Source organism: Ornithorhynchus anatinus, chromosome 5 (genome assembly GCF_004115215.2).
Source record: "Ornithorhynchus anatinus isolate Pmale09 chromosome 5, mOrnAna1.pri.v4, whole genome shotgun sequence".
NCBI classification, from domain to species: Eukaryota; Metazoa; Chordata; class Mammalia; order Monotremata; family Ornithorhynchidae; genus Ornithorhynchus; species Ornithorhynchus anatinus.
Window position 1 is genome coordinate 45,848,088 of NC_041732.1, and position 144,179 is coordinate 45,992,266.

A 144,179-nucleotide genomic window follows, 5' to 3' on the forward strand; every position below is an offset into this window, starting at 1 on the left:
TGGAATGTACAAATCGGCAACAGAGAGAGACAGTCCCTGCCCATTGATGGGCTCACAGTCTAGTGCTCTGCACATAGTAAGCGCTCAATCAATATTTACACTCGATTCTATTTATTGCCATTGTTCTTGTCTGTCCCTCTCCCCCGATTAGACTGTAAGCCCGTCAAAGGGCAGGGACTGTCTCTCTTACCGATTTGTCCATTCCAAGCACTTAGTCCAGTGCTCTGCACATAGTAAGCGCTCAATAAATCGTGGCTCAGTGGAAAGAGCCCGGACTTTGGAGCCAGAGGTCATGGATTGGAATCCCGGCTCTGCCACTTGTCAGCTGCGTAACTGTGGGCAAGTCACTTCACTTCTCTGGGCCTCAGTGACCTCATCTGCAAAATGGAGATGAAGACTGTGAGCCCCACGTGGGACAACCTGCTTCCCCTCTGTCTCCCCCAGCGCTTAGAGCAGTGCTCTGCACATAGTAAGCACTTAACAAATACCAACATTATTATTATTATTATTGAGCGCTTACTACGTGCAGAGCACTGCACTAAGCGCTTGGAATGGACAAATCGGTAGCAGAGAGGGACGGTCCCTGCCCATTGATGGGCTTACAGTCCAGTGCTCTGCACATAGTAAACGCTCAATCAATCCTATTGACTGAATGCATGCCCCGGCCCCAACTCCTTCCACCCCCTGGTCTAAAGCCCCTCCACCCCCGAGGTGGCTTCGACGGGCCTCGACCACACGCTGCCTTCCCTCTCCCCCCTCGTCCCTCTGCACGTGACTAAGGCCGGGCGGGAGGCCTCTCGGCATCACGTGACCACGAAGGGGCTCCGCACTGCCCCCCCCGGGGGAACGCGGTCTTCTCGCGAGAGTTGTCGCCCCCCGCCTCCCCCCTCCCAGGCCCGGCGCCGAGCTCTCGCGAGACTTGGGTGCTGCGGCGGTAGGAGGAGGACGGAGAAGGACGGAGCGGAGCTTCAGCGCCGCCACCGCCAGGACCGCCTCTTCCTCCTCCTCCATCTCTCTCCCCCAGCTGTCCGTCCCCCGCCCCCTTCCTTCTCCTCCCTCTTTCCTTTCCTCCCTCCCGTCCTTCCCCGCCCCCTCCCTTCCCCCGTCCTTCCCCGCCCGCCGTTTTTTCCTCCGGCCCGACGGACAGGATGTGGGGCTCGTCGCTCCCCTCCGGCCTGGTCCTGCCCCTGCTATTGGTGACGGGCTCCCTCCTCCCGGGGCCCGGCGCCGCTCAGAACGGTAAGGGGGGGCGGCCCGAGGTGGGGGGGGGATGGGGGGGAAGGGACGGACCCCCACCCCGGCCAGGGGACGACGACGACCCCCCCGGTCAGGGTAGAGGAGGGCAGTGGAATGAGGGTTGGGAGGCGCGGGGGGCGGAGGGGGGCCGGGGCTGCGGCCTGCGGGCGGAGGAGGAAGGCAGAAGGGTGGAAATGTCACTGAGGGCATGGAGTGACCCCGGAAAGGGGTCGGGGTTCGGGGGGGGGGCTGCTGGGCCGGGGAGCGCGGGAGCGGGCCGAGGGAGGAAGGAAGGCACTCCTCTCTCTACCCTCCCTCCCACCCACCCACCCACGCACTACTCCTCCATCCACCCACCCTTTCATTCTCCCACCCACTACCCCTCCATCCACCCACCCTTCTATCTTCCCATTCACCCCTCCACACCCACCCACCTCCTCTCCATCCCCCCACCCACCCCTCCGTCCCCCCACCCACCCCTCCATCCACCCACCCCTCCATCCACCCACCCACCCGTCCATCCTCCCTCCCTCCCACCCCTCCATCCTCCCTCCCTCCCACCCCTCCATCCTCCCTGCCACTCTATCCTCCCACTCCTCTATCCTCCCACTCCTCTATCCTCCCACTCCTCTATCCTCCCACTCCTCTATCCTCCCACTCCTCTATCCTCCCACTCCTCTATCCTCCCACTCCTCTATCCTCCCACTCCTCTATCCTCCCAGTCCTCTATCCTCCCACTCCTCTATCCTCCCACTCCTCTATCCTCCCACTCCTCTATCCTCCCACTCCTCTATCCTCCCACTCCTCTATCCTCCCACTCCTCTATCCTCCCACTCCTCTATCCTCCCACTCCTCTATCCTCCCACTCCTCTATCCACCCATCCACTTCTCCCTCCACCCACCCATCCCTCCACCCACCCCTCCACCCACTCCTCCATCCCTCCCCTTTTCCCCCACCCCTCCATCCAACCCCCCACCCACGAGTGTCAGCGTGGCAGAGGGAGTATCTCTGAGGACTGGAGGTAGGACCCCAGGGGGGTGGATAGGGGTCAGTGGGAATGGAAAGGGGCCAGAAGTGGAGGTGCCAGATTGGTGGGACATCCCTGTGGAGTGGGTATTGGCGACTCAACACCAAGATCAGTACATAGCATGGAGGACGATTCTGTGGTCTAAAAGTGTGTCTTCAAGAGAGATAAAATATGAGAGCCTGGGTGAAGCAGAAGAGCAGTGATGGGAGAAGGATGGGCGGTGCACAAAATGTATTTTAACTTCAAAGGGTAGTTCTTGGGTTGCGTGACACCTCGTCTGCCAAATGTCTTGATCTGTGAGAGGCCTGAATGACAAGGAGAGCTGTTCATTTTTTAAAAGCTCATATGGTTTTGTTTCCACAAGAAAAGCATAAAAGCATGAGTACTTTTTTTAAAAAGGGTTTATAGAGTAAGCTGCTTATATCCTTTTTCATCAGTTATTTTTCTTTACAGTTACGCTAAGACAAATAAAAAAAATTGGGGGCAGGTATAGTAACCTGTATTTCAATGTGTTAATTTTTGTGTACCTTGCCATATGCTATTTTCGTGGTAATTTTCAAAGTTCTCGTTCATAGTAATTGCTTTTTATGTGTTATAGCCCTATGTGACCTTTCAGTTTTTCTTACCTTGTTGTACCTCAAAGAACAAATAAAAGTTAAGATTCTGAAGATTTGCAATGGAAATACCCTAAACAGGAAAGTATTTATCCGTTCAATATAAAAAAAAATTTAAGTGATTCTAAAATAGAATTATTGAAGTCTTGTGTTTGGAATCAGCTGTTCACTGCAGGGGTCGGGAAGGAAATGGGTCTTTGTGCCCCCCCCCCCCCCATACATCATTAACTCTGCTAAATACATTGTGCTTTTTTTTTTTCCATCTTCCTCTGAAGTAATAGGACACTGTAGAAGCAAAATGGAGATAGAGCAGGGGCCTAATCTACCAAGAATTCTGTGTTACAGTCACTTTTGATGTAGCAAAATATCATTTAATTCTAATTTCCACGGGTTGATAAGAGATGTTCTTGATCTTTACTAGTCTTAAGTCAACCTCTGCATTGGGCTGAGCTTCCTAAAATGATTTATAATGCACTAAAATTGTAGTTTCTTAGCAACTAAAGCCCGATTCTTTGGAAGGATTGAGAAGGTTCATCAGGCAGTTCTCAGTGAGATGTGTTTTAAATACAGCTTGGAGCAATTCTTTGAAGGACTGAAAAGATTCATCAAGCAGGTTTTAGTGAACTGTGTTCTAAATACAGCAGAGTCCAACTTCTTTGAAATGTTTGCACCCAGTCACATCACCTGACAGGTAAAGAAAAGCAGAGTCAAGTGATTGACCCAACTGGAAGAGGAATAATTCAAAGAAGGGACTTTCATGCTTGAATTGGTGATTATATATTTGTTCCCGTAGGTAAAAAAAAATGTCTGATTAATGAATACTCTTAAGCTTTTTATGTAGTTTCATAGAAGGGTTTATTGAACATTCTGAATTTTGATATTAGTTTCTTTGGTACTGTCATAAAACAAACACTCCACATTACTATAATATTATAAGCATATGGGCTTTAAAATACTGGTGCTTGTTTTGAATGTGTTGGGTTTTTTTTGTTGTTGTTGGTCAGTGAATACATTCTCGGTGGTGTAATCTTTGGAGCTTGGCAGGCTATTTCTGTGACTGGTACCAGTGATGAGAGCTGACCTCCTCCTTCTGAATCTCTTGAAAAGGGCAGAGAGGATCCAAATGGAAAACTTTAGTTTCCAGGACTTCACACATCTTTGCTTCCTAGAGGTTTTATCATTGCTAAGGGTGTGGGTGTGACTTTAGGTGCCGGGAGTTAGGTAAGAGGACATAGTTGACTTCAGATCACTTACCTTCACAGGCTCTTGACACCAGCCCTTTCACTGTTTCCATGTCTGAGGAGGTAGATCGTTCTGCCTTGGTCTAGTCTATCTTACCTTTGACCTTTTGCCCACATCCTGCCTCTGTCCTGGAATGCCTTCCCTCTTCGTATCTGACAGACGATCATTCTCCCCTCCTTCGAAACCTCATTAAAATCACATCTCCAAGAGGCCTTCCTCCTTCCTCATAAGCCCTCATTTCCTCTTCTTCCACTCCGTTCTGTTATCACCTTTGCACTTGGATTTACACGCTTTATTCCTCCCCTCCCTTAACCCCACAGCACTTCCTGTCTCACAAGCCTGTAACCTTGGCGTTATCCTTGATTCCTGTCTCTCCTTCAACCCACATATTCAATCCATCACTAAATCCCATTGGTTCGACCTTCACAACAATGGTAAAATCCGCCCTTTCCTCCCCATCCAAATTGCTACCAATCCCTTATCCTATCCTGCCTTGATGGCTGTTTCAGCCTCCTTTGTTGACCTCCCTGCCTCTTGTCTCTCCCCACTCCAGTCCATACTTCACCCTGCTGCCCGGATCATTTTTCTGCAAAAATGTTCGGTCCCTGCTTCCCCACTCCTCAAGAGCCTCCAGTGATTGCCAATCCACCTCTTATCAAACAGAAACTCCTTCCCATCAACTTTATAGCACTCAGTCACCTTGCCCCTTCCTGTCACAGCCTTGCTAAAATCTGCCCTTTCCTCCCCATCCAAACTGCTGCCACTTCAATCACGTTTCCTACCCTGTCTTCATTACTGTATGTCTACTTGCTGACCTCCCTGCCTCCTGCTGCTCCCCACTCCAGTCTATACTTTACTCTGCTGCTCAGATCATTTTTCTACAAAAATGTTCGGGCCACGTTCCCCCACTCCTCAAGAACGTCCAGTGGTTACCCATCTACCTCCACATCAAGCAGAAATTCCTTACCATTGGCTTTAAAACACTCAATCACCTTACCCCCTTCTACTTCACCTCAGTACACTCCTTCTACAACCCAGCCCACACACTTCGCTCCTTTAATGCCAACCTCTTCACTGTACCTCAGTCTCCTATGTCTTGCTGCCAACCCCTCTACCACATCCTGCTACCACATCCTGCCTCTGGCCTGGAGCACCCCCCACCCCCCCTGATAGAGAGTTAATCTCCCCACCTTCAAAGCCTTGTTGAAGGCACATCTACTCCAAGAGACCTTCCCTAAGTCCTCCTTTCCTCTTCTCCCCCTTCCTCTACCTCATCCTGACTTTATTCTTTCCCCCCTCCCAGCTCCACAGTATTTATGTGCATGTCTATAATTTTATTTATATCAATTTCTGTCTCCCCCTCTAGACTGTTAGCTTGTTGTGGGCAGGAAATGTGTTTATATTGTTGTACTCTCCCAAATGTGTGGTACAGTGCTATGCATAGAGTAAGCACTCAGTAAATACAATGGTTTCTCTGACTGTTTGCACAGTAATAATAATAATAATAATGTTGGTATTTAAGTGCTTACTATGTGCCGAACACTGTTCTAAGCTCTGGGGTAGATACAGGGTAATCAGGTTGTCTCACGTGAGGCTCACAGTTAATCCCCATTTTACAGATGAGGTAACTGAGGCACAGAGAAGTTAAGTGACTTGCCCACAGTCACACAGCTGACAAGTGGCAGATCCAGGATTCGAACTCATGACCTCTGACTCCCAAGCCCGTGCTCTTTCCACTGAGCCACACTGCGTGCTCAATCAGCATGACTGACTTTGCAAAGGCTTCAGGAGCCATTTTAAATTTGATTCCCCACTGGGATTTGGAATAAGAGCCATCAGGAGAGATTAAGATTGAAAGATTAGAATCTCTCAAGGGAAAGACCAATGCCAAAAAGAAGACATGATTGAAACCAACAAATAATAATTATGGTATTTAAGTGCTTACTATAGTGACTGGCACATAGTAAGCACTTAAATACCATAATAAGTATTATTATTATCTTGACGGTGGATTCAAGCAAATTTGGGTTGGACACAGTCCCTGTCCTGCATGAGGCTCACAGTCTTAATCCCCATTTCACAGATGAGGTAACTGAGGCACAAAGAAGTTAAGTGACTTCCCCAAGGCCACACAGAAGACAGGTGGTGGAGTCAGAATTAGAACCTGTGACCCTCTGACTCCCAGGCCTAGTGCTGTATCCATTACTCCATGCTGCTTCCCATATAAATCATGAAGTGTATGGATGGGGTGAGCGCAGAAATCTTGGGGGGCTTGGTGAACACCAGTTGGATGAGGGAGCATGTGCTGAAGGTGGTTTTAAAAACAAAAGGAAATATGTCATCCAGTTGGTACTAGACATGTGAAATTTGTTACCACAGGAAGTTGAATAGACTGAGGTGACTGGTCCATAATAGCAGTTCGAAGGAAAATTAGGGCTGCCGAGGGAGGGATATTAAATGATGTTACCTTTTGCAATGTGGGTGTCAAGAAAGGAAGTCTCATGCTCTTCCTCCAAGCAGCCTGTTGACACTATCAGGCAGAATATTGGCCCGTAGGCACCATTGTTCTGACCCAGTAAAGGCATTTCTATTCATCCAGACGAATTTATCAAACATTTACTATGCACAGAGTACTAGACACAGTATTTGGAAGAATGCACCAATATTTGGTCCCTGCCCTCAAGGAATTTACAGTCTAACAGGAGAGACTGACAGGGACAAGCCATTGTTCAGAGAGGGGTCAGAGGAAGTCGTGAGCCAGTAGGGGTCACCCAGCAGATTTCATGTGCCAAGTGGTCAACCCTGCTAGTCTCAGCATTTCAAGGCTTCTACTCATAATCAGTCATGGGTATTTATTGAGCGCTTATCATATGCAGAGCACTGTTCTAAGCTCTTGGGAGCATGCAATACAAGAAAATTAAGACATATTCCCTCCTGTAATGAGCGTACATAATAGAGCTTCAAGTGCTAAGGTACTCTTAAAACAAAATCCCTTTGATCACAGTTAATTTATTGTGTTCAAGTTCCCATCTGAAGTTTACGTGTTTGTGAATGAAGACACTTTTTGAAATATTTAGGGGAATGACAATGCAACCAAAGAAATCTGAGTTTTGCATTCTCATTTGTTACATAGTTCACTGCTATATCTGAATAAGTTTGGAAGCTCTGTTAGGTGTCATGTGATTTTTTTAATATATAAAATTTTATAAAAATACATTTACAAAACTGGAAGTAGTTTTCTTGGAATAGGAACCGATATTTAGGAGATGGTATCCTGGCCCAGAGATACCCAAAGAACTTTTTATTCTACTTCCAATGGACCAAATGCTGTTACTTAAACCATTCAGCAATGCCTTCTATTCAGAAATATTTTTAGGGCCCCCTGAATAGACTGTCAAGTGAACTAAAAGGACACATAAAAGATTATAAAGTGCTGAATTTTAATCAGTCTGGCAAAATTTTGGAAAGTCATTTTCTTGGAATTAAATGAGGACCTTAAGCTTTGTAATAAAACGTGTAATGTGATTTCCATCAGCATTTAGAAGAACCTACCCTTCTCAACTATGAAGTGGTATTGTTGAGGTGTGTTTTGCTTTTTGATGTAAAATATACATATAGCATAAAGTGTTCTGCATATAGTAAGCTCTCAATAGATACTCTTGAATGAATGAGTATAGCAGAGACGCAGAATGACCTACTGTATACAGCATGGGCCTGGGAGTCATGACCTGGGTTCTAGTCCTGACGCTATCATTTGTATGCTGTGTGACCTTGGGTGAGTCACTTAACTTCTTTGGGTCTCAGTTAACTCATCTATAAAATGAGGTTTAAGAATGTGGGACAGGGTCTGTGTCCAATCTGATTAACTTGTATCTACCCTAGCCCTTAGTACAGTGACTGGTACATAGTAAAAGCTTAACAAATATATATATGCGCATACACACACGCCTATATATCGTATGTGCATTTTAATGGTATTTGTACATATATGTGTGTGTATTGTGTGTTTGTGTAGTTTCTCTTCATTCTTGAAGATACAGCCGAATTGTGTATTAGGGTGGAGTGAAATGACTGAGGCAGAATAAAATCTCACCCTCAGCCAAGTCATCTTTGAATACAAAGAACAGATCTATGTGTATTCAGAGGAAGTATCCACCCACACTTGTTAAAGTTTTATTTCTGGCAGTAAAGACATCAAAATGATATGCCATTGATGAGCTGTCAAACCTGACATTTTCAAAATCATGAAAATATGAAGAAGAAATGTTTCACATTGTAACAAAAGTATTTTTTTTTGATAGGCAACCCATTGATGACATCAAAGTAGATCAAATGAAGATGACTGTTGCTATGGTTATCTTGGCCCGGACAGACTTGAGAATGTGTTCAAGGGACTGGTATAAAACAAACCCTATTACTAGCTCATTCAATTACATTTATCGATTGTATTGTAAGTCCCTGGAAAAGAGACTGTGGCTTTTTGCTTCTACTTTCTCAAGTACTTAGAGCTCTGCTTACAGTAGGCACTCAGTAAATACAATAATTGGATCCTGTTTTGCAAAGGATAATAGAGTTCAGGATTATTGAAATATTCTTCCTCCCTTTGTCAAAATGTCCCTTTTAAGGTAAAAATTATTGTCGTTCTAAACATTTGATTTGACTTTATGAAATTAAAATAGGATGGTCCTCTCTAGGTAGTACGTGAAAAGATATGAAGGGATGTTCTTAAAGGATTTGCCATTCAAATAATGTTAGCTAGTAGATTCTTTTGTCACTAGTAAACTTTTCATCGTCTTGTATGGAATACATACATGCTTGTGAATGATAAAAATGCTGCACTACGGGGCTAATAATCTTTTAACTTTCAAAATCCACTTTTAAACAGGAAAATCAGCTTTTAGTTGACCCTCCACATGTGCTTTAGCTCTGTGTTTTTCAGAAATGTCATCTTTCAACTTAGTTTTGGTGTTCATGTTTGCTGTTTAGATTAAAAACCAGATACTCCACATTCACTAAGGCAAAATTTTTATATTTAAAATCAGATTTTTTTATTTAGTGCTGTTTAAAAGGCTTCTAAACTGGAGTTTCAACTGAATGGATTGGAAGAAAGTAACTTTTCAAATAAATAGGAAAGTGATGCTATTGTATTTCTAGTTCTCCAGTAATGTAGGGGTTGTGATCTTGTAGACTCTTGCCTTGTTGTGCCAGCATGGTGTAGTGGATAGAGTATGGGCCTGGGAGTCAGAATGTTGTGAGTTGTAATCCCACTCTACCACTTGTCTGCTGTGTGACCTTGGGCAAGTCACTTCACTTCTGGGCCTCAGTTCTCTCATCTGTAAAATGGAGATTGAATGGGTGAGCCCCACGTGGGACAGGGACTGTGTCCAACCTGATTTGCTTGTACCCATCCCAGCGCCTAGTACAGTGCCTGGCACATAGTAAGCGCTTAACAGATAGAATTATTATTATTATCATTATTATTGCAGTGCTGTTTTGTGGCCAATCCTGCACCCATATGCTCAGCCACTTTTCCTAACACCAAGTCTTGCTCTACACAGAAAGGCACATGTTGTCAAAGAAAGTTCATAAGTCTGCCATTGTGTTCTATCCACAAAACTCAATGTAAACTCACCCTCTGGTAGTGCTTAGTGTATTTAAACCTTCATACAAAGGATTGTTGGGAAAGAGTTGTCAAGTTTTATGAACTCTTTTCTGATGCAATCTATTCAATCTGCCATTTGCAGTGAACCTAACCTGCCTTGTATCAGAAGAAATTTGTGAGGGCAAGTGACAGAAAACAATGCAAGAATGAATCTACATTTAAATCAATCATATTTATGGAGTGCTTATTATGTGCAGAGCACCCTTGGGAGACCACAATGTTGCCTACTTGATAGAACCCAGGCCTGGGAGTCAGAAGGATCTGGGTTCTAATCTCAGCTTCATCACTTGTCTGCTGTGTGACCTTGGGCAAGTCACTTCACTTATCTGTGCCTCAGTTACCTCATCTGTAAAATGGGGATTACAACTGTGAGCCCCATGTGGAACGTGGACTCTGTCCAACCTGATTAGCTTGCATCTACCTCAGAGCTTAGAACAGTGCCTGGTCCATAATAAGTGCTTAACAAATACCATAAAAAAACCCAATTAGCAGACATTCCCTGCCTATAACAAGCTTACAGTCTGGAGACAGATATCAGCTGAATCAAAGGGAAAGATAGTCATTCTCTACTGGGAAGAAGAAAACAGACCAGTGATAATTTAAAGTAAATTCACACCTCAGAATGGAAAGTCACTTATTTTGAGTGGTCATGCAAAATATCTTGATTTGAATGAACAGTATAGTCACTTCTGTTGCTGTAGAATTATATGTAACACATGGGATTTTCAAGATATGTTTTAAAAAATTGTATGTTAGATATGTTTGTGAACACTATTTAGAAATATCAAATTAAGGTTGGAATTGCTAATCAAACTTTCTGGCAATCAGTGAAAGCTTGGGCTTTTGTCAGTTTCAAATTCTACTGTAAGAGATTTTGACAGACTAAAGTACAGTTTTGCAAATTCCTGAATGCATCCCAACTGAATTTCCCTACATCATCAATAGTATTAGTATCAATAGTATAAGTATAGTATTAGTATCAATAGTACTGCACTAAGTACGTACTTGGGAGAGTACAATACAATAGAATTGGTAGACCTACTCCTGGTGAGCTTACAGTCTAGAGGGGAAGACCTACATTGATATAAAATCTGTATTCATATAAATTGTCCACTGTTATGGACTTGGTTTGGGAAGGAGTTATTTCTCTTAAAGTTAGATTGCAGCATTCAGGGGATTACCTATTTGCCCCAGATATCCCCAAGAAACTTATGCAGTTAAAGTGCAGTAATGCCAGTTTAAATCCATTATTTTGGTATAAGTAAAAAGTATTAGCTAAGCAGTTGATATGTGTCCGCTTTGAGATTCTTGTCCCCATTTTGATGCGAAATGAGGGGAAGAATGCCATATCCAGGTTCATTTTACTAATTTTGGCAATGGATATTATCTTTTAAATCCTGCCTAGCACACACACATGTGCACACACAGTTCTCTCACTTGTATATTTTGAGTTTTTACTGATTGGTATATCCTTGATTATAACCTGATTTACCCTAGTTTCTTATGGAGATACAAGGACCAGTTGGTACTTGTCAAAAAAAATGCATTTGATAAAGTGTTGGGACCTTTCTTTTCTTACCTCAAGTTTCAAGTGTTATATAGAATATAACAAATGAAAGGCTACTTAAGTGTATGTTAGATTTAGCCATATAGGTGGAAGTTTGCAAATTTCTCATACTTAAAAATAAAACTTGCCCACACACTGTGTTTCAGAATGAATTAATTTTCATTAAGGACCCTTTCCTCCGAAAGAAAACAGCACAATCAAGGGAAATCCTTTCAAGGTAGAATTGTCTCATAAGCAATGAGGTGCCCTGAAAAAAACTGTTAAGAATGTGCCCGTGTGCACTTATAAAAAGAAACAAAATAGCCCTCTCTTTTTTGAAACCTCATTACCTGATTTACTGCTACTTAAAACAAGTGTAAGTGAACTGTAATGCTGGCAGAGTCAGGCCTAGTTTTATAATGTTGCTATTATAATTCTGCTGTAATCTCTAGTAGAGAAATGTCAGAAGAGAGCTGGTATTTCAAATGTTGTTTTTTTTTAATTTGATTTCGAAAGTAATAAAATTAGCCTTTAGTATGCAGCCTGAACATGAATTTAAATCCCAAGATCTGAAGCCCATTTAAAAAAATTGTTTGTAGTTTTTGTTCAAGAAAGCAAACTTATATTACATTTGAATAAAGTAAATTCACAACACATATTTTGCTTACATAAATTTTTCTAGAAAAATTGCCAATTTGACTTAAATAGCTAATAAAGCAGAAGTTCCTGCCTTGTTTAATCTGAAGCATCTGAATTTTCAGTGACCACTCCCAAAGGATGCATTTGAGGCAACTTCCTACCCAGAAGATGTACATTTTTCCTAAAGCTTAAATACTCTGTGCTTGTCATATAATATTTCCCCTTTCAAGTAAAGAATTCATTTTTTTAAGATGCCATTACCTGTCCCCCATATCCGATATTTTAGGGAGTTGGTTCTCACTGTCGTTGAGGGAGCCTGCCTTGGTTTCTAATTAATTGTTCTTTGGAAGCAGAATATTTTAAACTTTTATTCATCCCCCCTGATAAGCTGTAGGCATCCATGGTAACTGTTAGCCTGGCCCTCAGCCCAGTTGATTTTTGGATCAGAATAAATTGTGCCATAATAAATTGAAAATAAACAAATCCAAGATGCAACTATTGGATTGAATTACAATAGTAAATTCAGAACTTTTGAGTTTTAAAAACCAAAAAATATTCACTAGCAATGAGCTTTCCCCCCATATATTTAAAAGTCATTTAGTGTTCAAGCTAAGGGATTATCCTTTAATGCCAAAATATAGTCTGGAAAGGTTTTTTTTGTTTTTGTTTTTTAGTTGTTTTTTTTTAATCCTGAAATAGCTGTATTGGGACATCTGTCAGCATTTCCCAAAGCTCTTGCCTTGCCAAAATTTGGGCATGTCACTACCTCATCAAGAAACAGAATGTAGCACTGCTAAGCTTGTTTTGAAAAGTAAATAGTAATTTGTGGTGTTATCTATTTAGGGTATGGAAAAAAAAACAGAACCTGGGATAATTGAACAGAAGTGTTCTCCACAGAATTATATGGGTTAAGTCTTTAGAAGATTTGTTTTTGGGTTTGAGTCCCCCTCATTCCTCCAGTTCTTGTTTCCAAATATTTGGTTGGGGGTGGGACTGGGTGTTCTTTCATCAGCTTTCTGTGTAGTGCAAAGTCTCAGCAAATATTCATTTCTTCCATAATGCACGTTGAAGGGAATATCATTGGGGATTTGGAACTTTATTATGACAGTGCCCACCTATCTGGATAGAACACAGCATCACAGAGATGGTTGTGTGCATGGTGTCACTGGGGCCTGGTAAGGTAGAGGCTTCTCTAATGTAGGGTTAGCTGAGATTTATTTAATTCATTCAATCGTATTGAGCACTTACCTTGCGCAGAGCATTGTATGAAGCGCTTGGGAGAGTACAGTACAACAAAAGACACATACCTGCTCACAACAAGCTTACGGTCTAGAGGGAGGGAGGTAGACATCAATATAAATAAATTACAGATAAGTACAGAAGTGCTTGCAGCCCCATATTAGAGAACTGAATGTATTTGAGATTTTTCTTCTTTAAAAACCAAGAAGAAAAAGTAGGAAATGAGAAGATGCATTGGTTTCTTAGGCTTAAATATAACTTTTTTTCACCCTTTGAAGCAAGAAGAAGAAAGCAAGAGAAAGAAAATATGTGTAGAACGGTTGGCAGTCCGCAAATTGGGGATTATGTTCAATTCACCTTGGGATTTGTGATTATCCAAGCCACAGAGGCTGGCAGATGACACAGGAAGCCAGAACCAATATGAAAAAATTAGCACAAGGGCTGTCTGTAATGAAATGATATTCAACAGTGCTGAATGGCTTGAGCCATTTACCAAATGAGATGAATTAAACAGACCTAATGCAATACAGAAAACATCTGTCTGGAAAGTAGTTGTTCTTAAGGTGTATTTTATGTCAAATGAAATAAATGCTTGCAGTGGGATGACAGTGATATCACTAAGAGGAGTATAATGTAAAAAATATGGAATGAATAGAGTGTGCATATATCTCCTATGACTGCACCTGACTTTCCCATCACTTTAGACAACACCACCATCTATCCTGCTCACAAGCCTGTGACCTTGGCATTATTCTCTCCTCATCTCTGTCATTCAGCTGCATGATCAATCTGTAGCTAAATCCTGTCTAATCTACCTTCACATCATCCTCACAGTCTGCTCTTACCTCTCCATCCAAATTGCTACCACACTGATCCAGGCATTTATTTCCCATCTTAACTACTGCATCAGCTTTCTCTCTTTCCCTGACCCTTCCAGTCCATAATGCACTCTGCTGCTTGCGTGATTTTTCTGAAAAGTCATTCAGTCCATATCTTCCCACTCGTTAAAAACCTCCAGTGGTTGCCCATCCACCCCTTTATCAAACACCCCTTGCCCACGTTCTCCCTTGGGCCTTGAACTCCCTCCTAATTCTTCAGATCTGGCAGTTCACTACTCTTCCCATCATCTAGACTGTAAGCTTCTTGTGGGTAAGGAACATTGCCATCTCTGTACTTTCCCAAGCACTTAGTACAGTGCTCTTTACTCAGTAAGCACTTCACATAACACTGATTGACTCAAAACCCTTCTAAAATCACATCTCCAAGAGGCTTTCCCCAACTAAGCCCTCATTTCCTTTATTCACCCTCCCCTCTCTGCTGACTGTGCACTTGGCTGTGTACCCCTTAAACACTTTGATACTCCCACAGCTCTTAAATAAATATCTTCATACTCTATTATTTCCCCTATCTGTGATTTATTTTAATGTCTGCTCCTGTAGACTGTAAGCTCTTTGTGGGCAGGATAGCTTCTACCAACTCTAATATATCGTACTTTCCCAAGCACTGAGTGTTTTGCTCTGCACATAGTAATGCTCAATAAATACCATTGATTGATCTTAAAATTCTGTAGTCTGCTTTTGGTCCCACAGTTAGGAAAGGTGTCAGGGAATGTGAAGGGTAAAAAGAAAACTATACATTCATGGGAGGATAAAACCTATGAGAAGGCAAAAGGACCTAAAATTATGAAAAGGGAACACTAAAGGGACGTGATACTTCTATTAATATTTTCAAGGTAATAGCATAAATGAAGTAAGGGAATTAGGCAGTCTCCAAAGATGGAAGTGCTGTTGCAAGGAGCAGTGACTTGAAGTAAAGGAAAAACAACAGTTCAGTATATTCGGGAAGTTCATACCGCAGCAGTTGGACAATCTGTTAATCAGTGGTATTTATTGAGCAGTTACTTTGGGCAGAGCCCTGTACTAAACACTACTGGATATTTCCCCTTGCTTTCAAGGGCTTGTAGACCCTAACAAGACTGATTAGTATAGTAAAAGATGATAGCTTTCATTTATTCATTCATTCAGTCGCATTTACTGAGTGCTTACTGTATGCAGAGCACTGCACTATCCTAAAGGTGGATACTCCAGCCTTAGAAGGGAAGGAAGAGTCACTTTTAAAGTAGAAAATATGCCTTTTTAGTTTTTATGAAATCATTGCAATGAGTAGGCAAAAAACATACAAAATTCTGTAAAGTGAGGCCCAATTAGAGCTATGTATAGTCCTTCCAGTAAATTTTGAGAGAATGAATGCTTTGCCCATAAGATAGTATATAAAAAACACAAATTTGAATTCAAGTTGGAATCCAAATTTCTCCTCAACCTGGTTCTGAGAAATTCAGGGACCCCCCAGGTCCTTCCAGGGATTGAACTGTAGATTGGGGGTCCTTTCAACTTTCAGTAGGAGAGCACATTTAACACTGAATAGTCTCCTTTAAAGCTACTTTCCTACCAATCTGCCCACTGAGCTTGAGAGAATTGTATGTAAATCTTTAGACTGTAAGCTTGTTATAGGCAGGGAAGGTGTTTGCTAATTCTGTTGTATTGTGCTCTCCCACTTGCTTAGTAGGGTGCTCTGCACATAATAAGCGTTCAATAAATACCACTGATTGATTTGAAATGTCAAGGATTTTTGGTTTGGGGGTGGTAAGAAGCAAAGATGAAAGTAACCTAAATGAGCACTATCAATTAGATTGTTTAAAATTCATGTTACTGATATTGCAATACTCAATTCAGAACAATGGCTCTTGACCTCTGCAAATCAGAATAATGATTATTTTTGTTTATAAGTGACACTGAAGCAGGATTTAATTTTTCCTCAAATCCAAAATAGGATCAATAATTGTGCAGATAGCAGCTCTTATGCCTAGGTTTTTATAATCAATCAGTGGTATTTATTAGCTCTTACTGTGTGCAGAGCACTGTACTAAGCTCTTGGAAGAGTACAATAGAGTTGGTAGACATTTTCCCTGAGCTTACATAAAACTGAATTCAGTTTTAAATTATAGCAAAGTGCGTGGTTCAGAAGTTCCCAAAATTCCTCTGCTCATGTAAAATACTGTATATTTGGATAATTTGGGTGTGCTGTGTTAGAACATTTTGGGCATAAACCTTGATTTGTGTTGCTGTGTATTATTCTGCTTGCTTTCAGTGGATTATTTCCATCTCCTTCCTCCACTCCCTTTCTTAAATGTTTCCTCTAACTTCTGTTCATTCTTAAACCCTTCTCTTTGGAATAAACATTTCTAAACATCCTCTGAACTTGTGCATTTCATAGCATTGTCTAGTTCATTTTTCCTCATTTGTCCTCAGCACCGTCTGTATATGTTTTAGGTTTTTATAGGTTCATTCCTTGTGCTGCCTTTTCTTCTTCCCTCCCTGGCTCCCCCCTCCGTTTCTGTAATGGATTCCATCAGGGAATATCAATATGTAGTGACTTATCCCATGATGTGTAATATTTTGACTGTGCCTTTTAAGTAGAACATTATAGGGGAATCGGACCATTCTTCCGACAACATATGTTTATCTGGATAGAACATCATGTGATGTCAGAGGCAGGTTGTGTGCCCACATGTGGTGTTGATCAAGGTACACATGCTATAACAATGAGTTTTCCTTAATGGCGAGTTCTTCAAGAGTAGAACTCCATGATTTCAGAGAATTGATTTGTAGTATAAACAGTTCAGTCCAGTTGACTGTTAATTTCTGACCTGGGACATTTGATGACTGTTTCTGTATCCCTTTTCAGCTGGCTAGCAGTTTTTATGTGCTATTTGCATTTCCCTAATTTAATCTCTTCATCCCTAAAGTTCACAATAGGCATGTTTTTCAGGTTCTGTTCTGTTAGATTTGAAGGCTGGGGCAAAAGGTTTAAGTCCCTCTCAAAAATAGTCCATCAGGAGCAGAGATGTGAGGTGCAGGCATTGCTGTTCCTCAGCTTTGAGGATGGCTGTATACCTGAGGATAGTAGGGAAAAAGTACCAATTTTTATTATTTTTTTTACACTGTTTCATTTTTATGCTTCTGAAAGACTGCTATATACTGTCAACCACTTGTGGAGTAGTCTGGCCGGACAGTGAATCCTCTCCTAAGAACTGCTGCTTGGTGCTGCTTGGTGGCCAAAACATTAAAATCCAATTATAAAATCAAATCAGATTTTAGTGCAGCATCCTCAAGGGACAAATTGTGCTGTGCAGGAGAAAAAATGCCAGCAGAGTACACAAAGCAGTCCGTTTTGATTAGAGAGAAGACTTGGCTATGGAATTAATTGCTGAGAAATTACAAGTATAAAAGGATGGGCCAGTGACATTTATCTTTAGTAGGTAATAGGTATGTGTATTTCAGCAACTTCTTGAAGCCAAAATGGGAGGGTTTGTGTGGTTGTATTTTTAGTTGGGTTTGAGGGATGTACCATGTTACCCTTCTGCAAGACTATCTGCTTGTCTCAGGAAGAGTCCAAGAATTATATTGTCTGAATTTTCACCGACAGGCTCAGGTTGCACTAGATAATTGTCTGGTAAGGTGATAGGAGTGTACTTGTCTGAAATGCTCTGGACCAAACTTAAGGCAGTTTTCAAAGAATACCTTTGATTAAATTGAGAGAAAGAATTTTATGGGGGCAAGGGTGCATTTTTGGGTGGGCCTACTTATCCTCAGCTGAAATGTAGTGCTCATGTTTCACTTTCTTAGAGATTTTACTATTCTGACGCGTCTTTGGCACCATGTCCAGGTGGTTAGTGATTCCTGCTGGAATATTTATGGAACTTCTTGTCTGTAATTCAGTAACTGGAGCAACAAACACTCTCAATCCGGTCACCCAGTATACATCTGTTGTTCCTTAACACCTAAATGGACAATGCTGGTTATTAGTATTGTTGTTGTTATTGTTGTATTTAAGCACTTACTATATGTCAAGCACTGTTCTAGGTGCTCAGGTAAGTTGTCAGGTTGGACACTGTCCTTGTCCCAGATGCTGATGGTGACTTAAGTGGATTTCTGTTGATAGATGTTGACCTGTTATGATAACCTTTCTCAAACCCCTAGGAAGAACTTCTTTAGAAGAAGAGATTCACTCATGCAGTTGTATTTACTGAGCACTTACTGCATGCAGAGCACTGTACTAAGCTCTTGGGAGAGTACAGTATAACAATAAGCAGACATGTTCCTACCCACAACAAGCTTACAGTCTAGAGGTCGGTAATGGTGAAATAAGTTGTTAAAAATGAATGAAACTTAAGTACAAAGCCATTTTTTTCCCAGTGAGACCTTCCTAGAACCCCACAGAAACAATTTGATTCAATTCCACAGGAAAAGCAGGTATAGGAAAAAAAAGGAAAATTATTCCTTATTAAAGAACTTGCTTGTGCAGAGCTAATGGTCATGCTGATAGCTCCTTAAGATTTCAATGAACTTACTATTCAATTCAAGGTTACCAAAGAAGCGGAGCAGGTTTGGCTTTTCAACATAGCCTGTAAAAACAAGGTGCTCTTCAGTCTTGCTTACTGTAGATAATCAGAGTGTTGATGTAACTGAGTGCTGGTTTCACTAGGCACTAGTTACATGGACTCTGACCCTTTTAAAGTATATGATTTCCCCTTGCCTCTTTTCTGAGCCATTTCACTGATTTTTTTTCCCTCCTCCCCTCACATCCTGGGGTTATTTTACCACATTATGAGCAGCCTGAGTACTTATAGTGGGGGAAATGAGGATATAGAATGCGCTGTACTTCTCCCAAGATGTCATAAGCATTAGTAAGATGGAGCTGAGGTTAAAAACAGCTTCTAGGCGGAAAGTTGCCATCTAAATACCAAGGCTAATTATTACTTACCTGAGCCGGTGCATTGGGAAGCCTGTAACTCTTTGGCCCTTTCTGTCAAGTCTGTAGAATAGCATATAATTTGGCTAGGTTTGGTAGCTACCTGTATAATATGCCCGTAAATCTGAGATCAGGTTCTCATTCTGGGGAAGAGAATGACAGTATTTTTGGAGGAGCGGCTTTTGAGAATAGGGTTCTGAGAGCTTTGCTTACTATCTTGAATCCCTTCCCATAAGACCTAATGGGAACGGAGAACAGGTATCTTAGCCCCGTTTTTACAGATGAGGAAACTGAGGCACCATCAAGTTAACTGATCTGCTCAAGGTTACACAGCAGGCAACTGGTGGAGCAGGGAATAGAAACCAGGTCCTCTGACTCCCAGACAAAAACCATGCTCTTTTCACTAGATCACAATGCTTCTTTGATCTCTATTAACCTATAAAAGTGGTGAAATGAATGTGGTTCCCCTTCCCTCTTTGGACCCTAATCTGTGGGAGCCAGTTAGCACCATTCTTTAGAGGATTAGAGAGTGGTTAAGGCAAAATGATGGGTGAGAGAATATACAGGAAGCAAATAGGATGGGTGGCTGCCCTTCCTTCCTTACTGAAAGGAGAAGATGGCTAGAGTTGTTTTTGGAGATTGTAGTCTTTTTTTTTTTCTTTTCTTTGGCCTTCCAGAAATTGGTTGATAAAGAATGTGAATTTTGCCCAAGGTGGGGGTGGCAAATCTCAAGATGTTAGTAAGAATTACCTAGGAAATCTCTTCCATGATAATCTGAGTTTCTCACAATAAATACATGTGGGATGTTTTCTTTGTTGTTGTTCTTTTTCAGGAACCTAGTCCTAAATTGTGAGCCCCATAGATTGTGAGTCCCATATGAAGCAGGGACTATGTCTGACCTGATTATGCTATATTTACTCTAGCACTTTGTATGGTGCTTGGCACATGGTAAGTGCTTTAACAAATGCTACAGTTATTATTATCTTTTAGTTCCATCCCCCAGTTTAATAGTAATAATAATAATTATGGTTTATTTAAGCACTTACTTTGTGGTATGCACTGTACTAAGCCCTGGGATGGATACAAGCAAATACGGTTGGACACAGTCCTTAGCCCATCATGGGGCTCACAATCTCAGTCCCCATTTTACAGATGAGGTAACTGAGGCACAGAGGAAGTGAAATGACCTGCCCAAGGTCACAGCAGACATGTGGTGGAGCTGGGATTAGAACTCATGACCTTCTCACTCCCAGCCCCTTGCTCTGTCCACTACACCGGGCTGCTTCTCATCCATTGGTTACCTAAAGTTGTTGGAGTGACACAGCTCAAAGATTTGCATGTTGACCTATATTCTTATTTATAAGATAAAATTGGTGTTGGCCACTGCTGGTTCTCTCCGCCCCCGCTTCCCTGCCATATCCATTTTTAAAAGGCAAATCAATCAATTGTATTTATTGAGCACTTTCAGTGTATTCATTCATTCATTCAATAGTATTTATTGAGCGCTTACTATGTGCAGAGCACTGTACTAAGCGAGTGTACAGAGCACTGTACTAAGTGTTCGGGAGATTACAGTATGAACAGAGTTGGTAGACATATTCTCTGCCCAAGAGGAGCTAACAATCTAGAGGGGGAGATAGAAATTAAATTATTATGATGTGTGGGTGAAAGACAGCCGCAGCTGTATGCTGTGTGAATGCTGACCTCTCCTACTTATGCGCTTTTGCTTGAAACCACTTGTTGTGTAAAGAAGTTTCTTCGTAATAACATATTACATTGGTTTTATAGACAATAATGAGGAAGGTCTCATAATTCAAAGTGATGAGACTCTGGCAAGATGACACATGGGGTGAAAAATTATTCATTTCATTTCACTATGAAGATGTTTGTTAAGACTGATTTGACTTTTTTAGTCATTCCTTTCTATTTTAATAGCACCTTTCCCAAGAGGATTTTTATAGGCCTCTTAATCATAGTCCTGTCAACACCTCCATTTTGCAGGTAAGGAAAATGGTCCAAGAGAGAAAGGATCATCCAACTTTCTCATCTCATGACGGTGGTAGAGTTGAGGGTTTCCGACATTTAGGTCCTTACACTGGTATATCTAAGTCTGTACAGGGCACTGAAGGCTTGTCCTCACAGAGGAGTGGCGAGAAAGGATATCCACAGAGGTTATATAAATCCAAATGCTCACTGGAGGGGAGAGAAATGTATCAGTCAGTGGTATTTATTGAGCATTTACTGTGTGCAGAGCAATGCACTAAGCACTTGGGAGATTCAATTCCAACAGAGTTGGTAGGTAGGAATTCCGCCAAGTTTAGAAACTAAAGGGACGACAGATGTGAAAATAAATTACAGATGGATAAGTGCTTTTGGCGGTGGGGTAAAAATCACTGCTTAAGGGGTACAGATCCAAATGCATAGATGATGCAGAAGATAAGGGATCCCTAATTTTTCACAAACCAAAAGAAACTGGGAACCCTGCCTCAGAACAAGGCTTCGTCTGCCTGCTTCTTCGAAAGTTATTTGGGCTCTCTATGAAGCCTGGTGGTTTTTCATCTAATTTTCACCCTAGTGGCTTTGGATTCGACATTTGTTAGAATCTCTTTGCCAAGATCCCCAGGTGCTTTCTTTATATTGATCTACTTTTAAAGTTAAAATGAGTGTCTGATAGAACTTGTTGCTCACCAAGATAAATTTCTCCCCCGGGAAGGCTAAGTGCTAAATTAAAGAGGATGGCCTTTAGTAGTGTTCTTCCTCCGCAATAAGTCCACACCCTCGAACTCTCTATCAAACAGGAAATGCGCTCTCGCCCTGAATTGTCCATAGTGCAGAATCTAAAACTGCTGGGAGCTGCATACCCTTTATTTCTTTAGCAATCTCTAATAGATTGCTTGTGTTCTGAGGCGTGAGAATTACTGAAATCCTTTCCTGTGGGATCTTGTAAAGACTAATAAAGTGTTTACCCAGCTCCTTTAAACTGTGGTTCATATTTGGGGTGGAGCAAAAAATAGAGTGTGTGTATGTGAGAATGAAGAAATTGCCAGTGTTTGGTGTGGTGGCTAGAAGGCTAAAGCACAAGTGGCACAAGCTACTTCTCTGGAGAATCATTTGGATTAACATGGAGCATTGTCCTGGCTGAGCAGCAGACAGGCAGCTCAGTTCCTAGACCTCAGGCCCCTCTTCTTCGCTCACACATTCACTGAAATGAAATCCAAGGCCAAATCAGAGTTGCTAGGGGGCAGGTCCTAGATATAAGTGGGGGAATTTCTAATGATAATAATTTTGGTATTTAAGTGCCAAGCACTGGTGTAAGCAGGAGATTCTCAGTCCAATGTTGGGCTCACTGTCTAAGTAGGGTGAAGAACAGGTATTGAATTCACATTTTGCAGGTGAGGGAACTCAAGCACAGAGAAGTTAAGTGACTTGCATGAGGTCACACAGCAGACAGGTGGTGGAGCCGGGATTAGAGCCCACATCCTGACTCCCAGGCCCCTGTTCTTTTCTCTGGGCCATGCTGCTTACTATTACATTACTCTGTTCCAGTCAACTTGCGTTTGAGTTCAGAATGTCCCCAATCTTGCAGTTTAAAAAGATGTTGTAATGGCGTTAAAGGCTTGAAGCTATCTCTTTCAGGCAAAGTTTGATTTTCTAGCTGAGCTAATCAAGAACTCTCATTGATAAAACAAGTTGCCCAGCACAGATCAGATCATCCTTCAGATCTCAACCTTTAACTTCTTGAAATAATTGTAAAAATAGCCTTTTTCTCTTTTCTGTTAAATAAGTGAATGAGGGGTGGTATCCACTTCAAACAACTGCCATAACATTAGGTCATAACTCAGCTGATTTGGGGAGAGTCAGATGAATGATAGTCCCAGACTGTGAGCCCCATGTGGGATGGCAACTTTGACTTGATTATTGTGTATCTTCCCCAGTGCTTAGTACTCTGCTCAACGAATACAGCTAATATTAAAATTATTATAGGTTCATGGAGAGTTTCAGCAATCATGCCATCTAAATTTAATTCTAGGATCTCCAACATTTCCTGATGGTTAAAGAATGCAACTCATTGCTCAGACTGCAGCTTTGCTTGTAGGGTGGCAGGTTAACAAACTAATATTAATAATTGCAAAGCAGCATGGCCTAGTGGTAGAGAGCAGGCCTGGAAGTCAGAAGGACCTGGCTTCTCATTCATTTGTACATTAATTCAATAGTATTTATAGAGTGCTTACTATGTGCAGAGCACTATACTAAGCACTTAGAAAGTACAATTCAGAAATAAACAGAGGCAATCCCTGCCCACAACGGGCTTACAGTCCAGAAGAGGGGAGACAGATATCAAAACAAGTAAACAGGCATCAGTAGCATCAGTATAAATAGAATTATAGATATATGCACATCAAAACAAGTAAACGGGCATTAATATAAATAAATAGAATTATAGATATGTACATATATACACAAGTGCTTTGGGGCGGGGAAGAGGGTAGAGCAAAGGGAACGAGTCAGGGAGATGGGGAGGCGGAGCTGGGGAAAAGGGGGGCTTAGTCTGGGAGTTTTAGTCTTAGCCCGGGTTCTCATCCCAGCTTCCCCACTGTCTGCTGTCTGCCCCACCTATCTGCCCACGTGACCATGGGCAAGTCACTTAACTTCTCTGTGCCTCAGTTACCTCATCGATAAAATGGGGATTAAAACTGAGCCCCATGTGGGACAGGGACTGTGTCCAACCTGATTAACTATCTCTACCCCAATGCCAGGCACATAGTAAGCTCTTAACAAATACCAGGAAAACTTGGTGGTCTATATTAAGTACTTTATGCGCAGTATTGCATTAAGGTGCTGGGATAGAGACAAGATAAGTTAGACACAGTTCCTGTCCCACTCAGGACTTAGAATGTAAGGAGTGTTTACCGATGAGGAACCCGAGGCACAGAGATGTTAATTGACTCGTTCAAGGTCATGTAGCAGGCAAGTGGAGGAGCTGGGATTAGAACCCAGGTTCCCTGACTCCTAGGACCCATGATTTTTCCACTAGGTCTCACTGCTTCTTAACCCTCCAAATTATTTTTTTTGACTGTTTAAAATGGACATGGGTCTAAATGTGTTGGGCATAAGCATTGTTCTGATTCTCACTGGATAAAAATGTACTGAATTCTTTTTGAAAATGGGATTGTATTCATGTCATGTATTTTTGAAAAGGAAAGAGTACAAAACAGCTAACCGAAGATGAGGTAATGGGCTGAGCTCAGCTGAACCCAGGGTAACTGTTATTTATGTTAGGTTATGTTAAGTGGTGGGGAGGTTTCTCCTGCTCTGCCCTCTAGGGCTCCAGGCCCCGTTTTAGTTCTGTCTGTTATAGACCTCTGTGTCTAGCTGACTGCCGTTTTGAAAGACGACATTCTATTGGTGTGTTGATGAGATCTTACCCTCAAGTACCAGCATAGCCACAAAGATCAGTGTGAGCCCATCACACCCTCCCACGTAGTTTCCAAGCAAGCATAGGTTCTTGCTGTTCCACAGGCCCTCTGGGGAGGCCCTATCATGCTTGATGGTGACTTATGTTCCTCACAGGATAGCAGAGTATCTGAGTGAAGGTTCTGAATTGGATGCTTTTAACAAAGGTGTTTGACGTGGTGGGCTGTTATAATATTGTATATGTAAAACCATCAGTGGTATTTATTAAGCACTTAACTGGCTGCAGAGCACTGTACTATATGCTTAGGAGAGTTCAATAGAGTTGGTGGACAAAACCCTTGTCTTCAAGAAGTTTACAGTCTAGTGGGGGAGACCCACATTAAAGTAAATTACAGAGAAGGAAAGCAAGAGTATAAGGTTATGTACATAAGTGCTGTGTGGGTGCAGTGAGCATCAAAGTGCTTAAGGGGTACAGACCCAAATGCATACATGACATAAGAGGAAAATTAATGCTTCATTTTGCACAAACCGCTCAGTGGAGTGTAGCCTGGATGGCCTCTGGAAGAATCTTGGGATTGAAGCTATTGCTTATTTCTTTTTCCCGAGGAAGATCTGGTTCCTATTTGCAAGGGGAGATGATTTATCCAGTGGGTGTCCTCCATCCTTAAGGTTGGGTAATTAGCCTAGGCTTGGGGAAGGCACCGGCCTAGAGGAGGCAAGAGTAGTCTCCCAAGAGACTTGCTTAGCTTCCCCATGTAATGCTCTGCTTCACTGTATTACTCTGAGACATCTTATTTTTTAAACCTGAACAAATTGAAAAGATTTGATGTCAAGGTCAGAATTGGAGCAAATCTATCAGTTATAATTAGTCTGGCTTTCCTGCTTTTTCAGCACTAACTTAAAGTATGTCTTTTTGCCTGGGGTTATAAAATGCCTTCTTTCCCAAAAACTCTGAAAAGTAATAGACATTCCCCTAAAAAGAAAGTTAGGGCACAGTGGCTGGGAATTTTAATGTTGGTTAGAGTTCAGCTTGACAGAACCCATGTAAAGGGCTCTGTTTTTTAATTCCCATTTCATCTGCCTGCTAGTGTAGCAGAGGCAACTTGAAGTGCCTGGTTGTGGCACCCTTCTCTATATCTTTATAGAGAGGATTTTTGTGGCTACTGCTAGTTTGGAACAGAGTTGTAGAAGTAATGGTAATGCATTTTCTGCATGCAGAGCACTATACTAAGTGGAAAATGAATATCTTCACCAGTGCTTGAGACCATAGTAAGCGCTTAAAAAATGCCACAGTTATTATTTTTCTAAGTGCAGGAATAGAATACATGGGGGTAAGAATTAGACCCAGCCCTTGGTCTCTGGGACTGGGGTTGAGGGGGAAGGGAAGGTGATCACATAAGGAGTTATGAAAGGACAGATTTACAAGCCTATGCCCTGCCTTGGAATTTAGTTTCACTGGCAATTGATTTTGCACAATTACTTTAAACCAGGCTTTAGTTTTGCCATCCTTAGTTTGGTTCCAGAAGCTGAAAAGAACCTTTCAGATCCATTTCTTCTGAGTAAGGCAGCCCCATACCTCACCTACAGGGGCAGCCATTGTTGGAGAAGAGAAGCAGTGTAGGCCAGTGGATAGAGCACGGGCCTGGGAGTCAGAGGATCTAGGTTCTAATTCTGACACTGCTGCATGTTTGCTCATCTGTAAAATGGAGTTAGGACTGTGAGCCCCATGTGGGACATGGACTTTGTCCAGCCTGATTACTAAGTGCTGGGGTAGATACGAGCTAGAATGCCTGGCACATGGAAAGCACTTAAATACCATTACAATATTTTGGGGGTGATATCATTTCAGGTGAAACAGTGAGCACTAGGTCTGAAGCTCAGGAGCAGGCTGGAATTTTCTTTTTCCAAGTGATGCAGCCGGTATGGCTGGTACCAAATATTAGATCTTTGAGAGGTCCTTGGGGAGCATTATTTTTCTCTTGATATCTACCTTAGAGGAGAGACCTTGGAAAAGGCCCAGAGTAACCCTGGTGTAATAGAGGAACTCTACGCTGGACCCCAATCTTTAGGGTCCCTGAAGGGCTGGTGCTTTTATGAGTGGGCCACATGCACTTTCTCACCCTGAGCGACTCTACACAAGTTTCTTCTGCTGTTGTAACTGGCCCTTCTGCATGGAGTCCACTCTTCATCCCCAACACCATGGCCCACTCAAGTCCAGCCTGGAGGTGTCCTCAAAAATACCTTTTAGGGGCTACTGGGACTCTTAATACTGCCAACAGTAGATTCTGGGTATGCATGAGACCCTCAGTTTAAAGATTAAAAATAATCCTCAGGGCTCTTGCCCCTATGTTTTAGCTTCATACAGGGAAGCTAAACCAGTGTTCAGCCTCTAGAGCCTTTCTCAAGTTTTGTCCGAGCGGAGAGTTGTGAAAATATAGCCCTAGAGCTCCTCATGATTGTGGAAACAGTAAAACTTGACTGTTCTTAATATCTTCTGCTTTGGTGGCGGAGAGTAAAAGGTCAGGGACAGGTTATAGTTCTACTTCAGAGCAGGAAGTCTCAATATTTCAAACATGAATACCCAGATTCCTTGGAAACACAAGGTCAAACTCAGTAGGCCTATTCTTTTGAGATTTTATGGCTCTTCTTCGAGTCATCTGTGACTCTCAGATTATTATGGTGGCAGGGAGGGGGTGTCACACAAAAAACCTTTCCCCTCTGGTAACAGCAGCTATTTATATGAAGCAGCTGGGTGGTGCAATGACATGGGTCCACAAATTCCAGAATTGGCTCTCTGTTCACCAGTTGCTCAAAGGTTTCCATTTTTAAAAGATGGTATTTGAGCACATACTATATGGCAGGCACTGTACTTAGAGCTGGAGTAGATTCAAGATAATCAGGTTGGATAGTTCTTAATCCCCTTTTTAAAACGAGGTAGCTGAGGCACAGAGAAATTAAGCGACTTGCCCAAGGTCACACAGGAGACAAGTAGCGGAGCTGGGCTTAGAACCCAAAGTCCTCTGATTTCCAGGCCTATGCTCTTTACATTAGGTCACTCTCCATCTCTTCTGCTCAGAAAGGTTGCAAACCCCTGCCTTAAGTCACTGGCTGGAATTTCTGCTTTTGAATAGAAAGGCATAGAGGCAAAAGGGTGCAAGACTCATCCCCTGACTAACAGCAGAGAGGGCGGAGTGGGGCTTGCTCCGGGGGAGATAGCCAGTGGAACAATGAAACCAGTCTCTAAAGGCCTGGCGTAGTTGGCAGCAATCGAGGCTATGACCGCCTGTGCCTTGTCTGCCCTGGGGGTAAATGAGCATTTCAGAAGGAGCTGGTCCTCCCTACTCATAAATTCCATGATATATTTAATGAGGTTGCCCCTGCTACTCCTGAATGCATATGAGAAAGCATTTTTCTTAGCAGTTGAATTCACTTTATTTTACCCTTTCCTTCTGGTTCTCACTGTTATATATACACACGCACACACAGACACACACAGATGCAGCCCCCCCCATTGTCCTCTTTCTCCTCCCCCTCTTATCCTCCTCCTTCTCCTTATCTTTTTCTTTCTCCTCCAAAGGAAGAGTTCCATTCCTCTGACTGTTCTCTCTAGCTGTCTTCCTCTCTCCCCTTCCCCCACTCTGTTATGCAACTCCACATTCTGTTTTTCCCAACTTCGCTGCCTCCAATTTCTGCATTCACCAATGCCCCCCCACCCCCAGCCCGTTAGAAGCTGAGCCACAGCGCACTCAGTTAATCTCTGCTAAAGCTGGGGTGAAAACGTTGCAGTGGGTTTAGGTGACTAAAATTTTGGGAGCCCAAAGTGGGCCAGGGGAGGGGACAGGGTTAGAGACTGCGACTAAAACAGCAGGAAAGACAGAAAGGTGGAGCCCGAGAGGAACTGAAGCTGAGAAGAGAAATTCAAAGAAAGAGATAAAGAGGAAGAAGGTGGGAGATGTGGGGAAAGATGGGAATGGGGCAGGGGCAAGTGGGAGAGGATGATGATGATAATTGTGGTATTTGAGTACTTACTGTGTGCCAAGGACTGCACCAAGGGCTGGGGTAGATGCAAGATACTCAAGTTGGGCCAGGACATTGGGGTTCTGGGCCCGGTGCAGGAGTGACCAGGCTGCATCCAGAAGGCCTTTTTCCTTCCCTTCCTTGCTGCCCCTTTTGAGCAGAGGGGTGAGTAGGATTCCCAGAGCAGCAGCAGGTCGGCCCTCAGGCAGCCATGTTCTACCTGCCTGAGAACCCGATCCAGCGGGTTCTGGGCACAGACAGTCCAACCTCCCCTTTCCCCCTATTCTCTCCTGCAGTCTTCTCTATCCTCTTTCTGCAGCCCACAGAGGGAACTGCCTCTTCTCTCGTCTCTTTCCCTCTGCACCTCTTCCCATTATTTGAGATGTGCAAGCAGCAGCTGACCATCTTTCTCCTCCTCCAAGATTTTTGGTATACAAACATATCCCATCACACCTAAAGCAGAAGGAGAGATAGTCCGCAAAATGTCTCGAATTCCGTGGATATATGGTCACATTGTGGTGAGTAGAAGGCATGAATAAGGTACAGGGAAGAAAAGACCTGCTGTTTTTCTGTAGATCTTTTGGAGATGTATATGGCCTAGTAGATAGAGCATGGACCTGGGGATCAGGAGGACCTGTGTTCTAATTCCATGTTGCCTCTTGTCTGCTATGTGACCTTGGGCAAATCATTTCACTTTCCCATGTCTCAGTTACCTCATCTGTAAAAATTAGGGATTAAGACTGTGAGCCCCATGTGGAACGTGGACTGTGTCCAACCTGATTAGCTTGTATATACTCCAGGGCCTAGTACTGTGTCTGGTACATAGAGAGCACTTTACAAATAGCATTAGAAAAAAAGTAGAAGTTTTCCACATTGCATCCCGTCCATATTTCTTAGAGCTTTTTTTAAATTTTTTTCTTCTTGAACCCAAGGTCAGATAGTATGGTCCAGAGATAGGGCATCCCCCACCAGCATCATTCCCTCAGATGGTTTTTCATTTCCCTTCCAAGAGCATGTGTTGGTCTTGAAGCTTCAGTAATAAGAAGGCGCAGGGTGATTCAGACTTGAAGCTGCCTCCTGCCACCGAGAGATGGTTATCATCTCCTGGATTTGAGCTAATTTTGGACTAGTAATGAGGTGAATTGTTGCTAATATCGTTTCCTATGTTAGTTGTGATCTCTCTGCCGCAAAGAGGCTTCTTTTTTTCCCCCTTTTTACTGTTAGATCAAGAAGGTGAAAGAGATTAGGTGCTTAATTTTTCAAGAGTGTTCAGCTATCAAGGAATCCTCGATTTATTTTGTAACTTGGCCTCTGGCCAGGTTGTGGAATAAAAATAACCCTCAGTATCATACCCACACACAGTTCCTCTGTGTTCCCAGCAGGCTATGGTAGAGGTGGTCTTATTTGTTTTCAGGATTTGCTCCAGAGAGGTCTCTTTTCATTTCTAACAACTTGTCCCCTTTCTTTTCTGGACTGGCAGAGGGCAGCTGAGCATAAAGATGTTTCATGTGTGTGTGTTTTTGTGTGTGTGCTTTGATTTTTTTTTTAATAGTATTTGTTAAATGCTTACTTTGTGCCAGGCACTGTACTAAGCCTGGGGTAAGTATAAGATAATCAGGTTGGACATAGCCCATGCCCCACTTGGGGCTCACAGTCTTAAATCCCCATTCTGCAGAGGCACAGAAGTGAAATGACTTTGACCAAGGTCACACAGCAGGCAAGAGGCTGAGCTGGGATTAGAACCCAGGTCCTTCTGACTCCCAGGCTTGTGTTCTATCCACTAGTGCCCGCTGCTTCTCATTTGCCCCAAGTGTTCTCAACTAGGTACAAACGTGTCTAGGGAGTGGGGGGGTGGGTGTGTGTAAGAGAGAGAGAGACACACAGACACTAGGAAAGATATCCTGAAAACAGCTTGGCTCACCAAACCTGGCACACCAGAGGACTGCACTTGGTGGCCTTTTATCCTGTGGTGCAGCAACAAAAGCAAGTGAATGAATAGCAAATAGGAGAGGGATTACTCTGCGTGAGCAGTGACATCGCAAAGATCAGTGTGCCAAGAGGCAGGCTCAGAAACACACTTGTATCCCTAACGTAGTAGGATGTGGGGCCACCAAAAAACCGCTAAAAAAACACAATCACATATATTTATTGAGCACTGTACTAAGCTCTTGGAAAGTACAACAAAGTTGGTAGCCATGTTCCCTGTCCACAGGGAGCTTACAGTTTAGATGGGGAGGCAGACATTATAATAAATTATGGATATGTTTGTAAGTGCTATGGGGCTGATAGTGGGTTGAATATCAAGTACTTAAAGGGCACAAATCCAAGTCTAACGGTTGCACAGAAGGGAGAGGTGGAGGAAGACCTGTTGGAAGAGGTGTGAGTCTTAATAAGGATTTGAAGTTGGGGGGAGCGATTGTCAGTCAAATATGAAGGAGGAGAGAGTTCCAGGCCAGAGGCAAGACGTGGGCAAGGGGTTGGTGGCGAGAATGATGAGATCAAGGTGCAGTCAGTAGGTGGGCATTAGGGAAGCCAAATGAGCATGCTGGGTTGTAGTAGGAAGTCAGTAATGTAAGATAGGAGGGGCAAGGTAGTTGAGTGCTTTAAAACCAGTGGTATGAAGTTTTTGATGCGGAGATGGATAGGCAACCACTGGATGTTCTTGAGTGGGGAAACATGGACTGAACTTACTCTTTTGTTTGTTTATGTTTGATTTTTGTTTGTTTTGAATGATCCAGGCACCAAAGTGAAGTATGGACTGAAGTGGGGAGAGACAGAGGCAGGAATGTCAGCAAGGAGGCTGATGCAGTAGTGAAGGTAGGATAGGATAAGTGCTTGGATCAGAATAGTAGCAGTTTGGATGGAACGGAAAGAGCAGATTTTAACAAAGTTGTGAAAGTGGAACTGACAGGATTTGGTGACAGTTTGAATGAGAGATGAGTTGAAGATAATGCCAAGGTTGTGGGCTCGTAAGACAGGGAGGATGGTGATACTGTCTAAAGTGATGGAAAAGTCAGGAGGAGGACAGGGTTTGGACTGGAAGATGAGGAGTTCTATTTTGGACATGTGAAGTTTGAGGTATCTGCAGGACATCCAAGTAGAGATGTCCTGAAGGCAGGAGGAAATACAAGTCTGAAGAAAATGAAAGATCAAGGATGGAACTGAAGATTTGGGATTCATCCGCATAAAGACCCATGTGTTTTTTCACATGACTTCAAAGAAAGTAATTGGAGCAACTCCCCTAGATGAGGACAGCATAAACCAGCAGTACTTCATCGAAAGCCTGCTTCACCCCATGTTCCCAGTAAAAGATCATTTTCCCCCCATAGTAAATCTCCCACACCTACTACAAATACATGTGTACTTGTTCTCCCTCATGCCCCTTAAATAGTGAACTCCTGTGGAACAGTGACTCTCTGTGACCTGCTTATATTTTATCTCCCCAGGGCTTAGTACAGTGCTTGGCATTTAGTAAACACTTAATAAATATCACAGTAACCTCGCTGTGGGTAGGGAATGTGTTTACTAACCCCACTGTATTTTGCTCTCTCAAGTGAAAGTCAGGGAAACAGCATGGCTCAGTGGAAAGAGCCCGGGCTTGGGAGTCAGAGGTCATGGGTTTGAATCCCAGCTCTGCCACTTGTCAGCTGTGTGACTGTGGGCAAGTCACTTCACTTCTCTGAGCCTCAGTTACCTCATCTGTAAAATGGGAATGAAGACTGTGAGCTCCATATGGGACAACCTGATCATCTTGTATCCCCCAGTGCTCTGCACATAGTAAGCGCTTAACAAATACCAACATTATTATTATTATTTTTATTATTAAGTGCTTATTGCAGTGCTTTGCACATATGAAGCACTCAGTACATACCATTGATTGATTGAGCCTCTATAACATCCCACAGCTTTCACCAGTCCTCAGTATTCTTTCAACCAGGTAGACAATGTAAAAGAGCCCAGCTCCCCTACTTAGGCTCAAGTCACAATCTCTAGCTTTAAACAGGCAATTTAGAGAACAGGATGAATGGAGGGGTAGCCGAGTTCACAGTTAAGCTAAGGCTCTGGCAAGTGCTCCAACCCGTCACTGTGGCCCTGCCTTCCTGGGATCTGGTATCCGAAGCTCTCTTCCTGGTCTCTGAAATTCCCTTTTGTTCAGCTCTAATTCGTTGTGGAGGTATCTCATCTCTTTTCTCAAAGTCTTGTAAAGCTGCAGATTCAAAAATGCAAGCAGTCAGATTATTATTGTTTGTACAAATAATGGGAATCCTTAGAAAACTGAGGAAACATTGACTCTGAGGAAAGAGAAAGTTTTCAACTAGCCCTGCAAGCAAGTACAGTTAATTACCGGACTACAGCGTGTTTTACGTGGTTCTTTTTCTCTTGAGGTGTGTTTGTATCACCTAGAAGCCTTAATAATCATGCCGTTCAGGTGAAGTAGCTGAGGCATAGAGATGTTGAGTGACTTGCCCAGAGTCAGGCTTCTGGATAACAACAGAACTGCAGCTAGAACTCATACCCACAGGGAGTGCGATATGTCAGTTATAGGGCCTGAGCTGGGCTGCCTCTCTGCGGCCCATGTCTCGGGGTACCAGAAATTGTGGCTGATTGGGATGGTTCGTTCTGGACATGTGGGTTGGTTCCGGACAAGTGTGGTCATTTATTCGGGTTGAAATATGTTTCAAGGGAACCCGACCTTTAACAACTCACCGAGAGGCTGTATAAGTGTTGGGTACAGAGTTCAAGAGAAATGAATGTAACCGTGTTCACAGAGGTGTACACTGGGGCTTTCTGGAAAGGAGGAGGAGAAAGATAGCAGATATATGCCTAGCAAAGATGGGTTTTACTGGGAGACTTTCCAGGATTTTACATTTAATTGCCTGGAGTAAAGCTGAGAGACTACAGTGAGGTTGGTAAAGCTGTCTAGACGTTTTATGAACTGGTACCAAAGTCCAGCCCATTCTATCTGCAGGACGTCATACAGGAACAATCTCGAATCAAATCTAGGAACTTTACTACTCATCTGACCTAAACAGGTCATAGGAAGTAGCAGGCTATTTGCAAAGCTGGTTTTAAATGTTCCTTGAAGACAGGAACATTTAATCCGATGCCAGATTCTTGTTGCTCCTTACTACCTCCTTCGCCATATGTAAATTAGCCACCTCTGGGGTGGAGAATGGTATCTGGGTGGCCATTAGGGACTCTTCTGGGCAGCGCTTCCTGAGAGACGTCTCAGAATGCACCTGCCACCATTTTGGTTCAGACTTTTGGGGGATTTATGTATGGACGGCAGACGTGTTTGCTAATACACACCCAAGAGCAGAGGTGGGCAGTGGTTTTTGGCCCCAAGTTGGGTACCCCTTTTTGGAGAGCTGTCCCCGGGTTGTCTGGGGAGATGGGGTGGGGGATCCAGAATAGGAGGGTACAGTCAATCTGACCCCCGTTCTCTCCTTACTCCTGGCTCCTCAACCCCCAACGTGCCACTGGTCCTGGCACCAAGGGGCGCTGGGAAGAAACACCATCAGTAGAAGTGGCTCCCTCGGACTTGGGCTAGCTCTAACCCCCCCTTGAAGTAGGGCCTCGAGATCATTGGGCTCATAAACAGACCACTTTCCCCTTCTCTCCCAGCTTCACCTCGGAAGTTTAGCTTCTCCTTGGAGGATAGGTTGGGTGCTGGCCCTAGCTGAAGTATATAGGTTAACAAAGAAAAACAGGCAAATTCTGTCATATAAGCAACCCAAGGGGTTTCCCCAGCTAACCTGGATTCTGTTCCCAACCGACTCTGTGGCTTCTGAGCTACGGAGAGAATGCTCTGTTTAACCTGCACTGCCACCGTGGAACCCCCCCCGCCTCCATTTCATATTGGCAGGCCTCAGCCCTACTCACAGCATGTGTGCTGCAGAGGTGCTTTGTTATCTGCTGGGGTCTATGGGGAAAACAGTAAACTAAAAGGAGTGTCTTCTGCCAGCTCTCCTGGTGATGATTGATATACTATGACTCTTACCAAGTTGGCAGCCCTGTAAAACCCAAAGGCAGAGGCGGGACTGGCTTTTTCTGAGACCTGGCTCTTAAAGAAGCTTTGAAAATATTCCTGTGCTTTCCTTCTCCACCCACCCACCTCTCCACTTCCTTTCTCCACTCTTTGCCTCTTTCCCCTTCCCCCTCCTCTCACCCCCTCCATTCATGTAAGACCAAGAATGGCAGTCACCCTGCCTCATTAAGGACCTACCTGCTTCAGGTTCTTGGAGAATTGGCCTTGGGTGCAAGTTCTTCCTTAATACTCTCTGTGTGTTTCTCACACTTGTTGGGGCTGGTTGGATCAACTTAATGTGGTTCTTCCAAAGAAATACTGTCTGGTGCCTTGGGTCATTCCAGAGTTGTCCTTGGGCAAGGTTAGTTTTGACTTCTAGACTGTCTGGCTGAAATCCCTTTGAATTGAGACAAGGCTTTGGGCTGTCCTGTGGTATTTGCTCATCTCTCCCATGCCCTCGCCCCTCTTTTTAAATTTTTTTTAACACTGTTGCCCTGGTTGTGGACTTTTTGTGAGGGAGGGCGCAGAAAGGGATACCAGACTCCACGATTTTGAAGGGATCACGCAGGTTTGCAAGGCAGCCAGCCCGCCAGCCAGCCGACCAACCGACCTCTGAAAGGTGGTTGGTCCTCACCCTGGAGGAAAGCAGATCACTGTGCTTCCAAGTCATCTGCGCCACGCATTCAGACGATATGGAAGCCAGGAGGTGCCCAAGCTGAATTCAGGGTTGGGTTGGTCATCTACTTCTTTGTCAGCAGATGTCTCAGTTTGTTTTCTGCTTCCATGAGAATGTAGAAGGGTGGCCACTTAGACTGACATTTTCCTGTGGACTCAAAAAGACATTTTAAGGATGGCAGTGAGCCAGACTTGCCATTTATTCTCTGCACTGTTTCCTTTTGCTCTTTGATCCTTTTCCTAGTTTTCGAAAGGTAATGATTTATGCTGCCATGACCCCTCCTGGCTTCACCACCTTCACCTTCCTGCCTGGACTTCCCTAACCCTCCCCATCGGGCCCATATCACAAATGCTTCTTAATGGCCTTGTCTCTCTGTGGCTGTGCTTAGCAGGTGCTTGGTTCTAGCCCAGCTCACGATCAGCCTGCCTTTCTTTCAAAAGCTGCCCAGGGTGGTTGTTCTTCTGAAAGCTAGTGCGAATTGCTGTTACGAGTCTCTTTATATTAAAACAAAATTCCTTTTCTGTTCCTTGCAACTCATTTGCTTTTTTTCTTTTCTTTTTAATTAACACCTGTTGATTTTTTTTTTCCTGACTGGTCTGTCCCTGCATTCCTGCTGCCCCTCCCTCTAGCTGGGTTTGTCAAGTCGCCCATGTCAGAAACTAAACTCACGGGGGACGCATTTGAGCTGTACTGTGACGTGGTTGGGAGCCCCACTCCAGAGATCCAGTGGTGGTACGCCGAAGTCAACCGGGCAGAGTCTTTCAAACAGCTGTGGGATGGTGCTCGGAAGCGCCGTGTCACCATTAACACCGCCTACGGGGCAAACGGCGTGAGTGTGCTGAGAGTTACCCGCCTCAACTTGGAGGACTCTGGGACTTACGAGTGCAGGGCCAGCAACGACCCCAGGAGGAATGACTTGAGGCAAAATCCCTCCATAACATGGATTCGAGCCCAGGCTACCATAAGCGTCCTTCAGAGTGAGTTCAGCATCCTACAGTAGTGGTACTGTAGTCCTTAGAGGTGGCCCATTGACCCTTCTCCTATCCGACCCCCCCACCCCCCTTCCACCTATGATCCCATCCCTCCCCCAGTATGATCACCCAACCCCACCCCTGTGTCTGTTTTTTTCAAACTCTAGCATCCTCCAGTTGTAGTGCATAAAAGCATCTGTGGCCCTTTTTTCTTCCCTCTCCTCTGCCTTCCTTTTACCCCTCATCCCACCTTTTCTGTCTCTTTCTCTCCTCCTTAGGAACAAAGGACTTGGAGAAAAATCTGTGAAAATGTTTTTAAAGATGCGGGGGAAAGGAAAGGGAAGACCTGCCCCCCCCCCCAAAACCCCCAAAACATTGTGATGAAATTTTCTTTCCCCTTCTCTTCCTTCCCCCTCCTTAATTCATAGTAGGTCTCCTTGCCATTCTTTGGTTGACTTCTTTGCCAGTGCCTTTCTTTCTGTTTTCATTTTTCCCTCCAATCTAACCATTTTTGATTTCTTCTGTTCATCTGTTTTGGCGCTCTGACTGCCTTCACATTATGGTTTTAAGTCTGTTGGTTCCGGCACTCCCTCCCTCTCCCTGTGACCTGGTGTCATCTTGTGCTTTGGTAGGTTGGTGGTCTGCTGTCTGTGAGGTGTGGTGGTGTGACTTTTGACATGTGATTTGAGTTGTTCCAAGTGATCCACAAGCTTGGATTTTTCCATAATCCTAGCGTCTTTTTCTTTTTTCGGGTAGGGGCCGCCCTGATCGGCGTCTCTGGTAATGGTGCAGCACTTCTCTCCCGACCTTCCCCCCAGGGCTGTGGACGGTGGGGAACAAGGCCCGGCTTCCATCAGGCAGGGAGAAGGGGCAGGTTCTTCCTCTGCTACTCGTGAGGTTGATTTTGGACAGAATGAGCAGCAACTACGGCTTCCTCTGTGACTTCCACCAGGCTTAAGTTGTTTCAAGTCATGTTGCCCCTTATGTTCCTGCTCAGTGGGGCTGGCTTGGCTCTTCTCATTCTAAGAGGGTGCTAGCCCTGAGGGGAGGCTTGACACGAAGTGGCCTTTTTTTGAGGGTTTTAAATAAGAACCTGCCTATCTTGGGAGGGTAGGATTTAGATATAGCCGCTTTGTACATCTCTTTTTAGCCCTAACAACAGGTACCATACCGTTCACAGTTTTTCCAAACTCTTGTGCCATTCAGGATTGGTTACAATTGAGGAAGGATGTGCCTATTTAATGAAATGTTATCATGGGCACTCTTGCTCTCACTCTGTCACTCACTCTCTTGTTTCTCACATTCTCTCATAATCTCTCACATTCTTACTCTCGTGCTCCCTCTCATGTTCTCTCACTCTCACACTCTCTCTCGCACTCTCTTGTGCTCCCTTTCACACGTTCTCTCTCAAGCTCTCGCGCTGTCATGCTCTCCCTTGTGCTCTCTCTCGTGCGTGCTACCTCTCACATGCTGTCTCCCATGCTCTCATGCACTCTTTTTTTCTCTCTCCTCCCCGACAAGAAGAGGCTTAAGGCCTACACTGGCCTGAGAAATTGCTTGATTTGGTGGTGTAGGGGCTGATTATACGCATTTGCACACATCTAAGCCAGAGCTGAGTAACATGAAGCTTTGAATAAACAAATGATGGGATGTCTTCCCTGTTAGCAATCCAGAAGACTAAAATGGGACAAGAGAGCTTGTTGGAGAAGGGTGAGGAGAACCTACTCCATTTGGTATTGTGGAATCAGAGTGTACACCTCTGGTAAAGGAGGAAAAAAGAACCCTTGTACATGTGTGAGGAAAAGGAACTCAATGAAATGGAATTTTTTTTTCCACATTCTGTTCTGCACAGTCCTCTCTCCTCTCCCCTCACTCCTCTTGTCCTACAAAGACACTTGTGTGGGTGACGGTACAAAGTTTGTGGTTTTCAGACCTGGCCAGTCCCCCAAAATCACTAGGTTGTCTTATTCACTGTGAAGCAATAGCCTTCAGATAGAGTGCTATTTTTCCAAGTGTCCCTGGACACTCCTGGAAGCCGACCTACATATTAAGGTTTGTAACTGGCTTGGTCATGTTCAGGGGGAGGAGAAAGTGTCTTCTTAGTCAAGTGCTGACTTCTCAGTTTCCTTGATAACCATCCCTCAGAGTTCATTAAGGCTCCAACTCTCCCTTCTCCAGGCCTGACTTGTTTCTGTCCCGTTCCCTTGAGCACCCAAGGTGGCTGCCTCTAGTGTGTATGTGTGTGGGTGTGTGTGGTGGGAGGTTGATCTTTATCCTCTGAGGAACAACCTTCCCTAAACACAAATGAATGGAGCTATTGCTTGAGCAGGAGCAGCCTCTCCCTCTCACAGCGTTGCCAGGGAATTCCAGGCTCATCCCGCTTTTAAGCCGACCCTGGTGGCGGACAAAAAGTATTAATCCTCCTGGGGGGCTTCTGTCTTCTGGGTCACGGAGGGGGACCCATGCCAAGCAGGAAACTGGTCTCTGCCCTGCTCAGTGCCCTGGTTCAGCCAGAGCTGCATAGTTTAGGACAGAGCAACCTAGGTTAGCCAGGAGAACTCGTTTTCCCCCAGTTTGGAGAGGAAAATGGATTGAGTTTCCTTTCCACTGGGTTTTCCCCCCTCTCCTGGCTGTAAATGGCCATTGGATATACGAGCTAGATTTGACATAGAGTTAAGGGAGTTTTCTACGTTGACCTCCTCCTTGGTGGCTTCCATCTATCACCTCAACACCAAGGTAGATGACAGCTTGTGCCCTTTATGGCTTTCTCACCCAGTTAGCCAGCAACTTGACTGGTCTGTCCAGCTCATACTGAAAGAAAGACTGCTACTCCCTTGTGGTTCCCAGTGGCCTGTGTCTTAGACCCGTAATTAACATTTGTTTTTGCCGAAGATAATTTTCCCCTTGGTTTTGCCCTGAGTTTACGCTGTTGTCCATGAGGCTTTGTCAAACAGCCTCCATGGCTGCTGCTTGTCATCCTTGCCCTCGCCAGTCTCCCTAAACTCCGGTGGAAAAGCGCACTGCCCCAAATGAGGCCATGTCCATTCGCCTTTCTGACACCAGAAGATTTCCACGCGGTGTCATTTCCTCAGCGCAGAATATCTGCCGGGGAGTGGGGAGCCAAAGTGGAAAAGTAAAATCAAGTGAAAACCAAAAGTGTGTGTGGGTTTTAATGTTGCCTTGAGTTACACTTTTTTTTTAAATTTCTCTTCTGTGAATAGTTCAGTTCACCTCTTCCATTAATTTTTTTTCCATTTATTTTTCTCCCTCCTTTGGAAATCGTGATGCTCTCTAACGCTACCTGCTGCCGGTGTTTGTGCCTTCCATTCCAGGGTCCTAACAGATTTGGCTCGCCTTGCACTCCGGGGGACTTGGGCGGGGCCCAGTGGACCCCAGAACTTCGCTCGCCTCACCTGCTAACATGTTTCTGCTTCTCTGTCATAGTGGCTGCCACACCTCCATTATCTGTACATAAGAGCCTGTGTTTGGTGTTACTGAGAGCCTGGCTGGCCCTGGGCTGAAGATGACTTTCCCTTTATTGGTGAGGAAGAGATGGGCTGATTGGTTCCATGAGTAAACTTGAAGTCACACCTCTCCCGAGTTTCTCTGCAGTCAGTTCCCTTCAGCCTGAAATATAGATAGCTCTTATTAGGCAATCTCTTTGGGCAGCGTATTCCCCCCAACCCTCCCCCGACCCAAACTTGTTGGCAGGGGAAGGGGGAGATCTTTCCCCACGGTGACTCTTGTTCAGTAATGCTTAAGGTGTTCTCGTGGAAGAGGGGTGGAGTGGCAGACTGGAAGAAACGAGCAAGGAAGTCCGATATTTTAATATCTAATTGGAGTTTTGGGAGGGAGACTGGAAAAGAGTGGCAGCTCCATGGAGATGAAGATGAAAGGATTGAACAGTTGGTCTGAAGGAAGGGTTTCCTGGGGCTAAAGGTCACATCTTGCCACCGGATACTGGTTGACCCACAGTGGGAGGGGAGCCAAGTTGGAAGAAAGTTTCCAAGGGAAAAGCCAAATATGTTGCCTCTCTTATTCTTTATAGATTACACCTGCTTGTAATCAAAGGGCTTGCCATTTGAGCCTTCCATGGATGGTATGGTAGGACTTCGAAAAAGCTCTGCTCTGAAACCCATCGATCACCAGTATTTCAAATCCACTGAACAGTGATGGGTTGTTTTTTTTCCCAATTAGCAAGAACTGTTGAGTACCATTGTGGTGTAGATCTGAGGAGAGCAGGGAGGCCTAGAGGCTAATGTTCCCAACCCCTTACTTAGCTGTATGGCACTCTGAAGCACTTCTTTTAAGATGCATTTATTTCCTTCTGGGCAACGACCGGCCGTGTCCAGATAAGGGTGAGCCCTCAGCAGTTAGCCCATCTTGCCTCCCAAGTGGGCTGCTAATCGGATGGGATTCCTGCACACTTCCATGATTTCGGGAAGTAGCGTGGGGAAGCCGGATTGGGAGAAGGAGAGAGGACCAGCCACTCTCTGAATGGAGCTTTGGAGGCAAGAGGGCAGCACGGCAGGCAGGCCTCCCGGGGAGGGTGCTGTGTGGTCTCCGAAGCTTTGACGCTTTGTGTCCTCCCCAGTTATATGGCCAACTGGACCCTTACAGAAGATGAACAAGAGTGGATCTAAGACAAAAAAATAAAAATCACCAATTACTATTCTCCTTCTCTCCCCTCTCCCCCTCCCCCCGCAGCCCCCCTTCCACACACACACACACACACCCCAGAGCTAGCTGTTCAAGGCCTCAGGCAATCGAGAAGTAAATTGTATTTCAGATAAAAATGCCCCAGGCTTCAGGGCAGACCCCAAACCAGGCTTTTCTGCAAAACTGCTCTATCCTGAGGCATTTCCTTCATGGTTCCAAAGAGGTTGTGTTCAAAGTACAGAACAGTTCCTCTGCAACAATAACAAAGGAATAAAGCTAATGTTCTGATCCTTAAACTGTTGTTGTCTAGTAGTCATCTGCTTATATACATTATTTTTTACTTTCTTGACTTCAGTTGGTGAAGTGAACTTCCTCATGTGGTCCTGTCTGCCCTTCCCCATTTCTCCCGCTCCCCAACCCCTAACCCCACCCCTCCGGAATCCTAGGCAGGCCCTGCTGGGCTCCGGGGTTAACGGCCCTCTGTCCCTGTGCACTTTTGTTTCAGAGCCGAAGATCCTCACCAGTGAGGAGATCACCATTCACACCCCCAGTTCCCCCATCACTCTGCAGTGTAACCTCACCGCCAGTGTCCACATCCTCCTACAGAGCTACTGGACAAAGAACGGGGAGGAACTGTCTGCCACAAAGAAGAATGTCAGCAATACCGAACACAGGTGAGGGGAGGCTCTCTGGGGATGGGTGCTATGGATACCAGGATCCGGGCACCAGGCCACTTGCTCTTTCCATCCCCAACGTCCCACCCGCTCCCCTCCCGTTCAGCGTGGTGACCGCTCCTGTTTTCTTCTTTGCAGGATTCCAAAACCCCGAGCTGAGGATTCGGGGGAATACCACTGTGTGTACCAGTTCCAAAATGCTCCCAATGCAAACGCCACCATTGAAGTGAAAGGTACATTCTGGCGGGCCCATGTGATTGTAATGTGGTGCCTGCCCTCGGCTTTAGGGGCCCTGCCCCGGTCTCCTGCTCCCTGGAGCCCATTACTTTATTGTCTCTCCACTCCTGCCTTGTATTTCTCCAAAGGGAGGTCAATCCCGAAAGGAAATGGAGAAGTATTTCAGATGGGGATAGCTAAGTGACTTTTTTCTGTCCCGAAAGGAGGCTGGCTGTTGACCAGCAGGCCAGCCGGGCTCCGTGCCGTCAGAGCATCAAGCACGTACCACAGAGGGCCCATCTTAGAACATGGGCCTGAGGCAGGGCCAGCCTGCCCCTGTAGAGTTGCCTCCTGTATGAATCCCACATAGACATGGAGTGCCCTGTCTCTCTTTGCATGTGCCCCCATACTCCCCAGACCCTACCCAGTCACAGTCTATGTCCTATGCTCCTGCTCACTTATTTTATGCATTTTGTGGACCCATTTTTGTCTGGAGCGTTGGTGACTGCTCTTCCTGGGGTGTGTGGGTGTATTCATTCATTCAGTAGTATTTATTGAGCACTTACTATGGGCAGAACACTGTACTAAGGGCTTGGAATGTACAATTCGGCAACAAATAGAGACAATTCCTGCCCATTGATGGGCTTACAGTCTAATCGGGGGAGACAGACGGACAGAAACAATAGTAATAAATAGAATCAAGGGGATGTGCATACAAGGGGCTGTATGCGTATGTGCAATCTTGCATGCTTGTGGGTGGGTGCCTGATGCTCCTGGAACTGCCCCACAGGATGGAGCATCTCCCCTGAGAATAGCAATAATAATGATAATATTCATTAAGCGCTTACTGTTTGTCAACACACTTGTGAGCACTGGGGTTGATACCAGTTAATCAGGTTGGACATAGTCCCTGTCCCACATGGGGCTCACAGTCTTAGTCCCCATTTCACAGGTGAGGTAACTGAGGCACAGAAAAGTTAAGTGGCTTGCTCTAGGTCACACAACAGACAAGTGGTGGAGCCAGGATTAGAACCCAGGTTCTTCTGGTTCCCAGGCCTGTGCTGTATTCACTAGGCCACACTGGACATTGAACCCAGCATACCCAGGACGTGGCTGTCAGCTGTGATGTACCTCGGTTGCAGGTTTTCAGCTTGTTAATTATTTTAATGGGGAGCTAGGCTGTGGATCTGTTTGCTTGTAATAATAATGTTGGTATTTGTTAAGCGCTTACTATGTGCAGAGCACTGTTCTAAGCGCTGGGGTAGACACAGGGGAATCAGGTTGTCCCACGTGGGGCTCACAGTCTTCATCCCCATTTTACAGATGAGGTAACTGAGGCACAGAGAAGTTAAGTGACTTGCCCACAGTCACACAGCTGATAAGTGGAAGAGCTGGGATTCAAACTCATGACCTCTGACTTCAAAGCCCATGCTCTTTCCGTTTGCTTGTGTTTCCTGGCCCTTCACCAAGCCTCAGTCCATCTCCTCTTTTAACTCTTGGGTAATCCAGAGAACTGGAAGCCCCACTGGCAGGGGGACCCAGGGGAGGAACTGTCCAGATCACTGTCAATCAATCAGTGGTATTTATTGAGCACTTAATTCATTCAGTCATATTTATTGAGCGCTTACTGTCTACAGAGCATTGTATTAAGCGCTTGGGAAAATACAAGGTTTGGTAGACATGTTCCCTGCTTACAAGGAGCTTACAGTCTAGAGGGGCAGCTGGACATGAAAGTATATAAATAATTTTTTTAGAAAAACATCCTGGGTAGCAGCAAGAAGTATGGACTGGAGCAGGGAAAGGCAGGGTGATCAGTGAGGAGACTGAGTTGTCAAGATGGGATATAAGTGCTTGGATTGGCATGGTAGCAGTTTGGTTGGAGAGGAAAGAACGTATTTTAGCAACGTTGTAAAGACAGAACCGACAGGAATTGGTGACATCGAATATGTAGGTTGAACGAGAAAGGGGAGTTAGGGATAATGCCACAATTAGGGGGCTTGTGAGATGGAGATAGTGGTGTTATCTTATAGCGATGGGAAGGACGGGGTTTGGTTAGGAAGGTGAGAAGTTATGTTTTGAACATGTTTAGTTTGAGGTTCTTGTGGGTCAGGGCGGACATCCAGGTAGAAGTATCCTGAGGGCCGGAAGAAATGCGAGACTGGAAAGGAGAGAGGTCAGGAAATGATCCCTGTAAGTATGGTAGTTGAAGCTGTGGGAGCGAATGAGTTCTTCAAAGGAGTGGGTGTAGATAGAGAATAGAAGGGGACCCAGACCTCAGCCTCTACTTCCAGTAGTAACATTGTACCTGGTTATCAATATCATGACACCCCATTTTTGCTCTCCCCCCACAAATTCCAGCGAGTCAGTCAATTGATCATATTTATCGAGCGCTTACTATGTGCAGAGCACTGTACCAAGCGCTTGGGAGAGTACAACATAAAAGAGTTGGTAGACACGTTCCCTGCCCACAGCAAGCTTATAGTCAAGAAGGGGAGATAGATGTTAATATAAACAAATTACTGATGTGTACATAAGTGCTGTGGAGCTAAGGGAGGAAAGTATAAAGTGAATAAAATCCAAGTGCAAGGGCAAGATAGAAGGGAGTGGAAGAAGAGGAAATGAGGGCTTAGTCGGGAAAGGCCTCTTGGAAGAAATGTGCCTTCAGTAAGACTTTGAAGGTGTGCAGGGTGAATAACTGAGATGTGAAGAGGGAGGGCATTCCAGGTGAGAGGCAGGACGTAGGCGAGAGGTCGGCAGCGAGATAGACGAGAGTGAGGTACATTGAGTAGGTTGGCATTAGAGGAACGAAGAGTGAGGGCTGGGTTGTAGTAGGAAAGCAGGGAGTTTAAAGGCAACGTGTGACAGGCTCCAGTCCAGATCAGTCAGTCAATCCATCATGTTTATTGAGCACTTACTGTGTGCAGAGCACTGTACTAAGCTCTTCGGAGAATATAACATAAAGTTGGTAGACATGTTCCTCACCCACAACGAGCTTACAATCCAGAGGGGGTCAGATGTTAATATAATAATAATAATAATAATGTTGGCATTTGTTAAGTGCTTACTATGTGCAGAGCACTGTTCTAAGCGCTCGGGTAGATACAGGGTAATCAGGTTGTCCAACGTGAGGCTCACAGTTAATCCCCATTTTACAGATGAGGTAACTGAGGCACAGAGAAGTGAAGTGACTTGCCCACAATCACATAGCTGACAAGTGGCAGAGCCGGGAGTCGAACCCATGACCTCTGACTCTGAAGCCCAGGCTCTTTCCACTGAGCCACGCTGCTTCCCCAAGCAATATAAATAAATCCGTAATATAAATAAATTACGGATATCTACATACGCACTGTAGGGCTGAGAGAGGAGAGAATAAAGGAAATAAAATCCAAAGGCAAGGCAGAAAGGTTTGGAAGAAGAGGAAGTTAGGTCCTAGTTGGGGAAGGCCTCTTGGAGGAGATGTGCCATCAATAAGACTTTGAAGATGGGAAGAGTGATTGTTTGTCAGATATGAAGATAGAGGGTGTTCTAGACCAGAGGCGGGACATGGGCAAGTTGTCAGTGGCATGATAGATGAGATGGAGGTAGTGAGTAGGTTGGCATTAGAGAAGTGAGGTGTGCAGGCTGGGTTGTAGTAGGAAAGCTGCAAGGTTAAGTAGGAAGTTGCAAGGTAGTAAAGCCGATGGTAAGGAGCTTCTGTTTTATGCGGAGGTGGATGGGCAACCACTGGGGGTTCTTGAGTGGCGAAACGTGGACTGAACATTTTTGTAGAAAAATGATCTGGGATTATTATTATTACTAATAATATAAATCAGCGTGTACAGAAGTGTCGTTACAAATGGGAGGTTGTGAAGGCAAAAGTGCTGAGGTGATAGTTGGAAGGATGGGATAGGATGGGGAAAAAAAAATCTTCTGCATGTCACTGCTGGATCTTGTGTTTCCCACCCCTTCTCTTTGTGTTGGGGTTCTAGTTTCTACTCGTCAGGAGAGAATCAGAGTAGAACTGGCAAACCTATTTCATTGCCTCAGGTCCCTAGCCCAGAAGTACTGGCCCCAGTTTGAAGCTTGTAATAACCACTGTAGGGAAAAGTCTTGTTCTTGGCATGATTTTTTTTCTTCTGCCATGCGCTCATTGTCCTGAGCTAATTTACAGTGGGCCAGTGGTTGAAAGGCTTTATAAGGCTCCACTATTGCCTCAGGTTCAGGAAGTCATTTATTCATTTGGCAAGAGCTGGCCTGTTAAATGTTAAATGCTTATCGTGGACCCTTGGTGAATATCAGTACGTAAATTGCTTTATCTCTTGTTCGCTAAAGCTTGGGCCAGCCTGCCTAAGCTGTGCCTCACAGGGCAGTCTCTTGGCCTTACCTTGAAGGAAGTTCAGGGAAAGAGCTGCCTTTAGACAATAAGGTCCAACAGAGCAAGTGCTTGGCTTGGACTCCCTTTGTCTTCACCAGGGACAACAACAGACAGAGGAAGTCATGGTCTTCTGGACCCCCTGGGCCCTGAACCAGGCAGCACCAGCTCCGGGTGCAATCCTCACATTCAGGGTCACATGGGAACCCCTCGGGCAGCTGATGGAGTCTTGAGAGTGCCAGCCGTCTCCTAAACCGAGCCTCGACTCTCCCGATCCCACTGATCCTCTGTAATCTCCCAGGCTGCCTCTCGTGGCATCAGTCCTGACAGCTGGCAACATGAGGGGTCCTTTGGCTGCACCAGCCCTGGCTTTTGCTGGGGAGGGCCCCGGTTGCCTGGTGATAGCTGAACAAGGAGCCTTGACGATTTTCTGGCTTTAACAGGTTTCCCAGGCAGCTAGCTAACACCCACACCCACACATACCCCCTCACCCCCGCCTCCCCCACCCAGTATGGAACATTGGGTTCACCCATGGAAGCGGACACACTGCTCAGTGGCACGGCCCAGGCTGGCTACATGGGCACGCCTTGGTCTTTGTCCTCCGGGACTGATGAGCTGTGTAAATGTGAGAGGGTAGCCCTGGTTGAAACAGTTCCCGGTCTTTCCGGGTCTCCAGGAAACCAGGAGATCAGTGGATTGTGCCCCATAAATCCAGAAAACCGGAGGCTCCAGATCCTTCCCTTGTTGGGCTGAACCTGGCAGGTTGCCCATTTCTGATAAGGAGTGTGGTCTAGTGAATAGAGCAGGGGTGTGGGAGTCAGAAGGACATGAGTTCTAATCTCAGTTCTGCCACTTGTCTGCTGCATGACTTGGGCAAGTCACTTAACTTCTCTGTGCCTCAGTTACCTCATCTGTAAAGTGGAGATTAGTAACAGTGGTCTTTGTTAGTGATAATAATTGAGATTGTGAGGCCCATGTGGGACAGAGACTGAGTCCAAACCGATTTGCTTGTATCCACCCCAGTGTTTAGAACAGTATCTGGCACAAAGCACTGAACCAATAGTACAATTATTATTATTTATTGCTATTATTATTATAAAGCGGGTGGCATTTTAAGCCCCCACAAGGTTGTACTAGGCAGAGCAAAGTGTCATGGTCAGCTGCTAGCTTCTCTTGTTGGGCCAGAATGGGTCGCCCCCACTCACGGACTGGGCATTTGTCTAGAGTATGGCATCCAGGACTTCAGGGTGGAAGTTGGGTCTGGAGCGGCGCTAACAGGACCAAGTGCCTGGAGAGTACAGGAGGACAGGAAATCCCAGAAACAGACTACAGATACTATCAGGGCACTTGGGTTGGAAGAAGAGTTGACTCTGGGACTAGCCCATCCTTGCTGATAAATCATAGAATTTTTCAAGTGCTTATGGTGTGCAATTTGCTGTGCTTAGCAGTTGGGAGAGTACAACAGAGTTATTCATTCAATAGTATTTATTGAGCACGTACTATGTGCAGAGCACTGTACTAAGCACTTGGAATGTACAATTCAGCAACAGATACAGTCCCTGCCCAATGACGGGCTCACAAAGACATGAGCCCTACCCACAATGATCTTACACTCTAGCAGAGGAGGCAGATGCTAAAATTGTTTAGAAATGATGATGATGACAACCGGAGACCTGAGTTCTAATCCTAGCCCTGCTACTTACGAGATGTTCTTCCCCTTGACGCTGTTTAGTGCCATTGTTCTTGTCTGTCCGTCTCCCCCGATTAGACTGTAAGCCCGTCAAACGGCAGGGACTGTCTCTATCTGTTGCCGACTTGTTCATCCCAAGCGCTTAGTACAGTGCTCTGCACATAGTAAGCGCTCAATAAATACTATTGAATGAATGAATACTTGCCTGCTGTGTGACCTTGGGCAAGTCATTTGACTTCTGGGGCTCAGCTTCATCATGTGTAAAATGGGATTCAGTTCCTGTTGTCCTTCCCCCTTAGACTGTGATCTCTGAGTTGGCATGTAGTAAATGCTTAAGAAGTACTATAATTATCAATAGGAATTGTTCTGCAGTGTCAAAGGCAGCCAAGCTGTTGAGGAGAATTCAAAATTGAAAAGTCCATTCAATTTTTTAAGGGAGGAGGAGGTTATTGGTGACTATAATTGGCAAGGAGGTTCCTCCATCTCCCTAGAACTAGAAGTATTGAAACCAAGCCGGCGGAAACCAACCATCTGTCTCTTAGGTGCCTTTTGTGGACTGGGGGCAAGGCAGACCTGCTCAGAAACTCAGCTGCACAGCGGACCCAGATTTAGCCAGGCAGGGTCCCAGGGATTCCCCAAGGCCCAGACTGACTCTGTGGGGAGGCCTCTGGGCCTCGTTCGTTCTTTCATATTCCTGAGTCTTTCCTTATTCACACCTGGTGGGCAGGCAGCCTGCCAGATTCAGCCCAGCAAGGGAAGGACATGGAGGCCCTGGTTTGCTGGATTTATAGGGCACAATCTGTCGATCCCCTTGGTCTCCTGGAGCCCCGGAAGGGACCGGGAACTGTTTCAAACAGGACTACCCTGCCACATTTGCATAGCCCATGAGTGCAGGAGGACAAAGACTAGGGCATGCCCCTGTAGCCAGCCTGGACTGTGCCACCGAGCACAGTATGTCTGCTCCCATGGTTGAACCCAATACTCCATGCCTGGGCTCCTGATATGTGCTTTGGGGGCGGTGGGGAAGTAGCTAGCTTCCTGGGAAACCTGTTAAAGCCAGGTGTGTGGGGAGGGGTTTGGGAGGAGGGGGTGAGGCAGAGGTAATCAGCTGTCTGGGAAACCTGTTAAAGCCAGGAAATAGTGAAGGCTCTTTGTTCAAGGTTAAGCTTCTGGACTCTGGCTTGCTTCCTTTCCTCTCCCCTTCCCCATGCCTGGGCAATGGACATAGAAATGGAAGGGTCAGATCCAGTTCCGTAAATTTCTAGGGTCTTTAGTGTGTTGCCCTTCTTTGGGCGGGGGGCGAGGGGGGGTGGGGTATATGTGTGTGTGTGTGTGTGTGTGTGTGTGTGATATTGATTTTCTGGAGCATGATTGGCTGGAACTTGATTGGCAGGCCTATACTCTGAACGTAGCGAATATTAAGGGTCAATGGGGTGGCTCTTCAGAAAGGGGATCCTGGTGGAGGGTAACAGGGCATTTGTCCAACTTCTGGGTTATCTTTTTCTGGACTTGGGAGATCTCGCGGCCTGGCCGGCTGGTGGTTTTAACCGACTTCAATTCTCTGTCGACCAAGGTCTCCACAGCCATGCACTGCTCCCTGTCTGAGCCAGGCCCTCAGTAATGGCCACTAAAACTGTTTGTCTTCCAGCGTCTCCTGACATCACTGGCCACAAACGGAGCGAGAACAAGAATGAAGGGCAGGAAGCTCTCATGTACTGCAAGTCGGTTGGCTACCCACACCCAGACTGGGTATGGCGTAAGAAAGAGAATGGAGTGTTTATGGTGAGTGGCGGACCTTCGTTCTCCTTGACCGGCCTGTGGGATCTAGCGCCAGATTGTGCCGGGGAGGTCTGAACCCCCAGCCAGGGCAGCCACCCTTCCTGCCGTCAGACTAGCTGGTCAGGGGAATAAAATATCGGGGGTCCACACCCAACTGAACATCTCCCTTTCAAACCCACCCATGTCTGTTCCCTCTTCACTCCCGTAGTGGAGCATGCACAACCACTCATGCCCTAACACCCCAGGACTTTGCAGGTATTTTTGGTCCATTTGAAGGTGTCCAGGAGTTCCCGGTGTAGAAAAGTGTTCTGTTTTCTTTCTTGGAACAGTCTCACTTCTTGATTGGTAGTGATCCTGGTCTGGTTATGTTCAGAGTTTGGAATCTTCTGGGTTTCCAATAAGAGTGGGGTCTCTGGGACACCAAATTACTTGGGCAGTTAGAGAAGACCCCTTCTCTTGGGCTTCAGGGAGCAGGGAATTGCTTCCTGAGAATATTGGTTTGTGCAAGGGATTGTAGGAGCCCCCAGAGAGTGAAGTCAAGCTGGCCTAAAATGGCAGGCCTGAAGGGCTCCTGGGAATAAAGGTGGATGTGGACCTCTGGGGACAGATGTGTCCAAGGCTATAGGGGGAGCTACTCCCAGAGGTGGCAGGGGGAAAATTGTTACTTTTCTCTCCTAGTACTCAGTTACTTTGAGCTTTAATCTGACTCTTCACCTTCTCACTCTGTGATCTTGGGCAAGCCTCATCTTGGCTGGGTTCAGTCTGGTTGTCGGTCCCCGCATTCCCCTTGCCTCCCTCTCCACCCTGCCCCCTCCCAAATAGAAACTGTCCCAATCAGTTGGTCAGTAGGTGTGCCATCTTGGGCTGGAGGGAAGGACATTGTACAAGTTAGACAGCCGTCAGGACTTACGCTGGCATGCCCTAGAGAGAGAAGAGGGGGCTTGTCCTCACTGATCCATCTGCTTGTGAACACTTATTTATGTTTAGCTCATTTAAAGGACTTGGTGGGAACATTTATTGAGCACCCAGTTGGTGTGTTGCTCTGTACTAGGTGCTTGGGAAGTCCAGACTAACAAAGTGACACCTTCCCTGTCCACAGGGAACTTAGACTCTATGGAGGAGACAGACGTAAAAATGTCAGCCTTTTGGCAGCAGTGGCTCGATCCCATGAACTTTGAGAGCACCCATGTCTTCTGTTTGTCAGCTAAATTGCCTTAAGACAGGAATGTTTAGGGTCTGGATCCCTCTGCTCAGATCCTCTGGAGATAGTAGTTCAGTAGGGTTGCCCTCTCAGACTGAATTTTGGTTGGGAGAGGACCTGTTTGCAGGAGGAAGGCTTGTATACAAGACCCTTGCCTGAGCCAGTGAGCAGGGTTCAGGCTGAGTCAGAGGGGGCCTCCTCTGAGATGCTCAGACTACATGTGAACAAGCTCTGGTATCTGAGTGAGTCAGAGGATTCCATTGGGCTTGGTTGTGTGGCCTCTCTGCCTGCCACCTAGAGAGATGGTTTCATTTGAGCTTTAGGAGTTCGAATTTGGTTCAGCTGGATCAAATAGGGACCGGCAGTTCTAAGAAGCCGCCGGGATTGGAGTTCCTGGTTTCCAGCCCTGACTCCATCCCCGGGGTAGCCCCAGCAGGTTGTGAGACTCATCCCAGGAAAGGGCTGAGGAGGTGTGAAATGTGTAGACTTTAGGGCCCTGGTGATCAGGTCAGGAGCAGAGGCGGGGATGCCCGGGACCAGGTCAGGAGCAGGGTAGGGGGCATAGAGGACTCCCCTACGCTGCTGGAACGTGGGACCAGGGCGAACCGGATGGACCCTGCATATTGCCCTGCCTGTGTCAAGCTTTCCTTCCTTCCTTCCCTCTGCTCCCCTCCCACCCGGGCCATGAGCAGGAGATCACGAACACCTCCGGCCGCTTCTTCATCACCAACAAGGACAACTACACGGAGTTGAGTATCACCAACCTCAGGATCACAGAGGACCCGGGCGAGTATGAATGCAATGCCACCAACGCCATCGGCTCCGCCTCCATCACCACCATCTTGCGGGTGCGCAGCCACCTGGCCCCTCTCTGGCCCTTCCTGGGGATCCTGGCCGAGATCATCATTCTGGTGGTGATCATCGTGGTTTACGAGAAGAGGAAGAGGCCCGATGAGGTGCCAGACGGTAAGGGTTACCCCAGAACTCACCAGTGAGCCGGGCAGATGTGATTCCGCCCACCCAAGGCTACATCACAAACAAAAGGAGACATTTGGAGGTCGGGGGAGGAGGTCCGATATCTGATTTCTACCCATGTCCCAATCCCTTTGCTCCAGCAGACCAAGAAGCTCTCGTTGCTCCCTGCTACCTTTGTATTCTCTTGCCAGATCTATTCAGACTTGGGGCCCAGAAGCCCACAGGTCAGATTTCCCTGTTTTATCCCAGCTCCATCCTCCGAAGGTTGCCACCTCTGACAGGCAGAATGGGAGTGGAGCCTCGAAGGCAGGGCCTGGCCCTGGACCTGTTCTGCAGACAGGCCGGAGGGACAGCCGAGGGGGCTGCGGGCCTCATCCTGCCTGCCGGCTTGTGTCGGTGCCCTCTGGATCTTTAACTGAAAGCACCACAGTGAGCAGTTGGTCTCCTACTCTTGGCAAAACCCATTTGATTCTTCTCCTTAGCAGAGCGGGCACTGGCTATCGACTTTCCCCCCAGAGGCCCCACACGGTTGAGGGAGAGTACGGTAAAGAGGTCAGACTACTGCCCCAGGCCCCCAGAGGAGCTCCTAACCCATTTGGTCCATGGGCCCATTGCAGGGCCCCAAAGCCAACTGTCTCTGGGAGCGGCTCAAACACTGGGTGGCCGAGAAAGGAATGGGGTAGCTGAAGCCCACAAAGTTTGATCCCATGAACTGGCTGGTGTGGGCCTGAATCCTGAAAGATTAGATGGGGCAGAAATGGTTCCTGTGATCTTGGCTCCAGGAGAACCAGTTTGAGAGCAGCTCCCATTCTAGATGGGTGGTGGGGTGGGCCCTCACCCCTCCCTTTCTTCCCAGAGGTCCCACAATCCCTCAAGTTGTGCTCTGAGAGGAAGGTTGAGTACTAGTAATGCTTGTGGCCGGTGCCATGTTGGCCCTTTAGAGGAGGAAATGTTCTGGTGCTGGGCCCTCTGGGTACATGGATGAGCGGCAGCAAATGGGAGGTGGCTGTGGGGTCCCTACCCCAAAGCCATATATCTACCACTGGGAGCCATGAAAATACTGTACATGACTTGCCTACAGAGCTGAAGTCTCCCTTCTTCTGTTGACCCTGATTTTTCTCCCCTCTGCTGCAACCCATAGTCTCCAGAGCCAAGAAAATCTCAATTTGTACTTGAAATTAAGTGAAGAACTCCAGGGGGTGGGTTTTTCGGGTCCCCCGCCCCCAACTGCTTTGGGCAGTTTGGCATCCCTGGGCAGCATTCCCCATCCTTCCACCAACCCAGGTTAAAGATTCAAACTGGGCAGAGTGCATTTGCTCTGCTAGCTCCAGCCCTGGTGTAGCCTCCTCCTAAATGGATTGAGGGAGGAGGAGACCCATACTTAAATCTTGATCTTCTCCTCATTATCCTTCCCTTCTTGCTACCCTTGCTTCCCCCTCCCCCCCGACTTCCCTGCCCCAGCACAAGGATAAACTAGCAATTTCTCTGGTAGGATGGGGGGCATACCTCTGTCAGGTTTTTTCCTCCTTGCAAGACATGCATGATTATTCAGTCATCTAAATCCAGGAGTATGCGGATAGGGTCAGAGGGAAGAAGTTACTTAATGTCTGGTATGTGGCTTGCTGATGTGTCTGCCCAGGGTTTGAGGGATGTTGGAGCTCGCTTGGTTCAGTTCCACCATCGGAAATACTGGCCAGGCCCTCCTTGCCTGGAGAAGGCCGTTAAGTTTTCTTTTAGAGATCCTTTCGTTTACCGTACAAGTTCTAATGATCAGCTCGTGCCCAAAGAATTCACCTCTCTCCCCGTACCCCTTCTTCCAAAGGGAAATGTTTGCTGCCTGAATTTGTAGCTTAATGTTACAGCCACCTTAATTAAGGGTAACTTCTGGGTGATTAAGGGTGTCTTCCGGGTGACGGTCTGCCTCCTCGGGGTGGGGTGCCGCTACGCCAGCCGCAGTTTGTACTTTTTTGACCTGCACAATGTGAACAGGCTGCAATGCAGGTGTTCCTACCTCTGGGTGACCCCCTTCTTGTCAGCTGAGCTTTCCTCCATCGCAGTGGGTCCGCTCTTGCTCTTTACCACTTTAGTTCCATTACCTCACCTCTCTCTCTAATCCTTGTCTCACCTTCTCTGCTCCTCTTCCTACTGTAAGTAGTCATTTTAAAGACTGATATTTTACCGCACTGAAGTGGGGTCTTCACGCACAAGTCTGTTTCTGCTCCTTCTTCCGTCACCCTCTTCACCGCCCCTCCGCCCCCCCAACTTAGGGGAAATCCCTTTGTGGCCCGTGGCACCCTGCCTCCCTCTTCTCCCTCCCTGGATTGGCTTCGCTGTGGATGGACGGAAGGAGTTAATTCCACCTGCTTCATTTTAAAGTCGTTTTCTAGCCAATCAGCTTGTACTTCTCAGGGGGCCCTTTCCTGAAGCTCTGTATTGGCTTGGTAGATGCCATTATGGGAACAGAATTCTTTTTCTAGGGCTGATGCGATTGTTCTCTGCCAGATGTGTCATTTATTAAACCGAGCCAATGTCAGCATTCCATTTCAGAGGATTTGCTTCGTGGGCCGGGGGTGGGGGTGGGGCTGTCGGTGGATTCTTCCTCCTGTGTAGCCCACGAGTTCTCAGTACCCTATTTCCTCAACATGGGTGGGGAGAAACACTCAAAATGGCCTGACACATAATGGAGCGAAACGACTTTTTCTTTTCCGAGTCCGTTTGCAAAGCTGAGGTTCCCCAGCTAGGAATGCTGCATCCGGTCTCTTAACTGGTTGCTGTCCATCCGGCCTTGATGTGTGTCTCTATAGCTGCACTTTGGGGACTCAGAGTAGCCTGCCTAAGGCCCACGGACCTTGCTGCTGCTGCTCCTGCTGCTGCCTACCCGCTGCTGTTTTGGGGTTGGATTCTGTCATGAGCAGGGGGGTGCCTGCCGATCGTCCCTGGGGGGGGGTCTGCTTTGGGATGCCGTGACTGATGGTCTCTCAACTGGGGCCACCTCATTTTGCCCCTTCCTCCCTCCCTCCTGGCAAAGGAGCAGTCGGTTGAAGACCATTTGGGTGGTAGGACGCTTTGTGTCTTGGGCAGTAATGAGTGCTCCTGGAGTCGGGATGGGGTATTCGGTAACGGTCTACCCAGTGGCCTGAATCTGCCTCGGCTGTGGCCTGAATCTGCCTCGGCTTTCTCAGAGGAGACTGGACCCCGAGTCTTCAGAGACTCGCTCAGGTGTTTGGGGTAGGGGCTCTTTGGCCACCACCCGATCGCTAGTTACGTGGACGGGGGAGAGACTCCTTTGAGCCCGCTAACCTGGGACTCAAATCTGAGTCTGTGGGAGCTTGAACGGTGATGGGCGTGTCTCCTAGCCCCCCACTGGCAAGGGCCATCAGTGGGGCTGGGAAATGAAAGAAGCCAAGCCGGCTTGCCACGGGCTTAACGGTTGTTAGCGGATGTGACGTTTGCAGAGGCGAGGTTTGGGACGCGGTCAGGCTAAAGCACGACCTCACATGAGACAGTCTGCCCGAGCTCCTTCTCAAGTCCTGACCCAGGGAAGGACAGACACAGGCCATCTGGGTCTTTATTGAATCGTTCTTTCAAAATGGCTTCGGATCATTCCAGCCACTGAGAGGGTGTGGGAGGATTACTTCAACTCCAGTGGTCCCTTTTGCTGAAATAGACCACGCCGTACCCAACCTAACGATTAAGCAGCAGCCACAGTTGGTACAGAAAGCTGGTGATGTCTCGAAACTCCATTCTCCCACTGGTGGGCAAAATGCATATTCATTTTTCCTTAAGAAGGAACTCTAAATGAGCCAAGTCATACATTTGCAGAACTAAAGGAAAAAAGCGGGGAGAAAAGGGGAAAAGAAGCATTTTCCACTTTCTTACCCTAAATCCTTAAAAACAGTAGATCAGTTGAAGCCCTTCGCTTATTTTGGCTCGGCCTGCCCTCTTTGTACCACCGTGCTATTTCAGGTTGGGTTTGAGTGGAAAAAGAGGGAAGAAAGGGGAACATTTCAGTTGAATGAAAACAAGAAAACTCCTAATGTCGCAAAAGCCCTTTGATTTCCCCAATCCTCCTCCTCCTCCTTTCCTTTTTTTTTTTTTAAAGATTCCTTAAAAACAACCCAACTTCTTGTGGTCTTTCCAAACTGGAAGCCAGCAGCCCCAGCAGATCCTTCTCCAGATTTCAAAGTGGAGTGAGAAGAAGCCAGGGCTTGGTGGGTTCAGGAGGCCAGGCTGCAAGATCAGGCTGGGTCAGGGTTTCCCTCCTACCTCCACGCCTCCAGACTTTCCAGTCAAGTATCAGTATGGAATCCCGGGGTGGGGAGGAGGGCCTATCATTCCCAACCTTCCCAGTTCTCCCATCTGGCTAGTGGCTGTGAGCGAGAGAGTTTGAGAGAGCAGTCATTCCAGCCATTAAGGCTCGCGGGTTTGGGGTTATGTTGATATGTGTCGGTTACTATGACTTCTTTTTTTTCCCCCCCTCTCAATTGCATCATACCCTTAAAAAATGGTGGTAAGTGAGCGATCTGCATGCTTTGGAGTTCGTTTAATCTCCGCTTCAGTCAATACGACGCACAGTTCATAACGTTAACACTTTCTCTTCAAGTTTCCTCATTCACGTTCACAACTAATTTGGATTTCAGTTTGCTGTTTAATCTTCATTTACCTTTTTGATTTGTTTTTGGTTTTTTTTGGGGGGAGTACCCTTTTTTCTGTAATTCTGTTTTACTCCCTCTTCTCCCTCACCCTGATTTTCTCATCAGGGGTTGAGTATGTTTCGTTTGTACTGTAACTGTACTGTACTGGGGTCTTCATCTCTGCAGTACTAGGGTTCAGACGGGCAGGCTAGAGAGATGCCTTTTTTTCTTCCTATCAAGTATAAAAGTGGATTGGCGGGTTCAGATGGGCAGGCTAGAGAGATGCCTTTTTTTTTTTTTCCTATCAGGTATGAAAGTGGATTGGCGGGAGGAGCAAGGAGATTTCTCTGCTTTAATCACAGCCACCCCCTCCCAGGCACGGCACCTCCACTTGCTTGGTTTTTGCTAGAACACCTATTTGCAGCCACTTGCCATCAGAAGCCTGTTTGGTGGAAAAAAATAATATTGAAAATATGTACACCTGGAATGTTCCCCCCAGGGTTGTGCATTGATGGGAGCTCCTAGACTATTTGACCTCCTGGAGTTTGGTTTTTGCCAACCGGCCTTGCCAGGTTTTTGAGGATCAGCAAATCCAGGTTTTTCTTACCATAAGAGGTTTTTCTTTTTCCTCTCCCCGCCCCCCCCCCCCCCCCCCAAACTTGGATAGCAAGCTGCTCTCCCAAGCTGGATATTTTACAGCAGGATCTTGTTCACTGGGCCCAGCTAGGGTGTTCACTGAAACACAGCCAAGTTCACCGGTCTGTCTCGAGTCCATTAACCGGTTCCCATAGCGTCTAGTTTTCTAGCACATAGCTTAGCTGATGTGGAAATTGGAAGTGGTTTGGAAGAGGAAGATTGGGCCTGCTCTATCGTGCTCTGTGTCTCAGTATCTGATGTGTCTCTGTATATCTCCACTGTATATACAGCACATTGATGTCTTGAGTTGTCCTTATTAGTGTTAGTTTTTTCTCTGTTGCCAGCACTGGACTCCTGTGGACACTGGTGTGTCGCCAGCGTGTTCTTTTTGGCTGAGTTGTTGGTTTGTGGTTAGTTCTTTATTTTTTGAACAATTTTTTTTGCTCCGGTCACTGTTTGTGCTGCCGGTGGCTTTGCCTCTCCGTTGCCTCAAAGGTACAGGTGGAGCAATGTCTCCCTCCGACAGACATTACTCCTAGTGTGTGCTCGTGCAGATGCCTACACTGTTAAGACTGTAATTTCCATAACTGCTTCATGTGCACCAAGTCCCTTGTGGAATCCTGCTGGGAGTTTAAGGCTGCCGGGAACCAAAACCGGCCCGGTTCATTCAATCTGCTTCCACTTTGTGGATTTCTTTAGATTATTACTAGCAAAAGTGCCTAATTGCTCTTGTTGGTGATCAGAAATCACATGAGCAAAGACCGATTGGGCCTTTTAGATCCTGGAGAACAGCTCAAAACCCAGACAAGGGAGCTTTTAAAAGCCCAAATGAAGAACAAATGAAATTCTTCTGCCTCCAGACGGGGAGTGTTTTCTTTTGTGTTTTTTGCCAAGGACCTCAGGTCTAGTAGCTCTCTTGATAGCTTTGTCTTTTCTCCGGTGGGATGATTTGACACCTTCCAACTGCCTGCTGTTGTTCCTAGTGGAAATAGTATTTAAGCAGCGCTTACTGTGTGCAGAGCCCTGTACTAAGTGCTGGGAGGAAATAACACTGGTGGGAATTCAAAACGGTCTCTGTCTCTCTCTCCTCTGTCCCTCTCGGGGCTCACAATCTAAAACACTGAGACTTCCTCAGATGTGCAACTGCCTGGTGCTGTCAAAGGTCAGCACTGGTTAGACAGTGCTCTGCCCCACCTCCCCCAAACAATCACAGCTCACGTATTTCACCCCTCACCCCAACTCTTTCCTCTTTAAAGAGCAAGGTCGCAATGTCACCCCAGTTGAATTCACTGCAGGGAAGGAGACCGTACTTATCCATCCCTTTTGGAGGAAGGGGCCCCAAACCATGCCATCATTGTAAGCAAACAAACAGCAGGATTTTACAACTGAAATGTTAGTTTTGTCTTTTCATCTATTTAAGAGTGAACCACTGGAACTTGGGGACAAGATGAATGATGACATTGTAACCAATCTGTCCGCTACAGTTGCAGTTTTTCATGACGAGCATTCAAAGTGTTAACTAAAACCATTGATACAACATAGCTGCCATTAAAACTCGAATCCAGAAAATAACTCCATGAATCTCTTGCACTACAAAGTGGAATGGCCTTTAATAAATGCTATGGATAAACCACTTTGCCTTTTGCAGCGCTGCCAGAGTCCCAGACAGAATCTAACATCATTGTCCTTTTCTTTCCCCCCTTTCAATGGATCCTAACCTGAATGCGGGCTGCAGATGATGAACCAGCTGGGCCAATGTAAGTACATAATCGGAAACTCTCTTCTCTAGTGAGCATGTGGTAGAATGTAATTCGCTTCTTGGAGCTGCAGTGCTAGTGTGATGGGAGGAAAGAGATGTTGCATGAAGGGGAAGCGGGCCTTGATCTAAGCACGTTTCTCAGACTAGCTAGTCAAGGGATCATTAGAAGATTATTCCAGTGTGGGCTTTTGGCCTTGGGTAGCAGTGGATTGAGAAATTAAGGCCTGAAGAGAGATCGAAGAATCTTTTCTGGGTTTTTTTTTCCTAATCTATTTTTATACATTAATCTTATGCAGTAAAATTCCTTTCTACAGCAGGGATGGTAGTAAGTGAAAGGTTCCCTGAATTTCCATGTGTTTAGGTTTCAAAAACAGCTCCTGGCTTTGAATTTAACTCTTGATATAATTTTTTCCCTTCCCAAAGGAAAACCAACTCCACCAACAATCACAAAGATAAAAACTTGCGCCAGAGAAACACAAATTAAAAGCACTGCTTATAATGTAAGTATGGTCCATCTTTAGCCATCCGCAAAGTGAATCTACGTATTAACAGTCTGGGGAAGAGGTCTTGTTCCCTCGTTAGATGGTGATGGCGGGTTAGGGCAATTCTAAAATGATTGTGGGCAGTAATGTAGCAGGTTGACTCCATGGTGGTCAGTGACTAGAAGGAGCGCTCTCCTGCCATGTTTTTAAGCAAAAAGTAAGTAAATGAACCAAAAAAAAAAAGCCCGAGCCAAGACAAACTCAATTCTCAGTTAAATGTAAGAGATGGTATTTCTTAAGAATTGCCAGGGAGTTTTAAGGTGGAGAAAAACCAAAATGTTAAACCATTGTGCCAAGGAAATAGCTGAACCCAGTAACACACCCGGCACATTTCAGGTGTTATTTTTTATTGTGTCGCATAAGGAGACAGTTGGAAATTGTGGGTGGGGAATGTGTCTTTTATTGTATTGTACTTTCCCAAGTGCTTACAGTGCTCTGCACACAGTAAGCACTCAGTAAATATAATTGAATGAGTGGAATTTGTCCCAATAGACTCTGCCAAGGGGCACATGGAGTTCAGAATTTCACACCACATCCCTGAGCATGTTCTTTGCACTAAAGATTGGAGGTTTACTGAGGCCCATCTCTGGCACTGGTGGTGTTCATTGGGGCCAATGACTGATTTTCCAACTCTTCTCTCCACAGAGCTTTAGGTTCCTGAAACTGGTGGCATCATGACCTGCTAGAATTTATGGCTGGGATTCTTTGGTCCTCGAACTCCAGTTAGTCTTTCCCCCCGACCCACCCCCACTGACCTCCCTTTTCCAAGTGAGCAACAAAACAATACAATTGACTGTCTAAAGCATGCCTTATTTAGCCTCTCCTGTATGGATGACTTAGCCAGATACATTTTAGACAATGCTTCAGTGTAGAAGGTGTAAACTATTTTGGGCTTGATGTGCTGTGAATGTTGCCTTTTTAATTTCCTTGGTTAAAATATATTTAAATAGAAGTATCAGGTCTGGTAAGAGTAATCATGCATGCGCCATTTTTTACTAAATGCAGCTGTTAAATTGGCAAAGCTCTAAAATGCACTGCTGCCATCTAGTGACACATTTTTGTAAAGTACAGCAAAACCTAAAAATATATACAGTATATATATATATATATTTATATTTTTGGGGGAGGGAGAAACCAAACTACAGTAAATGCTTGTTTCATTTTTAAGCTGCTGATATTCATTCCGTATTGTACATCATAAGATTGAGAGAGAATTATGCTGTTCTGGCACTTAGAAGAATAATATAAACTGAAATTTATAATCTTAAGGGCTTAACCTAAGACTTTAATAAGACGCTGGAACAGTCCATTGAATGGTGACGAAATGCAGTAAATACTTCAATATATATATATATGTGTATGATTGCTTAAGTGATTTCTTGTGTTAAATCATGTAAATTCTCTAATCTTTTTGCACTGATGTGTTCTACCATATTCTTGTACATTCAATTCAGGCAAACTTTTATAATTTACTGTTTGTTTCCAACAATCTTGAAAATGTTACATAGCATGGTACTATTCTATGCAACTAGTTACACTTTTTCAGTTTGACACTGTAGTTTCTCACATTGATTTAAACATTGATTGTAGAATTACAAACCTAACAACAGGGTTCTCATGCGGTACATAACTGAAGGTGCATGAACTTGTGTTTCTGTGTATTTGTTGAAGTGCAATGATGTATAAAAGTGAATTCACCTGTTTTTAAAAATAAAACACTGACCAGAAATGTGTAGAATACCTTTTTATTTATTACTTTGCAAACTTGAGATGACTTCTGTAAAATCTTCCCACCCAAGTGCCTAGACACAGTACCAAACTAATTTTTGAACTCTGTCAGCTTCCTCAGTTCCTTCTCCACCTCTTCCACAAACACTGGGAAGTTCTGATCAAGAAGGCACAAGCGAAGAAAGGGGCCTAACTCCTCAGTGCTCCACCTGGATTGTTGATAGGCGAGTGGTAACTCCAAAGGTGATGACAGAAGAGACTGCAAAGGCACAAAAAAGCATTGCTCATCAATTATACAATTTGAAAAGACATCATTCATGGTTGTGGCCACAACCACTCACTCCCCAAAGGGGAAAAGGCTTTTTCAAAAGAAAAAAGTCTGATTTAATACTGTTTTGAATGGGTTTAGTTTTTTTTAAATGAAATTCCATTCTTTGGACAAAGCGAGTGCCTTACTGGATTTCTGTTTTCCTCACTCACCAGAGCTGCGGGAACCTCTTGTCATATGTTAGCCACTTCCTGGTCTCTCCACCCTCCAGGGAAGAGGACAAAGGTGACTTGGAGAATTTTTCCCCCCCTTCTGAAATTGATGTAAGACTCAAGTCAAGATAATTTTTGAAAATGGAAAACTTGAATTGCTGACCACCTTTACTGTCCCTGTGGGCACTCAAACACCTATTGTTCATATTGAGCTGGAGTGAACCAGAAATTGCTGCTTATTTTAAAGAGAAAATTCATTCTTACACATCAAAATCAAGCCCCCTAACCCCCAACATCTCTCCTGAGTAACAAAAAGTATCAAGTGGCTAGATCACTGGCCAGGGAGACGAATGACTTTGTAGTCTCTGTCCACTTCCCTAGACTTAGTATGTGCATCTAGGACAGGAGCCTGCTTGATTTTGAACTTTTATGAAATAATCAGCAATGATAAAGCCCTACTGCATTCTAACTTGGGAGATGTGGAACCCATAATGGTTTTGGGTCATGGACAGCATTTTCACTTCTAAGATCACTATCCTTGTTAGCCATGGTTTGCCTATCCTCAATTGGTTATCCTTATCACAAACCAAGATTCTACACAGAAAAATAACTTCATACTGGAGACATGAAGGCTAGGGGAATTTGGAGTTTAAGCTAATTTTCTCAGTGCCTTAAGGAATTTCTGAAAATGCATTCAAGAGTTCCTTAAGGGAATAATAAAAAGCCAAACGGAGTGTCTAAGTGCCAAAATTGAGTACAATGGTAACATCTGACAAAGGAGATTTGTTAACATTCCTCACTCTTATCTCTTGCTGTCAAGCCCTTATTCATGCCATCCATCCATCGTACCTAGAAGTCCCACCTGCTTCATATTTGAGAATCGAACCCTCTTCCCATCTTTGAAGCCCTAATAAAAATACATCTCCAGAAACTTGCAAGTGCTTAGAACAGTGCTCTGCATATATTAGTGCTCACTAAATACCACTGATGCTGATTATGGCACATAACCTCATCTCCCATCCCATCATGTCACCTTCTGCCCTTGAGTCCATACTTCTAAGCACTTCCCTCCCCTTCCTATACTTCATTTTAATCTCCATCTCCTACTCTAAATTGCAGGTCAAGGACCTGTCTACTTACTTTGTTGTACTCTCCCAAATAATACAGTGCTCTACACCCAGTAAGTGCTCAATAAAGACCATTAGATTGCTTTTCACCACAGCAGAATTCCCTCAAGTTCCCTTACCTTTGCTTATAGTTTAAAAACCACAGGCTTGAGAATAGAAAATGTACAAGCAACTCATAGTAGTAATAATGGTACTTGTCAGTGCCAAGCACTGTTCTAAACAGTAAAGTAGGTACAAGTTAATCAGGTTGGATACAGTCCCTGTCCCCCATGGGGCTCACGCTCTTAATTCCATTTTACAGATAAGGTAATCAAAGCCCAGGGAAGTTAAGTGACTTGCCCAGGGATACACAGCAAGACGTGGTGGAGCTGGGATTAGAACCCATGTTCTTCTGGCTCCCAGGCCTGTGCTCTATCCACTAAGCCATGCTGCTTCTCAACCCCCTTCCTAACTCCTTCCCTCTGTCTTCCTGTCTTCAAAGCCACTCATGAGTCACGTATCCTTAAAAAAAAAGCCCAGATCACTTCTGGATCTTACTGTGCCATGCAACTATTGCCCTGATTCCTACCTCCCATTCCTGTACAAACTCCTCAAAAGGGATGCACACAACCACTTCCTCTCCAATTCCCTTGTTGATCCTCTATAATCTAGTTTCCACCTCCCTGCCCCCCCTTCAACTCCACTTGAAACCACTCTGAAGGTCACCAATCCTCAACTCCTCATCAAACTCTGACTACTCTTCCTCTATCCTCAATCTTTTGACCACCTTCAACATGATAAGACCACTTCCTGGAAACACTGCTTCACCTTGCTATTTCTGACCTAGTTCTCTTATTTCTTTGGTCTGGTCTGTCCTCAAGTCTCTGTCAGTTCTTCCTCTACTTAGCTGTTGGTATTCTCTAATGGCTCCAGCCAGGGCCCCCCTAATAAGTATAGCCTGCTAAGCACTGGGGTAGATACAATACAGTTAGGTCAGACACATGGGGTTAAGGGGAAGTGGGGGAGAGAACAGATAGGTAATCTCCATTTAAAGAGATGAGGAAACTGGGGCAGAGAAGGTCACACAGAAGGCTAGACTCTGAGTCCGTTGTTGGGTAGGGATCGTCTCTGTTGCCAAATTGTACTTTCCGGGCGCTCGGTACAGTGCTCTGCATAAGGTGCTCAATAAATACAATTGAATGAATGAATGAATGAAAAGACAAGTGGCAGAGCCAGAATTAGAATCCAGGTCCCCGAGCTCCAGGCCTGTGCTCTTTTGCTTCGGCCACGCTGCTTTTCATCTCTCTACTTACACTCACTCCCTGGAGGCGCTCAGCCACTCTCCCCCTCAGCTTCAGCTAACACCTCTACATTGATGTCTCTCCAAATCTACCTTACCAGCCATGACCGCACATTTCCTCCTGCCTCAAGGATACACCTCAACATGTCCAAAACTGAACTCATCTCCCCTCCCAAATCCTCTTCTCCATCTCAATTTTCAATGATAGTTACCATCACCACTCTCTCCATCTCTCCAAACCATAACCTTGCCATTTTCAATGACTTCTACCTCCCTTTCAACCCCCATATTTGGTGTCACCAAATCCTGTCGGTCCAACCTTCACAACATCGCGAAAATCCACCCTTCTCTCTATCCAACCTGCTACCACATTGATCCGTGCACTTATCCCATTACGCATTGACTACTGCATCAGCATCCTCACCAATCTCCCTGCTCCCATCTCCCTCTACAGTCTATACTTAACTCCGCTGCCCAGATCCTTTTCCTTAAAAAAAAAACAAAAAAACTGGCACACTTTTCCCATCTCCTCAAAAACTTCCACTGGTTACCCACCCATCTCTCCATGTAACAGAAACTTGTTACCGTCAGCTTTAAAACATTCAATTAGCTCTCCCCATCCTATCTCATGGATCTATTACAACCTTACTAGCACACTTCACTCCTCTAACATTTTACAGATGAGTAAACTAGGGCATTGAGAAGTTAACTGACTTGTCCAAGTGTGGGAAAGTGGCAGGGGCCAGGATTAGAACCCAGGTCCTCTAACACCTCTAACAGGTCCATGCTCTATCCACTAGGCCACACTTCTTGTCTTTTTTGCTCCTGCGCTGCACTAAGTGCCAAACAGGTGCTCACTGCTCAAAGATTAGATTAGTGTTGGACTAGCTGATCTATTAGGTCTTGCCCATGGTTACTTTCTGGTGACTGTAAATTCATCTTTTGTGCAGAGGAAACTTGTGATCTAAACTGCAGAAGAACGGTCTGGCTTGTCAGTTCTTAAGAACAGGAGTTGGTTTTACCTGTGCTAGTTGTGTCACGGACATCTTCTCCTCTGGAAATCTTGCATTGGAAGGCACTTGATGATTTTCCATGCTTGGGTGAGGCTGGAATAAAGCAGAATGAGAGGCCAACTTTAAGGATGTGACGCAGAAATAGAGAACTTCTGTGAATTCACTGCATTTTTCAGTTAAACTGCTTGGGGGATCAGGAGTCATCCTCTGAAAATGAACTCCTGTGTGGTACACCACGACTAATGTTTTTTACAGCTCTTTTGAGGGGAAGATATGGATTTTCAAGATGGGATCACAAGTTCAAATCAGTGTGTACGAAGCAACAGCATATACCCTTTTTTACTAAGGAAGCAGACACCCAAATCCCTTCTGGATAAGGGGTAGCTTTGTTTACAAAATAAATATTTATACTAGGGCCAAGGGTAGAGGGGTAGATTTTTGCATTCATCACCCAGAAAGATAAATAAATAGAAATGAGAATGTAGAATTTCAGACAAGTGCTGGAGGTGTTTTGAACTAGGTTAGAGTTCTGAATGGATACCTTTCCTCCTTCTATCTTAAGCTCACATGAACAGCACCAAAGTCATATTACGCAGAAAATTGACCTAAAGAATAATAGGGTAGTTACTGCTTACTGAGGAGAAAACTGAGATCGATCCACGGCAACAATGTCCACAAACAGCTTGAGTTCAACACTGAGGGAAGTAGACTACAGAACCCAGGGGTATTAAATCTGTTTTTCTTCCATTTAAGTGCATTTAACAAACCAGGGGTCATGGGAAGGAAATATTATCATTAAGAGATACTGATATTTAAACCACAGGAATCAACATTCTGAAAGAGGATGTCAAAGTCTAAGAAATAACTATTATGGTGATTAAAGGACTGCTGTTTCTCTAGCCCTCTGTGTTGAAGCAGCATGAGAAACAGAAAACAAGCAAAACTGAAAGGTGCCTTCAATGCAGTACTAAAAATGTACACTGAACAGGAAAAAAGAAAAATAGAAAACTGATGTGAAATTGTTTACGCCTCTACAACTGGCATGCTATTGAACTTTTACATTTATATATGAAAAGCAGCATGGCTTAGTGGATAGAGCACGGCCTTGGGAGTCAGAAGATTGTGGGTTATAATTCAGGCTCTGCCCTTTGTCTGCTGTGTGACCTTGGGCAAGATACTTCACTTCTCTGTGCCTCAGTTTCCTCAACTGTAAAATGGGGATTGAGACTTTCAGCCCCCTGCAGGACTTAGACTGTGTCCAACCCTATTTGCTTGTATCCATCCCAGCACTTAGTACAGTGCCGAGACACAGTAAGTACTTAACAAATGTTAGAATTATTATTAACATTTGGATTTACAAGAAAAAAACAACAGTTAAGATGAGAGCACCTGGCAAAACAAATAGCTAATAAAAAAGTAGGCATGGAAATATTTGGAGCGTCTCATCAAAGAAAAGAATCAATATACTTAGATTAAATGCACCCACATTATAAGGAAGCATGCTATTTTCATGCAACTTTATTTTTAAGTCATGAAGGTAGAGGAAACTTTCCCTAACTGTAGTTTATTTAAATGTCTGTCTCCCTGGTAAGGCTGTAAGTTCCTTGTGGGCAGAGATCATGTCTACCAACTCTATTGAATTGTGCTTTTTTAAGCGGTTAGTACAGTGTTCTGCACACAGGAGGTGCTCGATAAATACCACTATTGGAAAGACAAATACTGTCTCATCATTCAAAGCAAGTTGAAGACTGCTACCCTATTTGTCAATAATGAAATAATGTAGTCTATCAAATCAAGAGAATTATAAAAGCAATGAGAGGTTTCTAACCATGAACAAATAGATAAAACATTACGGAATGGATGATGGAACCTAGCAGATGCTCTCTCCTGAACTTTAACGAAGCATTTCAGTGTATCCTGAAATTGGAAGGGTACTAAGATACCATAAAGGGTTTATGCTTTGTTGAATGAGAATGCATCCAACAAGGGGTGGGAGAGAGATACTTGCAATATACCGAAGGAGTAGGTGGGAGAGAGATACTTGCAGTATATCGAAGGAGTAGCTGGAAGATACTGTCTGATCTAGGATTCGGAGACCCAAAAGGAGTTCATGTTATGGAATAGATTGCTAAAACCAATGAGAGCGGGTAGATGGAACTGCTGGAAATACAGAGAGAATACTGTTTTGGAAAACATCGACTCAATCTGGAAAAAGGTAAATCCATCAAAGGGGTCAGCAGTAATGATTGAGAAGGGAGTACTTGATTGCCTCCTCTACTTCTGTTCAAGGAGGGCAACCCCTCTCCTGATTGCTATGTGTCAGGTTGGTCGGCTTGCTGATTTTGTCTCCCCACAGTCGGCTGCCTGGCCAGCCGGTATGAAACTGCTACACCATGTCTTTCCTACATTTTGTTCTGCCCACCCTGTTTTAATATGCTCCTTTTCAACGGGGCACCCTGCTGATACCCATGTCCCACTCGGTCAAGATGTGTTACAGCGAGTACTGTCTCAATGCTGGTAGGTAGATGGTGTTCCAGGGTCTCATTTTTGTAATACCACCCTGCTGTTTATTGGGTATGGAGAACGGCTCAAAGGTGATGCTAATGAAACTGCTCCAGAGGCAGAGTGTGCCCGGTGTGGTAGGTGCACAGCTGGTGGTGGCAGCTTGTCATTTTGAGAGGGGAGGGGAGGGTAGAGGGAAGAGTGCAGAGTCAGGGGGGCCAGTGGCACGACCACAAGTTTGGGGGACAGGACAGGCGCAGCTCTGAAGACTCGATTTGGATGAAGCTTCAAATTTCTCTGTTTTTAAATCCTGTGATTTCCCCCAAAGGTCATACTGGCCTTCTGGATTTGGTTTATCCACGTAGTGGAGGAGAGTGAATTTACCAAGTAGGAAAATTTGGAGACAGAATTGAGTTTTGTTGCCAGTGAAAAATCTTTGGTTGGTACAGAACCAGCCTCCCAAGCAAGAGCTGGAATATATTCTCAATTTTTTTTATATTAAAAGCTCACAGTCTGTCCATAAAATAGTGCCATGAGATGATTCATAATCCGTTTCGTAGCTCCTTATATCGGTGGCATTCCTGAATGACTGTCTGACTGACGTGTGGTGAGGCTCATTGCCTGTTGTTGGAAGTTTCCATTTGGATCGGCAGCATCCGCAGTCAACCACTTCCAGGCCCCTTCTTGAATTCTCAGGCTTGAAGGCTTAGACCTGCTTGAACAAGACTGGCCTGGTTTTGCTCACATGGTGATGAGGGGAGGGTCAGATAGTTCACCTTGAATTCCTAACTTGACGGATTACCCCAATGGGGAGTGACCTAAGGATCTTGCTTTAAAATAAAGTTCTCAGTGCAGTCAAATTTGCCTACTAACTGCATATCCCTGATCTGTTGAGAATGTCACACTTTTGTAAAAGTGGCATTCTCCCTGCCCTTCTCCTGAAGCTGTTGTGCTTCAAAGACCTAGTTTGGTTCGTTATTCCGAGAATGAATGGTCAAACTGCTTTTTGGTGTGGTAAATTTAGTCTCCTCTTTCTAAGCTTAGGCTTAAAATGAAGCTTTACATAAGTTTTCTAGCAGAAATTATTTTGCAGGGAGGAGTTTGGGGCTTTGGCTTCCTCCTCCGACCACCCCCGGCCCCTCCCTACCACAAGCCTGGGTGTAGGGGACAGTGACTGGAGTCCAATTTTGAAGCTGAATTTACAGGGAAAGTTTCCCCAGTGCTGCAGGAAACTATATTAACTGGGGCTAGTATGGCAATATGATATATAGTTTGCACTTTGGAAAACTACTGACTTAAGTGATTTAAAAAAAAGAAAAAACTAGGGCGCAAATGGGGTTTCAAGGCCCCTCTTACAAATACGCATTCCTTGCCCTTCCCAGGATTCGTGGGACGATTTGAAAATTTCATCTTTTTGAAGTTTTTTTAACTGCCTCAACAGAAGCTCCTCCATCTAAAGGCAGGCTCCACCCCAAGGTGGGCATGAGGAGTGCCCACCTCCACATCAAGGTTCTGGTAGTGGGGCAGTCCACATCACGTGGCACAATTTTTGCCATCTTCTTGGGGCAGGGGGTGATGAACCCAGAGATGGAAAAACAACTGGATGAACTGTTGGACCTTTTTCCAGTTCTGCTTCCTAAGGTGTTGCAATAACAGTCACTTCCAATTACAAGGAAATTTAATGAATTTGTTAAAGTTGGGGCTGAACTGTAAAGAGACTGGACTAATTCAGTTGGCCCAACACCATTCTTTACATCCCAGTATTTCCTTCAGACTCAGCAAAGCACTTATTCAGTACTGGTGGGCACTAACGGATCGTGCATTGTGCTTCACCTGACTTTCACTCCCAGTTAGCTGGCTAAAACCTGGTAGAAATTCCTGGCTTGGTCCTGAAGATTCCTCAACGGTCACATACTGCGCCAGCTTTTGCACACAACTGCGGCAGTGCTCCAGTGCCTGTTCTTTTGAATTTCCACCGAACTGCACCCGGAACATACGACTCTTGTTCTGTTTTGCAAAACAAAAAGGAATTAATTTTGGTTTGGGTCCCTCCACATTATTTCATTTATGATGAAAAGTCTATCCACCATTACTAGAGAGAGTGAATACTCCAGAATTAACACCTTCAAACAAAACAATTCAGAAGGGACATTTACTTCTTGCCTAGCTTATGTAGGCCCCCATCAGAAATAGGACTATTACTACCACAACTTTTTTCCACATGAGGAAATAGCATTCTAACATGACAAGAAGTAGAAACTACAAGATCATAAACCCTGTCCAAAAAAAAGTGTGTTTTTGCATTTCCTCTTAAATTAATTGTTTTCAATGTCATAACTGCCCAGGTAAAAACTGAATGTGTTCTTTTGTCTGAAAGTAAATCACTATAATCTCCTATTTCAGAGAAGTGGAAAATAAAAATGAGCACAGAGCACTTTGCCAATAAAGCCAGCTATGGAAATTCTTATCAACTACAATAAGACAACATTTCAAAAGAAGGCACTTGTTTGAGACCAGAGAGATGCTGCAGTGTAATAATCAATCCACTGACTCTTTCACTTTTAAGCATTTTTTTTTCTTTCATTGTTTTACATTTTGGCAACAGCAGAAGGGACAGTTTGATGCTAATGCACTTCATGCTAATAATCTTTCCTGCCTCACATTCTAAATGAGGCCAAGCAGATTTATAAATCACATACAATGGAATTTTGCTAATTTGCACTAAAGATTAAGAGAATCCACTGTGATTTATCACATCTGGCAGAGAAGCAAGTATGTGAATAAATGTGATTTTTAAAAAGTAGAACTGCACAATTACTAGATTAGATATATGAAAAACTGTCCTTAGCAGTGACCAGAATGAAATAAGCACTAGAGTAAGATCTCTTATTGTTCCCCGCATGGCTTTCTTTCACAGCGACAAAATGGGTATATACATATATATGTATATATATCTATATACCCAAATCTATCTATCTCTCTCTATATAGATATATACATATACATACCATATATATGCCATAGAAAATTTCTTCTTAGTTCAAAGAATATTATAAAAATATCACTTTCTGCAATGAAGTTCAGAAATTAACTTTTGGTGAATTGTCAGGATTCTGTCATGAAGTGCTTAATAATGTTGGTATTTGTTAAGCACTTACTATGTGCAGAGTACTGTTCTAAGCGCTGGGGTAGATATAGGGTCATCAGGTTGTCCCATGTGAGGCTCACAGTCAATCCCCATTTTCCAGATGAGGGAACTGAGGCCCAGAGAAGTGAAGTGACTTGCCCACAGTCAGCTGACAAGTGGCAGAGCCGGGATTCGAACCCATGACCTCTGACTCCCAATCCCGTGCTCTTCCCACTAAGCCACGCTGCTTGAAACAATTAAAGTTTTCATTCCTTAACAACTAGCAACTTACAGAAATCTCAAGCCTAACTGTGGGGATCCCTCAAGGCTCAGCTCAGAGTCCCCTTCTACTCTCCATCTACACTCACTCCCTTTGATAACTCATTGACTCCCATGGATTCAACTATCATCTCTTTATGAATGATTCCCAGATTATCTCTACAGTCCTGTCCCTCTCTTTAGTCCCACATTTCCCTCCTGCCTTTGGGACAGGTCGATTTGGGAGTTGTAAATTTAGGAATCATACATTTAGGAATCATACACATAGAGATGAAAGTGCTTAGTGCTTAGTACAGTGCTCCTTAGTACAGTGCTCCGCAGACCATGAGCATCAATAAATATGACTGATTGATTACAGATGATTCCCAAATCTACCTCTCCAACTCTGACCTCTCCTTCTTTATAATCTTGCATTTCGTCCTTTCTAATGTTGGTATTTGTTAAGCGCTTACTATGTGCCGAGCACTGTTCTAAGCACTGGGGTAGACACAGGGGAATCAGATTGTCCCACGTGGGGCTCACAGTCTTAATCCCCATTTTACAGATGAGGGAACTGAGGCACCGAGAAGTTAAGTGACTTGCCCAAAGTCACACAGCTGGCAAGTGGCAGAGCCGGGGTTCGAACCCATGACCTCTGACTCCAAAGCCCGTGCTCTTTCCAGTGAGCCACGCCTGGATATCCTGCTGACACCTCAAACTAAACATGTCTAAAGCAGAACTCACCTTTGCAACCAAAACCTGCCCCCTTTGTTCTTTCCCATCACTACAGACAACACCAACGTCATCATCATCAATGGTATTTATTGAGTGCTTTATATGTGCAGAGCCCTTTACTAAGCTCTTGGCAGAGTATAGTAATAGTTGGTGACATGTTTCCTGTCCACAACAAGCTTACAGTCTGGAAGGGGAGACAGACTTTAGTATACATAAATAACTTATAAGATATAATTTAAAGATTTGTACATAATTGCTGTGGGGTTTAGGGTGGGGTGAATATCGAATACCCAAAGGTCACAGATCCAAGTGCATAGATGATGCAGAAAAGAGAGGGAGCCGGGAAAAAGATGGCTTAATCGGGGAAGTCCTATCCTCCTTGTCTCACAAACCTGTAACCATGGCATTATCCTCAACTCATCTCTCTCATGCAACCCACACATTCAATCTGTCTCCAAATCTTTTTCGTTAATCTTCACATCACTAAAATCTGTCCCTCCCTCTGTATCCAAACTGCATCAGCGTCTGGTTTATTTTTCCCCATTTTACGGATGAGGCAACTGAAGTGACTTGCCCAAAGCTGCACTGCAGATAAGTGGTGGAACCAAGATTAGAACTCAGGTCCTTCTGATTCCCAGTCCCATACTCTATCCAGTAGACCACAATTCTTCTTCATTCTGCTGCCCAGATCATTTTCCCAAAAAAACATTCTGTTCTTACCTCCCTACTCCTCAAGAACCTCTGGTGGTTGTCCACCCACCTCCACATCAAACAGACCTCCTCGCTATTGGCTTTAAAGAACTCAATCAACTTGCCCTTCTACCTTAGCTCACTACTTTCCTACTCCAACCCAGTTCACACACTTTGCTCCTCTAATCCCAACCTTTTTACTGTACCTCAATCTCGTCTATCTCGCCAATGACTCCTTGCTCACATTCTCCCTCTGGCATGGACCTCTCTCCCCCTCTACATATGCCAGACCACAACTTTCCCCAGCTTCAAAGTCTTATTAAAATCACCTCTCCTCCAAGAGGCCCTCCCTAATTTTGGCTTTTTTCCCCTACACACTCTCCTGCGCCACCTAAGCATTTGGATCTGTGCCCTACAGGAACTCGTCATTCACACCACTATCAGTTCCACGGCACTTACGTACATATCTGAAATTTATTTATGTTAAAGTGCCTCCCCAACTAAATTGTAAGTACCTTTGTGGGCAGGGAATGGTTTTACTAGTTCTGTTGTATTTTATTCTCCCAAGAGCTTAGTAGAGTCCTCAGCACACAATTAGCATTCAATACTTACCAATGATTGACAGATTACAATAAAGACTTAAGTATAAGGATTACAGAGGCTCCTGTCCATATTTGTCTTCATGAACTCTCCAACTAGGAAAAGAAAAATGCTGGGCAAAGGAGACTCCCTACCCAATACACTCCTAACCACAACAACTGCTTCTTCAGTGCTTCTGTGTCAGCCAAGCACTTGAGCACTCATACTCCATGCTCAACTTATGAACATATCTTCATACTCTTATTTCTTCCTCCTCTCTAATTCATTTTAGTTCCTGTCTCCCTGGCTAGATTATAAATTCCTCAAGGGCAAGGATCATGTCTACTAACTCAATTGTATTTTCCCAAGCATGCAAGCCAGTAAGCACTCAATAAATAACTTTGATTGATTATCTGCCTCAGAATTGGCCTCCCCACTGAAAAAAGATGTTTCAGGAGACCTCTTGGTCCCATTATCTGTAATGGCTGAGCGTAACTTGGGCATCAAGTTTTGTGAGATTTTTGCCCTCAACCGGCATCCCTTGGTGAGGGATGAGAGAAGGAGTAGAGGGCAAGGATGGGCAGAGTGATGGCAAAGGGAGGATAGTGAGGCAAGAATGTAACAGAGATTCTGCCAACAGAACTGAAGTCACATAGGCCTACTGCAGATTTAAGCATTATGTGATCTTGACAGAGAAAGAGGGGGAGGGAGGCATTAAAAAGGAAGCTGATTTGCCTGCAAACTATGGAATCCATCAATGAATGCCACTGGTTGAGAAACTCTGTCTGAGGTCACAGCCTATTTTCCATGAGGTAACTTTATCATCTCTGAATCTGAGGCAAAATTCAAAGCAGGAATACAAACCACATTCAAAAGCTTCAGTGAGACACTGGAGATTATTATTATTACTAGTTTTAAGGCATGCTTACTGCGTGCAAAGCACTATGCTCATTGGTGGGATACATACAATCGATGGAATTTCCTGAGGGCTTCTTGTATGCAGAGCACTGTACTAAGCACTTGAGAAAGTACATTGTAACAGTGTTGGTAGCTTACTATCTACAGGGCCCTGTCCCTCATAGGGCTCAAAGTCTAAAAGGCAGGCAGAGCAGATTCTCCCTTTAACAGATGAGGAAACTGAGACCCAGAAAGGCTAAGTGATTTACCCAAGAGGCTAGTGGCAGAGCCAGGACTAGGTCTCCAGGCTCTCATTCCAATGCTCTTTTCACTCAAATGGTAATTTCAACTAAGGACATGTTAACACCAGTATCATAAACTTTCCTAAAATACATAATCCTGGGGATTAATTTCCAGGTTTTCCTGAAATATTCCATTCTTTAGGCTCAAAAGAACTGGAAAGTAGAAACTAGAACCTTCCAACATTTAAAAATGGAAAAAACATTTAAACTAGAAAAATGAAAAGGTGCATTAAAAGATTCTGAGGTGAGAAATATACATCATTCAATCAATGTTATTTATTAAGCACTTACTTCAGGCAAGGCACTGTACTAAGTACCTGGGAGAGTACAATGCAATAGATCTGGTAGACCTGATTCCTGGCCTCTGGGAGTTTAAAGTCAGGTGAGGGAGAGAGACATTAACATAAATTGCGGATGGGGGACATGCACATCTCCTCCAAGAGGCCTTCCCAGACTAAGCACCCCCCTTCCTCTTCTCCTACTCCCTTCTGTGTCACCCTGACTTGCTCCCTTTGCTCTTACCCACTCCCAGCCCCACAGCATTTATGTACATATCTGTAATTTATTTACTTTTACTGATGCTTGTCCCCCCTGCTCTAGACCGTAAGCTTGCCGTGGGTATTGAATGTATCTGTTTATTGTTGAACTGTACTCTCCCAAGTGCTTAGTACAGTGTTCTGCACACAGTAAGTGCTCAATAAATACGATTGAATGAATGAAAAGTGCTGGGTGGGGCAAGTATCATAGCATCAAAGCACTTAAAGGGAAGCAATCCAAGTGCATAGGAGACATAGAAGGGAGGGCAAATAGGTAGGGAGATGAGGGGTTAGTCAAGGAAGGCCTCTTGGAGGAAAGCCATCTGAGAGCAAGATCAGCAGCATACACAGAATAAAAATCCACCACATTTGTTCACTGGATGTCTGCACAGCACCATCAGATTTTAGGCCTTTGATTTCTGAAATTGTGTTTGCAAGACTGATGCTTTTCTCCATTCTCATATATTCTTAGTAGTGGGCTCAAAGTTTACACTTCCGCATAGCCAAATGAGTCCCATAATTTCTTCTGAGAACGTATCCATTTCACAAACAATAAAAAAAGTAGGCATGACATAAAATGGGTAAATATCATATAAATGAAAATAAACTTGCCTTTGCTGTTGAGCCAAACAACAGACAATCCATGCGTCTCATGACCTTCAAATGCTGCCTGCCATGAATAAGTGACAACCCTTCCTGAAACAGATCAAAGTCCTACTTCAGTCATACAAAATTAGTTAAAGAGTCATACAATCTGGTCAGGTCAGTTAATGCATAAACCCTGCCTACTAGAACTGGGTATTTTAAAAAAAATCAGTAAAAAGTGACTAATAACATTAGAAGGGAAGGATGGTCCTTGAAATGAATTCACAGTGAAACTGGGGGGGGGGGGAGGGGGGAGTTTCCCACGTGATCAACCTATATCATCTTATAGCACTACTTCACTTATGAAACTTTTCATTTAGGAAAAAAAAGATTAATTAAATCATACTTGAAAAGATAAAACAGTAAATCTTCACTATGTCATTTCCAGTGCACAGTGACTCATGATATGCCAAAAAGAATGCAGGGTGGGCTCTGCTGTACTTCTTATGTTTACCAGACTATAATTTTCTATTCTCAAACATCAAGGGTTGTCTATCGGAGTTTCATACACCAAATTATAGCTATTTCCACAAACATCTCAGTACAGAGTCTGACTTCTCTCCATGAACATTTTTGGGTCCTCACAGAGAACAAGATGGAAGCAATTCTCTTTTTGACACACAATGCTTCAGCATAGACCTTTGCTTTTCCATTAAGGAAAAACAAATGAAATAGATCAAGAGGGCAGCAGAGGGCATGCAAGTCTTGACAGAGGCAAAATAGTCAGCCACTCTAAGGTTGAGATGATTTAACTCTTTTTTTTAGTTCATTAGAAAACTAAACAAAATGGCCTACCTAATAACGGAGAATTTTAGATTCCAATTATGCAGCAAATGTCTCTCCTAACATAAGCCAGAGAGTGATTAGAATATGATGATGATATATGGTGGGCAAAAGCTGGAGTTACAACCACAGGGGTAAAGGCCTTGAGAAAACAGCCTTCTGCCCTGATAATCCAATCTGGGGGAAAGTTGACAATGAGGAGTCTGAGGACTGGTTCCAGTCTAGCAGAATCATACTGCTGCTGTTTCTGTTGAATTATTTTTGCTGACTATATCCAAGTGATTTGTTTCCCTGTGTGTTTGTCATTAGTCCCCCACTTCTGGATTGTGAGCCTCTGTGGGAAAGAAACCAGGTCTGAATATCTTCACACCTTTGGCCAGTGCTAAGCACAATGCTCTGCACGTTTTAAGTGCTTACTCAAACAACAGTGATATGTCAAAAATAATGTAATGAATATATGTCTTCCAAAATGAGACCGACAAAAGATGCAGACTGAAGGAGTTTATGTGCTCTAAAGGAAGAATGTCCTTTCTTGGTTAGAATTCCAAAATGCAAATATAGTCTTACCCACAAACAAAGCCAGCAAGAAATCAAACAGCACTTATCCTATCAAACCTTGACTGCTGTGATAGCCTCCTTGCTGACCACCCAGGCTCCTGTCCCTCCCCACTTCTGTCTACACAGGAGTTTAGTTTATGTTTCTCCACACCTCAAGAACCTTCAGTGATGGTCCATCCACCTCCACATCAAACAGAAACTCCATACTATTGGCTTTAGCATTTAATTATCTTGCTTCATCCTGTCTTACTTTGCTGATTTTCTACTACAACCCAACATGTTCACTTGACTCCTATAACACCAACCTACTCATTGCACCTCGATCTCATCTACCTCACTGCCGATCCCTCGCCCACGTCCTGCCTCTGGTCTGGAACTCCCTCCCGCTTCATATCCAAAAGACCATCACTCTCCCCAACTTCAAAGCCTTATTAAAATCACATCTCTTAGAGGCCTTCCCCAACTAAGCCCTCGTATCCCCTACTACTTTTCCTTTCTGCATCACTCTTGCATTTGGATTTGTACCCTTTATTCATCCCACTCTCAGCCTCCCAGAACTTACGTACATATACATTATTTTAGTGTCCGTCTCCCCCTGTAGACTGTAAAGTCCTTGTGGGCAGGGAATGGGTCTACTGTTATATTGCTCTCTCCTAAGCACTTAGTACAGAGCTAAGCACACAGTAAGGTCAAATACGATTGACTGAATGGGATTTATAGAAAAGGCTCTTAGGGCAAAGTAATAATTTCCAATTTACATAACCGAAAGTAGCAGTGAAGCAATTATTGAGGACTCAGTAAGTGCTACACACTGCACTGAGTTCTTGGGAAGCCCAAAACAAGAAAGTGATACGTACCCTGCCAGTAATGAACTTCCCCTCGAGTGGGGCAGATAAGTATAAAGACACTTACAAATAATGCAATCAAATTAAATAACTGAATGTACACCTGAATTAATATATACACATAGTTGTTGCTGATAGGTATGAATAAGTACAAAAGTATTAAATGTGGAAGATTGGTTTATACAATTTGGGATGCTGGGAATTAAACAGGAACGGCTTGTTCAAGAAGATGGGATTTCAGGGGGGCTCGGAATACGCGGAGGGCCGTGGGCTGTTGGATTTGGGGGAAAAGGGAGTTCCAAGCCGAAGTGGAGAACAACGTGAGCAAGGAAACAGTGGTGGGAAGAGTCCAGAGCAATGCACAGATGGAAGGCTAATTTGGGAGAAATGAAGAAAGCAAGATGGGAAGCAAGAGGTGAAAAGGACTGATATGTACTGGACAAAGATGACGGAATTTTGAAGCCAATCTTGAGGAGTCTTTGGGGTCCAATTCCCACCACATCAAGCAATGTAGTTTTTTAGGGGAATGGAGATGTGCTGAGCAACACAAAGAAGATGATCTCTGCAACAGAGTGTAGTACAGATCGGGAAGGGGAGACAGTGAGGCCATCTAGCGGTGATATCATAATGATAACAACAATAGCAGTGGTATGTGTTAAGTGATAACTATGTACTAAGCACTGGCGTGGATACAGGATAATCAAGTCAGGCACAGTCCCTGTCCTTCATCAGGATCACAGTATAAGAGGGAGTGAGGACAGGTATTTTATCCCCATTGAACAGAAGGGGTAACTGAGGTACAGAAATGTTATATGACTTGCCTGAAGTCACAGAGCCAAAGTAAGACCCCCAAACAATCCAGGGACTGGATAAGTGAAGTCCCTCTGTTTATTGAGCACTATGTGCAGAGCACTGAACTGAGCGCTTGGGAGAGTATAATATGGAGAGATCTGCTCGTTTGCCAATTTATTTGCATACCATAGTTGTGCTTTTCATTTATAGTGAATAGGACCATTGAAAATGTAAGAAAGCATGAACCCACAATGTAGGCAACCAACTGCTATATAAATTCATTCCTTTTTACATTCATTCAAACATATTTATTGAGAGCTTACTGTGTGCAGAGCACTGTACTAAGCGCTCGGAATGTACAATTCGGCAACAGATAGAGACAATCTGTTCCGAGCCAACAACAGGCTCACAGTCTAAAAGACGGGCTCACAGTCTAAAAGACTAAATCATTTTAATGGAACCATGGAAGTGTAATCTAAAAAATCTATTTTACATTTGTTTATGTTCAGCAGACCAAACCAATCAAAATGACCTGCAACCTTCTTTCTCTGAATAAATCCAAGCTCTTCCCTTAATCCTCTTAACTGAAAGAAAAGGGAAAATAGCCTCTTTAAATATACCACCATGATTGTTAAATTCTATCAATTTTTCCTCAAAAATCTCATGGATCTGCCATTTCCCCATAATTTCCACATCCCTAACCTTGTCTAGATCATCCCTACCTCAACAGCTGAACTATTACAACAGCCTTCAGCTCATTCTTCTCCAGTCTTTTCTTCCCATGACAGAAGATGATCATCTTCTTCATGTCACTCCCCTACTCAGAAGTCAACAGTGAATCCTAGTGAGTTGGAATAAGGTGGCCTGGTGGAAAGAGCATGGTCTGGGAATCAGAGGGCTTGGGTTCTAAGCCTGGCTCTGCCACTTGCCTGCTACATGACCCTAGGCAAGTCATTTAGCTTCTCTGTCTCTCAGTTGCTGCACCTGTAAAATGAGGATAAAATGCCTGCTCTCCTCTTCCCTTACATTGTCATCCAAATGTGGGACACACATTCTGTTCAGTTTGCTTAGGTTGCATTAATTCTAGCATTTAATACACTGCTTAACATGTAGAAGATGCTTAACAAATATCCCAATTATTCTTCACGTAGGCTTCAATCCTTTCCAGCTGCTCTCCTTATGTACCTCTTCTTACAACCCTCCTCAGACTCTTGGTTTCAGCCAAACCTGCTCATCATCCACCTTTCACCTGCCATGACATCAGACTATTATCCAATCAATCACTATTTATTTAGCACCAAATATACAAAGTGTCTTATATTAAGCCCTAGGGAAAGTACAAATTAGTCAGAAGACACAGTCCCTGTGCTCAAGAATCTTGCAATCCAAAAGGGGAGAAAAAACACAAAATAATGTACAGTGGAGGAAGAAGCATGTAAAAAGATACATAGGTTTATGAGTAAGGGCTTAAAAAGTATGTACTAAAAGTAGATATATTTCAGAATTCTATGAATGTTTCTCTTTCCTTAAGTGCAAGCTAAACTCCCGCATAATAGCTAAGATGGTAGTTGAAAGGATTTGAGCTGTATTCAGAATAACAATAATATATAACAGGCATAGATTAGACTTACTATGTGCCAATCACTGCAGTAAGCATTGCAATGGTATTTACTGAGCACTTATTGTATGTACATCACTGTACCAAGCATTTGAGAGATTACACCACAACAACATAAACACATTCCCCAGACACAGTGAGCTTGCAGTTTAGAGGGGGAGGCAGACATTAATAAAAATAAATTATGTATACATAATTGCTTTGTGGCTGGGTTACACAGAATAGAATGGAAAAAGAGGAAATGAGGGCTTAGCCAGGGAAAGCCTCATGGAGGAGATGTGCCTTCAATAAGGCTTTGAATGTGGGGAGAGTAGTTGTCTCTCGAATATGAAAAAGGAGAGCAATCTAGGCCACAGCCAGGACATGGACAAAAGGTCAGCAGCAAGATAGACGAGATAGAGGTACAGTGAGTAGGCTGGTATTAGAGGAGAGAAGTGAGTGGGATGGTTTGTAGTAGGAGAGTAGCGAGGTGGGGTAGGAGAGGACAAGGTGATTGAGTGCTTTAAAGCCAATAATGAGGAGTGTCTGTTTGATGCAGCGGTAGACACAAGATGGTGTTGCGGATCGCCTCAAGATGGCGGTGGTGAGACCAGCCTCAACCCCAAGTTAGGGGACCTGTGCCATGTGACCTGTAAAATGCCTGCGCCATTGCCTGCGCCATGTGGACTGTAAAATGGCCACACCACGTGAAACTCCTCCACCATGTGCCACTTCAAACTTTGTGCGCCACTCTCGCGCGGACCGGTCGGGTGTCACTGGATCACGAAAGTGCTTACTGATTGGTTACTGTTACTAGGTGTGCCTAGCCCCGATTGGGTGCCCTGTGCCAGCAGGGGGTTTCGCCATACCAATAAAGCTGGCAGGGTGGCCCGGGATCGGGGCGCTGCGGTCACTCGTACCCCACTGGGGTGAACGGGCCGCTCGCCACTTTCCTACTGTCCTGTTCTTTGACCCGTTCTCTCGGAGTCTTTCGTCTCTTCATCGACTAAATTAACCCTTTCTAATTTGTCTAATTTTTGTCGATAACAATGGACACAAGATAATCTGGTCAGACCTAGCCTCTGTCCCTGTGGATTTTTAATGCTTAGTGAGTCTCTGTCCGGTATGTGACTCACAATCTAGCGGATAGGGAAAACAGTTGATGAATCCCCATTTTACAGATGAAGAACTGAGACACAGAGAAGTTAGGTGACTTCCCCAAGAACACACAGCAGGCAAGTGGTGGAGCTGGAATTAGAACCCAGGTCCTTTGATTCCCAGGCCAGTCTTCTCACCCTACCATGCTCCTTCTCCTGTGAGGTGAGGAGAAGACAAATTAATTAGAAAAGATCTTCTTGATTAAGTAAGATTTCAGAAGGGCACTGAACATGAAGAAAGCTGTGATCTGTCAGATTGAAGGTGGAGGAGGTTCCAGAGAGGAGAAAGGATATGACTAAGAGGTCAGAAGTGTGAGAGTGGAGAATGAGGCAAAATAAGGTGAGCTTGAGAGGAAAGAAGTGAGTATGGTGGGGGTATAGCAGAAGAAGAGACAGGATAATCAGGAAAGAGCTGATGGAGTGCCGACGTCAATCGTCAGAAGTTTCTGCTTGTTGCTGAGAAGAATGGGTAACCACTGAATTTTGAGAAGTAAGAAGTTGTGTACAGAACAATGTTTTAGAAAAATAAACCAGGCATTCCCAAGTACTGTGATGGAGATTTAACCATTTCATTGAATCGGCCAGATGTTATGAGGATGTCTAAAGAAAATGGGTGATGTTCCAACCTGCACTAGTAAAGCCATACACACAACCATAAATTAATATTAGCAAAAGAAAGCTAAACATCACAAAGCATTCAATAAATACAACTGATAAAAATTATGTTACCTAAGTAGCACTATAAAACTGCACTCATAGACAAGGAAGTAGGAAAACAAATTGCACATCCTGGGGGAGACTGTCAGAGCGCAGCAGCAGTGTGATATCCAGATCAAAAGTCTACAAAGCTAGTGTTGTCCAACCTTCTCAGCTGTGAGACTTGGACTCAATACTGGCATTATTTACAATCAGCTCCTTGAGCCATTCTAACAGTGTCACTTATGAGGCATGCTTAGTAACAAATTAAGCCTGGATTATCTTTCTAGAGAAACGTTCAGGGGACGTCACGCCCCTCCTCGAAAATCTCCAGTGGTTGCCTATCAACCTCTGTCTCAAAAACTCCTCACTATTGGCTTTAAGGCTCTCCATCACCTTGCCCCTTCTTACCTCACCTCCCTTCTCTCCTTCTACATCCCAGCCTGCACACTCCGCTCCTCTGATGCTAACCTTCTCAGTGTGCCTTGATCTCACCTGTTTCACCGCCAACCCCTGGCCTGGAATGCCCTCCCTCCTCAAATCCGCCAGTCACTCTTTCTCCATTCCAAGCCCTACTGAAGGCGCCCCTCCTCCAAGAGGCCTTCCCAGACTAAGTCCCCTCTTCCCCAGATCCCCGTCTTCCATGTCACCTCGACTCAATCCCTTTGCTCTTCCTCCCCCTCCCCACCCCAAGGCATTCATTCATTCAATAGTATTTACTGAGCACTTACTATGTGCAGAGCACTATACTAAGCGCTTGGAATGTACAATTCGGCAACAGATAGAGACAATCCCTGCTCATTGACGGGCTTACAGTCTAATCTGGGGAGACAGACGGACAGAAACAATAGCAATAAATAGAATCAAGGGGATGTACGCCTCATTAACAAAATAAATAGGGTAGTAAAAATATACACAAATGAGCAAATGAGCACAGTGCTGAGGGGAGGGGAAGGGAGAGGGAGAGGAGCAGCAGGAAAGGGGGGAAGGGGGGGGCAAAGAGGCAGCAGAGGGAGCAGAGGGAAAAGGAGAAGCTCAGTCTGGGAAGGCCTCTTGGAGGAGGTGAGCTCTCAGTAGGGCTTTGAAGAGGGGAAGAGAGTTAGTTTGGCAGAGGTGAGGAGGGAGGGCATTCCAGGACAGTGGGAGGACGTGGGGCAGGGAACAACGGCGGGATAGGTGAGAATGGGGGACGGTGAGGAGGTGAGCAGCAGAGGAGCGGAGCGTGCGGGGTGGGCAGTAGAAAGAGAGAAGGGAGGAGAGGTAGGGAGGGGGCAAGGTGATGGACAGCCTTGAAGCCCAGAGTGAGAAGTTTTTGTTTCGTGCAGAGGTTGATAGGCAACCACTGGAGGCTTTTAAGGAGGGGAGTGACATGCCCACAGTGTTTCTGCAGGAAGATGATCTGGGCAGCAGAATGAAGAATAGACTGGAGCGGGGAGAGACAGGAGGAAGGGAGATCAGAGAGAAGGCTGACACAATAATCCAGCCGGGATATTGAGAGCCTGTACCAGTAAGATAGCCATTTGGATGGAGAGGAAAGGGCGGATCTTCGTGATATTATAAAGGTGAGACCGGCAGGTCTTGGTGATGGATTGGATGTGTGGAGTGAATGAGAGCCAAGTCAAGGATGACACCAAGGTTGCGGGCTTGAGAGACGGGAAGGATGGTCGTACCATCCACAGTGATAGGGAAGTCCGGAAGAGGACAGAGCTTGGGAGGGAAGATAAGGAGCTCAGTTTTGGACATGTTTTAGATAAGGAGCTCAGTTTTGGGCATGTACAACACTTATGTACATATGTATATATCTATAATTCTGTTTATACTGATGCCTGTTTTCATGTTTTGATGTCTGTCTGACCCCCTCATCTAGACTGTAAGCCTGTTGTGGGCAGGAATTGTCTCTGTTGCTGTATGTACTTTCCAAGTGCTTAGTACAGTGCTCTGCAAACAGTGAGCGCTTAATAAATATGATTGAATGAATGAATGAAATGACAAGACAAGACCATGGACAATGAAGTTACGGAATACAGTTAGTCTCCTAGCATCAGAACTACACTCTCAATCCAGCTCTTCTGGGTGGGACTGGTGAGGAGGATGAATGACAGCAAGAGGCCCAAATGACTGCGGTATGAAGAGCTGAAACTGGGAAACCTTAAGCAAGGAGGGACAAGGAAATCTTTTAAAGACTGTGTGTACATGTGGAGAGAATTAAACACACATAACTATAAGTTTTAAAAGAAAGAAAAAAAGATGACATAGAAGAGACACATTCATACCCTTCCCACTCCACCTCCACCACCCAGATGATTTTCCCTTAGCTTAGCAGCAGATATACAGTGTGGCTAAGGCCTCTTCTCTTTATAGCAGGACAGAGGAGTTGCTGTTACTCTCAGAGATTTCTAGTTCAAGGGAGCTGAATGCGGAACATCCCCTGGAATCCTGGAAACTCCAGGGAGCAGTGGGAGCAGTATGAGCAGGCCGTTAAAGGCAACGATGCACAAATCGGATGTATCTTCCTTCTCTTAGTTCCCTGCTGTGGCCAGTTGTCCCGTGACTGCACAGAACTTCAGAGCAGGCCATAAATTTGACCATTCTGATTTAAAGAAGTACACATCTTTTTTTACTATCATTATATGAAGGGGGTATCTGAAAGCAAAAATATATAAACTGCAGTGGGCATCATAAAAAAAGAATATGCATCGAACAAAATCCCAGGGCAATCTTTATTATTAGTGCTATTATCCAAAAACCTGGTCTAAAGATAATGAAAGGAGTTAGCTGTGGTTATGTGAGTTATGGGTTATGTGGTTAGTTGTGAGTTAGCTAATGAAGTGAACACAATGGGTTTTAAAAAGAGGCAACAGTTGAATCAGAAACCTCTGCGCTAATGGTATGATGAAAGTACCTGGAAACAGGGCTCATTTTCAAAGATGGCACACTCTAAAATATACACAGGAATAATCCAAACTGGCAAACGGGTAGATGTAATTTCTCATTTCTCACACAAACATTTATTTCTGGCATGTATCCTTTAAGAGCAGGCCCATTTTGCTGCAAATATGATCCACTTTCTTAATAAGAGCCTGAGGGTCATGCACAAGGGGATTCTGTTGGTTTTTATGGACATTGGCACCAGGCGATTCAGTTGTGTACATTAGCATTCAGAAGGGAATCAAAGCTAGGTCAATACAATCAGAGCCAAGCACTTATTATTGAAGTCAGATGTACAACTCTGATTTGTTTTGTGCAGTCTACCTCAGGGATAAAATTTAGACAATCTTTGTGAATGCCACAATTCAATTCTGTATTACAGGGCACTCTGTGTAATTTGGACTGAATTATTTCATTAAAATTAGACAAAGGAATCCTTTTACCATTGAACAAAACTGCACAGTAACTCACATAATTTAATTTCTTTAATATTTCATAGATTCTTGATGATCTATGTTTAACTACCTATTCTGCCACTAATTTCCCATTTTCTTTGGGAAGAAAACACCTAAAAGGACAGTGTTGAAAACATAGTGACAATTTCCTCCAGGGACTTTTAAAGAGGAAAGGTTATTTTTTTTTCTTTCTCTAAATGAACAAACATCCTTCAAGGAGGGAATTACATTATTGTCGATTTTCATTTGTCTTATGTCACCTATCATTTTGTGAACTTCAAATGTCTTAGCTCTAAGTTGAATTCAAAAAGGCTACATTTTTCTTTATGACTGTAAAAGAATGGTCATTTCTGAGCATTTGTTAAATTATAATAAATAAATTGTTAAATTATAACTACAAAAAGAACCATATCATAACCCTCATTTGAGTGTTCCAAGTCATAGAAAAGAGTCTGTATCTTAGTCCTATGTTGAGCACTTCAAAGTACTATGAGTAGAATGAAAACTTAAATTTATGTCTGAATGTCTCCACAGAGAAAAACCACACAAAAGCTGACACAAAATCTTCTGGAAATTGAGAAATTAATGATCACTGAAACAAACTGTGCTAGCACCCCAAAATATACATTACAACAGTGCTCTTACCCTACATGAATAACCCCTTAAGAGTACCCAACCATAACCATTCACTCACCGGTCTTCTGGAACAATTAAAGTTAATATGATCAGTAGCCTACTGGACTACAGAGAACATTTTATAAAACCGACCATCCATACACATCCTATGAGCACAAACAATTTACTGCACTAATCACCATACAGTTCTCTATGAGGTTTTTATTTTGTTTTGATAAATGAAGGAAATACATAGGTTTGAGTTATACTTGGGTCTTGACACAAATCAACCACATCAAGACTGCCCATGGTTAAGACCAATTTCTGGTCTCCTAAGTGCATTATTACTGCCTCTTACATTCACTTCCAGTCATTTTTAGTCACGTTCAATCAGCACCATACAAATATTTTTAAAACTTAATTTTCAAATTTGTAACATTTAAGAGTGAACCTGTTGAGTTGGGTATAATGCTGTTTTGCTCAAAACAGTTTTGGACAATCCAGAGATTCATTACAAAAGGAAAAGAATGAGCAAAAGGAGGGGAGGAAATGGCCTCATCCTGGCTTTCTCACTATCTTTCATTTCTGGAAAATAAATATTACTAAAAAGACTAGAGCCTTAGAAGAAAATAGAGAAGAAATGTCATGATATGGCCTTGCCTTTTAATTTAAACTGCCTACCAGATGGAGCATTTTATGTCCCAAATAAAAATATTTATAAAAAAGGGAAACCATTAAACAGAGGTCCAGTTTAATATCAGCTCTCAGGATATCATCTGTCTCACTACATTTCTTATTTATGCAATCTTGCAGTAACAGAGCAGCAGGTACAAAGGATTGGAAAAAGCATTTTCAACCTTAGAGTACTGAGCTGCATGCAGCTAAACAACTCAGCTGGAACCACAGACCTTCCTTTGAGGTATAACGGGCACTGGAAAGGTACTGGACAAAACAGAGTGCTGAATATCTGACAAAGAAAAGGTACTGGCTGCTACTAGATGGAAGGACCAGAGCTTGGGGGCAGACTGAATGGGTCCTGCAGATGTTAACTTCAAAGAGAATAAATGAGTATGGCAGAAGTTCTAATCAAGTACCGAGCAAGTTCAATATTTTTTTTTCCTCAATTAAAATTACACCTGGATTGACAAATCTGGGCAAACAAGACATAAATCAGTATTCAAAATATCACAATTTACTTCTGAATAGTTGTACATCTCAAACAATCAAATGTGTTGCTATTGACTGTCCACCAAATACTTGATTACAGAGGAGACATTTTCTATGTAAAGACAGTTACAAAAGTGAGTGATAGGTGTACTTAGTGCTGCAGAAAATGTATTTTTAAATATATTCTAAATAATTCATCATAACCAAGCTGTTCTATGTGCTATATAGCCTGCTATGAAGAGGCATTCTGATTATACTCCTCACAAACAGTATAAAGCATTCAGTATAAACAAGAATGTCAAACTCTGAACAGAAAACACAGTAGCCACAAACCAAGACAATGCAGAAAAAATTGGTTATATAAGAGCTACATGCTTTAATTGATCTGAATGTGTAAATCTGTGAAGGAAATAACATAATTTGCTTAAAAATTAAACTCAAATTCATTTAAATAAATGTTTTCTAAGTTTCCTAATGTATTTTTCAAGAACCAATAACTAAAATGATCTCGCTTCAGGATTAATACATTTCAAAAGGGTAGATGTAGCTTAGAGGGGAAGTCCTGCCTCAGAGTTTTTCACCTTTTCCGAAGACAGCCAATAGTTTCAGTAAGTATACTTCTAGACTGTAAGCTCATTGTGGGCTGGGAATGTACCTACCAACACTTCTGTGCTCTCTCCAGTACTTAGTACAGTGCTCTGCATTATATATCACTGATTGACATATACCACTGACTAAAAACCAAGTCCATAATCATTCATTCATTAAATTGTAAATATAATCATACTTCCTATAGTTATATATATAAAATATATAGTTATATATATAATATATAACTGCTTTCATCTAGGAATCTAAGAGTGCTTTTTCTAGGCTATCCCAGGTGAATACACAGATACCATGATAACAGAGTTAGAAATAAACTCTAGAAGTTGAGATCACCCATTATTGGTTATCATTTCTTTCTCTCTTTATCAATTCCTGTTAGTCAATAATATTTGTTGAGCACTTACTATGTGCAGAGTACTGAACTAAGCACTTGGGAGAGTACAACAAAATTAGGAGACATGTTCCCTGCTCATAATGAGTTTACAGTCTAATTCTATTTCATACTTAAGACCATGAACCCCATGTGGGTGGGACAGGGAGAGTGTATGACAACTTGTATCGACACCAGTACTTAGTACAGTGCTTGACACATAGTGAGTGCTTAACAAATGCCATAAGTATTATCATCATTAATCAATGGTATTGGTCGAGGGCTTATAGGGTGCAGAGCACTGTAACAGCACTTGGGAACATGAGAGCACTGGCAGGCTGATCCCTGCCCCCAAAAAGCTTACAGTCTATAAGAGGATACAGATATTAAAATAAATTAAAAATAGGGGAAATGGTGGAGTATATGGATATATACCCAAAGGCTGTGGGGCATTGAAGTATTTAAGGGGTACACAGGCATTTGCATATCTTGACAAAGGAGGTGGGGGGAGGGAAAATTAGGGCTTAGTGAAGGAGGACTTCTTGGAGAAGATGTGATTTTAGGAGGGTTTTGAAGTCGGTGATTGTATAACTAGTTGGTATGCTTATATATCCCTTCCTAGTATTATCCGTTTCATTATCAATCAGCAAATCGATGGTATTTATTGAGTGCTTACTGTGCAGAACAATGTACTGAGTGCTTCTATTACTTCAAAAACCATGCATTTCCATCAAACAAGGAGGGGAGGTATGTGTGAAATATTGATTAAGGGTACTTTTCTGCTAGCTGGGTCCCTCCCACTGAGCAATCTACAAAATGATCATTTCTCAACCTGAATCTATTTCTTCTAATAAATTCAGACAGATTAAGGTGGAAAGACAGGATTTACCTTAAAAGGAAAAGGATCATTTCCCTGCAGCTGCAGTGTGGTGGGTAAATGAATACTGCAACTAACCTAAAAATGAAGCAGTATTGAAATATAAAAAATAAAATAAATCCTAAAATTGTTCTCATTTCCCAAATAGGGTCACATCCACTAAATGGCAAACTGATCAGATTTCTGTGTTCATCTGACAAATTCTGAAGTTGCAAGCAAGGACTAAATGTGTTTTAATCACTGATTCAGAGGCTTCTGCAGATATTTAACATGACGACTTTGAAATGATTTTGCCTTCACACAGGGATGATATTGTTCATTATTATGTCAGAAAAACTGGGGACTTATTTCAAAGAGGAGATTGTAAGAATATAGGTTTGTTTGCATAATTATTAAATCTGAATCCTAAATGGCCCCGTGCTGAAGTCCTCTGCATAAGAAATTGTTAGCATAGCAAGTTCTGATTTGAGAAGCCAGATTTCAAGAGAAGAGCTCATTAAATACTTAAAGCTCATGGAAGTAAATCTGCAATCTGAAATAGCACAGGATATATAATGAATACCCACCAATTTTATGTCTCATTTAGAGGAGCTCCTACAGGGCAGGGAACGTGCCTACTAATTCTACTCTATTCTTCCAAGTGTTTAGCATGGTCTCTGAACTGAGTAATCACTTAATAAATACTACTGATTGAAATGAGGATAGTTTGATAACTGATGGACACCCAGTGGTTAAATTTAGGCAACCTAGGAAATATGATTACAAATTCTGATAATTAAAGGAGTGTTAATTCTTCTTGAGTAAATAAACTGGGCATTTGGAGATTTGTATGAAAATTTAAACATTGTTTTGGTAGTATGAATTAAACTCAAATAAATGCTCCTCTTAATTTGAATGGCCAGCACATGGTCAATTAATTCACGAACAGAAAAAGCTGGTCTTGGTTCTTCCACTACACATTTTCTTTCCTTTAGAGGAACTTTCTTTTATGATCAATATAATTTGCACACATAGGACTCACTAAAGAAGAAATGGACCCCAATAATTGGATCATGAAGTAAGAGACTTACCACTTGGATTATGAGGAGTCCTAATTAAACCAGAAAATTGACTTTTGCTATGTTTATAGTCTTTAGTTTAATCAAATAGCCCATCTTATTCTTTGGGTAGATGACTTGAAACTCTTAGTCATAGGAATTAAACTCAAAATTGAATGCTGAATCTGAGTTCTACTTTATTTTGTAAAACAGTTTAACTCCCTCCTCAGTCCCCCTGCCTCCCCCATCCCTTGACCCCAATGACCTGGCCATCTATTTTATTAAGAAAATTAACGCCATTAGGTGTAAGCTCCCTAAAATCAACGCTGCCCCTCCTCTGCCCCTCCCCCTTCCGGGCCCCTCTTCAACTCTCCCATCCTTCCCAGCAGCATCTCTAGAGTAGATCTCCTGCCTCCTCTCAAATGCCGCCCCCTCCACATTTGCATTGGACCCCATTCCTTCACACCTTATCAAAACTTTCACCCCTTCCCTCCTTCCCTATCAGCCATCTTCAACCGTTCTCTAATGGCTTCTTCCCCACAGCTTTCAAACATGCCCATGTCTCCCCTATCCTAAAAAATAAACCCTCCCCCAAGTTATCTCTCCCTTTCCCTCCTACCATTTCTCTCCTAACTCCTTGAGCAAGTAGTCTACACCTGCTGTCTCAAATCCTCTCCTCCAATTCTCTCCTGTACCCCCTCTACTCTGGCTTCCATCCCCTTCACTCCACAGAAACTGCCTTCTCAAAGGTCCCCAAAGATCGCCTTCTTGCCAAATCCAATGGCCTCTATTCCAGCCTAATCCTTCTAACACTTTCAGCTGCCTTCGATACTGTGGACCATCCTTCTCCCGGAAATGATATCTAACCTTGGCTTCACTGAACCTGCCCTCTCCTGTTTCTCCTCATCTCTCTGGCAGTTCTCAGTCTCAGTGGGTGCCTCATCTGGCTCCCACCCCCTAACTCTGCGTGTGTGTGTGGGGGGGGGGGTGGGTTTCCTCAAGGTTCAGTTCTGGGTCCCCCTCTATTGTCCATCTACACCCATTCCCTTGGAGAACTCATTCATTCCCATGGCTTCGACTACCTTCTCTATGCAGATGATACCCAAATCTACATACTCTGCCCTGATGTCTCTCCTTCTCTTTAGGCTCGCATCTCCTCCTTCCTTCAAGACATCTCTACTTGATTGTTCTTCTATCACCTCAAACTTAACAAGTCCAAAACAGAGCTCCTTATCTTCCCACCCAAACCCTGTCCTCCCCATGACTTTTCCATCACTGTAGATGGCACCACCATCCTTCCCATCTCACAAGCCCATAACCTTGGCAGTATCCTTCTCTCTTTCAACCCACAAATTCAATCCATCACCAAATCCTGTTGGTCCTACCTTCACAATATCGCTACATCACTAAAAGCCGCCATTCCTCTCCATCCAAACTGCTACCAAGTTAATACAATCGCTCATCCTATCCCACTTAGATTACTGCATCAGCCTCCTTGCTGGCATTCCAACCTCCTGCCTCTCCCCACTCCAGTCCATACTGCACTCTGCTGCTCGGATTATCTTTCTACAGAGAGGTTGAGGACATATCACCCCCTTCCTCAAAAATCTCCAGTGGTTGCCTATCCACCTCCACAGCCAACAAAAACTCCTCACCAATGGTTTTAAAGCATTCCACCATCTTGCCCCCTCTTACCTCACCTCTCTTCTCTCCTTCTACAACCTAGCCTGCCCCTTCGCTCCTCTAGTGCTAGCCTTCCCACTCTGCCTCAATTTCGCCTGTCTCATCACAGACCCGACCTGCCTCTGGACTGAAATGCCCTCCCTCCTCAAATCCAACACATAATTACTCTCCCCTGCTTATTGAAGGCACATCTCCTCCAAGAAGCCTTCCCAGACTAAGCCCTACTTTTTCCTCATCTCCCACTCCCTTCTGTGTCACCCTGACTTCATCTCCCCTCCACTCCTGGCCCCACAGCACTTACGTATATATCTGTAATTTTATTTATTTGTATTGATGTCTGTCTCCCCCACTCTAGACTGGAGCTCACTGTGGGCCAGAAATGTCAGTTTTATTGTTGTACTGTATGTTTCCAAGCGCTTAGCACAGTGCTTCGCACACAGTAAGCGCTTAATACAATGGGTGCACAAGATTCCCCACTGCACATATAATGGCCTATTATAAGCAATTTTTCAAATTCAGATCAACAATGAATGTTAGATGGATGCAGCTGAGAAGCATAGCTCATGGAAACAAGCTTCACATCATTCAACACCAGGTGTTAGAAAAGGGTAAAGGAGATGAAAGACATCCATAATACCAAATACTAAAGTAAGAAGTTCACTGATTTAGTTTCTGTCAATTATTTTTTAAAAGCATCTTTCAAAATAATTGACATAAAATGGTATTTTAACATCAATGTTTCATTTTAGCCGCTATAAACATACAGACTTCTTCCCAATCTTTTACTATATTACAGAAAACTGTAAATGCCAAATGAAAGATTCTTAATCTACTAATACGGTGATTTAGTTGAGATATGTTCTTTATTCTGTGCTGGTTTCATGCCTTTGTATTTGTTGAAATCAAATTGAATATAAGACTACACTGTGAAATATGCTTTTATGGTACATCCTCAGTTACAAATGCTGAACAGAAGGGAAACATTTCTTCACCTTTGAATATTCCAACCTCAAATACTCCTATTTTCCACTCCCTGCTCCCATCACTAGAACTAAGGAAGTCAAAATCTCATTAGAATGTGTCACCTCCCATTGTATGGGTCAACCTTCTTAGGCATTGCATTTACTACTGTTGTAAGAATGATGTAGCTGTAAAGTAATAAGACTTACCTTATTAAGCACAAAATATTTAAACTCACAAATTGAAGATAAAGATGTAAAGTACATGCATTGTACTCACTGAGTGAGAACTGAGTGACACAATGCAAGAAAATTAGATCACAGCACACCATAGCACACGCAGTTTTCCATAAAGCAGGGAATGTGTTCTTGCCAAACCTCACGTGACGGAAAGCTCAGGCAGTAGAACTCACTCGTTCTGAAAAAGTGTGTGTGTGTACATGTGTGTGTGCATGCTCATGTGTAAGCATGAAGCAGCGTGGCTCAGTAGAGAAGCAGCTTGGCTCAGTGGAAAGAGCCTGGGCTTGGGAGTTAGAGGTCATGGGTTCGAATCCAGGCTCTGCCACTTGTCAGCTGTGTGACTGTGGGCAAGTCACTTTACTTCTCTGTGCCTCAGTTCCCTCATCTGTAAAATGGGGATTAACTGTGAGCCTTACGTGGGACAACCTGATTACCCTGTATCTACCCCAGCGCTTAGAAAAGTGTTCTGCACAGAGTAAGCGCTTAACAAATACCAACATTATTAAGCAACACCAGAGCGCACTGTAACCAAGCAGGCTTGCATTGTTGAATGTACATTCCAATTCCATAACAATGTACTAACCAAAAAGGACAGAGAAAATTCATTTAAGGGTAGAACTGAGTATATGCATTAATCACTTAGAAGGGGTATATATTGTTTAGTCATCTTCTGGGTCACAAATGACAGGTGACAGTGAGAATGCCACCATGAATCTGTCAAAGAGAATTTTTTGATCACTTTTCCCAGGAAAATACAATAGTATACCTTGTCTAGTCCCTAGCTATTTAGCTGAGCATTGCTCAGACACCAACGGTAAAGAGGGGAAAGGGATGCCCTACTGAAGGTAGGAACCAAGCTTGAGTTATTTTGTAATAGTGGTGAAGGTTTGTGTGGAACCATTTACACTCGCTCCCCATATTCAGTTCCCTTATGTTCAGTAATACACAGTACAAGATGGCTACAAGAAAGAACTGATATAGTCTGTGGTTACTGAACAGAAAACACTTCTGACTTCCTCAGCAGCAGTGTACTCTTACCCACTTGGTAAGCCATCTTTGAGTCCCCGTTTTCTTGTGACAACCAGCAGGAAGTCAAAAAAATGAACAATGAAAGTAATCGACACCAGAAGCACTCCAGAGGGGTGTGGGGCTTCAAGGTTGCAACACAGGTCAGTGGAAAGGTGAGCAGAAAGGAGGCAATGAAAGGGAGATCTAAAACCCATCAAAGCTTCCTCCAAACACCCTGGCTCACCTCTCCATCTAATGCTTGATTTCTGCTGCAGAAGAGGGTGGAGTTCCAGTGTCAGGATGGAAAGCAACATGCAGTGGAGTGTTCAAGGCCTGAGACAGGCAACTCCCTACTACTCCGACAATGTAGGTGCTGGGATTCAATTTTTTGTTGCTTGGGCAATTAGACCCTTGATTTTTTTCACCCACGCTAAACACCTCTGGGTAGCACTATTGCACATAGCAAAACCACGCACACAACAAAAGAATTTCAAAAACTCATTAGAAATAGCTACTCTGCAACTCGTATGGGAGTAATAGAGTTCTACTTGGGCTGGAAACTAGAAATCTGGCTTGACCTGGCTCACTTTAGACTCTGCTTGACCCAAATGAGACCTATTACTGATCAGAGCACCATACCACAGGTGCTGCCAAGCCAAATGTGCACATGCCAAAATGGAAGAGGTCTGGGAATTCATACAGGGTTAGTTGCTTTGAGTGCAGAACTGCCCCACCGACCTAGAAATCCTTGGGGCAACTCGCATATATTGCAACTCTGTCATTAGCCCTTGTTTAGAATAGTAGTAAATATTTATACATTTTTGCATACTTTTCATGCTATCGGTTTGTTTACCCTCAATTAGACTCAAAGCTTCTTGAGAGCAGCAACCTTGTTTTAGACTTCCTCCTCTTGTAATACCTCACTGCATGTACACTGCATACAGTTGGCACTAAATAAATACAACCCTTAATTATGTTTAACCTATATCTTTCCTTTAATTTAAGGCCATTTCCTCTCATTTGACATGAAAAACTACACCTCAAAAAACCCTTTCAATAAAATGATTAAGTCACTACTAAGCTGGCTCTTCTCCAGATCAAACAACCCTATTTCCTTTAACCTTTCCTCATAGGGTCTATTTTCTCTTTCCCTTTAAATCATTTTGTTTCTCTACCCTGGAGCCTAAGAAAAAACAAAGTATTCAGTTGGTAGTCAAATAAGAAATCAGCTCATTTGAGATTAACTCCTGAAAAACCACCTTTTCTGAATAAGCATTTATGTACCTTAAAAGAAACCCATTTTTGACCCTGGGGAACAGAACAAATACAAACTGGAACAACCTTGAGTGACTATGAACAACACAACCAGAAAATAAAATTACATGCTTTTAATTCCACTTTTCAAAGGAATATTTTAGAAGAGAACCCATCACATGAAGATAAGGAAATGTACTAGGCATCCAAAGGCTATAGAACTCTGAGATATGTTACCCAGGATAAGCATCTAGCTGCACACAATTTGGACAGGGGATAAGTGAAAGTCTAAATTGAAGTAGAAATTATTTTGTTCTGGCCATAAAAGAGTAAGGGAGGTGAGAGGGCCATGTTTCTATGTTCTCTAAATGTATGAACTATATATTGATTCATTTGCACCAAAACCTTAGCTAGCATAAGCAATAGGAAACTCAGTATTTCAAAAATTAAGGCCAACTACTTCTAAGCATCTTTATGCACAATTTGGGGAGAAAAAGTTACCCTTAGAATCGGTGACAGATTATTTTGTTTTTATTTTTATTTCAAGATTTTAGTTCATACATAATAGGTGGAATAATGCCCATACATGTAACCTATTAAGTTATCCCAGATACTCCCTATATGATTAATACACTTGTTTTAGTTCCTGAATCAAAACATTTGGGTTTTTTTGTGCTTTTATAAACTTAACAAAATGGGATAAGGAATCATCTCTAAGGATTGAAAACAAATGCATTAATGATGTTGTGAGCACTTTGCTTCACTTTGTTTTGAAGTGGCAACACCATGAAAATGTAGATCAAAAAGTGACAGATCCTAACAGATTTAACCTAACAGATTTACTACCATATTATTAAAACAGAGGTACATGGATTCTCTGCTCTCCACACATACCCTTCAGGTGGCAAACTGTAATGTCTCAGAAAGGCCAGAGGTTATTTTTTCCAAGAACACAGAGTTCCAATGGCTCATCTCTCACGTCGAAGATAACCCTTTTGGCCATTCAATTAAATTATCTGACTGATACACTACGGTAAGAAAACTATACACTTTTGAAAGAAAGTTCTTGATTTACCATTGAATTTCTGAGTTCCCGAATGGACTCTAATTTGAAAAACTGAACGGGAATGTTTCACATTGGAGTCCATACAGCCTGTTCCCAAGTGTGATGGGAAATATACTTTGCTATAATACTTAATAAAGGAAAAAAATGTTAAGGGTATTACTCTTCTAAGGTCAGTGACAGCAGCTAGACTAAAGGAGAAGGCAGCAATTTGCATGTTGTACCACAGATTCATAACTTACCAGTAAAGTTTCTCCTTTGGAGATGAAGAAATGGCCAGACACAACTATGGTGAGAGTAAGGGAACCGGACTCATTATCCGACTTAAATACCTTCAAAAATAAGACAAACAACAACATATTAGCAACATATTTCTGGAATGCTGGTATCGAGCCTGTCTCAACAACTGTACATGTGCTCTCATCCTTTCACGCTCATTTTTCCTGGCTCCTCCTTTCATTCATTCAATCGTATTTATTCATTCATTCATTCAATAATATTTATTGAGCACTTACTATGTGCAGAGCACTGTACTAAGCACTTGGAATGAACAAGTCGGCAACAGATAGAGACAGTCCCTGCCGTTTGATGGGCTTACAGTCTAATCGGGGGAGACGGACAGACGAGAACAATGGCAATAGAGTCAAGGGGAAGAACATCTCCTGAAAACAATGGCAACTAAACAGAATCAAGGTGATGTACATTTCATTAACAAAATAAATAGGGTAATGAAAATATATACAGTTGAGCAGACTAGTACAGTGCTGAGGGGATGGGAAGGGAGAGGGGGAGGAGCAGAGGGAAATGGGGGGAAAGAGGGTTAAGCTGCGGAGAGGTGAGGGGGGGTGGTAGAGGGAGTAGAGGGAGAAGGGGAGCTCAGTCCGGGAAGGCCTCTTGGAGGAGGTGAGTTTTAAGTAGGGTTTTGAAGAGGGGAAGAGAATTAGTTTGGCGGAGGTGAGGAGGGAGGGCGTTCCAGGACCGCGGGAGGACGTGGCCCAGTAGTCGACGGCAGGATAGGCGAGACCGAGGGACAGTGAAGAGGTGGGCAGCAGAGGAGCGGAGCGTGCGGGGTGGGCAGTAGAAAGAGAGAAGGGAGGAGAGGTAGGAAGGGGCAAGGTGATGGAGAGCCTTGAAGCCTAGAGTGAGGAGTTTTTGTTTGGAGCGGAGGTTGATAGGCAACCACTGGAGGTGTTTAAGAAGGGGAGTGACATGCCCAGATCGTTTCTGCAGGAAGATGAGCCGGGCAGCGGAGTGAAGAATAGACTGGAGCGGAGCGAGAGAGGAGGAAGGGAGATCAGAGAGAAGGCTGACACAGTAGTCTAGCCGGGATATAACAAGAGCCTGTAGCAGTAAGGAAGCCGTTTGGGTGGAGAGGAAAGGGTGGATCTTGGTGATATTGTAAAGGTGAAACCGGCAGGTCTCGGTAAATGAAAGGATGTGTGGGGTGAACGAGAGAGACGAGTCAAGGATGACAATGAGATTGCGGGACTGAGAGACAGGAAGGATGGTCGTGCCATCCACGGTGATAGGGAAGTCTGGGAGAGGATAGGGCTTGGGAGGGAAGATGAGGAGAGATGCTCTTGGAAAGACGGATGGGATCAAGAGAGCAGAGGTCTCTGTGGGGCAGTAGCAAAGATTTGCAGGGGGAGGGAGTGTGACAGATGAGGCAGGTGAGAAGGTTATGGTCAGAGAGAGGGATTTCAGAGTCGGTGAGGGAGGAGATAGTGCAGCAGTAGGAGATGATGAGATCGAAGGTGTGACCGAGTCAGTGAGTGGGTGCGGTATGGTGGAGCAGGAGGTCGGCAGAGTTGAGGAGGGATAGCAGGCGGGTGGCAGAGGAGTCATCGGGTACATCCATATGGATGTTGAAGTCTCAGAGGATCAGAGTGGGCAGAGAGAAGGAGAGAAGGAAGGTGAGGAAGGGGTCTAGGTGGTTGAAGAAGTCGGAGGTGGGACCAGGAGGGAGGTAGATGACAGCGACAACTATCTGGAGGGGGTGGTAGAGGCGAATGATATGGGCTTCTAAGGAGGGGAAGGAGAGGGAAGGGGGAGGAGGGATAGTGCGGAAGCAGCAACGGGGTGAGAGGAGGAAGCCGATGCCTCCTCCCTTACCGGTGAGTCTGGGGGAGTGGGAGAAGGAGAGGCCTCCGCTGGAGAGAGCAGTGGCGGAGACGTGTCTTCGGGAGTGAGCCACGTTTCTGAAAGGGCAAGGAGGAGGAGAGAGCGGGAAAGGAAAAGGTCATGGACGAAAGGTAGTTTACCTGTAATGGAGCGGGGGTTCCAGAGGCCACACTTGAAAGTAGCTGTGGGTGCAAGAGGGGGCAAGAACGGGGGGAGGGGAGGGTTTGAATGGGAGGGAGGTGGTGGACCCCTGGATGGGGAGAGGGGGATGAGGGGTAGCGGTGGGACAGGAGGACTGGGATGGGGCGTGGGTGGGGAACAGAGGAGTGAGGGGGTGAGGAAGGGGTTTGGTGGGGGGGAGAGTAGGGGGAGGGGGAAGAGGGGTAGCGCTGGTAAAGTGGGGTTCTAGGGCGGGGGAAGGGAGGGGGGAGGAGGCAGAGGAGAGAGCGGGAAAGAGCTGAGCGAGAGAGGGGAAGGGGAAGGGGAGGATAGGAAGGGGCAGGAGGGAGGAGGGGGGAGGGACATGGTGAGGCCAGAGAGGTGGGTGGCAGCACTAACAACAATGAACAGTAACAAACGAAATCGGTAATATAGCAACATGATACCGTATGATACAATACAGTAGTGTTAATAAGTGGGCGATGACCAGGGTCGGGGGTAGGCTCGATTAAGGGCCGACCTGATCAAACTCAAAGTCAGGCGGCTGGTGAGGCCAGAGAGGTGGGTGGCAGCACTGACAACAATAAACAATAACAAGCGAAATCAGTAATATAGCAACATGGTACAATATGATACAATACAATAGTGTGCAGTCATGTCAGTCAATCAATGGTACTTATTGAGGACTTAATGCAGAGCCCTTAACTAGGCATTTGGGAGAATACACTACAGAATTAGTAGACAGTGTTCCCTGCCAAAAGTCTAGAGAGATAGACATTCAAATAAATTACAGATATGTACATAAGTGCTGGGAGGCAGTGAATATCAAGTGCTTAAAAAGTACAGATCCAAATCCAAGGGCAATGCAGACAAGAGAGGGAGTAAGGGAGATGAGGGCTTAGTTGGGGAAGGCCTCTTGGAGATGAGGTGATTTTAATAAGGCTTTGAAGATGAGGAGAGTGGTGGTCTGTTGTATATGGAGGGGAAGGAAGTTATAGGCCAGAGAGAGAACATGGGCATTGGGTCATTGAAGAGAAGATGAGATCAAGGTAGTGTGAGCAGGTTGCCATTAGAGTGAAATGTAATGGCCGAGTCATAGTAGGAAATCAGCGAGGTAAAGTAGGAATGGGCAAGCTGATTGAGTGTTTTAAAGCCAACACCAAGGAATTTCTGTTTGATGTGAAGGTGGATGGGCAACCACTGGAGGTTCTTGGGGAGTTGAGAGGCATGGACTAACCATTTTTTTAGAAATGAGCAGAGAGAAGAATGAACTGGAATAGGGAGAGAAAGGAAGCAGGGAGGTCAGAGAGGAGGCTGAAGTAGTAGTCAAGATAGGATATGTGTACGGATCAGCACAGTAGCGGTTTGGATGAGACGAAAGGCTGAATTTTAGCAATGAAATGAAGGTATGATCAACTGGATGTAATAACAGAATGTATTAGTGGGTTGAATGAGAGAGATGAGTCAAGAATACTGCCAGGGTTATGGGCCTGGAACACAGGGAAAGCAGTGGTGCTCAGAGTAATGAGAAAGACATGAGGAGGGCAGGGTTTGAGTGGAAAGATGAGGAGCTCCGTTTCAGACATGTTATGATGTCAGTGGGACATCCAAACAGAGACGTCCTTAAAGCTGGAGGAAATGCAAGACTGCAGTGGAGAGAAATCAGGGTTGGAGACACAAATTTGGGAGCAAGTCAGTTCTCCAAAGTAGTGAGTGTAGATGGAGAACAGATATGGACTCAGAGCTGAGGCTTGAGGGACTCCCACTGTTAAAGGGTGGAAGGCAGAGGAGGATCCTTTGAAAGAGACTGAGGAGGAGTGGCCGGGGAGATAGGAGAACCAGGAGACAGTGACAGTAAAGCCAAGGTTAGATAAAGTCTCCAGTAGAAGGGGATGGTCCACGGGGTGATAACTGGAGGGGGTCATGGGGTCAAGGTAGGGTTTTAAGGTAGAGGATACATGAGTTAGGTTTGAAAACAGTGAGGAAGAAGCTATTAGACAATGAACAGTTGAGGATGGTGGTCAGGAGGGGAAAAAGGGAGGGGATAAGTGTTTTGATAAGGTGCAAAGGAAGGGAGGAGAGGGCAGTTAAGGCAGGTGAGGGTGAGTCTGAAATGGACAAGGTCAGTCTGCTGGCTGGATTTCCACCAGCAGAGCTCTGCAGCTCAAGCACAGGAGCAGAGGAAATGCAATATTGAGATGATCCAGGGTTGTGGGTTAGGGGCATGAGATTGCTGGAGGGACAGGGGAGCAAGGGAGTTGAGTTCACTGCAGAGGACAGTGTCGAGGGCATCAATTTGCACATCAAGAGAAGATAGGGTATGAAGGGTATGAAGACCAAATGGGGTGTGACTAGTTAAGAAAACAGAACGGGGTCAAAAGATCACAGGTCTTTTTTTGAGAGCAGGGCAGATTTGTGGGCAGTGGGTTTGTGGGAGAGAAGGCAGGTGAGATAGTTGTGATCAGATGGAGGAATTCAACTTCTGGTCATATCCAGATTGCTTTAAGTTTCTCCTTACAATTTTAAAAACGGTATTTGTTAATCACGTTCTGTGTATCAATCACTGTACAAAGTGCTGGGGTAAATACAAGATAATCAGTTTGGCCACTGGCCCTGTCCCACCTGGGGCTCACAGTCTAAGTAGGAGGGAAAACTGGCACTGAATCCCCATTCTATAGGAAGGAAACTGAGGCACAAAGAAGTTTAGCGACTTGCCCAAGTTCAGAGCAGGCAATTAGCAGAGTAGGAATTAGAATCCAGGTCATAATAATAATAATAATAATGTTGGTACTTGTTAAGCACTTACTATGTGCAGAGCACTGTTCTAAGAGCTGGGGTAGACACAAGGGAATCAGGTTGTCCCTTGTGGGGCTCACAGTCTTAATCCCCATTTTACAGATGAGGTAACTGAGGCACAGAGAAGTTAAGTGACTTGCCCAAAGTCACACAGCTGACAAGTGGCAGAGCCGGGATTCGAACCCATGATCTCTGACTCTAAAACCCGTGCTCTTTCCACTGAGCCACGCTGCTTCTCTAATCCCAGACCCTTGCTCTTTCCACTGGACCACATTGCTTCTCCATAGAGCTCAATTCAACCTATCCAGCATCAAAATTATGTAATAAGAAGCTACAGAATGCTGCATTACTTTTCTTACAAGCAGGAACTCAAAATCTGAGAAAGGAATGTGGGGAAACAGAAACAATTTAAAGCTCACATTTTAGCAACCAAGCTTAACTGAATTTAGAAGAACTGTATGGAAAGTTGAGGACCTTCGGCTCCACTGAATAGATCACTTGCTTGCTTCTGACACCTAGTTACCCAAAGGCATAATTTATGGTTACCATGATCACTCAGTTTATACACAGCTCTTGCACACACCAACAGGTGCAAAAATGTAAGCTATCAAAAAGGAAACCAGGTCCGAAAACTCTGGTTAATAAATCTGTTGGTAGGTCTTTGGAAATGCTCAAGATTCAAAAGCATATATTTTACTCTATCCTCTTCTGGGTAGCACTTTATATCATTGGTCATTTTAAAAAATAAAGCATTTCTAACAAAAACGCAACACTCACCCTGAAAGCATAATAAAAATCAGTGAAAAAGCTCTTCTAGGATCACTATTTCTATAGCCCCCATCTCTGCCAGAGAAAATGTTACAATCTTCCTTCCTAGTTTATAACATTTACAAGTTCATTTGGCTAAGGTTAAAACTTCCAGAACAAGCCATCTTCTTCACAAAGAATTTTTCCGCAAAATCTATTTTACGCCTTCATAACTTCTATGCATTCTAAGATTGTCTTTCCTCAGTAAGTTCAGGCAAAAGCATGAGTTTTTGGTTTTTATCTTTATTACTACCATTTCCATTTCCTATGGCCTACAAAAGCACTACAATGGTCCTCTATAATGTTCTTCTGATTTAAGAATTAGAAGAACAAGGTTACCACACCAAGTTATATGAAGATTCAGCCAGAAAAGTAGATTAGTTTCCAAGGAAAGTTTAATGGAAGAAAATGTACAAGGCAATCGTCCATTTTGTAGGTAAGGCTCTTTAGCTATTATTTTACAATGCTTTATCTAAAATATCTAAGTCATTTATGTAGACCAAGAAACTAAACCACCGGATTATTTTTCATAATCAGAATGTTCCAGACAAGTATCCCCGGTGCATTCTGACCAACTAATTCAGTGGTACATAAGTTAAAAAACCGCATAAGTTGTTCGGGACACACATCTTAAGAAAAAACTCCTTATAAAACAACAGAATCCAAGTTAAACTCATGTGGAAAACACAATCCTGTACTAAATTAATTAGATAGAATATGCACCCCTAGCATTGTTTTCTTTGCACTAGATACTGGATTTAGTTAACACAAAAACAAAATACCAACAATTTAGGGGGAAAAAATCCAACTTTTCTGTAAAGATGAGAAAGAGGAGAGAATGAAAGGGAATAAAGGACTCCCTAAATTTCTACAAAAATACATAATTGTACATAATTTTGTACAATTTCAGTTGCAAAAAGACAACTCAAATCCCTTAGCCCACCCTCTTTGCAAGGCACACTCCCAACAGTATAGCCCAGTAACTGGAAATTTATGTTGGCTGGAGGGCCACTCCGTGAGATTAATAAACTGTTGAGGGCTCCATTCATGAAATATTTACTAATAAGGTAATATAAAATATATATATTTTATGGCCAGAGAGAACTAACAATTTGGATTGAATATGGACTGTACTCCATCCACCCCTGCTCTAGTGCAAATGCAGTGTAGTTTTTAAATTGCCAAATGATAAAAATATTTTCCACCACTTCTTTGGGGGCAACTCAGTTACCTAAATTTTGATGTTGGGGCTAAATATTGTGATTTTAGATGTCAATAATAATTGTTCTCCTTCAATATTTTCACTATACCAGTAAATATCTGTAAACTTGCTTTTACCCTTGCCATCACATCTCTCATCTTCTGCGAGTAGCATGGTTAATTTCCAATACTGCCTTGGTTAACTCTCACGGCTTTGACTACCATCTCTACGCAGATGACATGCAGATCTACATCTCTGCCCCTGTCCTCTCCCCCTCCCTTCAGGCTCGCATCTCCTCCTGCCTCCAGGATGTCTCCACCTGGATGTCGGTCCGCCACCTAATACTCAACGTGAGCAAGACTAAGCTCCTCATCTTCCCTCCCAAGCCCGGTCCTCTCCCAGACTTCCCTATCACCGTGGATGGCACGACCATCCTTCCCATCTCTCGGGCCCGCAATCTCGGTGTCATCTTTGACTCGTCTCTCTCATTCACCCCACACATCCTATCCTTTACCAAGACCTGCCGGTTTCACCTTTACAATATCGCCAAGATCCACCCTTTCCCTTCCACCCAAACGGCTACCTTACTGCTACAGGCTCTTGTTATATCCCGGCTAGATTACTGTGTCAGCCTTCTCTCTGATCTCCCTTCCTCCTCTCTCGCCCCGCTCCAGTCTATTCTTCACTCCGCTGCCCAGCTCATCTTCCTGCAGAAACGATCTGGGCATGTCACTCCCCTTCTTAAACACCTCCAGTGGTTGCCTATCAACCTCCGTTCCAAACAAAAACTCCTCACTCTAGGTTTCAAGGCTCTCCATCACCTTGCCCCTTCCTATCTCTTCTCCCTTCTTTCTACTGCCCTCCCCGCACGCTCCGCTCCTCTGCCACTCACCTCCTCACCGTCCCTTGGTCTCGCCTATCCCGCCGTCGACCCCTGGGCCACATCCTCCTGTGGTCCTGGAACGCCCTCCTTCCTCACCTCAGACAATCTAATTGTCTTCCCCTCTTCAAATCCCTACTTAAAACTCACCTCCTCCAAGAGGCCTTGCCAGACTGAGCTCCCCCCGTTTCCCTCTGCTCCCTCTACCCGCCCTTCACCTCTCCGCAGCTAAACCCTCTTCTCCCCCCTTTCCCTCTCCTCCTCTCCCTCTCCCGTCCCACCCCCTCAGCATTGTACTTGTCCGCTCGACTGTATATATCTTTATCACCCTATTTATTTTGTTTATTTTGTTTAATAAGATGTACATCACCCTGATTCTATTTAGTTGCCATTGTTTTTATGAGATGTTCTTCCCCTTGACTCTATTTATTGCCATTGTTCTTGTCTGCCTGCCTCCCCCGATTAGACTGTAAGCCCGTCAAATGGCAGGGACTGTCTCTATCTGTTGCCAACTTGTTCATTCCAAGCGCTTAGTACAGTGCTCTGCATATAGTAAGTGCTCAATAAATACTATTGAATGAATGAATGAACCAAAGCTTCTGGATTATCCAGGTAAAAAGAATGCCACAGCGAAGAGAAGGCAAAAGATCACATGTGACATCTACATGGTTAAACTGGTTCCTTCAGACTAAATTTTACTTTGTGTGGTACACACACTAATCATTCTGATTACATCATATTTTTTGCCCAAAACTAGGCATATTACATAATCATTCCTTAGCAATCTAGGTTTAAAGTAACCAAGGTACTCACTGTGCTATTTACCTTGGATAATTGAGGCTCCATGCTAGAATTCCTTTAATCTTTTTTATAAAGTAATTCTTATAAAGATTACTGGAAATATGGCAAATACCCCTTATCTTTTACATCTTCCAAGTCACTTTGGATGCTCTTTTTTGAACACCTTTCCATTTGTATGTATTCTCCAATTACTTTAGTGCCAAAAGTCAAATCCAGTATTTCAGGGAAAATGTCATATAGACACTATACAAAATTGTTCTTTAAATCCTGTTTGATATGAATGGATTCTATGTGATTCAGACCTTGTTGGGAATATCCAATCTTTGCCTCGCCTGCATTTTGTGTTGCTTCGTTTTTGTCCTTAAGGTTATCATCATGCACACGTGACCCTACAACTAGCTGAAAATCAAAAAGAACCCTTTTTCTTATTGGTCACGGTTACTGGTTACTATACTTATATTATAAAGTGTATTTTTGGCTTCCAAAGTTATTAGTGAGAAACAGCTAATAGTGAGAAGCTGCAGAGTAGCAGCGTGGCTCAGTGGAAAGACCCGGGCTTGGGAGTCAGAGGTCATGGGTTCAAATCCCAGCTCTGCCACTTGTCAGCTGTGTGACTGTGGGCAAGTCACTTAACTTCTCTGTGCCTGTTACCTCATCTGTAAAATGGGGATGAAGACTGTGAGCCTCATGTGGGACAAACTGATTACCCTGTAACTACCCCAGCGCTTAGAACAGTGCTATGCACATAGTAAGCGCTTGACAAATACCAACATTATTATTATTAGTGTCACCTGTATTCTAATTAACATATTTTCAATTCCTTCCTCCTGATTCTCCTTTTGGGAAATGCTCAATTCTGGGACTCCTCCTATTCTCCACTTACACTTTCTCCCTTGGGGAGCTCATCCACTTCCACAGTTTCAACTTCCATCTGGTTGTGCATTTGGGAAAGCATGACTCCTAAATCTACCTCTCCAGCATTGACTCCTCTCCTTTAGGAAAATCTTGTATTTTCTTCTGCCTCCAAGAAATCTCTACTTGGTTGTCCCACCAACACCTCAAACTCAACGTGTCCAAAACTGAACTCCTCATCTTCCCACCCTAAACCTCTCCTCCGCATGACTACCCCATCACTGTTGACATCATTACCATCCTCCCTGTTTCACAAGCCCACAGTCTTGGCAATATACTTGATTCATCTTTCTCCTTCAACCCACGTAGTCAACCAGATGCAAGTTAATCAGGTTGGACAGAGTCCCTGTCCCACATGGAGCTCACAGTCTAAATGGGAGGGAGAACAGATATTTAATCTCCATTTTACGGTTGAGGAAACTGAGGAACAGAGAAGTTAAGTGACTTCCCCATGGTAACACAGCAGGAAATTGGCAGACCTGGGATTAGAATCCAAATCCTCTGACTCCCAGGTTTGTGCTCTTTCCACTAAGACATGGTACACTGCACTACTTCCTGAGCAATTACTGTGTGCAGAACATTGTACTAAGCATTGGGAGAGTACAATACAACAGAGTTGGTAAATATGATCCCTGCCCTAAAGCAGCATGGTTTAGTGGAAAGTGCACGGGCTTGGGATCAGAGGTCATGGGCTCTAATCCCGGCTCCACCACTTGTCAGATGTGTGACTTTGGGCAAGTTACTTCACTTCTCTGTGCCTCAGTTACCTCATCTGTAAAATGGGGATTATGGCTGTGAGCCCCATGTGGAACAACCTGATCACCTTGTAACTTCCCCAGTACTTAGAACAGTGCTTGGCACATAGTAAGCACTTAACAAATGCCATTATTATTATTATTGTAGAACCCTAATACAGTGCTCAAGCGCTTAACACAGTGCTCGAGCACTTTGTACAGTGCTTTGCAAATAATAAGCACTCAAATACGATTAATAATAAAGAATTTCACAATCTAATGGGGGAGACCAATGTTACATTACAGATACGGGAAGCAGCATGGCCTAATGGATAAAGCACATGTCTGGGCAGCAGAGGACTGGGGTTCTAATACCAGTTCCGCTACTTGCCGCTGTGTGTCCTTGGGCAAATCACTTCACTTCTCTGTACCTTGGTTTCCCCAACTGCAAAATGAGGATCCCAAACCTATTCTCCCTCCTCCTTGACTGTCAGCCCCATACGGGACAGGGACTGTATCTGGCTTGATTAACTTGTATCTACCCCAGCGCTTAGAACAGTGTTTGACACTTAGTAAGTGCTTAACAAATGAAAGGAGGAAAGAAAGAAGGAAAAAAGGAAGGAAAAAAGGAAAAAAAGTAAGCCAAAGTGAGAAGAAAGAAAGAAAGAAAGAAAGAAAGAAAGAAAGAAAGAAAGAAAGAAAGAAAGAAAGAAAGAAAGAAAGAAAGAAAGAAAGAAAGAAAGAAAGAAAGAAAGAAAGAAAGAAAGGAGAAAGAAAAAGAGAGAGAGAAAGAAAGAGAGATATAGAAAAAGTGTAAGGATATATAGATATAGATATATATAAGTGCTGTGGGTGGGACGAGTATCATAGTGCTTAAAGGGTACCGACCCAAGTGCATAGGAAACACAGAAGGGAGAACAAGATGGTGAGATGAGAGGTTAGTCAAGAAAGGCTTCCAGGAGGAGATACGATTTTAGAATTGCTTTGAAGATGGTGAGAATGGAGGTCTGTCAGTTATGGAGGGGGAGTTCCTGGCAAGGGAGCTAGTCTTTGAATTACCCCCAACCCATTAATTTCCATTGAATTCCAGATTACTACATGTTGTTTTTTTCTGCGACATAAGACTCATTTGTTATAGAACTGCATGATCCTTCTCCCTTCCACTATTCTCAATTCCATCCTTCCCCCCCCCCCCCCCCATCATGCAGAGAAGCATTTGCAGCCGCTCTTTGTTCATTTATGTGAATCACTGCAAACCAGTGCCTCCCACTTAATTCACCACACCCGAATCACAGCAGTGTAACTTCCACTTTTAGCACCTGTACACTTTATTCCTAACCACAGCATTCATGAACATAAGGATATTTTTATGTATGTATTTTCCATTTATACATTTATCTGAATATTCAAGTATCTGTTCAGTTATTTCATCCTGGAGTAACTGTACTGGATCCTGCTTTTCTCTTGTTCTTCCTTCAGCCTCCACTACCTGTAAAAAATTTTGTCTCATTTGTTCATTAAATTAGAGGCTCCTGAGGAGCAGGAACAATTGTCTGGCACCATTGCATTCTCCCAAGTGCCTGCTTCAGTGTTTATCACTCAGAAGACACTCAAATTCCACCGATTGATTAAATGGACAAAAATGTGAAAAAAATTATGAAAGTGTACTTTTAATCTGTTTAAGATAAGCAGTATGGCCTAGTGGATAGAGCACAGGCCTGGGAGTCAGAAGGTCATGGGTTCTAATTCCGGCTCTGCCACTTGTCTGCTGTGTGACTTTGGGCAAGTCACTTAACTTCTCTAGGTCTCTGTTACCTCGAGACTATGAGCCACACGTTGGGCAGGGACTGTGTCCAACCTGACTTACCTGTATCCACCCCAGCACTTATACAGTGCCTGGCACATAATAAGTAGTTAGCAAATACCACTAATAATAATATTTATCAATTCATGGAAGAAATTAAAATAACATTTAAGTTCTCTCCTGCCACTGCCTTGTATAACTGAAGTCCTTCAGAAAGAGCCAGAGCGCTCCACATGTAGACCCAGTCTGTTTTTTGCACGGAAAAGTACGAACCATATGCAAAAGGCATCAAGTACAGCAGTAGCTGCCTTCCTACTTTAGTAATGGAGACATATGTTACACTTGAAGATTATATTAATTAAAATGATGGCAATATATGTGGGGAGCTAAACCATCTAGTTTACTATTTTGTTTTTAGAAAAGCAAATGAAAGTCATCCTATTATGCACCTTGCCAAATGGGAGGTGCTTCGTATGGGGAAATGTCCTTGCAGATTCCTACAGCAATCAGCTTACGCATCAAAGCATGAGATTTGATTACCTTGATTTTACCACACATCTATAAACATCATTATCGGTCATGGAATTATCCAGCCCTTTTAAAATCCAGCTACAGTATTTGACTTAGTCACCTCAATTAACAATCAAAATAGGTTGCATTCAGCTGGAAGTACAATATTTCTTTCAGGTCACCCTAAATATACCTTCCACGCAATCATTCAAGAAACCTAGTCCTTGCACTGTACTGGGTAACTGGATAAAAGGGACAATCCATTTTCTCTATTCTGTAAACCTCTAAATCTCAAATACCTTCCAGTTCTCCCCTTTTTCATGACAAAAGTCCTAGAAATGACTCACCAGAGGAAAATTTAATGCCAAAATCTTTTACTTTTTGCAGCTCTTTAGATTTTTAATCTGCCACAATGGTGATACAAATGAGGTGCAACCCACTGGTACTAGAAATGACAGCTACCAAGTGCAAGGCCTTGTACTTGGCCCTTGGGAAGGTACAAAAGAAGCAAAAGACACACTGCCAGCCCACAACGAGCTTAGAATCAAATATGAACTGAGACACACACGACTGTTACAAATAGTGAGGGCCAGAGGAGTAGAACAACAGGAGAAGAACAAATATGCCCAAATGAAAAATGAGAATAATTGAACAACTGAATCTATGTACACTCATATGGGATGAGAATGGGCAGAAATATATAAGAGCTAGCATAAGGAGCTAGGCTAATTCTCCAAAGTACAGAGATGGGAGGAGTCTAGTTTAATCTTTCTTTATGACAGTTATAATTTATACATTTTCTTTCATTCAAATTACTGCTTGTTGGCAAGCATCACGACTGAACTTTTCAGAATGCCTCTGCTTTTTTTTCCCCTCTGAGGACAAATGAAAAAATCCATCAGCATGTAAGAGTTTAGACTATTTTTGCCAGCAGGCACTGCACTACATTTGTCCAGACTGAATTCCATCTGTTACTATGGTCTCCAAAAAAACACAAAGTTTCATGGGAAAAATTCATCTGAAATAGACAGGGAATTAAAATGCTGTTCTGGTTGCCATATATGCTCAATGGTGGCAAACAAAGAGAAAACAATTTGCCATGTTCTCTACTTCCCTAATATTAAAAGTCAGAACCATCTACTGATATTCCTCTGTTACATACTCCTTTCTTTAAAACCTGATTTATTGTCTCAGTTGTTACTTAAATAATTTTGTTTCTATTTCCAGTGAGTTTTTCTACAAATGAATACATTTATTTTGAATCTTCACAATATGAAAACCTTGGCAAAACTAATTCAAATATAGATTTCAAACATTTATTATTATTCTCAAAATGATCAGTTCCGAGTTTATTAAGAGGAACCAAATATATAACTCATTTACTGTAAGTATCTTGATTTAAAGGGCAAAACAAGCAGATGAAAGAAACAGAAAATCTAAGTCAAGATTTACATTTCATCTGTACCCAATATCACACTGCAGCAGATAGATTACATTTCAGACCTCAAACAAAATTGTTCACTTTTTCTTATTACCAAGTTACCTTCCTTTAAAAATGACAAGTTAATTTTGTTTCTCAAACTATTATCTTTCACTACCAACCAGTTTATTCCTAGGTTTGACATTTCTATCTTAAAAAAAAGCTAAACTCCTCCTGCCTGCAGAGATCTTCAGAGGCCTTCCAAGGCTAAGCCCTCTTTTTCCCAGCTCTGGTCTATGCACCTCATTCTGTGACCTTTGGACACTTGATACTCTCCCCACTCCCAACCCCACAGACCTTATGTATATATCTTTAAATTACATACTATACCATAAAATTTACCATAATAGTAATATAATGCTCTGATCTCCCTTCCTCCTGTCTCTCCCCACTCCATTCTATTCTTCATTCCTCTGCCCGGATCATCTTCCTGCAGAAACGCTCTGGGCATGTCACTCCCCTCCTTAAAAACCTCCAGTGGTTGCCTATCGACCTCCGCGCGAAACAAAAACTTCTCACTCTAGGCTTCAAGGCTCTCCATCACCTTGCCCCCTCCCTACCTCTCCTCCCTTCTCTCTTTCTACTGCCCACTGTTCCCCGCTCACGCCTATCCTGCCATTGACCCCTGGGCCACGTCCTCCCACTGTCCTGGAATGCCCTCCCTCCTCACCTCTGCCAAACTAACTCTTCACCTCTTCAAACCCCTAGTGAGAGCTCACCTCCTCCAAGAGGCCTTCCCAGGCTGAGCTTCCCCTTTTCCCTCTGTTCCCCCTTCACCTCCCCTCAGCTAAGCCCCCTCTCTCTCTTTTCCCTCTGCTCCTCCCCCCTCCCTTCCCCTCAGCACTGTGCTCATTTGTATATATTTTTATTACCCTATTTATTTTGTTAATGAGGTGTACATCCCCTTGATTCTGTTTATCGTGATTAAGTTGTCTTGGTTTTGTCCGTCTCCCCCCATTTAGACTGTAAGCCTATCAATGGGCATGGATGGTCTCTATCTGTTGCCAAATTGAACATTCCAAGCGCTTAGTACAGTGCTCTACACATAGTAAGCACTCAGTAAATACTATTGAATTGATGAATAATCAGGGGAGACAGACGGCAGAGCAAAACAGAATATAACAAAAACAAGACAACATTATCACGATAAATAGAATCAAGGGGATGTACACCTCATTGACAAAATAAATAGGGAATTAAAAATATATACAAATGAGCACAGTGCTGAGGGGCGGGGGAAGGGGAGGAGCAGAGGGAAAGGTGGCTTAGCTGAGGGAAGGTGAAGAGGGGAAGGGGGAGGAAGCAGAGGGCGGCGGGGGAACAGAGAGGGAGCAGAGGGAACTCTGACAACCAAGACAACTCATTGGGAATTAAAAATATATACAAATGAGCACAGTGCTAAGGGGCGGGGGAAGGGGAGGAACAGAGGGAAAGGGGGCTTAGCTGAGGGGAGGTGAAGGGGGAGCAGGGGGAGCAGAGGGAAAAGGGGAAGCTCAGTCTGGGAAGGCCTCTTGGAGGAGGTAAGCTCTCAGTAGGGCTTTGAAGAGGGGAAGAGTTAGTTTGGCGGAGGTGAGGAGGGAGGGCATTCCAGGACAGCGGGAGGACGTGGCCCAGGGGTCGACGGCGGGATAGGCGAGAACGGGGGACGGTGAGGAGGTGGGCGGCAGAGGAGCAGAGTGTGCTGGGTGGGAAGTGGAAAGAGAGAAGGGAGGAGAGGTAGGGAGGGGGCAAGGTGATGGACAGCCTTGAAGCCCAGAATGAGGAGTTTTTGTTTTGTGCAGAGGTTGATAGGCAACCACTGGAGGTTTTTAAGAAGGGGAGTGACATCCCCAGAGCGTTTCTGCAGGAAGATGATCCGGGCTGCGGAACGAAGAAAAGACTGGAGCGGGGAGAGACAGGAGGAAGGGAGATCAGAGAGAAGGCTGACACAATAATCCAGTCAGGATATTATGAGAGCTTGTACCAGTAAAATAACCGTTTGGCTAGAGAGGAAAGGGCGGATCTTGACGATATTGTAAAGGTGAGACCAGCAGGCATTGGTGATAGATTGGATGTGTGGGCTGAATGCCAGAGCTGAGTCAAGGATGACCCGTCTTTGGGCAGGGATCGTCTGTTGCCTAATTGTACATTCCAAGCGCTTAGTACAGTGCTCTGCACATAGTAAACGCTCAATAAATACTATTGAATGAATGAATGAATGCTATATCTTATAAATTGCTCATTTATTAATATTAATGTCTGCCTCACCCTCTAGACTGTAGGCTTGTTATGGGCAAGGCACGTCTGCTAACTTTCTTGTATTGTACTCTCCCATGCACTTAATACAGTGCTCAGACTATAGTAAGTGCTCAATAAATACGATCGACTGATTCATCTCCAATCTTTAAATGGCCTCCACTTACTCTAGGCTATTATACCCCTTATGGACTGCCTCCCAGCCCTCAGGTTTCTTGAATGTACAAATCTACACCCTCAACACCTCTCCCCTGAACTCCACTCACTTGCCCCACTGACCTGTCACTCTCCTATTACTATCCCCCAGCAGTGATCGCCTCCACAGCCCTCTTCCTCTGCTCTTGCACTTGGTTGGCAGAAATCCTGACACCATGCTGACTTCTCCCTCTTCAAAATTCACCCTTGCCTGCTACAACTCTGCCCTTTCTTCTGATTAGCAACATTACTTTTCCTCTCTCACTGACTCCCACACTCATTGTCCCACCAGTTACTTTATTCCAGATCTTTAACTCCAACCTCCCCGCCTCGTCACAAAGTTGACAAAGTAGTCGGGAGAAATTGAAGCCATAGAGTCCCAAAGACTTTACCTCATTCATTCTTCCAATCTCTCAGCCACCTCTCGCGGTTTTCTGTCTGCTGTCAAAACTTTCACTCTACCTGTGCTTCTTCACCATTAATTCTCGCCTTCATAAAATACTGGTTTCCACCCTTCTTCCTTTCCTAACTTCCATCTTCCAAACACTCCCTTTCTGATGGCGTCTTCCCCACTGCCTTCAAGCACTTCCAGTCTCCCCAACCCTAAAAAAATTTTCTCTGGATTCATCTGCCCACTTCAGCCATCACCTCATCAACCTGGTCTTATTCCTGTCCAAACTCCTTGAAAAGGTTGTTTACACTTTCACCTGTTCTCTTCCGAACTCCTCTCTTGACCCCTTACCACCTGATTTCTGCACATTTCACTCCAACAAGAATGCATACTTCAGGGTGACCAATGGTTGTTTTTTTTTTAAATCAAATATAACTGGCCATCCTAAGTAGCACTGTGTAGTGCATAAAGTATGGGCCTGGGAGTCAGAAGGTCACGGGTTCTAATTCTGCCTCCCTCACTTGTCTGCTGTGTGACCTTGGGCAAGTCACTTAATTTATATGCTTCAGTTTCCTCCTCTGTAAAATGGGGATTGAGACCATAAGCCCCATGTAGGACAAGGGACTGTGTCTAAACTGACTTGCTTGTATCCAGCCCGGCGCTTAGTACATTGCCTGGAACATGGTAAGTGCTTAAACCAATACCAAAATTATTATTATTAATCCCACCCTTACCCCAGAAACATTATCCAACTTTGATTTTATTTCCACAGTTCTTGCCTGGCCTTCCTCTTTCCTCTCTGGCCATTCAGTTTCCTTCACAAGGTGTGGTCCAATAGTAAGAGAACAGGCCTGAGAGTCAGAAGACCTGGGTTCTAATTCCAGCTCTGCCATTTGTCTACTGTATGACCTTAACTTCTCAGTGCCTCAGTTTCCTCTTCTGTAAAAGTAGGGATGTTTCCTGTTCTTTCTCCCCACTAGACTGTGAGCCCCATATTGTACAAGGTCTGTATCCAACCTATCTTGTCTCTAGCTCAAGGCTTGGCTCAGAAGAAGTCCTTAACATATACCATTATTATTATTATACTTAAACAGGATTTCAAAGGAAAAACCCATATAAATTCAACTGATTGAATTTGATGGCTACTGACAGAAAAAGACCCATTTAACATAAACCAAACTTTTTTAAGAAAAATAATGGGAGCAGCAGAGTGAAATATGGACTGGAGTTGGGAGAGACAGGAGGCAGGGAGGTCAGCAAAAAACTCTGAAAACCACTTCAGGAGAGGTGGGCTGGGGGAGAGGCACAGGGAAGAAGGGAGGGTCTGCTCTGGAACAGCCACGTCAGAAAACTTTAAGATCTGCAACACTGTCTAAGAATTGCTTAGTCTGTCTCTGACCCCTCCACCCCTACCTCTTCTCTTACACACACCTACACATACTGATGCGCCGTGGCTCAGTGGAAAGAACATGGGCTCTGGGAGTCAAAGGTCATGGGTTCTAATCCCGGATCCACCACTTCTCAGCTGCGTGACTTTGGGCAAGTCACTTCATTTCTCTGTGCCTCAATTACCTCATCTGTAAAGTGGGGATTAAGACTGTGAACCCCACGTGGGACAACCTGATCACCTTGTATCCCCCCAGCGTTTAGAAAAGTACTTTGCACATATTAAGTGCTTAACAAATACCATCATTATCATCCTTATTATCATCATCATCATCATCCTTCTTCTCCACCCCGTGCCCCTCTCCCCTCCACACACCATCCCTCCCTTCCACCCCAGTCCCTCTCCCCTCCACACACACACCATCCCTCCCTTCCACCCCAGCCCTTCTCCCCTATACACACACCACTCCTTCCCTACACCCCAGCCCCTCCCTTCCAACCCAGCCCTTCTCCCCTCCACACACACACCACTTCTCCCCTCCACCCAAGCCCCTCTCCCCTACACACACACACACAGACACACACACATACACACACACACACCACTCCTTCCCTCCACCCCAGCCCCTCTCCCTACACACACAAACACACACACACACACCACTCCTGCCCTCCATCCCCAGCCCCTCTCCCCTACACCCCTCCAACCCAGCCCCTCTCCCCCCCACACACAACTCCACCCCCAGCTTCTCTCCCCTACCCTACACACACACCACCCCTCCCCTCCACCCCCTCTCCCCTATACACAAACACACCACCCCTCCCCACCACCTCCCTCCCCTACAGACACACAAACACACAACTCCCCCCCCAGCTTCTCTCCCCTACCCTACACACACACACCTTTCCCCTTCACCCCCTTCCCCTACACACACACACACACACAACCCCTCCCTTCCACCTCAGCCCCCTCCTCTCCACACACACACCACTCCTCCCCTCCACCCCAGCCCCTCTCCCCTATACATACACACACACACACACACACACACACACAACCATCCCTCCCCTCCACCCCAGCCCCTCTCCCCTACACACACACACAACCCCTCCCTTCCACCCCAGCCCCTCTTGCCTACACACACACACAACCCCTCCTTTCCCCTACCCACACGCCACCCTTCCCCTCCACCCCCTCCCCTATACACACACACAAGCCCTCCCCCCTTCCACACCCTTAATAATAATAATGTTGGTATTTGTTAGGCATTTACTATATGCAGAGCAGTGTTCTAAGCGCTGGGGTAAATACAGGGTAATCAGGTTGTCCCATGTGAGGCTCACAGTTAATCACCATTTTACAGATGAGGTCACTGAGGCCAAGAGAAGTGAAGTGACTTGCCCACAGTCACCCAGCTGACAGGTGGCAGAGCCGGGACTCAAACTCGTGACCTCTGACTCCCAAGCCCGGGCTCTTTACGAGAAGATAATAGTGTTGGTATTTGTTAAGCACTTACTATGTGCAGAGCACTGTTCTACGTGCTGGGGTAGATACAGGGTCATCAGGTTGTCCCACATGAGACTCACAGTTAATCCCCATTTTACAGATGAGGGAACTGAGGCCCAGAGAAGTGAAGTGACTTGCCCACAGTCACACAGTTGACAAGTGGCAGAGCTGGGATTCGAACCCATGACCTCTGACTCCCAAGCCCGGCCTCTTTCCACTGAGCCATACTGCTTCTCTAAGACTTCCTTAAACACTCATGTAATCCATGTCCCCCCCACCCCCCACGTGCAGAGCCTCCTCTTGACTTCCCAACTGAGCGCCAGACCGGGGAGGCCGGAGAAGAAGATTGATGGCATTTGTTAAGCGCTTACTATGTGCCAAACACTGTTCTAAGCGCTGGGAGGATACAAGGTGATCAGTTGTGCCATGTGGGGCTCACAGTCTCAATCCCCATTTTCCAGATGAGGTCACTGAGGCCCAGAGAAGTGAAGTGACTTACCCACAGTCACACAGCTGACAGGTGGCAGGGCCAGGACTCGAACCCGTGACCTCTGACTCCCAAGCCCGGGCTCTTTACGAGAGGATAATAATGTTGGTATTTGTTAAGTGCTTACTATGTTCAGAGCACTGTTCTAAGCGCTGGGGGAGATACCGGGTCATCCCCATTTTATAGATGCAGTAACTGAGGCACAGAGAAGTTAATAATAATGTTGGTAATTGTTAAGCACTTACTATGTGCAGAGCACTGTTCTAAGCGCTGGGCTAGATACAGGGTGATCACGTTGTCCCACGTGAGGCTCACAGTCTTCATCCCCATTTTACAGATGAGGTCACTGAGACCCAGAGAAGTGAAATGACTTGCCCACAGTAACCCAGCTGACAGGTGGCAGAGTGGGGATTCGAACCCGTGACTTCTGACTCCCAGCCCGGGCTCTTTACGAAAGGATAACAATGTTGGTATTTGTTAAGCGCTTACTCTGTGCAGAGCACCGTTCTAACCGCTGGGGTAGATACAGGGTCATCAGGTTGTCCCATGTGAGGCTCACAGTTAATCCCCATTTTACAGATGAGGTAACTGAGGCACAGAGGAAGTGAAGTGACTTGCCCACAGTCACACAGCTGACAAGTGGTAGAGCCGGGATTCGAACCCTTGACCTCTGACTCTTTCCAGGCTCTTTCCACTGAGCCACGCTGTTTCTCTATTGAGCACTTACTATGTGCAGAGCACTGTACTAAGCGCTTGGAATGGACAAATCGGTAAGAGAGAGAGACAGTCCCTGCCCTTGGACGAGTTTACAGTCTAATCGGGGGGAGAGGGACAGACAAGAACAATAGCAATAAACAGAATCAAGGGGATGAACATCTCATTAAAACAATAGCAAATAAATAGAATCAAGGTGATGGACAGCTCATTAACAAAATAAATATTTTGTGTCTTGATTCTTGATTCTATTTATTGCCATTGCTCTTGTCTGTCCGTCTCCCCCGATTAGACTGGAAGCCCGTCAAGGGCAGGGACTGTCTCTCTTACCGATCTGTCCATTCCAAGCGCTTAGTCCAGTGCTCTGCACATAGTAAGCGCTCCATAAATACTACTGAATGAATAAATAAATAAGGTAATGAAAATATATACAGTTGAGCGGACGAGCACAGTGTTGAGGGGAAGGGAGAGGGGGAGGAGCAGAGGGAAATGCGGGGAGAAGAGGGTTTAGCTGCGGAGAGGTGAAGGGGGGGAGGTAGAGGGAGCAGAGGGAGAAGGAGAGCTCAGTCGGGGAAGGCCTCTTGGAGGAGGTGAGTTTTAAGTAGGGTTTTGAAGAGGGGAAGAGAGTGAATTTGGCGGGGGGGAGGAGGGAGGGCATCGCAGGGCAGCGGGAGGACGTGGCCCAGGGGTGGACGGCGGGATAGGCGAGAACGGGGGACGGTGAGCAGGTGGGCGGCAGAGGAGTGGAGGGTGCGGGGAGGGCAGTGGAAAGACAGAAGGGAGGAGAGGTGGGAGAGGGCAAGGTGATGGACGGCCTTGAAGCCCAGAGTGAGAAGTTTACCTAACTAGCCAAGACCCCTCACCTTCCAGGCACTGCGTGCGGGCCCGGCTCCTTCCCGCCGTGCGGGCTCCTCTTCGGACTCGTCGGAGCCGTCGACGACGACGAAACGTCCGTAGCGCTCCAGCGGCCACTGGTCGCAGGAAAAGAGGGCGGCGGCGCCGGGGGCGGGGGCCGGGGCCGGGGCCGGGGCCGGGGCCTCCCCTCCCTCCGCCATGACGGGAGCTGAGGCCGCCCGGCCCTCGCGCCCCGGGACGGCCAATGGGCTCGCGCCAGGACGGCCGCGGCGGGGGCGGGGAGGAGGGCACGTGCACGAGGCGCCTGCGTCGGCGAGGCGGGCGCGAGGCGAGGGCGGGCGCGAGGCGAGGGCGGGCGCCCCGGCGCCGCCGCGCGCCGCTCCCTCGCGGGCACGCTCAGTCACTCAGTCATTCAGTCAGTCCTTCATTCATTCGTACTTACTGAGGGCTTAGCCTGTGGAGAGCACTGGACTCAGCCCTTGGAATGTCCAATTCCGCAACAGAGAGTGACCATCCCTGCCCAACAATGGGCCCAGTCTTAAAGGGGGAGAGGGCAAAACAAGCAGGCATCAATACCATCAAAATAGATAAAGGGAGTCATAGGTGTAGTCATTCATTCATTCAGTCGTATTTATTGAACGCTTAGCCTGTGGAGAGCACTGGACTCAGCCCTTGGAATGTCCAATTCCGCAACAGAGAGTGACCATCCCTGCCCAACAATGGGCCCAGTCTTAAAGGGGGAGAGGGCAAAACAAGCAGGCATCAATACCATCAAAATAGATAAAGGGAGTCATAGGTGTAGTCATTCATTCATTCAGTCGTATTTATTGAACGCTTAGCGTGTGGAGACCACTGGACTCACCCCTTGGAATGGCCAATTCCGCAACAGAGAGAGACCATCCCTGCCCAACAATGGGCTCAGTCTAAAAGGGGGAGAGGGCAATACAAACAGGCATCAATATCATCAAAATAGATGGAGAGAGTCATAGGTGTATCCTTTCATTCATTCAGTCGTATTTATTGAGAGCTTAGTATGTGGAGAGCACTGGACTCAGCTCTTGGAATGTCCAATTCCACAACAGAGAGAGACCATCCCTGCCCAACAATGGGCTCACAGTCTAAAAGGGGGAGATGGCAAAACAAGCAGGCATCATTACCATCAAAATAGATACATAAAGTCATAGCTGTATTCATTCATTCAATCGTATTTATTGAGCGCTTACTGTGTGCAGAGCTCTGTACTCAGCGCTTGGAATGGACAATTCTGCTCCCTCACGGGCACTCTTATTCAGTTACTCAGTCAATCATTCATATTTATTGAGCGCTTAGCATGTAGAGAGCAGTGAGAAGCAGCGTGGCTTGGTGGAAAGAGCACGGGCTTTGGAGTCAGGGCTCATGAGTTTGAATCCCAGCTCTGCCACTTGTCAGCTGTGTGACTGTGGGCAAGTCACTTAACTTCTCTGTGCCTCAGTTCCCTCATCTGTAAAATGGGGATTAAGACTGTGAGCCCCATGTGGGACAACCTGATTCCCCTGTGTCTACCCCAGCGCTTAGAACAGTGCTCGGCACATAGTAAGCGCTTAACAAATACCAACATTATTACCCCTTGGAATGTCCAATTCCGCAACAGAGAGACCATCCCTGCCCAACAATGGGCTCAGTCTAAAAGGGGGAGAGGGCAATACAAACAGGCATCAATATCATCAAAATAGATGGAGAGAGTCATAGGTGTATCCTTTCATTCATTCAGTCGTATTTATTGAGCGCTTAGTATGTGGAGAGCACTGGACTCAGCTCTTGGAATGTCTAAATCCGCAACAGAGAGAGACCATCCCTGCCCAACAATGGGCTCACAGTCTAAAAGGAGCAAACTGCAAAACAAGCAGGCATCAATACCATCAAAATAGATAAAGAGAGTCATAGGATTCATTCATTCAGTTGTATTTATTGAGCGCTTATTGTGTGCAGAGCACTGTACTCAGCCCTTGGAATGTCCAATTCCACAATAGAGAGAGACCATCCCTGCCCAACAATGGGCCCAGTCTAAAAGGGGGAGATGGCAAAACAAGCAGGCATCAATACCATCAAAATAGATACATAAAGTCATAGCTGTATTCATTCATTCAATCAATCTTATTTATTGAGCGCTTACTGTGTGCAGAGCACTGGACTCAGCGCTTGGAATGGACAATTCCGCTCCCTCGCGGGCACTCTTATTCAGTCAGTCATTCATATTTATTGAGCGCTTACTGTGTGCAGAGCACTGTACTCAGCCCTTGGAATGTCTGATACAGCAACAGAGAGAGACCATCCCTGCCCAACAGCGGGCTTACAGTCTAAAAGAGGCAGACAGCAAAACAAGCAGGAATCAATACCATTAAAATAGATAAATAGAATCATAGCTGTATTCATTCATTCATTCATTCATTCAATCATATTTATTGAGCACTTACTGTGTGCGGAGCTCCTTACTCAGCCCTTAAAATGGACAATTCCGCAACAGATAGAGACAATCCTTGCCCAACAGCAGACTCACAGTCTGAAAAGGGAGACAGCAAAACAAAAGAAGTAGTCAGGCATCGATACCATCAAAATAAATAGAATCGTAGGTGTATTCATTCATTCATTAAATCTTTTATTGAGCACTTACCGTGTGCAGACCTTTGTACTCAGGGCTTGAAATGGACAATTCAGCAACAGAGAGAGACCATCCTTGCCCAACAACGGATTCACAGTCTAAAAGGGGGAGACAGCAAAACAAAAGAAGTAGTCAGGCATCAATACCATCAAAATAGATAAATAGAATCATAGATATCTACACATCATTAAATAATAAAAAATAGAGTAATAAATAATATATACAAATATGCACAAGTGCTGTGAGGAGGGGAAGGGGGTAGAGCAGAGGGAGGGAGTAGGGGCAATGGCGAGGGGAGGAGGGATAGAGGGAAAGGGGTGCTCAGTTTGGGAAGACCTCCCACATGAGGTGAGCTCTCAGTAGGGCTTTGAAGAAGGGAAGAGAGTTAGTTTGGCAGATGTGAGGAGGGAGGGCATTCCAGGTCAGTGGTAGGACTTGGGCCAGGGGTTGACGGCAGGACAGGCCAGAACCAGGCCCAGTGAGGAGGTTAGCTGCAGTAGAGAAGTGGAGTGTGCTGGGTGGGCTGTAGGAGGAGAGAAGTGGGGTGAGATAGGAGGTGGCCAGGGGATGGAAAGCTTTGAAGCCAAGAATGAGGAGTTTTTGTTTCGTGCAAAGGTAGTTAGGCAACCAGTGGAGGTTTCTGAGGAGGGGAGTGATCTGCCCAGAGTGTTTCTGTAGTTTCAGTAGTGTTTCTGTTTCACATCAGCAGCGGGTTTGGCAGAGGACCCTGCTTCAAGCCAGCCTTCTGGCTGGTGCCCTACATTCATTTGTTAATTCATTCATTCATTCAGTGGTATTTATTGAGTGCTTACTCTGTGCAGACCCCTATATTAACCGCTTGGAAGAGTACAATATATCAATAAATATAAATAAATTGATAGAAATATATCAACCTGTTGCCAAATTGTACATTCCAAGTGCTCAGTACAGTGCTCTGCACACAGTAAGCGCTCAATAAATACGATTGAATGAATGAATGAATAAACAGACTTATTCCCGACCCACCACAAGCTTACACTCTAGAGAAGGAGACAAACATTAATATTAGTTAAGGAATTTCATTATGGTATTTGTTAAACACTTACTACGTGACAGGGACTGCATTAAGTGCTGGGATGGATTCAGGCAACTCAGGTTGGACACAGTGCCTCTCCCATGTGGGGCTTACAGTCTCCATCCCCATTTTACAGATGAGGTAACTGAGGCACAGAAAAGTGAAATGACTTACCCAAGGTCATTCAGCAGGCAAGTGGTGAAGCAGGGATTAGAACCCATGACTTTCTGACATCCAGAACTGTGCTCTATCCACTACACCATGCTGTTTCTCAAAGTAAATACAACTGATCGATAAGTAAATAAATTACAGATAGGTACATAAGTACCATGGGGCTGGGAGGGGGGATGAATAAAGGGACCAACTCAGTGTGATGCAGAAGGGAGTGGGATAAGAGGAAAGGCGGGCTTAGTAAAGGCCTCTTGGAGGAGATGTGCCTTCAATAAGGCTTTAAAGTGGGGGGAGAGTAATTGTCAAATTTGAGGAGGGAGGATGTTCCCGGCCAGAGGCAGGACATGGGCGAGTGGTCGGCAGCAAGAGAGACGAGATGGAGGTACAGCGAGAAGCTTGGCATTAAAGGAGCAAAGTGTGTGGGCTTGGTTGTAGTAGGAGAGTAATGAGGAGATATGGGGGGCGGGGAGAGGGGAGGTGATAGAGTGCTTTAAAGCCAATGGTGAGTAATTTTTGTTTGATCTGTAACTGGGGCCAAAATATCTAGGCTGAACTTTGTTCACAGTTTAATTGGATTGGAGCAGCACTAGTGATCTGATTAGTTTCCCCCTTTAATTTCTTACTGATATGTTGAGTGGCCAGTTTGTTCAGAGTATGGGACTCTGCATTTGGAAATATGCAATAGAAGTACTGATTGAAGCTAGTCCCTGTTACAGCCATAACTTGTAAACACCAAAACTAGCTCTCTTTCCTCCCCCCATCCTCAGCATCCTAATTATTTATAAAGGTCCAGTGGAGGGCCTGCACTTGTGCACTGCTGGGTGGTTAGTGTTCCCCGGAGGGGGCTCAAGAGATCACCAGTACCCAAACAATCTGGCCTACTAACATTAGTGAAACAACATAAATTATTACTCACCCAGCTAGCTCCACCACTAGAAGTATTGTGTTGCCCATAATAATTTGCATTTTTATATAGCACTTATTTTCCACAATTCCTTCATATTCCATATCTCATTTTCATCCTCAAAACACCACTCATTGGTAGGGAAAAGGAGGAATTATCCTCACTTTATATATGAGGAAATAGACGCAGAGAGGTTGAGGGACTTCCCGAAGGTAACACACCAGGCTACTGGCAGAGATGACACTTGAAGTCGAGCCAGGACCTCCAACTCCCAAGCCCCACTGCCTCCATCACCTTTGATCAGTGAACCCGAGTGGGGAGGTGTCCTGAAACCAAAGTGGAGCTCTGAGAACCTAAGTCACTCCTTTAAACCCACCCAACCAATCAATTAATGGTATTTATTGAGCACTTGCTGTGTGCAAAGCACTGGATTAGGCACTTGGGAGAGTACAAATCCCTTGCACTTGGATTCACACCTTTTATTCACCCCACTCTCAGTCCCACAGCATTTATGAACATATCTGTAATTTATTTTAATATCTTCCCCCACCAGACTATAAGCTTCGGTTATTTTGCACTTTCCTAAGTGTTTAGTACAGTGCTCTGCACCCAGTAAGTGCTCAGTAAATACAGTTGATTGATTACAATACAACAGAGTAGGTACAGATGATGGCTATCCCCAAGGAGCTATCTGTACTGGGGAGAAAGCCCTGGTGGAGGGGGAAAGTGGAGAGAGGTGGTCTTCCTCTAGACTGTGAGCTCATTATGGGCAGGGAACCTGTCTGCTAACTCTATTGTATTTTACTCTCCCAAGCGCTTAGTACAGTACTCTGCACATAGCAGCCACTCAATAAATGCAACTGATTGATTGATTCTGAGCTGCTGCTCACCTCCATACTGGTAATCAAAAATTGTGCTATATTGCTAGCCCATTCTTGACTTCCAAGAACCCTACAATTTCTATGGTTAGGCTTGTTAGAGCTTGAAGGTGATTTTTATCCCAGAGGTCACAAAGGCTGCTTTTGTGACTGTGAGAAAGGGATCAAGGCTGCTGATTTTGTCATTTTTAATGTAATCAATGTAATGTAATCACTGCTGCCTGAAACAGGAAGCATCTGCCGAGTCTGCTCATTTTCTTCATCATTCACAGTTTACCTGAAACACCCAGGATTCTCCCTCTCCCAAAACACACTTGATTATTTGTTGTTTCACAAGCTGAAATTAAAAAAAAACACCACTATTCTCAATCATTACAATAAACACTGTACTCCACTCAAGATGTGTTTTAGCTGTGCTCCAGAATTCTCCAGGGTTTGAATGTCAGTTTGGACTGGGTTAGATTTCAATACGTGTGCAGATAAAGAAAGGATTTTAATTAAATAATCTTCCTTTCGCTGAGCTCATGCTGCTGTGCTGTCTCTTGTATGTCATTGGTTCTCTCGAAATTTCTTGCCCCAGATTTGACCCCACTCTGTGGGGTTTTATAGTTTCTCCTCATAAATAATGAACAAATTAGTGTGAATAAGTGAAAGTAACTAAAATAGTCTGTTTCTACATTGTGAAAATGAAGTGTGATATTTGCAAACTCTCTGAAGAATACGATGGATTCTTCAGTTGCCCAGAGTGTAATACTGGCAAAAATGCTGGAGGAGGGGCTTGGTTTTTTTTTGGTGGAATTTTGAAAATGTTATACTTTGCTTATACAGCCAGTGCTTGGGACACTAAGAGAAAGGAAGGAAAGAAAACTATGAAATTGAGTAAACGACTCTAACGGTGGGCTCTCTATGCTGAACAGCCTTCTTTGGGAAAGAAAGAGAAGCCTCACGGCAGCCATTCTTGATGAAAGACCTGTTTCTGTACAATCAGCTTTGAATACCTGTTAGCAAAAACCATGCATCGCCTAAACATTGCAGTTTTGCTAAATGACCCAAGCCAAAGCAGCTTACTTCTCACTATTTCTCTGTTGTCAACCTCCACTCTGGATTAAGTCTGCTCTGCCTGCAGAGCAGTTTTCTTCTCCTGGGCTTCATGTCCCCACAGCTCTCAACAATCATGGAGTTCAGTACCTCCTCCGTGGTGTTTTTTTCATATCTGGGCCTGGCATTTAACTCTGAAGTCCAAAATCCATTTTAGACTTTAGAGCAACCAAGCCCTAAAACAGGCTCTGAACACCAAAGTAGTAAACAAACCTGCAGGCAAAAAAGATCCCGAATGGGCTTTAATATTCACCTGCTTCTCTGCCTCTACTGAGATTGAAGCTTTCTTCAGGATGTTTTTGATTGTGCAGCTTCCTACCACTATCAGGTTCAAAACCCGCTCTGGGCCTTTACAGACCCAGATGCTGCTGCTGTCGATAAGAGCAAGAGGAATGAGAGACAGAGATGTCATGTGTGATTGTAAATGGATGATGGGAATGAGTGAAAGAGAGAGAGAGAGAGTATGAGTGCATAAAAGGGTAATTGCCAGTATAAAATTATTTTCCTATTCTAAAGCACATAAAGTGTCAAATTAGTGGAGGGATTGTTTTAAATCTGGTGTCATTTTGGTTTTGGAGAAGCAGCGTGGCTCAGTGGAAAGAGCACGGGCTTTGGAGTCAGGGCTCATGAGTTCGAATCCCAGCTCTGCCACTTGTCGGCTGTGTGACTGTGGGCAAGTCACTTAACTTCTCTGTGCCTCAGTTCCCTCATCTGTAAAATGGGGATTAAGGCTGTGAGCCCCACATGGGACAACCTGATTCCCCTATGTCTACCCCAGCGCTTAGAACAGTGCTCGGCACGTAGTAAGCGCTTAACAAATACCAACATTATTATTATTTTGGAGCACTACGTATTATCTTAAAATGAGAAAAGGTGAAGAAAAATGTTTAAATGTCAAGACAATTAATATTGTATATATGACTATTTCAATGAAAACATTCCTCAATATTTAAGAAAATGTTACAAGCAATGGTGAGGTCATTGGGGTCAGGAATGCATCTATTTATTGTTATATGTACTCCCAAGTGCTCTGTAGAGTGCTTTGCACAAAGTAAGGGGCTGAATAAATTTGATTGAACTGAATGGAAACTTTGCACTGAAATTTACAAGTGATCCAGTTCAGAGAACTTTATAAACAAGAGGGATTATGCCTATTTTTGCAGAAGTAAATGAGGTACAAAGTGCTTAAGAGCCTTTTCCAAGGTCATCCAATGAGTCAGCAACAGCCGCACTGAAGGGGCTCAAATAGTTGGCAATTTTGCTTAAATGTTCTGACACACCTGAAGCATCAAGTAGTCATGTAAAAATGACCTGACAGTTCTCTGGTAGTCCCATTAATAGATGAGGTGATGAGAACCCCATAAGGCATCAATTAATGTCAGTGGTCAACAATTAGGGAATACAAGAGGGACAAATTGCAAGCTGGAAAATATAAATGGATATAGGAGGTGTTCAGAGCCTTCTAGCCTTGTGTCCAGTGGTGTTATTCCCTCATAATCAGTCATTCGCTCATATTTTATTCAAAGCAAATAACTAGCATATAGTGATGTAAACTCTGCTTCCTGTCTCCCCCTGGAATTTGTTGTTGACCTGCTATGATAAAGGGAGCCTCTCCTCAATTTGGGACTAAATTTTTTCGAGTTGTTTTACCCTCTTTCCACCCTTCCCCCCAGATGGCAATCAGGTTCAGATCCAGAAGTTGGCCCAATGTGACTTCGGTAGTTTTGGGATCGATAGGGAAGCAACTTGGCTTAGTGAAAAGAGCACAGGCTTGGGAGTCAGAGGACATGGGTTCTAATCCCAGATATGCCCCTTGTCTGTTGTGTGACCTTAGGCAAGTAACTTCTCTGTGCCTCAGTTACCTCAACTGTATAATGGGGATTAAAAGTGTGAGCCTCACGTGGGACAACCTGATTACCCTGTATCTACCCCCAATGCTTAGAACAGTGCTTGGCACCTAGTGCTTAACAAATACCATAATTATTATTATTATTAATTTTGTCGGGGGAAAAAAAGCACTACCTCCAGGAATCCCCATTTCCTGTGTCTTGATCATAACCGGATGGCGTTTGTTCAGTTTGCAGGTTTGTGAGATGCCTTTTTCACTCCATTTCAAATGCCAGGGCCACAGATTCATCTTTCTGCAGAAATCCCCAGTTATGTTTTTATCCTCCTCCTACATCTAAAGCTGGACAGATCCTGCTTCCAGAATTGAAGTGACAGCTCTGTGCATCTTCAATAGTGTGGAAGAGAATCTGTCTTGGTTCTCCCATAGTCCTGACACTTCATCTAGTGTTAACCAGAGTAAAAATCTGACTGTGTCAGTTATGCCAGCAGAAATGACTTGGGAAGAGACAGACTTTTCAGTGCTGTTTAAGGGGGAATGGTCCATACAGTTGTTTCTGTTACTCCTCTAGCTTTGAACATTTAACGTGAGAAGTAGCATGGCCTACTAGATAAAGCACAGGTCTAGGAGTCAGAGGGACCTGAGTTTTAATCCTAGCTCTGCCACCTGTCTGCTCTGTGACCTTGGGCAAGTCACAACTTTTCTGTGCCTGTTTCCTTTTCTGTAAAATGGGGATTAAGATCCTGAGCTCCCTGTGGGTCAGGGACCCTGTCCAACCTGAGTAGTGTGTAACTACCTCAGCTCTTAGTACAGTACAGCAGTACATAATAAGTGCTTCAAAAATACCATTAAAAAAATATTCGATTAGAAATGAAATGATTTTGAATGCCACCTACAAAAGGCCCATTTTCCATGAGAGGAATTTTGTTCAGTCCAGTTTCTAGTAATCTGATTGAAACAGTCTTGAAAAGAACAAATCACTGACTTGCCCAAAGGGAGAAACATTTTAAGCTGAGAGTATAAAGGAAGAATTCTGATTTCAGTAGTTGATTTATTTATATTACTGCTTATCTTCTCTTCTAGAACTGTTAGCTCCTGTGGGCAGGGAACATGACCTGCAACTCTGTGTATTGTACTCTCCCAAGCACTTAGTACAGCACTCTGAACATAATAAGAGCTTGATAAATATCACTGATTGATACAACACAACACATATAGCCTGAGGAAACATACTATTGGTCAGGGAACCTGTCTGCCAATTCGGTTGTATTGTACTCACCCAACCACTTAGCACTGTTCTGCGCATAGTAAGCACTTCATAAATACCATTGATTGAATGATTGGTCCAGTGGAAAGAGCATAACTGGGAATCAGGAGCTCTGGGTTCTAACCCCAGCTCTGTAAGTAGGGGAATCCCTTCTGGGACTCTGCCATTAGTGGTGAAGAAATTAAGAAATTGGTGAACCACTTAAGAAATTGGAGAAGCAGCTTGATGTAGTGGAAAGAGCATAAGCCTTTGAGTCAGAGGACCTGGGTTTTAATTCTGGTGATGTCAATTGCTTGCTGTATGTGATCTAGGGCAAGTCATTTCCTGTTAAATGGGGATTAGTTACCCATTCTCCCTCCTACTAAGAATGTGAGTCCTAGTTGGGACAGAGACCCTGCCCAACCTGATTAACTTATATCTATCCCAGGCTTAGAACACTGCTTGAAACATAGTAAATGCTTAACATAATAATAACGATGATGGTGAATTCCCCAAAGGAGACAGGCCCAGTAGGAAACTTGATAAAATAAATGCCTAACAACAAATAGCAAAGACCACCAGAACTCCAAGGATTCTCCCTGCTTAGATCCTAAGCCCCATGTAGGACAGGGATTATGTAATAATAATAATAATGTTGGTATTTGTTAAGCGCTTACTATGTGCCGAGCACTGTTCTAAGCACTGGGGTAGACACAGGGGAATCAGGTCGTCCCACGTGGGGCTCACAGTCTTAATCCCCATTTTACAGATGATGGAACTGAGGCACAGAGAAGTTAAGTGACTTGCCCACAGTCACACAGCCGACAAGTGGCAGAGCTGGGATTCGAACTCATGAGCCCTGACTCCAAAGCCCGTGCTCTTTCCATTGAGCCACGCTGCTTCTCCGTTGAACTTGTACATAACCCTGGGCTGAGGGCAGTGTTTGACAAATAGCACTTAACAAATATCAACTCCCCCCCCCCCCCCCAAAAACAGTACCTACCTGCTAGATAATGGAGCTTCAGGACAGCATCTGTACTGACAGTACAGCTTCGGCTGTTTTGGCTGTAAATGGAGCTTCCCAGTGATTTTGTATATTACAATTGGATCTGTTCCCTTTGGACATTAGGTATTCACCCCACCATCAACCCTACAGCACTTTTGTACATGTCTGTAAATTAGGTATATATGATATTGTCTTGCCTTCCCCTCTAGACTACATTATGGGTAGGAAACATGTCTACTAGCTCATTTGTTCAATACTCTCCTTAGCACTCTGCACTACACACTGTTAGTGCTCAGGAACACCATTGATTGATATGAAAAACCTCTGTGTGCATTTCAGTTTGCTGAATTGAACCTACTTGCTCAATGTACTCTATGGCCCAGTAGAAACATGACAGAGAGTGAAGAGGGTGTATGAGTGGTGCTATGTAAAACCCCCCACTACCATCAATTCTCATTCATTCAATTATATTTATTGAGCATTTACTGTATGCAGAGTGCCATATTAAGCACTTGGAAAGTCCAATAGAGACAATCCCTACCCAACAGCAGGTTCACAGTCTAGAAGGGGGGAGACATACATAAAAACAGGAAAACAGGCAATTCTCAGTACTCAAGCCTCAGGACTAAGCCTTTCTCTATGGAAACCTCCTTTGCTGTCATCAGTTGTATAGAGGTGGGTCAATTAAATCTTTGGTACTTAAAAGTAGTTTTGAGACTGTATTTAGGAAGGTTTAACCATAAAACTATTTAAAAAGGAAAAAGGGAAGGAATTTTCTGATCTGGAGGAGAAAAAGATGGAAAGTAAGCTAACAACTCATTCTTGTTAGAAGCATACCTTGAAAGGCTTGGAAGGTTCCTATGAGTAGAATTGAAGCTAACAAGCACATCCCTACCTCCTCTCACTATTGGAAAAGATAAAAGAATTTCATCCATAGCAAAAAAGAAATAAGCTAGACTAAAGGAGTAAACTATTAAACATACCATGAAGCCCCCCAAAACAATGGTGCAAACTCTTTCCCTCTTGGCCCAGGACAGGACCCCAAAAGAACCACAGGAATAGGGGTGTCTCTCCAACTCAAGGCTGCTATAACTCAAAGGAGTTGATTTTTTAGATCATGATAAAGCAAAAAATGCCTTAACTGTTGATTTCAAGACTGCCCAGCAGCTCTTTCCCTCCTACATACTCCATTTTTTTCATCAGTTTATCCTAACCCAACCTATCAGCCCTTCCAAGCTCACTTTTTAACTGGCTCTCAAACCCTCACTCACACATTTAATCCCCTCAGCATGAGGAAGAAAGAAAAACAAATTCCTCCTCTCCAAATTTCTTAGTTCATGGCCCTTCCCTTTATCAGAGTCCGCCTAAAATGCCACTTCCTCCCTGAGGCCCATCCCTAATTCACAACATCTTTGTCAAACCAGATCAACAGCTGCCTTTAATTTCATCCTCGGCACTTAAATACACACACACACATATATAATATTTATATAGTTTCCTTTATTCAATTATTTAATTCTGATATTATTTGTCATATTTCTTCCTCCTCTTCCCTATATTTATAATCATTTTGTCTATCTTCCCCATTAAATTGTAAGCTCCTTATGGAATGTGTGTGCAACTAGCACCTAGTACAGTGCCGGGCACAGAGTTACTGTTTAACAAATACCATAGTATGTAATATATATATGTGTGTGTTCTGCTCCTGTTGTAGTCTCCAAAGCACTTAGAACAGGCTTTGTCTCACTAAGTGCAAGGTAAATACCACTGATTGCTCAATTGAATGACCTTGAAAAAGCATATCTGCTCCTTGGCCTGAGTTCCTCATTAAAAACACAGTCAACCTCATCTTGAGGATTGCAAGAACTGATGAAATAATCATTCAAAAACCATTTTGAGTTCCTCTGGAGAAAAACATAGGAGAATCAGTATGTGTGCTTGGGAAAGCCTTTTAAAAAATCAGTGGTGGAGTCACTGAGATTTTTGCGGATGCTAAGAAATGAGCTGGGTCACCTTGTGAGAGAATGACTACTCCCAGGTGGATGATGGTAAGAGAGCAGTGAGGAGATGGGCAGAAAGCAAGCCATTGGTTTCCTGTAATATTTTGGGTCTCTGATTTATTACAATATTTCCTTGATGATTTCAACTATTGCCCCTTGTGTCTATACTCTCCTGGAGGGAGGGATTGAGAACCATTAAAGAATATACCTCTAGGAAGAAGAGGATGGGTTGATTAGCACCATCTGCACCTTGTTGGGAATCACTGAAACATGAACTTTGCATAATGCAGTTAGCTTCATCTGTTTTAAGTCACAACCCATTATAACAGTGAAAGTGGGAACAGATATACTCTGTGCCTATTCCCCTTGCCACACATGAGTGCAGACGTGCTCTCCTGCATGCACATGTACATTCAGACCTATACACTAGCACACATGTAACATTAGAAAAAAATTGACCTTGTCTTTCATTGTATTAGCAGAGTCTGGGTTTCTTCTCCAATTTTTTTCAGATTGCCAGTTGTACTCATTTTTTCCCTTTCTGTCTTTCCTTTTCCAAGAAGAAAATATTTATCCAGCGCTTCAGATTGCCACCCCTTCTAGAGTATTTCATGAACAGCTTGAGGGAGGTATTAAGCACCAAGAACTCAGGTCCAATTCAAACCAATTATAGCATCTACGGCTGTCTGTCTGTTCTATTTATATGGCCTGTGACAGCCTTGCTGGGTTTATTCTGCAGTACAAAATAGAAGCGTATAAGCATGCCTCATTATGGAATTAACAAAAGGGATGGGGGTTGAGTTTCCTGTTTCCCTTCCTGAGAAATAAGAGGGCTTTTCTTGTGACTGATTAAAGCCCCAGTCAGCCGAGGTCTGAAACCCAGAAATCGGCAGGAAATATTCCGATTGGTGAAAAAGGAAAGAAGTAAGGGACCAGCAGAGCTCTCATCAAGAAATCAAAGGGTAATCAACAAAGGTCACAGTGTTATTGCCAGAGGAGGCTCTTGGGGAAGTTTAATATTTTTCTTTTTATTATTAGTGTCATTAGTGGAGGAAATAGGTGCATCTGTGATAAATACTAGACAGTGGTCAGCCGCTGCTCCAGGTTGGTAACAATCCATCAAAGGAGGAAGTGGAATACAGAGACTAGGAATACAATACTATACTATTACTGAGTAGGTAGGTAAAATAAATAGAATAGGAAGTGTTTTTGAGAGTTTCTTTCCTTTTCCTTTAAATGAGGGCAGGCAAATATTGCTATTATTATAACATTGTTATTATTACTTGTAGGAGTTTTGTTATCATTACAGAGTTAACATTCTGGGGTCATTTTGAAGGTAGAGTTTATTGTGCAGAGGAGCACTTCAGACTGCTCATCTGTTAAAATAAGAAAAGTTCCAGTCTCTGGATTTTAGGGAAATGTAAAATAATCCCATTCATCTTTCTTGTTCATGTTGTTGGATTAAGTTAAATTACTTTATGCTCAGGCAGTGAAAATGTTCTAGTTGATTTCATTTTGGGGTCAGCCCAGACTTGCCCCTTTTCTGGTTCTGGCTGGAGTCCCTGGAAAAACAGCAGGGGCCAAATCCCAAATTGCATTAGGACTCTGGACTCTGCTGTTCAATGACTGCCAGTGACTTTCCATCTGACAAAGTCGCCTGGTATGGAGTTCAACTTCCAGAGACTCCCATGCCTCCATACCTCTCTGTGCACCAAACAATCATTCATTGTTTTTTTAATGAGCACTTACTGTGTGCAGAGCAGTGTACTAAGCTCTTGGGAGAGTAATAATAATTGTGGTATTTGTTAAGCACTTACTATGTGCAAAGCACTGATCTAAGCGCTGGGGTAGAGACAAGATATTCGGATTGAACACGATCCCTTTCCCACCTAGGGCTCACAGTCTTAATCTCCACTTTACAGATGAGGGAACTGAAGCACAGAAAAGTGAAGTGATTTGCCTAGGGTCACATAGTAGACAAATGGCAGAGCTGAGAGTAGAACCCAGGTCCTTCTGACTCCCAGGCCCATGCTCTATCCAGTAGGCCAAGCTGCTTCTCACAGTACAGCTCTCCAATTCCTGCTTTCTGCTGGCAAATGAGGGGGCAATCATTGGCTAATGTGCCAACTGGCCCAGGACCCAATCCAGGTCAGTCTTGGAACCAAAGTTCCTGTTGCCTTTTTCTGGGTCAAATGTCACCCTAGACAGTTTTATAAACTCCCATGGATGAAACTTCTGCCCTTAATAGTTAGCATTCAGTATCTTTCACTTCCCAAGAGGCCCCTGCTGCAAGACTTGCTGTGGGAATTGGCACGGAGGCAGCTTGCACCGCAGAATCTTCACTCTCCTCCCACTGTCCACAAGAGAAGCACATCTTGGCAGTTCCAACAAGATGTGCTCTCAGAACTGTGAAGTTCCAATGCCAAAAGTCTCTTCCTTTCCCTACAACCCCAATCCTGTGTTAGTGGTTAAGGAGTACCCAAGGACTACCATGATCTTTGTGAGTGGGGTTGGGTGATGGAGGGGGAGGGGTTATGGGATTTCAAGGAATCAACTCTAGGGCCCTGGTGTCTCAAGGCGGGAGGTCTGAATTGGGCTCAGAGCTATTCGGGGTTGCAGGGGAAGAGAGCAACTGGGTTTCTGGAGGAATTCCAGGGTGAAGAATCCCTCTGGATCTATCTAAGACCTTTTCCCAAGTGCAGCAGAACCCTGAGGTTGTCCTGGAATTGCCCCAGTTCTGGCAGGCCCAAATCAGACCCTATACCCTACCCAACCTGGTCCAAGACCCCTGTGACTCTAGGACACCCTGAAACCAACCCAGGATTCAGGTGAGCCCTTGAATTTCACCCAGCCCTCAAATTTTGTCAGCTGGGCTCTACTCTGCTTCCAGTAATATGGCGTGACAAAAGTATGCTGTCATCTATTTGTCACGCCTCTCCAGACCTCCAGCGATGCACGTAACTAGTTCTGTGGCCAGGGTACTAAGCTGCAGGCTGAGAGGAGGGGTTAGAGAAAGAAGACTGAAGTGATTGGAGGGAGGAAAGAGGTGAAGAGGACATAAAGGCTTGAGTAGGAGAAGCAGGGTGGTGGTTCTTAAGCAGAAGAAGGAGAACAGTATGAAGCAGTGTGGCCTATTGGAAAGAGCACAGGCCCAGTACTCAGCTCTGCCCCTTGCCTGCTGTGTAACCTTGGGCAAATCAATCAGTCATATTTTTGGAGCACTTACTGTGTGCAGAGCACTGAACTAAGCACTAGGGAGAGTACAATACAACAGAGTTGGTAGACATGTTTCCAGCCCACAGTAAGTTTAGTCTAGAGGGGGAGACATAAGTGCTCTGGATATGTACATAAGAGCTATGGAGCTGAGGGAGGAGTGAATAAAGGGAGCAAGTACAGGGTGACATAGAAGAGAGTGAGAGAAGATGAAATGAGGGCTTAGTCAGGGAAGGCCTCTTGGAAGAGTTGTGCCTTCACTAAGGCTGTGATGGTGGTTTTGCCTCAATTTCCTCAACTGTAAAATGGGGATTCAATATCTGTTCTCCCTGTTGCTTGGAGTGTGAGCCCCATGTGGGACAAGAACCATGTCCAACCTGATCAACTTGTATCTATCCCAGTAGTTGACACATAGTAAGTGCTTGACAAATACTATAATTAACAGCCATTGTTGGAGTTCAGTAATTGTCCCAAAAGCCCACTGTCCCTCAAGTCCCTGCTCTGCCCTACACCTGGCTGGCTCCTCTCTCCTCTTGGTGGGAAAGGCTGGGCTGTCTGGGGAAACTCTAGAGCCACTGACAGCAGGATTCAGTGTCCCAACTCCTGCTCCACCCCTTTGGGATCAAGGCTCACTCCTCTAGGCTGGAGGGCTCTGGCTCAGGATCATCCTGCGTGGCTCTGTGACATGACATGTCTCTGGCTGTTGAATCTCCATCAATATCATTATTATTATTGCATCCGGAGCCATTGTTAAGACCTGAGAATAGTTGCTTCAGATTCCCCGCATGTTGAAAACATCACAAATAGAAAACCAAAAGGAAATCTGATGATAGACCCAAAAGACCTACCTCCCAAACTCCCACCCAGAGATTTTGTGAACAGGATCTCCTTGATGTGGGTCGACTCTTCCCAACACTGGAGAGAGGAAGCAGGGGTGGGAATGGGTCTGGATGTCATCGAGTCTGTGGCAGGATCATATTCCTTAGTTTACCTCTTGCCATTCCCACCTGCTGCTCTTTCATCTGTCCTCCAAGTGTGTTAGGGGAAAACAAATTGCAAACCAAATGCTATCTAAGGGCAACCAGCCAACTCTAGCCAAACTTGCTCATCACTTAGCACTTAGTGCAGAGACTGGGAACACTAAAAATGTTCTTAGCTTCTCAGATTCCTTCACATCCCCCAGAGGCCTTTAGCCTGTGAATTTAACCACACTATTATCTCAGCCCAACTCTGGTTGGAGCTCTAGATGAAGCAGCCTCTCCTGATAGAAAGACCATCAGTCAGGGAGTCAGGATTCTAATCTCAGTTCTGCCAAATGCCTGCTGTTTGACCTCAAGCAAGTTACTTAGCTTCTCTGTGCCTCAGTTTCCTCATCTGTGGAATGAGGAATAGATACCTAGGCTCCCTTCCCTCAGACTGTGAGCTCCATATAGGACAGGGACTATGTCTGATCTGATTGTCTTGTTATCTACTCCAGAGTTTAGCACAGTGCTTGGCTCATGCAGTCCAAGGGTTATGGATGTCAGTAACAACTCCTGCACTGTAGGTACAACTCTAGTCTGTCAAAATTCTTTTGCAACCTTAGACCTCTCCTCTCTCTCTTCCTGAGTTAAAAATCCTCTAAAATGAAAATGTTTCCAAGGCAGAGCCTCAAAAACACTGGATACAATCAAAACAAATGCAAATGAATGGGCAAAATTATGGTGTTTTAAAAAGAAGCCTTCTCAATTTTATTCAACAGAGGATCATATTAACCCATCATTCCAGCAACTGAAAAACATGAAAGTGAAGCTGATACATGAGGGAAAAAGAGTAATCTGGAGCACAAATGTTCAGGGAGAAGTCTTGGAAATAAATAATGCTAAGAGAGAACTACTCACAGGGGTGAGACTGGACAGCGGCTGACGTGGCAAGTGTCATATAAGGAATTAGAAGGTGACACAGCATTTTCTATGGGCTGCATACGCAGAAACACCATTTTGTGGAGAAGGCTAATGGAACCATACCTGTAGTTTTAGGCCTTGCATTCCCAGAAAAGACAGAGGGAATTCTGAAGGAAAACTGAAAGAATGATGATGAAAGGGTAGAAAACCTGTGGTAATCACAATTTGATTCCAGGAATAATCATTTCCAGCTATAGAGCTCCACCTGATTCAGGTTTTAGAAACCCTAGCTCTTTTCTTCCTTTCTAGGCCATCTGGCAATTAAGATTAGTCTTTGCTGTTTTCATTCTCTTTTTGACTATTCACCATATCTAACATTGGCTAAGTACTCATAGCCTGTCCGGCACTGTGGGATAGAATGCCCAGAGATGTATGGCGTCTGTCCACAAGTATCTTACAATAGGAACAAGAATAAGCAAAGGCCCCAAAGAGAGTGGAAAGGAGAAGACAGCAGAGATTTGGTGGTGGAAAAGAGGATGCCTGAAAGAGACAATTTATTTGTTCTGCAGAGTGGACTATTTTTATAGTATTTGTTAAGAATTCATTCATTCAATCATATTTATTGAGCATGTACTGTGTGCAGAGCACTGTACTAAGCACTGGGGGAGTACAATATAACAATAAATGGACACATTCCCTGTCCACATTGAGTTCACTGTCTAGAGGGGGAGACAGACATTAATATACACACATACAGACACACATTAATAAATAAATTCAGATATATACAAAAGTGCAATGGGGCTGGGAGGGGAGATGAATGAAGGGAGCTGTTCAGGGTGATGCTCAAGGGAGTGGGAGAAGAGGAGAGGAGGGATTAGTCAGGGAAAGTGTCAGGCACTGTTGTAGGCATTGCAATAGGTACCAGTTAATCATGTTGGACACAGTCCCCATCCCGCATGGGATTCACAGTCTAAGATGCCCAAGAGCAAATAAGAAGCAGAAAAGGAGCAGGGCAGGCATGGAAGTTAAACAGATGGAAGACAACGAAAGAGAGAATCAGTGTCTTTTTTTAAAACTGCATTTTACCTGGACCCCTACAGAGAGAGAACAGTCCCAGGTCTTCTAACTAGCTTTCTTTCCCAATATTAGTGTGCAAAGGTTAAAATGAGAAATAGGTGAGGAATTCCCCTATCTGCTGGACCATTGTCATTCAGCTTATCATACAGAACAAGAATAATTCCACAGCTCTGGAACTCAGGTTTCCCAAAGAAGCAATTAAACCACAAAGAAGAGCGTTTCCCTCCCACCTATCCCTTCACATTTTATTAAAATACTTCCCCCCACATCTTTCTTCCCTCCCTCACTGTCATTTTCAACCACTGACTCTCCAATGTCTCCTTCTCTCTGTTTTCAAACACAGTCAAGTTTTTATTATCCTAAATAAATCCTCCCTTGGCCCCACTGCACCCTACAGTTATTGCCCCATCTCCCTCCAACCATTCCTCTCCAACTCCTTGAGTAAGCTGTTTACATTTTCTGCCTCCACCTCTTCTTCTCCAATTCTCTCCTTGACACCCTGCACTCTTTCTTCCACCCCTGCCACTCCACGGACACTACCCTTCTCTAAGGTCACTAGTGATCTCCTTATGGCCAAATCCCATGACCTCTACCCCATCCAAATCCTCTTCGACCTCTCATTTGCCTTTGACACTGTGGACCAACTCTAACTCATGGAAACACTATCTAACTTAGCTTTCACTGGCACAGTCCTCTCCTAGTTCTTCTTTGTCCCTGGTTGCTCATTGTCAGACTCTCCCACAGGTTTCTCCTCTTCCTCCCACCCCTAATTCCTCAAGGTTCAATTCTGGGTCTCCTTCCATTCACTCCCATGCCCTCCCCATGTCCCCCACACCTAGCCTGCTTCTACTGCCTGTTCTCCTCTTTAACCTGTCCCATTTAACCTCTGAGGCATGGGACACCCTCCCCAAGCTGGTAGGAGAGATGACGGGGGGAGAGCCTGCTGAATCAGCAGGGAGCCCCTTCCCCGGGGAATACTGAAAGTATAATATGGGGCAGGAACTATATCCAACCTGATTATCTTAGCGCATAGTACAGTGCTTGGTACTGCACCAAGCACCATGGTTAATATTATTACTGTTATTAGGTCCTGCCAGGTACCATAGAAAGAAAAGGCCTGGTGGCATGATCCCTGGACACACCCAAACTCACTGTGTGATGTTGAGCAGACAGCTTCATGAAATTGGGGATGGTGGAGGAGTTTATCCACTTTACCACTACCTCCATGGGAAGGTGAGAACTTGGTGAAGTCACAGCTGGGAAAGGGTTCTGAGCAGGATCTTTGGAGGAAGATTTTACAAAGAAGCAAGCTAGAATCGGCATCATTTCACCATCGTGCTTGGATTTGTATCTTTAAATCACCCCACCCTCAGCCTCACAGCACTTATGTCTATATCCATGATTTATTTTAATGTCCTTCTTTCCCTTTAGACTGAAAGCTCCTTGTGGGTAGGGAATGCATCTACCAACTCTGCTGTATTGCACTCTCCCAAGCACTTAGTACAGGGATTGGCACATAGTAAGAACTCAGTAAATACGTTTGATTGATGACTCCTTAATCTACATCTCCAGACTGACCTCTCTCCTTCCCTACAGTCCCACAGAGTTCCTCTGACTTCAGTTCATCTCTACTTGAATGTCCCACCGACACCTCAAACTTAACATGTCCAAGACAGAACTCATCTTCCCACTCACCTTCCTAACCCTGACTTTCCTATCTCATCTGTCTTGCCATCGACCCCTCACTAATGCCTGCCATTTGTCTGCTGTGTGACCTTGGACAAATCACTTACTTTCTCTGAGCCTCAGTTCTCTCATCTGTAAAAATGGGGACTGAGACTGGGGGCCCCACGTGGGACAGGGACCGTGTCCAATCTGATTTGCTTATATCCACCACAGTGCTTAGTATAGTGCCCGGCACACAGTAAGCACTTAACAAACACCACAATTATTATTATAGAGCACAGGCCTTGGAGTCAAGGACATAGGTTTTAATCCCAGATCCACCACTTGTCTGCTTTGTGACCTTGGGCAAGTCACTTCACTTTTCTGTGCATTGGTAACCTCATCCGTAAAATTGGGATGAAAAATGTGAGCCCCATGTGGGATAAGGAAGGTGTCCAACTTGATTTGCCTGTATGCACACCAGCACTTAGTACAGTGCCTAGAATGTAGTAAGGGCTTAAATACCACAACTATTATTATTATTACTGTAAAACAGGGATTAAATCCTCCTCCACCCCTACTTAAACTGTGAGCCCTATGTGGGATAGGGATTTTGTCTAATTTAATTTTATAGGTACCCCAGTGCTTAGAATAGTGCTTGACACATAGTAAGCACTTAACAAATGTCATAATAATAATTTTATTATTATCACAATTATTACCAAGTGCTTCATAAATATGACTGATTGGCTGATTGAGTGGGGCCCCTAGGAAAGTTCTGGTATCTCCATTCTTTAAAAAAGGATAAAACTATCAACTGTAAACTACTGAGTATAGACTAATAGAGCTAGACAATAGAGAAGCAGCGTCCTCTAGGGAAACATGGCCTACTGGAAAGAGCATGGACCTGGGAGTCAGAGGAAGTGGGTTCTAATCCCAGCCCCACTACTTGGCTGCTGTATGGCCATGGGCAAATCACTTGAGTTCTCTGTGCCTCAGCTTCTTCATCTGTCAAATACGGGTTCAATATCTGTTCTTCCTCTTTTAGAGTGTAAGGCCCATGTGGGACAGGGACTGTGGATGACCTTATTATCTTGTATCTAACCCAGTGTTCAGAACAGTACTTGGCACATAATAAGCCCTTTACAAATGCCATAATTATCTCATTATTATTATTGTTGTTATTATTATTATCTGTCCTGAGCGGCTAAGTCACTGATCTGTTTGAAGGCAAGGGGCTGCACCAGATGATCTCTTGAGATCCTTTCTAACTCTAGAAAGGGAATTTAGTGAAATCTCGAGCACTGTTCACTGACTCCCCTTGTCTCTTGACTTTCCCTGAGTTCTCATTCAAGAATCCGAGACCTTGCAGTCAGAAGGTCAATTCCAAACTTTTATTGTTCATCCCCACAGGGTGCCAGAGTGAGGTATGTGCAGGGTCATGGCTGCAGAAAAGTTATTTCTCCAGTTCTGAGTTTATCTTGTGCAGAATGGGTTCACCAGTTCACCAGTCCACCTGGGTGCCATGGTGATGAGCAGCAGGGAAACTAAGTGATTTGGCAGAGGCAGAAACACCCTGTCTCCAATCTGCTGCAGTAATATCAAGCAATGGACAACCCGAGCTGAATGTAATGAAATAACTCACGCGGGATGACTCACCACGGGGTGGAAGCTGAAAGTCGGAAAAAGGACAGGAGACGAAATTCTGAGCTCTGAGCCTTAATAAAAGCACATCTCCTCCAAGAGGCCTTCCCGGACTAAGCCCCCATTTCCTCTTCTTCTACACATTTCTGCACCACCCTTGCACTTGGATTTGTATCCTTTATTCACCCCTCCCTCAAGCCTACAGCACCTACATACACATCTAAAATTTAGTTATGTATATTAATTCTGTCTCCCCTTCTAGACTGTAAGCTTGATGTACTCAGGTAATGTGTCTACCAGTTGGGAAGCAGCATAGCATAGTGCATAAAGCACGGGCCTGAAGTCAGATGGTCATGAGTTCTAGTCCGGGCTCCACCAGTTGTCTGCTATGGGGACTTCAGTGAGTCACTTCACTTCTCTGTGCCTCACTTATCTCATCTGTAAAACGGGAATTACGACTGTGAGCCCTATGAGGGACAGAGACTGTGTCCAACCTGATTTCCTTGTATCCACCCCAGTGCTTAATACAATACCAGGCACCACGGTGAGCACTTAACAAATACCACAATTAGTATTATTATTGTTACTATTAATAATAACTCTGATATATTGTATTCTCTTAACCACCTAGTACAGGGCTCTGCATGCAGTTAAGCACTCAGTGAATGCAGTTGATGAGTAAATATGATTGATTGACTGAATGACCAGCAATGACTTGGAACTCTGTACTTAGAAATTCCAGACTGAAAAATGCAGTATGCATCTTAACAAGGAGAGAGAGTGTGACCTGCTGGGCTTTCCCTTCTGCTGATTCTGGAGCAGCTAGGTGGTTTATCTGCAAGATTTTCTAGCTGCTGGTGGTATGACAAAAATGAATCCTTAAAAGGGGACTAAAGGCCTCTCTGAAAGGAAGCAGGGAGTATTTGTGTGTGTGTGTGTGTGTGTGTGTGTGTGTACGTAGTGGGGGTCAGAGACTGAACTGAGTCTCATTCTTTTACCAAAACAGAGGAAAACCAAAGATGTAGCCAAAGAAGAGAAAGTATGGAGCCGGATACATCAAGAAAACTTCCTGATTTCATCATCTCTCCTTTTGTCATTCATTCTCACCTGAATCGAGCAAACTGTCAAAAATCAATCAATTATAAATAGGTGAAATAGTATGGAGACTCACAGGAGAAATGCCATGATGGAGAGGGAATTGCTCCCCCAACCCAGGTCTCTCAGGTCCCTGGGCCCCGAACTAGACCAATACTTAATTATTTTATTTCTGAGCTTCAACTAAGTGGACATCTCAAGTTCCAGCAAGGCATATATGATGCACCTTAAATGAGATTCCAGTAACATTAATGACTGTATTGGACTCCCTTGCCTGTTGCTGAAACAGATCAATACATAATGATTGTGGTATTGGTTAAACACTTACCACATGCCAAGCATTGTACTAAACCCTGGAGGTTCTTGAGGATTGGGAAAACCAAGGAGTGGGAAAATTCAAGGCCTGAACTTTTTTTTAGAAAAACAATTTGGGCAACAGAGTGAAGTATTGTTAGGATATGGGAGAGACAGAAGGCAGTTCAATGAGGAGGCTGATGCAGTGGTCAAGACAGGAAATGATGAGTACTTGAAACAGCATGGTAGTAGTTTGGATGGAAGAGAAAAGCAGATTTTAGAGAGAATGTACAGGTGGGAATTAGACCCAATCCCTGTCCATTGGGAGATTCACAATCTGAAAGTATAAACGGGGGAAAGAACTTAGTTCCTGGTGGGCAAGAATTATGTCTACCAACTCTTTTTTATTGTACACTCCCAAGCACACAGTAAGCACTCAATAAATGCCATGAATTGACTGATTGACTGAGAAAAGACACAGTAGGAATGATGAAACAATGAAACACTAAAACAACATAAAACATAAGGACAACTTCACAAAATCAAAAAGAAAATCAGTTGGGTGCTGTGGCTAGTGGAGAAGATTCATGATTCCCAGACCCCTGTGCTTCCCATGCGGCCACGCTGCTTTGGCTCAGCACTGTTCCAATGCAGGACTAAGCTGAAGTAAAAGGGGTTGGAGCCAACATGATGGCGGTGGGATCAGGGCCTGTGGGTGGATAATTTGGCATTATTTTGGGTGTTCATTTGCACAGCTCCATATCAGAAGGTCTGAGGAATTTCTCTCTCCCCAGCAAGGTTTGCCACAAAGCAGGATAATCCTAGACAAGAAACTGCTAGACATTTCCCTAAACTGTGCCTCAAATTTTGGGTCTACAAAATGGGTATATTCTTAACCAATCAATCAATTGAATTTATTGAACACTTACTGTTTGCAGAGCACTGTACTAAGTGCTTGGGAGAGTAGAGTATCTCAGAGTTGGTAGACACATTCTCTGCCCACAAGGAGCCTACAGTCTGTCTGGATAGTTTAAAGTTCAGCGTGACCTGGAGATAAGAAGATGAATTAGCTGTCTTAGGAATGTACCCCTTAAGCACTTTGATATCCACCCCATTCCCAACCCCACAGCACTCAATTTATTGAGCGCTTGCTGTGTGCGGAGCACTCTATTAAGCACTTGAGAGAGTCCAATATAATAATAGACATATTCCCTGCCCTCAGTGACCTTACCATTTAGAGCGGGAGACAGACATTAATATAAATAAATAAAATTACAGATATGTACATAAGTGCTGTAAGGCTGTGGGAGGAGGATGAATAAAGGAAGCAAGTCAAGGTGACGCAAAAGGGAGTGGGAGAAGAGGAAGGGAGGGCTTAATCAAGGAAGGTCTTATTGAGGAGATGTACCTTCAAAAAGGCTTTGAAGGTGGGGAGACTAATTGTCTTTCAGATATGAAGTGGGAGAGCGTTCCAGTCCAGAGACAGGATATGGGCAAGAGGTCGGTGGCAAGATAGATGAGGTCGAGTTACAGTGAGAAGGTTGGCATTAGAGGAGAGAAGTGTGCAGGCTGGGTGGCAGTAGGTTGTAGTATGTACACAGTACTTATGTACTTATCCTACACTCTGCCATTTCTGAGTCTGTTGTTTATTGTAATGTCTGTCTCCCACTATAGACTGTGTGCTCCTTGAGGGAACATGTCTACTTACTCTATTATATAGTATTCTCTCAAGTACTTAGTACAGTTCTCTTCACACAGTTAAATGTTTAGTAAGGGCCATTCCCTTCCTGCTCTACAATCCTATGAAAACTTTTGCCCTAGCTACTTCACGGTACTTCCTATGGTTTGAATCTGTCCCTTGAAGAGCTGATATTCTATATGGAAGGGAATTAGTTCAAGGAGCAGAACTGATCAGTGTGTGTAGCTGCAGGTCCTGGCCACTTTGATGGGTATGGGAATTTGTGGGGCTGCTCTGTGGGCTGTAAGCTCATTTTGGGAAGGGAGAATGCATATCAACTCTTGCACTCTCCCAAGTGCTTAGTTTAGTGCTCTGCACATAGTAAGCACTCAATAACTGCCATTGATCGACTGATCAGCTCATTGTGCACGATTGCAGGAAGGGAAGAAGTCAGTCTTCTCCTCCCTGGTAAATCCACACTGGCTGGGCTAGACATTGTTTTATGGGAGACATAGGCTGGGCATAAGCTACCTAAATGAAGGAAAAAATTGAAGCCGTTACCTAGACCATTCAGATTATTTTAATTATTGTTATGGTATTTTTTAAGCACTTACTGTTTGTCATGCACTATTTTAAACTCTGGGGTAGATACAAGATAATCAGGCTGGACAGAGTCCCTGTCCCATATGCATCTTAAAGACTAAGTAGGAAGGAGAAAAGATATTGAATGGGGGAAAAAATCATTTTTAGCTTGAATCACCTGAATAACTGCCTCGATTCCCATCGGTGTAGAATTGGCCTTATAATGTTCTGGTAGTCTGACAGTCTGAAGTTACCTTTGAAGTTCTGAAGTTTCTCCTCAACTTATAATAACAATGTTGGTATTTATTAAGCACTTACTATGTGCAGGGCACTGTTCTAAGCGCTGGGGTAGATACAGGGTAATCAGTTTGTCCCACGTGAGGCTCACAGTCTTAATC

The 144,179-nt window shown here is 44.3% G+C and overlaps 2 protein-coding genes across 6 annotated transcripts; one reads left to right on the forward strand and one right to left on the reverse strand.

Moving 5' to 3' along the window:
- The first annotated feature begins 1,080 nt into the window (after positions 1 to 1,080).
- NPTN (neuroplastin) lies at positions 1,081 to 60,969 on the forward strand. Of its 2 annotated transcripts, none has more exons than XM_029064919.2 (9): positions 1,081 to 1,239; positions 35,783 to 36,130; positions 41,289 to 41,457; positions 41,596 to 41,690; positions 49,363 to 49,496; positions 51,387 to 51,660; positions 58,675 to 58,696; positions 59,122 to 59,198; positions 59,886 to 60,969. In XM_029064919.2, exons 1-8 carry the CDS (start codon positions 1,149 to 1,151, stop codon positions 59,180 to 59,182), a joined length of 1,194 nt encoding a protein of 397 aa, XP_028920752.1. In that variant the 5' UTR covers positions 1,081 to 1,148; the 3' UTR covers positions 59,183 to 59,198; positions 59,886 to 60,969. The 2 variants fall into 2 exon arrangements, with proteins under 2 accessions (XP_028920752.1, XP_028920753.1); XM_029064920.2 differs by having other exon boundaries at positions 1,082 to 1,239; positions 58,687 to 58,696.
- A 2-nt stretch (positions 60,970 to 60,971) lies between these two features.
- On the reverse strand, positions 60,972 to 118,044 carry REC114 (REC114 meiotic recombination protein). Of its 4 annotated transcripts, XM_029064921.2 has the most exons (6): positions 117,815 to 118,035; positions 96,074 to 96,163; positions 75,106 to 75,189; positions 69,203 to 69,376; positions 64,877 to 64,960; positions 60,972 to 61,227 (listed from the first exon to the last, which is right to left on the reverse strand). In XM_029064921.2, the coding sequence occupies exons 1-6, from the start codon at positions 118,004 to 118,006 to the stop codon at positions 61,060 to 61,062; spliced, it is 792 nt and encodes a 263-aa protein (XP_028920754.1). In that variant the 5' UTR covers positions 118,007 to 118,035; the 3' UTR covers positions 60,972 to 61,059. The 4 variants fall into 4 exon arrangements, with proteins under 4 accessions (XP_028920754.1, XP_039767959.1, XP_039767957.1 ...); XM_039912025.1 differs by lacking the exon at positions 69,203 to 69,376 and having other exon boundaries at positions 117,815 to 118,044; XM_039912023.1 differs by lacking the exon at positions 75,106 to 75,189 and having other exon boundaries at positions 117,815 to 118,040.
- Positions 118,045 to 144,179: the final 26,135 nt, after the last annotated feature.

Coding starts and splice junctions, on each gene's coding strand:
- REC114 (XM_029064921.2), bottom strand. CDS start 118,006: ATGGCGGAGGGAGGGGAGGCCCCGGCCCCGGCCCCGGCCCCGGCCCCC. Junction 69,377..75,105: donor TGTTTGGCTCAACAGCAAAG/GCAAGTTTATTT, acceptor TTTGCAAAACAG/AACAAGAGTCGTATGTTCCG. Junction 64,961..69,202: donor TAACTGGGAGTGAAAGTCAG/GTGAAGCACAAT, acceptor GCTTTATTCCAG/CCTCACCCAAGCATGGAAAA.
- NPTN (XM_029064919.2), top strand. CDS start 1,149: ATGTGGGGCTCGTCGCTCCCCTCCGGCCTGGTCCTGCCCCTGCTATTG. Junction 1,240..35,782: donor GCCCGGCGCCGCTCAGAACG/GTAAGGGGGGGC, acceptor CCCTCCCTCTAG/CTGGGTTTGTCAAGTCGCCC. Junction 58,697..59,121: donor GATGAACCAGCTGGGCCAAT/GTAAGTACATAA, acceptor CCCTTCCCAAAG/GAAAACCAACTCCACCAACA.